The sequence below is a fragment of the Scomber japonicus genome, chromosome 6 (assembly GCF_027409825.1).
Source record: "Scomber japonicus isolate fScoJap1 chromosome 6, fScoJap1.pri, whole genome shotgun sequence".
In the NCBI taxonomy this organism is placed as follows: Eukaryota; Metazoa; Chordata; class Actinopteri; order Scombriformes; family Scombridae; genus Scomber; species Scomber japonicus.
Window position 1 is genome coordinate 12271408 of NC_070583.1, and position 119886 is coordinate 12391293.

The 119886-nt window shown below is 39.8% G+C and overlaps 4 protein-coding genes across 12 annotated transcripts; 2 read left to right on the forward strand and 2 right to left on the reverse strand.

Annotated features, from left to right (window-relative positions):
- Positions 1-1003: 1003 nt before the first annotated feature.
- On the reverse strand, positions 1004-13336 carry zbtb38 (zinc finger and BTB domain containing 38). 4 transcript variants are annotated; one of them, XM_053321391.1, is made up of 3 exons: positions 13184-13336; positions 12318-12596; positions 1004-5311 (listed from the first exon to the last, which is right to left on the reverse strand). In XM_053321391.1, exon 3 carries the CDS (start codon positions 5309-5311, stop codon positions 1661-1663), a length of 3651 nt encoding a protein of 1216 aa, XP_053177366.1. In that variant the 5' UTR covers positions 12318-12596; positions 13184-13336; the 3' UTR covers positions 1004-1660. The 4 variants fall into 4 exon arrangements, with proteins under 4 accessions (XP_053177366.1, XP_053177370.1, XP_053177367.1 ...); XM_053321395.1 differs by lacking the exon at positions 12318-12596; XM_053321392.1 differs by lacking the exon at positions 13184-13336 and having other exon boundaries at positions 12318-12643.
- Positions 13337-14014: 678 nt separating this feature from the next.
- fbxo36a (F-box protein 36a) lies at positions 14015-15661 on the reverse strand. Its single transcript, XM_053321397.1, has 4 exons — positions 15566-15661; positions 15095-15203; positions 14399-14571; positions 14015-14164 (listed from the first exon to the last, which is right to left on the reverse strand). The coding sequence occupies exons 1-4, from the start codon at positions 15659-15661 to the stop codon at positions 14015-14017; spliced, it is 528 nt and encodes a 175-aa protein (XP_053177372.1).
- Positions 15662-16145: 484 nt separating this feature from the next.
- On the forward strand, positions 16146-44722 carry trip12 (thyroid hormone receptor interactor 12). 6 transcript variants are annotated; one of them, XM_053321385.1, is made up of 41 exons: positions 16146-16237; positions 19311-19457; positions 19836-19961; positions 20182-20969; positions 23761-23866; positions 25541-25677; positions 25799-25978; positions 26061-26212; positions 26396-26431; positions 26529-26624; positions 26754-26846; positions 26947-27108; positions 28088-28156; positions 28291-28456; positions 29354-29471; positions 30250-30406; positions 30631-30784; positions 31228-31456; positions 31655-31773; positions 34151-34358; positions 34722-34822; positions 35320-35494; positions 35658-35799; positions 35955-36146; positions 36370-36521; positions 36630-36787; positions 37048-37121; positions 37251-37450; positions 37767-37894; positions 38230-38381; positions 38555-38697; positions 40079-40235; positions 40502-40600; positions 40843-40957; positions 41223-41377; positions 41759-41923; positions 42046-42210; positions 42319-42432; positions 42605-42699; positions 43002-43105; positions 43206-44722. In XM_053321385.1, the coding sequence occupies exons 2-41, from the start codon at positions 19360-19362 to the stop codon at positions 43400-43402; spliced, it is 6177 nt and encodes a 2058-aa protein (XP_053177360.1). In that variant the 5' UTR covers positions 16146-16237; positions 19311-19359; the 3' UTR covers positions 43403-44722. The 6 variants fall into 6 exon arrangements, with proteins under 6 accessions (XP_053177360.1, XP_053177363.1, XP_053177364.1 ...); XM_053321388.1 differs by having other exon boundaries at positions 30712-30784; XM_053321386.1 differs by having other exon boundaries at positions 16198-16258.
- A 2534-nt stretch (positions 44723-47256) lies between these two features.
- On the forward strand, positions 47257-115804 carry dner (delta/notch-like EGF repeat containing). Its single transcript, XM_053320146.1, has 13 exons — positions 47257-47544; positions 89584-89928; positions 90066-90163; positions 94752-94915; positions 99270-99418; positions 100331-100484; positions 101369-101482; positions 110055-110288; positions 113592-113714; positions 113884-113997; positions 114320-114451; positions 114564-114810; positions 115693-115804. Exons 1-13 carry the CDS (start codon positions 47257-47259, stop codon positions 115802-115804), a joined length of 2274 nt encoding a protein of 757 aa, XP_053176121.1.
- The last annotated feature ends 4082 nt before the right edge of the window (positions 115805-119886 follow it).

Sequence of the window (119886 nt, forward strand, 5' to 3'; positions counted from 1 at the left end):
ACACCTAGACACTGGACATCTAAATGTGTTTCTGCATTATTAATCAGACTTACCTTTAGACATGTGGCAGCAGAGATAGGGGCTTTCCAACTGTACGTCACACAGTTCTTTACTACTCTTAAACATTTGGTCACATTCAGGCTATTGCTGAATGGATTATTTAATATTTTATATCTTAATTTTTTAGGGCTTTATAAAATGGATTTTATTTTGAGACCCTTTATAAAATTAGACCAGGAATATATTTAGCATATGTTTTAAACAATAAAAGATATATAAAACTAACTGGTCATCATACTTTCAGTTACATTTGTGTCATATTTTGTGAAAGCACATTAGCATAGATAGCATGTGCCCTTTGGTATGTTGAAGTGATTGCATGCAAATACATGTTTGTTCCTCACTGTACTATTACAATATGAAGATTTTACTTCACACTTAGTGCAACTAATCTTTACCTCTATCAAACTGCAAATCCTCTCAATGCCATTAACTAGATTATAAAGTGTTGCAGCCACAGCTTTAATAGGTAGTCATCCCTTATTAAATGGCAGATATTTGAGATATGGGGAAAACGTTACCTCCAAGGTATAATCAGAGTGCTGAGATGTACCAAAACATATGATCCACCTGTTACATTGTGAACCTAGTCTAAGAAAGTAGAAAGGAAGTCAGGAACATCTGGAGATTGAGTCTTGAGGCCCAACTCTAGTTTCAGCTATGTGCAGGGAACCGAATGAATGAACTTCTCAGAAGGGCCGCTGGTCCCTGAAGGACCAGGAGGAGCAGATGACCACCATGTGGCTTTACATTTAGGAAATTGTGTGCTGTGGATTTCTTTGAACCAATATGAAAAAATCTTGCTATTAGCGACAGTATCAGAGTATCTGTGTTCTTGTATGACATATTGGTCAGTGGTCATGGATTGATACCACATCTTCAGCTTGACTAAAGGAAGACAAGATGTAACTGTTCAGAGTATCAACAATATTTATTTAAATAGTTTGACAGATTTTATACATATTAAACACACAAAAGTAGTAACTTGAATCTCAATGGTGCCATGTGGTAGAAATTAGAATTATAACAATGATGCTCAGAATTGTAATTGAATTATCAAATTATTTAACCAACAGATTAGCATAGTCTAACTATATAAAGTGCAACTCACCATGTCCAGTTAACTGAACGGAAGACTCAGAAATGTGACAGTTGCAGGACTCATTGTTCTCCACATACATACATTAAAAAGTGCCACCCCTGTTCCAAATTGCACATTGTTTTAAATTGTGAATTCATCGTACTCTGAAGTAACATTTATTTATTTTCTTGATGTTACAGCCATGTCACTGAGTCTGCCTTATATGCATAGACAATGGAAAAAGTACAGTCTGTGTCAGAAGGTCCTATATTATCCAAAAAATATCTTCTACAAAGGTGAAAAATCACTTAGTCTGTTGAGTTTAGGAGGGAAGGTATTACAGCTTACACTGACATTAGATCTGCATGTTCAGCATTTGTTGTCCTGTAAGAACATTATTGAACGCTGCCACAAAGAAAATATTACAACCCTTTCATTTACAAATCAAAGCAGTGGCTCAAAGCCAAGTTTGATTTACTTTCTCTTTTGCCTAAAGCTGGCTTCCGTCCTCAGAGGGCTTTAAAAGAACGGCTCTTCTTTGCACACCCATTTCTCTGGTTTGTGTATAGAAATGTGGGAACCTTTAGAGTCAGAGTCATTTCTCCCAGACAATTTACAGGACTTTTCATGATCATGGTGACTGTTTGTTCTTGGCCCCATCAAACTATCCTTGTTGCTGTCTTTGTCTCGGTCACAGGCCATTTTTTTTGAAGTGAGATGCACAGAATGCACTGCACTGATTCGTTTTCTGGCCATTTTGTGTTTCACCTTTGAGGGTGTCAGAGAGAACCGTGAGTAACTGCAGGGTGATAATGGACTTTTAATGTTGGAAAAGGACATGTCCTGGTATGGAGTCAAAGACATAAAGTCAGTTGATTCCTCAATTTTAGGCTTAATTTTATCGAAGGAAAAATGTCCTCCTTCCACCTTTTCACTTTTCATGTCAATTCTGTCTTGATTGTCAGTGTCCTCTGTTTTGATAGAGTCTTGTTTATCGTCTTCAGTCAGGTGTGCTGAGTATTTAGAACATGGTATGAAGTTGTCATAATTGTATCCCTCCTCCGTTGTCTCCTGGTGTTTTCTCTCATGGCTTCTCTTGGTGGCAAGGTAGAGAAAACGCTGAGGACAGAAAGAGCAGCGATACTTTTTCTCTTGGTTGGGGCTCCGTGGTGTGTTATCAAAGCAGGAGCCGTTCTCCATACAACTGTTGCAGATGTAATCGCTGCCAGCAGGTGCTTCACCCGGGGGACCTTGTTTACCACAAGTCCGGCAGAAACATGGGTGGGAACCAATAATGTGTGCTCTCAAACCAGTCTCTGTGATAAACGAGCTGTCACAGATGTCACAGTTGTAGGTGGCCCTCGGACTGCAGTTCCTGCTAACAATACGCTTCAGCTCTCCACTACCACTTGAGATGCTCTCTTCTGTCCGCCAGCTTTCCAGTTGGGCCTCACTGGCAGTAGCTCTATCTACAGATGTTTCAGAATAATGGTGATACAAAGCTTTTCTGTGCTTGAATCTCCGCTTCTTTGTCTTCTTTTTAGCTTTGTAAGAATAGTAGGGACGCCAGAGCTTATCAGCTGTGTCACAGTCGTTGGGATCATCATATGTCCTGGGAGCTGTGGCGGCAGTAACTTCTGGTCTGAGGCGAAGCCTGGGGCTCTCTGAGTTGTCCTGTATTGGAGAGTGTTGACTTTCTACTTCATTCAATTCTCTGATTCTCCTTTTCTTTCTTGGGAAGAGCTTGGATCCTTTGATTCTGCGGCGGATGATGGCTTCATTGCCTATTTTCACTGTTATCTGGCAGAGAGGCATTGTATCACCATCCGCTGAAGGACCAGGACATGCAGGTTTGGCAAAGTATGTCTCTGTCTTTGCCCCCACCTTTTTATCAAGTACTAGATTGTCAGTGCTTGACTGAAGTATCTCCTTTGTCATATCCTCAACTCTTTTTGCAGAAGCTGATAACTCACCTAGCTTTTTAACAGTGTTCAAAGAGTTTAAAAATGGTGCATTATGAGTGATGTGCTGTGAGTTAATCAGATCAAGAGGATCATCTTTCTGACCCTCTGCAGAAGACTCTGTGTCATGCTGCAGAGGGAGGCTGCAGGTGAAGTTTTCCGATTCATTGTTCAAACTTTGGTCAACATCTTGGTCATATGGTTTGTCAAAGCTGATGCGAGGCATGACGGGGGACACTGTTTTAGTTGTTGCCATGAATGTCAGAGGGAATGAAACAGCGTCAGAGTGGCTGATCATACCATTTTTTTCAAATGGAGGGATAAGAGAGTTGCTATCCAATGGAGCTTGATCGTCTCTTTCAGCAGCCTCTGAATACGTCTCGCTGTATGTCTTGTATTGCCTCTTTCTAAACTTCATAGGTAGGAGCCTGTAGAGTTTGATTGGGTAAACACTGGCTTTCAGCCCACCATTGGCAGATTTTTTCTTCACAGCTAGTGTGGGATCAATGCCATGAAAAGACTTCTGATGGTTCTTTAAGATATAGTATGTCATGAACGTTTCCAGGCAAAAAATGCACTGATAGCGGCGTTCACCCGTGTGCCAGAGTTCATGCTTGGTACGATACTCTGCCAAGGCAAACACTTTATTACAATAATGACAAGGATAGGCCCTCTGCCAGGAATGTACATTCTCATGCCTCTTCAGACTGGATAGGGTCACATACACTCGTTTACAGACACTGCAGTTGTATCTTTTCTGACTGCCACCTGACCTTATTGTCTTCTCATCCTGAGTAGGTTCTGATTGGTCCATTTGAAGAGGCTCTGGACTATAAGGGGCGGAGAGGTCAGCAGAGGGAAGCTGTGTCATGATGTTCTCCACATGTGGCATGTCAGCTGAATGGAGGTCCCCCTCTTTAGCCAATGTGTCACTGGTATCTAGTTTTGGTGGGCCTCTCGCAGGCTTGGGACAGATCTGCTCGTGGTTGCGCAGCCGTTTGAGGTGTATGAACTTTCTGTGACAAAACTTGCAAAACAAATGACTAACAAAACGCTTTTTATGCACCTCTGAGTGAATGGTGAGAAGAGCTTTATTTGTGAATATCTCTGGACAGTGCTCACATCCGTAGATTGAGATGCTATCTTCTGTGTGAGGAGAAAGCGTTGGTGGACCTAAGTCCATTTGGACATTGTCAGTGGCCACAGGAGGCACTGTGTCTGTACACTTGTCTGTTTCTGCCTCTGAAAAAAGTGGAGGTGGTGTCATGACTACAACAGGTGCTGTGGTAGCACTATCAGCTAATATGGGGGTGATAGTATTTGGTTTATCTGTATGTGGTTCAGCTGGTGCTGGAAGTATATTTCTACACAAAGTGCCTCTCAGCCTGTGACGCTTTTTGAGTGGACCGGCATTTCGGTACATGAGTTGCTTTGGCTGTGATATTGCTGGCTTGCAGACCTTTTTGTTGTCAAACTGATTGTTATCTTTTTCTTCAGTGGCTTGGCTTACTGCATATGAGTGCTCTGAGAGGGCATGGGTGGTCTCATTGTTCCCATTAAGGCAGGAGGTTGTAGGGCAGTTTGCTGGGAGCTGCCCCACATCTGGTGACTGCCTGCTATCATTGGTTTGAACCAGAGGGGTGAAAGGATTGTTCCCGGGACACACTTCATTGATGGAGAAGGCATTGGTGATGCGTGGCCCTCTGGCACTGTCTATCTCCTCCGCCCTAGGGGCTTCCTTTTTTGTTTTTGTAGGCACTGGGGCTGCGCTGGAGTCTGTGGAATTAACACATTCGGGTAGGTTTTGAGTTATGCCTGAGTCCATTCTCTCTTGTTCTGCAAGCTTCTCTAAGAAAGGAATACCAAATCTTTTTCCTGCTGCCACTAGGCCCTTTGTGTCCTTTGCAGCAGCTGTTGTCACCTTCGAGCAGTAGATGAAGTTAAGGATACTGGCGAACACCTCTGACTTCAGGTCCATTAGCTCCAGTACTTGGCTAGAGCTCCAAGTCTCAGGGGTCATCAGAGCACTTCTGAAGTACCCACTGCAGGCTGCCAGGATGTTCTTGTGGGCCCGAAACTTAACATCCTCCACCACAATGGTTACATCACAGAAAAGGCCTTGTGAGCGCTGCTCATTGAGCTTGCTTAACACGGTGTGAGGGTGAGAACTATCCATCAGGTTCTGAGTGCAGGGAGACACCACAGTCATCTAAGGGAAAAAATAGAATAATTTATTAGAGTTTTACAACAAATGAAAGCACTGTAATAGAAATCAAGAAGGTGTGTGCACTTTCTAGATTTGGAAATAATTTGGCTCTTCCAGTGTTTGAACACTAGATGGCAGTAATTTCCTGAGAGATGAGCTCCAGTGGCAACAGTCTGACCAACACTGCTGGTGACTCATGTAGACATGAGGTAGATTGGTAACAAAAAAAGTGATCATGATCTCTGTCATGTTTTATCAAATATTCTATAACGTTTAAACATGCAGTGTGTACATATTGAGTTTAAGTCAAAGAGTTTAAGAAAAATGTATTGAGGCTTGTGCCACTATCCTCTTTTTAAACAGTGATTTCAGTACATTCATTATTCTTGTTTCTTTCTGTACGTATTATAAATGTGAAGCAGCTGTGTCATCTAGTTTTCTAATGTAGAAGAGATGTTACATATCAGTGGGATATAAACAAAGACTGAATTATCTTAGACAGAACTCACTGATGAAATACTGTCATGAAAATACATTTCTACTGATATTTCAATAACAGTTGTTAATGTTAAGATGTGGGGCAAGGATTGCTTTGAAGAATGTGTTTAAATCCCAGCTGTGAGGAAATCAGTAGAAGTGAGAGCAGAGTGGAACTTAAAACAACTGTCAACATGCTGCAGTGGAGCTGCCTAGTGGCCAACAGGTAGCATTAGAAAACACCTGCCTCTCGGGAATATTTGAATAATACATTTACGTCAAACAGCCAGATTAAATACTTATCTATATATGATTTTCAACTAAATATTGTGCCACTGACCCACAATTGTACTGTTATGATGACAGTTATGATTAAAGAAAGTGTTAGATGGTAAGATGGTTTGGATGGTCTACGTAATATTTTCCTAAGTATTACACAGTTTATTTTCTTTGCAGATTAATTTTGCTCTTCGTATATACAATTTCAGCCTTGCACCTTGTAAATTGTGCCGTGACTTACATAGTCAATTTTTATTTTTCGTTGTTCCTACTGATAATTCAGTTTGGGTGGTAATTCATTCAGTGTGCCGCCACAGCTCTGCATGAGGACTGGTCGTACAGTTGTCGTGGTGACAGTCTTATTCTTGTCAAGGCCTGTGCTAATATGAAAATGATATGCAGACATTTATACACTGGTGAGTCATATCCTTGCTGCTTTAGTGGTCTCTGTTAGTCAGCAGTGGAATCATTCTGTCACTTGTCTTACATACTGTATTGTCAACTAACTACAGGAAATTAACATCTTAATTAACACCTCGTGAGAGGGGTGGCAGTGAGCAAGAAACAAGATGATATAATGTAGCACATATGCACAATAATCATGCTGTGAAAAGTATTTTAGTAGATGCTTTCGTCTATTCAAAGGAGCTGATTTGCTAATATTGTATTAAATCTTAAGGACAGACTTATTCCGGGTACTACTCATTGTTTGTCTAGGCAGATGTCTGACAGATTTCTGGTCAGACTATGATTAGTATACATTTTACATATTAATGAAGCAGCATTTATAGATGATGATGATAATTTTGACAGTAAACTAAAATGATCAGCAATCTGCAACTTTTAGAGCAAGTTACAGTTCATTCACTGTTGCTTTGGAAGAGCATGTATCACCCAGCATGGCGCTTGCACTGTGGCCTACTCATGTCAGAGTCTTCCGTACTGACCCACTTAGCACATCTCACATAGAAATTCTGACTGTACCTGCTAAAATACTCTCACTCCTCTTCAAATTGATGAATCATCATACCAGAATCAGCGTTATTTAAACATCCAACTGAAGCTTGCACAGACATTTCTGATTTACATTATCATTATTTTATCGTCTTCATTTACGGGTGTGGTGATAGTCATACTGTGACTGTGCAATGTAGCATGAGCGCACGATAACTGCTACTCTGGAGGCAACGTCTATATTTAGTGTCTCTCTGTTGTAATGTGTTCTTCATTTTGCATGCATACTTAGTTGAAAATAGGGTTTAGTCGCAACCCATCTGAGATTTAACCTGTGCAAATCATAGTGTGAAGTTGTATTGAAGTGCAATTTTATATCTAATTTTGTTTCGTGTTTTGCAAAAGTTTGTCCTGGATATCACATGGCCTACCATCTACAGCTTTGGTTAAAAAGTATTTTAAATGTAGTAAAAATACTGTGATGTATGTGTTTACTAAAATGAGGTTCAAGTCATTTCTTAGTTGTATTATTGAATTCGTTTTTTTCATTCATTTCCTATTTTGTGTTGTGTGCGACAAATGCAATATGGCCGCCGTTCTTTAAAGCCTCTCATATTGCTGAAAATGCAACCAGCCTCCTGCCTCCTTTCTCAGACGGGCCTCCGTTGTCATGGCAACATGCTATGGCGCAGCATTTATTGGGATTCAGCTGGATGGCAAGTGACTGTATAAGCTGTCCGGGTATTCAGTCCCCTCTCTCACACAAACATCCTGCCCTTTCTGAGAACCTGCAACACACAGAAGCTTACAGAGCAATCGAAGTTTACCGTTGTCTCCGCTTGTTTAAACTTTGTCTATTTGTATTGCTCTGTGTCTTTGTCTGCAGCTGAAATGCTACCCAAAGGACTTTCTCATCTGAGAAGCAAGTGACGTACCATAGCTTTTATACTAATTTCTGTTTCTGCTGTTTACAGAAACAATTTCATCTTGATATCTCACAATTATCTCACAATTTCTACCAACTGTTGTGGTTTATTGCCACCACATGCTGAGCGAAAATTTTGAATTTGTCATCAGTGCATTTGATTTTGCCACACCCAACCTAAGTTTACCTTGAAAGCACATGTGAAATCTTTTATGTCTCAACCTGTAAAATAAAATCCCCTCAAAGCAAACCACAAACCATGAAATGACAGTAAAGCATAGACAGTCTTGTCAAACAAAGAATGAAATGTCAAAGCAAAAGCCACTTCACGCACCTCTGCAAAGCGTACTTCCGCAAGAGAAAAAAAAAAACAGGTTGTAAATTGAGGGAAATCATGCAAAACATACCTTAGTAATTCAGAGAAAATGATGCGGACGAACAGGAAACAGTGTCATGCAGTATCCCTTTTCTACAACCCTCAATATATACTACTATACATGAAAAACAGTTTCGTGAGAGCAAGGCGAAAGTAGTTTTTTCTTCTGTGATGGTCGCTGAACAGTGGTGTTGTCAGAAGCAGAGCTTTTTCTGACGTCTTTCTTCCTCTCCCTCCCTCTCTGTGTGCAGATGACTCCAGCTCCAACGTCCTTCGCCTCTATCCATGCAGCCCAGGTCCTGGGCTAGATCTGCCCTGCCCTCCTCTGGCTGTCCCTCTTCTGTCCTGCTACAGCTATAAGAAGGACTCACGGTTTATACTGCATGTATATAGACTGGAGTGTGGGTCTGCCTTTGTGCTAGATGGGCAACTGAAGCGTTCGCTCTGGAGCCACTGAGCAGGAAACGGCAACTTTTATTAAGCATGGCAGAGGGCTGAAGGGAGAGCGGAGAGATGCTGGGTGCTACATCACGCACCAGCTCTGTGCTCCATGCAACAGCCAGAGAAAACGCTCAGCTGCATTGCTGGTAGCAGGAGTCCTCTGCTGTATTAAATCTCCCCAGAAACACACCAGTTAGATCCCGATGCATCTCGATGCTGACCAAAAAGAAAAACGTCTTTTGCGTGAAACAAAATGATCTCTCACAGAAACAAGATGCACCTTGAATGCATAACGTCACACCATCTGTTTCATGTGCACAGTCTCAGTCTGTGCAGCAATATATTACAACAAAGCCCTTTCGTCCGTGCTTACGCAGTCACTGTGGTTAGGTAATGCAGAACCCAAGAGATAGCACTGACTACTGTCGTGTATTACGGCAAAGGACAGACATTCATCAATGCTCTTTCTCACTATTGCAGTGAGTATGCAAACTGAATGCGAAGCTGAGGGAAAAAGCGAATCCTGCTATCAGCAGGGACTCTGGGTATACCTATATAGAGGCTGCTGATTGATGCAAGAGCAGCAGATGCGTCAGCACTGCAGACGAGGGGGAGGGGAGGAAGCTGAACCCGACATGGCACTCTGAGCCTCTCACTAGCCTCTGAGGACGGAAGCAGCTCTTTTATTTACACAACTGAGTGGAGGGTCATATGACTGTGTAGGTCTCCTCCACATGCTGGCTACGGCCCACTTTCAACTAGTTTCAAAGCCATTTCTTTTATATGCTGTTGACATCAAACGACAAAATTGCAAGTGCTGTATCATTAAGCATGCACTCACTCATCATGCGAAAGGAAGGAAATGTTCTATTTATTGGTGCTTTTGTCTCTTACACTTGATAATCACCCTGAATCAAAGCTGTTGTATCGTCCTGTTTCTGTGTTAGGTACAACATATTATTGTAGTTTTGTGAATACACAATTAAACAGAGGCTCAGTCTTCTATAACTTTCGGGCGCATTAGTCCGGAGAGCAGTCAGGGAGCTAAATCATTACTTTTTTCTGACCTTTTTTTGTCCATATAAATTACAAATGGTGCATATTCATGTTCTTAAGTGACTTTTATAGATATTGCTGCTGTGTAAATAACTGATAGGAACAAACTTATAAAAGTATAAGAGAACATTAAAAACTGAGATTTAGTTGTTGTCTAATGTCAGGCCCTGTATTAAAATAACTGTCAATCCATTTGGTAGTGGATCAGGTACCAGTCCTTTGTTGAAGGGTTTGGTGATGGTGCAACTTTTATGTTTACAGAAGGATGATGGATTAGGCCTTCAAGGCTTTTAAAAACTGGCAGCCAAAATTCCTCTCAGATATATAATATTAAGTCTTCCTCAGAGTCAGGGTAAACAAACAATAAAGTTAAGGTACCAACAGTTGCTCTATAACATTTTAGTACTTGCAATTTAATAAGGCACAATTTTGAGAAAATATATGAATTAGTGTTATAGGTGTATAGTTTTATTTTATTGACCTCCCATAGTGTTTCAGCCTTTTTTCACGTTTAATACATGTGAATGATGCATTGAAAGAACAGTAAAAGCATCCACTAGGTTCTGCAATTTGGAACAAGAAAATCATAACGTTCTACTACAGGAGTTGTAGTATTACATCAACAATGTATTAATAAATGCCAAGAAGATTACATCAAATACAGCTTATCCATTAGCCTCTTATAGAAAGGTATAATATCCTGTTTCAGGAATGGAAATAAGAAGACACAGTATTTAAATATGAGGAACAAAGACCACTTAAAAAGATTTTAAATCTGTGATTTCACAGCTGTTTTGCAGGAATATTCTTGGTTTGTATTTATTGGTTGCTGGGTGTGGATGTAATGGCACCATCTGCAGGATTTATCACGGTCGCTCCACCAAGAGCGACAAACACTCAACATTCAGCCTCTGCTATTATGTGTTTACATGAAATATCAACTGTAAAAACCAATTCAGAGATAACTTAAAGGCTAATAAAAGCTAAAGAGATGAGAGATGTACAAGCTCTTGTTTTTCTGAATGAAACTATTTTTACAAACCTGTCCACAGACAACAAGGATATCCTTTGATGTCCTCAGGATTTTGATAAGGCCTAAATAATCCTGCTGTAAAAAGGACTATGCATCTACATCCCTTCATATTTTATTTGTGACAAAATGTTAAGTGACATATAGATATCCATGTGTCAGAAGCTTCAATATCAATATCCACACACCACTGACACATGAGTGCCTGTTACATCATACAGGTTATTCTGGATCTTCTTACTTTTCAAGATATTTATTTTCCTCTTGGTATCGTTGCTCTGCCCATTCATAGCACCCACCTGTTGGTGTGTTTCGCCACTCAGTGGTGAAGAGGGGGCTGGTATCACATGAAAAAGTGAGTTCAGTGCATGCCTTCTATAACTGGAGCCAGAACAGCTAAATTTGGGGAACAAGGGGGGAGCCTGGCTGAAGTGCAGCAACTTCTGACCAGCTGACAGATTTACTGAAAATCCTGTAGTCAAAAATACTTCATGGAACTCCAGTTCTCATATTCACTGTAAATACACTCATTAGAAAAAGTGAAATAAACTTTAAGACCTCAACTTCTTTTGGAAAAAAAGTTATTGAAAGAGAGAAGTCATTATTTGGGATTTTCTTGCAGCCACCATTGAACTGCATTTTAAGTTTATAGTAACTATTTAAGCTATTTAAGAGCACTGCCTTTTTAAAGAAAAAATACATCTCAAGTCGTCCTCAGTAACTTCAGTGCCAATGACTTGAAGTGAATGCAGATTTTGACTGTGAGCAGATTGTTTCTTAGTGCTTTGTCATCCATCTCATAGTCTTATGAAGATGGATGGATGTAGGCTGAAATCCATCTGGTTAATCAATAAAATTATGCTTTTTAATCTTTTTTAAGTCCAAAATGTTATTAAACCCATTCTAACCATTGTGCCATGTTAACTGCCTAGGCTGCCATGAATCTTTTTCATAATTGGGCATACTTCTTATTTATAAGGGTATTTTAAAGGACTGGGAATTGATATTTTGGTTGATTCAATAATGGAGAAACAGTTTTGTTTAGAAAATTCACATTCTGAAATTATATGAAGCTAAATTGGTATCACAACTGCAAATAAAAGAAAAAATCATTGCTTGTACTTAAAGTTGATAATAGCCTGTATGACACTTTATACCATGGTGGATATCTCACTTTATTCAGTGGGTCTTATCAAGTATTATATAAACAGCACCTTGTCGCCTACATTTAGTACCACAGCTAGAATGAGTCCAAAACCACAGGACAAAGTATACAAGCCTCTGTGTCTCTGATACTCAGCTGCAGCCTGTAGGGACGCTGATCTGCAGGGAGGCAAATCAGCAGTACAAAGCTGAGTGCAGGCCTCATCCTCATTCTCAAAGCATTCACACTCTTAGCATACAAAGACACTCATCCCTAGTAACTCTTACGTTGCTGCCGCAACAAGCACTCACACTTTGAGTTGCCTACCAAAATGTGTCTGTGCGGATGGTCTTGCTGGGCCTGTCTCTGCCGCTGTGGAAGTCTCTCTGGTGTTTGTTTGGAGGAGGAAAGGAGAGTGACCAGCCGGCTCCCGTTCTCCCTTTGGTCTAGATCAGGCCTTTACCATCTTCCCTCGTCACAGTTGTCTGGTAGCTGTCTGTGGCCTATAGTTCTGGCAAAAGTTCCCTGTTCCTCTTATTGCTGTGTATAGTTGCCTTCTGCCACTGCTGCGTCACTCCCGCTGCATCACTGACCCACAAAGAGGAGCTGAGAAGGAGGGGTGGCGTGGTGAATGTGTGGAGGCAAGGGATAAGCAGAAAACAACCGGCACTGCTCTACACTGCTCCAACAAATAAATGGATGAGGCTTCCGCTCTGCCTCAGTTTGGGGCCTAGTTGCTGCTGTGGTATTCAGGAAGTGGGTCTGGGAGACAGATCCTTTATTGTTACGTAATGAATATTTTTCCTCCTCAACCAGACTCAGCTGAGAAGGCGGTATCCAATGTTCAGAGGCTAATAATAGGCAATAGTACGTACCAGTCAAGGCTGCATGCAGTCATGTCAGATCACTCAAACACCCAACTATCATATGCACAGAAGGATATGTAATATTAAGGGGAGCCTAATTGCTTGTGGAAAATGACCTGCATTTTAACATGTGCTGCAAAACAACATATTCTTCTTGTTGACACAAGACAATGTGCTTTATGTGTCTGTGTTGCCATTCTTTTTGCGACAGCAGCTATGAAAGAAGCAAGGACATTACTACAGCCATTTTTGTTTACATTTATTGCACCAAATGTTGTCTGTAATCCACTATGGTACCTTTTTAGAAACAGAAAGAACTGTGCATACCTTTGTCTTATGTTACTGTAGCTTGCTTGTACAGGTTTCAGATGAGGTAGAACCGGTGTGGCAGATGCCCTTACGGACGTATTTGTACAATCAAAATAATCCAAAATAAGTGTGTTGTAATCTTTAGGCCTGGGCATGGTAACCAGAATTACAGCACTTGTTTTGCACACGTTACCCAAGGGTTTATTTGCTTGATCCTCCTCCTCCCATCATCTGACTGAGTTTTCATTGCCATGTTGCTCCCTCTGCTGGCAGTAAAAATGAACAAAGCACAGACTGTACACAGTAAGCAGGCTGTCTGTGGGCAGAGACAGTGTTCAGTGCTGAGGGTCTACAGCAGAGGGCGCAACATCAGTTCACTGGCAAATGTAAACAGGAAGTACATGGTGAAATTGACCATTGACCTTCATATGATGTCAGCAGGACCACTGTTGCTGTGTTTAATTATTTTTTTGTCTTACTGATTAATGCTTAGAGAGTTTATCATTGAAGAAATGAAAATTAAATGTTGTATAATATGTTATGTTAATGGGACAGTGATGATACACTCTGTACACTCTTTGCGACATACGCTATTTAATGTGCAGGAAATGATTTCCATGTATTGAATGTTAGTGACACTGCATGTCAAAGTAATAGGAGAATACTGATGTGTTTTAAAGGACATTTGATATATTAACACTAAATTTGAAACTCAAACACTTTTGAAATTTTACATTACTGAAAATACTGGCTCTTTTTTCACAAAGGGCAAAATTAATGCTGACTCTCCACTGTGAACACATTTATATTTCAGTTGTATCAAAATAGTAATAAAACAGTTCAGTTGCTTCACTGTTGCTTCTTACTGCCACTGGTATGGAAGAAGGTAAAATAGGTCCTCCTCCAGCCCATGGCCTTGGCTATTCCCTCCATGTCACTGGTGAAGTCAGGACAGCGATACCTCACAATCTGCTCCCAAAACTTCTCAGAATTGCAGAGCTGGTACCGTCAGAGCACAGCACAACAAAACAAAACAAAATGGAGGTCTGGATATCAGTGTACAAATATATATGAACACAAACATACAGCACACATGCTGTAGACAGTGAAAAATAGAAACTAACACACCCTTGTTGCATCAACTGACTTTTAAGTAATATCTTACCTTAAACAAAAACAGCTTTACTGGATGTGCTAAGTTAATATAAACACCACTGCACTAGACTTTCTCACCTTTCTGAATCTATTTGAGGTCTGTGCCAGCTGTGGTATATCTTTCAGCTGCAGGTAGGACACAATTTTGAGTAATATGTCATCAGCTAAGCGCTCCAGGTAATCAAACTTTCCTTGACAAAGGTTTACTGTGTATTCGAGGATCCTCTGTCCAAAAACATAATCAACTTGTTCTGCAGATAAAAAGTGGGAAAGCACAGCCTAGTCATCAACTTCTTGAAAATCTGAATAAGCTTTTTCTGTCAAATGATAGATTTACATTAAAGCAAATAGACTAAACAGTACTACGCAACTTCTTGACTTAAGAGGAATGAGATGAATAAGATTTTCAGCATCATTAATATAATGTAAGGCTACTGGGCAGTAATTCGCTTTAGAGCCACAATCATTAATCGCTTAGACAACTGACAAAAATAATCAACCATTTTGTCATTTTTTAAAATCAAGAATGCCAAATATTTGCTGGTTTCAGCCTCTCATTTGTTGTTTTAATGCATGTCTTTGTCATACATGATAGTAAACTGATTCAGGGTTCAGGATTGCTGGATGAACAAAAAAGATGTATGAAGAAATCACCTTTGACTCAGGGACATTTTATAGACATGTTGATCAAATGAGAAAATAATCGTCAGATTAATCAAGACAATAATCAGTTGCAGCCTTAATTAGATTCATGTTATGGTGAAGAAACCTTACGCTGTAGCACTTTCTGATGTAGGAAATCTTGATGGGATGTTTTCAGCTCTTTGGGTGGAGCACCCCGGGATTCAAGTCGCAAAGAAATCTTCCATGATCGCCATATGACCTAAAGATAGCAAAAGATTAATTTATAGTATAGCAAATTACTGGTTAACTTAAAGGATTCACAGACACATAATGATTTAACACACTGCAACATTTATCTTACAAGTCATCTACTGTATTACTATATTATTTTAGCATACTGTTTACCTTTATATTATTCAGTTCAAATTGAAATGTAAGAAATGTATTGTATGGTTGGAAAATCTGAGCTCAAAGTGCCAAAAGTCAAAAGTAGCCAAAAAATTAAATGTCACTAATATTAGCTCACCAAGGTTGACTAACTTTGTAGTTGAAACAGTGGCTTTATCAACACTTAATATGCTTTCCCTGCTCTATAAACAGATAGCCTTACAATTACAATACCTCATTTTTGGTTATAACAAGTTGGAAAAAATCTTTTGGAGGAGGTGGACCCTGACGACTAGTTTCAAACAGTTGCCCTCCGACCAAGGACGCCATTTTTGGACGCAGAAATGTAACCATGACAACTGAAAAGCAACTGAAATAACAATATCTACTCAACGACACAGGAGACTGTGTTTTTTATTGATATTGTGGTATGTTACACTGGTGTGAAGTGATAAAAGGTAATGTAAATCAAATTAATGTATAGAGAACGGTTATATATGCATGTATTAAAGGGGGAGGGGGAGGGGGGTCACGACCCAGCGGACTGATACTTCATATTTGTGACAAGCTAGTGTTTCTTCAGTGTTGCGCTGATGTTTGTATACACGCAAATATATGTTAGTTCCATCTTTTTGGTCTAAAGACATTATCAGCTAGCTTATATATATGTTTACGGAGTAATATACCAAGTGCCCCTCGCAGTCACATCGTTTGTGTAAAAACAAGCAGATGCCGAAAGCTTAGCGATAAAATCAGAAGTAGCGTTAAGTAGTCCCTGAGCGGATGAATCAGGCGGATGTATATTGCAGTTGTAGGCCCCTCAGCTGATGTGAAAGTAGCAGGGTTAGAGAGAGAAAAGAGGAGCTGGTGCACTGTCTGTTACAACTACAACACTGGAACAAATAGGTAACAACATTATACCAAAAGGTACAATTTTTCAGTGACATCTCATCCAACAGTCTTTTGGACCATCGAGATGATTCAATATAGAATAACATTGGGGGAATTATGATTCAGTGTTGCGAAAATATCTCGATTCCCGTCTCTGCTTTCCTGTTTTTTTGTGTCTAAAAATGTATCAAGAGGCCATTTCTTTTTGCTAGCTAGCGTTAACGTGCTAGGTAGATGTTAGCTAGACAAAGTAGTCAATTTTAACACAATTTTTTACAAAATTGTGCCCTCCTTTAAAAAAACCACCGTATTTGTGTGTCGTAACGAAGCTGTTAGTTTGTCAAAGAAATCCCATTACCATCCTGTCGAGCTGGCAAAAGCGTAAGCTGGCGACAACAAGGCTCGCTAATATTAATTAGCTTGCATGCCAAGGTTAGCTGGTAACAGCTATATCGTTCTTGTTAGGTTTGACAACGCTCAGCTAACTTATGTGACTGCCCTGGAACACTTTATTCCGTGTTTGTAAGGTCAGTAATGTATTGTCAGCTGGACAGCCAGCTTTACGAATACAAGCCAGCATCAGCAGTTTGTCCAGCTAACAACCAGTTGTTTATTTTTTGTCAGCTTACTGTTTGCGAGTGAGCGGTCATAGAAGAAACCAATCGCTAAGCTAACATTAGCTGCTAATAATTAGCCTCGATACTTGTCATTATGGTTCGGATGCTAAACTTAAATACGACGCGTGGCTTTATTTTGGTTACATTTACCCTACTCTGAAAAGGAAGTGTGTGATATGTTGACACGTTGTTTGTTAATAGTCAACTTGTTTCTGCCTGGCTAACGTTAGCTTCAACGCTAACAAGCGCTGTTAGTGAGACAGGCATTGGCCTTATGTCAGTTTAGAAAACATCAAGTGATCCTCACTGCTAATGTTAGATGTCGTCTCAATATTCGCTTTGACAGTTGCTAAGACAGTGATCCAGGATCTACCTGGATGACCATCAACTTGATAGCTATGCATTTTTTTATTTAATCACCCCATCCAGCAGTATAGACGGTGCGCTAACTCGCTTGCGAGACATGTATATTTGTGTATGTGTTTTTTTTCTTCTTCTCTTTAAACTTGATCGTCAGCCATACACATACCAGTGTGTCACGGCAGGCTGAATACCAAGTTAGCTTCCGCTGGTTTTTATGGTAGCCTGCAAGCTATATTACATTAAACCGCTTTCGAAAAGACGGTTCAAGACGATGCTGCCATTTTCGATGGGAAGCTAATCTCAGGTGGACGTAATCGTTATCTTGACACTCAAGAGGCCCCGTTTCGGCAATTCACCGGAGATTTCGCCGTTTCATACCAGAAACAAGGTAGCTATTCGGAATAATCAGTGCGTTTCGTTACGGAGCTAACGCTAAAGGGTTCTCACACCGGTACGCCAACTACGCATTTGAATCTAACCACTGCTACGTTAGCCAGCGTAACTTTAACGAACGAGTCTCTGGTATGTGATTATAAGCCTTTTTGGGGTTTCGCCTCATAATATTCATAACGTATCGGTTACAAGGTTTACAAGAGTTTTTGTATAGGTACGGATGTGATTGAACCACTGTCAAAACGTATGGGACTAGCTAGGATATGAGTGGCTAAACATGCTAGTCGGTGGTGGTAGATAACTACGTCAGAAATATAGGCCTCTGTAAATCATGAGTATAAAAATTGGACCCAGACGTGTTTTTTTAAGTAGTGTGAGAGAAGCAACTGACGTGTTTTTCAAGCTGCCGATCATTTGATGTGCCTAACTAATCACAATATAGGCGAGTGAGGGGGACCAGTTGTCAGAATGGACGAATAAACAAAGACTAGGATGCACTGTCAGTGCAGGCCTAAAATGGCCCTGTGAGCTTGCCAAGTATGGCGTATTTATATGATCAATCATACCATGATTTAAACCTCTAGTAAATGGATTAATTTGATTATCTCTTTTCTAGATGACAAAATGTTTTTTTAAGTTGTGGTTTGAGACTCTTTGTGTATCGTTGATAAAATCATCATACAGTGTGTGTGTGTGTGTGTGTGTGTGTGTGTGTTCAAAACATCAGCTACTTATCACCTGCCCTGTTATCAGTGCCTTCATGCCATTGACCCGTGGGACTGTCATAATTAATACTACTTTAACATGTGAAAGACATTTTCTTTTGCATGCTGACTAAAATGATTACTCACACCATTATCAAGCTGTGCTGGTTTGATATCTATGGATCTTAAGGTCATTTTAAAGAAAACCAACTGCTTTGTAAATTCCCTTTTTGTATAGTTTGTTTCACTTGCAGTCTTCCTCTGAGTAGTTTTATTTTGATTGGTTGGTGACCCTATTAATGTTTACTCAAATGAATCTTGGATTGTTATTTTAATGTAATTTGATCTTCTAATGATGATTAATGTTGTTATTGGATGAATGAATGCCAGTTTGCCATTTATGGCAGAGAGTTAAAAGGAGAAGTACAAATATATATATGATATTTTTTTACAGTATATGTCAATCTGTACTAATGATACATGGTGACAGAATTGTTTTAAACTTTTTTATGCAGTGCTGTTTCTTCAAACCACAATGTTATCATTTCAGCCACTCATTAAGGGTTCATTTTTAAATGTAAGGTAGTGGAACCTACTGCAAGTGGTTCATATAAGTAAATACTCTGAATATAATGTATCTGTAATCCGGCACAGCTGTGTAGAACAGGAAATATTTTTTTATCATAAAATCTACTGTACATATTGTTTAGATTTTTAGTCACGTCTGTGTGTTGTGTACACACACACACACACACACACACACACACACACTAATCAAGTCTCAGACCACGGATTTGGTTTGATGTTTCTGGCCCTGCATGTATGGTATTTTTGGGTTTCAAATTGACAAGACAGTCATTTACTTCACTAGAGTGATGAGTTTGAGCCTAATTGTGCAAAATCTTCGTCAGCTGACACATGCAGCACCTACAGAGGATCAACTAACTTTAAATCAGCTCGCTGATTTTAGGAGAGTATTCTTCTAAGGTTTCTTCCTCTCTTTGATTGCAGTGAATGGTAGTGTCTAGAAAGGGTATGTCCCTTCAGGAGAGAGGTGCCAATGTCCAACCGGCCTAATTCCAATCCAGGGGGGTCACTGCGCCGTTCACAAAGGAACACTGCTGCGGCCCAGCCACAAGACCATACAGTCGCGGGAAGGTGAGTCTACCTGCACACTTTCTGTTCAGTTTTAGCTAAAATTTCAGTCTAGTGAATTAAGTAAGAGGCAGCAGTCACAATTTGTGGGAACATTTGTTGAGTTTTTTTTAAGGGAGCAACAAATGAATTTTATAAAATGAGTAGAGGGGTGTTTGTACTTTATTCATGGGTGGGTGTGGACTAGTGCTTTAATCATAGCCAAATGGTGATTAACTCAGTTTTAGCTGTTTTTCCATGCTACTGCAAAGGTGTTAATGATCACAGGATGTGCAGAGGAAGTAAGCCAAAAATGATTTGGGGATTGATTAAATCTTTCTTTTGTGGCTTAATCACAAAAAACCCACACTGTTACTTGCTCTTTAATTTCCAACCTTACAGGTTGCAGTCAGAGCAGGTAAAACATAAAGCAAATTCCCCACCTGAAAGTAGAAGACCTAATTCTAAGGCTTCCAAAGCCACACCCAGCTCAGCCACTGGCCAGTCCAGAGGGCACAGCTCAAGAAGGTACCCCTCCTCTGTATTTGGTACTTCATTGTGTGTGTGTGTGTGTGTGTGTGTGTAGTAGGGTTTGTACTTTATCCAATTACATCACACATATTGTACATCTTTGGATTTTGTTTTAAATCTGAGTGAGTACAATGAATGTGGCATTGTAGTTCATCACTTTTCACGGTTTGAGAAATTTTCTTAGATGGTGTTTGTTGTCTCTCTCACTCCCTGGCAGAAGCGGTCTTACTCTGTCCGTGGCTTCATTTGTGTTACAAGACGACCCAGAGGCTGCAGGGACATCCGAACAAGAGCGACCAGTCCACCAGTCAAAGAGCGAGGGCACCCGAGGGTTGAAAAGAAGTGAAGCTCCTGACCAAATTAGTACCCTTGGACCGACCCCTGCCAAGAAGCCCAAATCACTCCCACCACCCAGAGACAATACCTCGGAGACCAAGAAAGGCCCAGCTAAATCCAAAAAGAGATCACTTGCTTCAGAACCACCTGCATCGTCAGGTCGAGGCCAGAGCAAGAAGAACGGGGCCGCTGGGGCCTCACCAGTCCAGAAACGGAAGAAAGCGGACTCTCTCCCCGGTCTAAGTAGCACCGCTGGGTCCCTCCCCAATCGTACCGAGGGCAGAACTGCAAAACCCACCAAGCTGGCGTCTAAATCGGCCGCCTCAGCCAAAGCTGGGTGTAGCAACGTGACGGACTCCTCCTCTTCTGCCTCCACCTCTTCCTCCTCCTCAACCACAGGCACCAACAGCGCCACCACGCAGGGCGCCCGAGTCAAACAGGGAAAGGACCAGACCAAGGCACGTCGATCTCGCTCAGCCTCGAGCCCCTCCCCACGCCGTAGTACCCGTGACAAGGAGCAGGCCAAAAGCGCCAGCTCTTCAAAGTTTGAGTGGGCAGCACGCTTCAACCCCAAAGTCAACCTGCCAAAACCTAAACTGTCCCTGCCTGGATCCTCAAAAACTGAGACCTCCAAACCTGGGCCATCAGGATTACAAGCTAAACTAGCAAGTGAGTCAGTAGTTGTTTATGGGTCCTATCTGTTCATAGTGGAAACTCATTTTAATCCACTTCTGAGGTATTTATTCCACTGGATTTTGTTAAGACACCATTTCTGTACTCTTTAGTACTATTTCAGAAATATTTGTGTTTCCTGTTTGATTTCATATTCTGTATCTCACATTTAGTGATGAGAATGGTTTTCTTAAATGGGATAGTAACTGTATGAAAAGATTTAGGGGGTTAAACGGGGTTATGACAAACTTGTAAGGGGTCAGCACATAATTCTTGTGTGCTTGGATGGAGGTTAACACCTCTGGGATTAAATGTCACAGGACCTGTGATCCAAGCAGCGTCATAGCATCAGTTACAAAACCTCACTCTTCACCGCTGGTAGCAGATATATTTGGTATTTGGTGCTGCTCAGACTAGACACAAACACGGAGGTATATCGTACTGATTATTACTGGACTTAAGATCAAATTGATGGTACAAAGTTTGTTTACACAAATGGGGGGAAAAAAGGTCTTATGTAGGTCATATGTGTTAAATGATATAGACATGTATCTCAATACAGCTGACGACACACTGCATACAGTAAAGTGTGTGTTTGTGTCTGAACTGGTACATTTAGCTCGCATGTGTTGATTGTAGACTTCACTGAGTGGAGGAGCTGGCTCAGATTTCAGACTTAAGCACCAGTAGCCTGAAACTGGAGAACTCTTCAATGCATAAATACTGCTGGTTGCTCAATTGTCAGCGTGGAGCAGATGTATCATTTCACGTCTAAGAGTTAAACTAGTAAAGACTCATTATTAAAGTAGTCCTTGTGGAGGCATTTATGTGGTATTGGGACTTGTGAACACTTTAGTTATAATGACGGCAGTACTGTTTGTATCCTTATGTGTGGTCACGAGGAGGCATATTTCTCTCACAAAATGGACTCTGGTGTTTTGGGACTCTGCTAGTAGCTAGGTAGTCGAGTTTACATTGTGTTCAGTTTTTACTGACTGTGAATCATTGATGAAGTTGTGAGATATCATTTTAATAACTGCTCTTGTTTTGAAGGGTTAGGTTTGGTACCAGGCAGAGCCACTTAATACAGGCTTTGTGAGACTGATGTTAATATAAGTACTTTAAGTTTTTAAATAAGTGACAATACATTATATTATGCTTTTTAAAAAATATTAACACAAAATATTTTGATTACTATCTTTTAATTTTATAACCGACTTTTGCATTGAGCAGGAATTTTTATTGAGAGACTGAAAAATTACATTACATTCTTTGTTTCTCACCAAAAAAACGTGTGTGTATCGTTGAGGCCCAGCAACCATGTTGCAAAGACAATTTCTTTTATTTGGCATGGTGCATTGTTTACATTCATGTTTGCTAGCGTACAGTCGTCTTCTTCCTCGTCTTTGGTCAGTGCGTTGCTACATAGACTGGATTTGTTATCACCACCATCTGTTGATGAGCAGAGTTGGTGTAAGTCAGTGGCAGGAATTGGGTATTGCATCCTTGAGTGTGCGTGCCAAACAAAATGGGGGCATATCCATAAAAATACTCCTCCCCATAGTTCTTCTAGTTATCAAAAACTCCACCGAGTACCTTTTTTAAATGTTGTCACAGACACCAGGTGAAACATACAGAGATATTACAGTATACATTTGGTGTAAAAAGTTAACATGTTGAAGTGAGTAGTAGCTGTTCAGGTCAGTATGGGGTCAGGCTGTTCTGGGGAGGTGAAAGGATAGAAACCGAGGTGGGCTCTGTGCCATGGGCCCTTTGCCCAAATGGAGAGACCCCTCCTAAGTTGGCTCGGCTCGGTGGCCCACCAGCTGACCAGCGGTATGTTTGAGGACAGGGGAGGACTCAAAAGCGGCTCCTGTTTAGAGGGAAGAGCTGCATTTCACTCACAATTTGTTCACCTCTCAGCCTCTAATACCCTTTAACACACGTAGGTTGTGTCACTGGCAGCAGTAATGGTGAGTAACCATATACAGTTACATTGCATGTGTTAGTTTTTCTATGGGCTGTGCCATTTTGACCACTGTGAATAACGTCACAGCTGTTTAAACTGCTTTGTGATTGTATTGAACGGTTTTAGACAGTCAGAAGTGGATTTGTAGTTGTTGGGGAAACCTGGGCAGAGATTTCTGTGATAACTGTTTGACCTGATATAACTCAATAGTAAATGAGACACTGAGGCAATGTCAAATGAAGTACATAATGAACTTTTATTGTCTTTATGTCTTTAATTAATTTTGGTCTCAACTTTTAAAATGTTTTATTTTTGTACTAGTGAATTATGAGTCACGGATCTAGCATGAAGGTTGTCCTGTCATAGGGCCATGGTTGAGTTACTATTAATACCCATGTAGTCAGTGGTAGGGGACTCTAAACAGACAACACTAAAGCTACTTAGTTTCTGGACCTTTACTACATTGAAAGATAACCTGCTCATCATCAGTCTTGCTCTCACAGCTATTTTGACCAAGACTTGTCTAACACCTCTGAGCAGTAATTGTGATATGGATATTTACTTTTGTGCCTCCGCAGCAAAAGATACTTTGAAATATGCGTTTGCGTTCAGTAATTCAACCCAGCTGTTTTGTGAAACTTGTGACTTCCATGGATAATTATGGGACTAGATAAGTGTTTGTCATCATCTGGCCTGTAGATCAACACAAATGTCACAATCTATTCTATTAGTTTTATTGATCATATATTCAAGTAATTGTTACCGGCATTGGTTCTTTGTCCACAAGTCTTTATATCATGTCATTGTTTTTCTTCTAAGGTTTGAGAAAATCCACTAAGAAGCGCAGCGAGTCTCCTCCAGCAGAGCTCCCCAGCCATCGGCGGAGCACACGCCAGAAAAACACGGGCTCCTGTGCCAGCACCAGGTATAAATCACAGTGACTGTGTAATCTGTAGCATAAAGTGGAGAAATAGTAAAAAAATCGTACATGAAAAATTGGGAGTCTTAAGTTACATGATTTGGGCATGTCAGTGAGAGTAGATTAATCATTTCTATTTGATATCTCACCACACACTGGCAGCGTCTTGATGTGCTAACTCTCCAGAAAAGCAGCCATTTTATCACATTCACTTACCAGATCAGCAAATCCCTGCTGACACTCTCAGAACTGTCAATACTTACATCCCATTTATTTGACTAGTTAAACATGCTGGTGTTTCTGCTCTTAGGTTGGGATCTGGTGAAAGCATAACTCAAAAAAAGTCAATGCAAACCCACCAAAATTTTTGAAAAAAGAATATCATTTTATACCAAGAAAGTAAAGTGTTAATGCATGAAGTGCAATACGACAAGTACAGTTTAATGTAATCAAATACAATACCTGGCTTTAAATACTAAGTACCTTTTGATGAACGTAAAATAATTCATTTCTGTTGACACAGGTTTGTATTGTACAGGAGCTTATTTTTCATTTATTTATATTATGGGTAATGACGCAAACAATTAATTTGTATTTATATCAATATTATCAGTGAATGCTTTTAGTTATTCATATTATGGGATATATAATGGTACTAGAAGGAGGATCTAAGTCTAAGGCGGCTTCTTTATAATGTGGGATATGTTATACTGCTCATCCAAAAACCTCACCGGGCTGGTTAGTGGTGGTTACTGATCAGACACAAGCAATTTAAACCCAGCAGTCATCGCTGGAAGATAACTCATTTGAGGTTGACTGTTTCACTTGATGAAACCATTTCACAAAACTAGATTCTAGTTCTGCCTTCATACTCAAAAATCCTGTGAAGAACCTAAAATTTAATCAAAAATAGATACTCTGACCCTGTGTCTAGACAGAAAGCATAGCGTTAGCAGCATGTTTTAGAAGGTCAACAGCAAGTGTCTACACAGGAGGCGTTCAGGTACATGGTTAAGTGTAGGTCGTCCACATTTTGGAAGTGCTCAGAGCCCACAATGACTGTATCTAAGCATATAAAATGAAGGAAATGCTTCCACAGGCAGTTCAAAATCAGTTTGTCTCATCTGTCTAGAGAGATTTTGGGAGTAATACTCTGAAGGGATGTATTAAAGAAATGTTAAATAAATATTGAAATGTTATAAGAAATCAATGTTTTTTAATATTCATAATGTGTAAATTGCTATGGTAATGAAATAATGGGAAAATAATTGTTTAGGTTATTAAAAAATGAATCGTCAGATTAATCGAAAAAATAATTGCTAGATTAATCGTTAAAAAGATAATCGTTTTGCCCTGCCCTACTTTTTGGATTGAAAAGTATCCATCACAACAAGTAAAATACCAAATGATGATGTACAGGAACACTCACTCACACTAATGTTAAAAGTTGAAAGTTTTGAAACTGCCAAAATCAAAAGTGTTTAAAGCATCTGGTTACTGAACATGTTAAAATAGTATGAAGGACCTATGGGACCATAATCATTGATTTCCAGTATGTTTAAAAAATACCCTGGGGAATTGCTGCTGTGTATACTTTTGACTTAGAGTGGTTACACTGAATGCACTGAGCTTGTAATTATTCTGCTGTGGCTCACATTGTCTTCACTGCTATTGTTACAGTCGGCGGGGCTCAGGCCTGGGCAAGCGCGGGGCAGCCGACGCTCGCCGACAGGAGAAAATGGCCGACTCCGACAACAACCAGGATGGGGCCAACTCGTCAGCCGCTCGCACTGATGAGGCATCACAAGGGGCTTCAGGTACATAAATGACCTGTCTTTATTTTGGATGATGTTTTTTAGATGTTTGACTGGCTAAAACATTAGTGTCATATTTAACTTTCTTACGATTGTTTAACTTGTTGCTGTTGATTTTGTCCAGCTTCAAGCTCAGTTGCCGGAGCAGTAGGCATGACCACTTCTGGTGAGAGTGAGTCCGATGACTCTGAAATGGGAAGGCTTCAAGCTCTGTTGGAGGCCAGGGGTCTACCCCCACATCTTTTTGGGCCACTTGGGCCTCGCATGTCGCAGCTGTTTCACAGGACCATTGGCAGTGGAGCCAGTGAGTACAACCTTCTTACCCTTACATCTCTATATGTTGCCTTGTCAGCGCTAAATGTCAAAATTGTGCCCCCTCACCCCAGGCTCCAAGGCTCAGCAGTTACTGCAGGGCCTGCAGGCCACAGGTGATGAATCTCAGCAGCTCCAAGCTGCCATTGAGATGTGCCAGCTGCTGGTGATGGGCAATGAAGAAACACTTGGTGGATTCCCTGTCAAGAGTGTGGTGCCTGCTTTGGTGAGTGTTCTGTTTGAACATTAACCTCTCTGCTGCACAGACGTAATACAAGACTGTATTGAGTTATTTGAATATATGCCTCACATACACTTTAATGTGCTGGAGGAAAGAACATTCCACATTGCTTTGTTCAGTATGAAAATAACCACTGCTTTGATCTCATTTCTCCACTGTCTTTCACAGATTACACTGTTACAAATGGAGCATAACTTTGACATTGTGAGTATGATTTAATTTTATTGCCGTAAATGTGTTTTTTCTCTTTTACATCCATTGGTTTTTTTGTAATGCCATTGTATCGCTTTTGTCTACACAGATGAATCACGCCTCTCGTGCACTCACATATATGATGGAGGCACTCCCTCGATCCTCTGCTGTGGTGGTCGATGCTATTCCTGTCTTCCTGGAGAAGGTAAACCACTACTAACATTCCCATCTTGAACAGGCTGTCTAAAAGGGGCTTCTCTGTCCCTAGTTGCTTGTTAAGATTATTGGTGGCCTTTTGATATGCTAATACTCAGTGTTACCTTCTTGTCTGCAGCTTCAGGTGATCCAGTTTATTGACGTAGCAGAACAGGCCCTGACTGCTTTGGAGATGTTGTCAAGGCGACACAGCAAAGCCATTTTGCAGGCTGTAAGTGTAACACTTTCTCTTTTTGTTGTAACATTTTGAATCATCCTCTGTTTATTTATAACTATACACCACAATGATGTTATCATTTTGTCCCTCGCAGGGTGGACTTGCTGACTGCCTCCTCTACTTAGAGTTCTTTAGCATCAATGCTCAGAGGAATGCGTTGGCCATTGCAGCCAACTGCTGCCAGAGCATTACTCCAGATGAGTTCCACTTTGTTGCTGATTCTCTGCCACTGCTGACACAGAGACTCACACATCAGGTACTTGTTTCCCCATGTCAGATACGCTATGAAAAACAAAATACAACACCAACACAGCTGGATATTGGTAGTACTTGATGGTGCTCCCTCTTTATGCTGTTTTCAAAAAAATGTATATATAACACATGGGAACAAAAAGAGAAAAGTTCCTAAAATAAAGTCTCACGGTTTAGTTATTATTCATCAAATTATCAATAATGAGAAAGGCCTGTGTTGGGAAATAACATCTACATTAGTCATATTAGCCCAAATGCCCAGTGTTCATGTTAAAAGGACATGTTAATGCTGATTTCCATTTTTCTAATAACCAACATCTTAAATGGAGTGGTCAACTTTGGTGAGAATGACATGCCAGGCTTCTTATTAGTTAGAGCCAAGTGTTTGACACATTTGAAAAAAAACACTCAAACCATTGTTGATATTTAATGTTTTCTGATTGTATTCTAAAAATGATGCATGAATTGAAGCATGTTTTTGTCACAATGTGAGTCACAACACAATACAGATCTTCTCATTGATATGCCCTATTTTAGTGTCTGATAGACCTGACTATAAAATGAGTAGTAGTGTGTAATAAATGCTGCTTGATAACCAGGCAAATCACTTTAATCAGATTTACAACCTAATTTAGTTTTAAGAAATAATTAAAAACACTTGTGTTGTCTGACTATATATAAGTAATAATGGAACAATCTTTTTTGTAGTGTTTTGAAAAGGCTCTGTTTTCCCCCTCCACGCTTGAACACATTAGATGAAGGACCTAACTGAGAAACATGTTGTTGTTTTTCATTATCAGCATCAATATAAACAAACTGCTCTTTAGTTAGGTCTAATGGGATTGGTGGCGTTTGCTCTAAGTACCAAATTATCTTTTTTCAGCTTTTTCATACAGAAATAAATGCTCTTAAGTTTTTTTAAAAACATTTTAAAACTTGTTGAAAAGACTCCTAATAACTGTATTCATTTAACCCCCTTTCAGGATAAAAAGTCGGTTGAAAGCACTTGTCTCTGTTTCGCCAGACTGGTGGACAACTTTCAACATGAGGAGGTTGGTACCTTGCTTCTTTTTGTTTTGTGTTTTTTAGACTCAACTTCCTGTTTTCTGTTGTCTTTGTTTGGTATATTTGTAGTGTCTCCTCTGTTTGCCACGCAGCTAACACATGTCTGTGTTTAAATCAACAGAACCTGCTGCAGGAGGTTGCATCACGGGACCTGCTGACCAACATTCAGCAACTGCTGGTAGTTACGCCTCCTGTCCTCAGCTCGGGGATGTTCATCATGGTTGTGCGCATGTTTTCCCTTATGTGCTCCAACTGCCCCTGCTTGGCAGTCCAGCTTATGAAACAGAGTGAGTGACCCTTACACACACACACACACACACACACACACACACACTTGCCCCCTTTCTCATTCACAGGACAAAATGTCTGAGGGAAAATGTAAAGACCCACTATTATTTCACTTTTGTGTTCAGTTAACCCTTTCATGCATAGTGGTCACTGCAGTGGTCAGCTATTCAAAAGCTGTTTTCTTATGTATGAAAGGATTTTGATGACGTAGTTAGACTTCAGCCACCACAATGGACATTTGTGTGTCATCCCATACACTACCACTAAACCTGCAGTAATGTTTTTGGTTGTAGGATCAGTTGATTTATGTTATCATAATGTAATAGTACATCATTTGCTGAAAGAAAAAAATGAAGTTCAAATCTGTTTTTTCATGCCTAAAGAGAAATGAAAAAAATCAGGAGAAAAATCCTTACTGAGGTTATCATAATTCATGCATGAAAGGGTTAAAGACTAATGATAAGTTTAACACCTGTGGATTTGGATCATTGTCTTTTGAAAATATAACTTCTAAATATTAAGTTGTGTTCAAATAGCAGGTGAAGCCAATTATCCCCCCACTTTGTCAATTTGATTTTTTTTTATATTCTCTGTTTATTTGCCACAAACAGCCAACTGATGTAACAGTCCAAAGTTTAGCTTGTGAAATTAGCCTCAATCTTTTGCTCATCACAAGATTTTCACTTGTCACCTCAAATTGACAAATCTTTGCCTTAGTTTGTGCTAACTAGGCCATTTTTATCTTTTCACAAAAACTCACATTTGATTGCCTGCAAAAATATCTAGTATTTGCTTTGCATCCAGTCTGAGTGCACTTGTAGCAGTAGTGTTGGAATATAAAGTGTTGAAGATGCAGCTAACAGCAGAAATGTCTTGTGTCACATCTTGTTAAACAGACATAGCAGAAACTCTGCGTTTCCTCTTGTGCGGTGCATCAAATGGAAGCTGCCAGGAGCAGATCGAACTGGTACCCAGGAGCCCCCAGGAGCTCTATGAACTGACCTCCCTCATATGGTAACATCCATTTGCTCTCTCTTCAGTAATTCTCCCTCGATTCAGATATCCTATGATCATGCTGGGTGATATGGACAAAATTGTATGACTTTATTTACTGTGCTTGAAGTCATTTTGTCTCAAGCTTGTAAGAGAAGCCACTGTGCATATTTTATTGTTGCCTCTCCATCATATTCGGTCACTGGGTATTGTTGACAGACTTTTCTGCTAAATGTTCTCCTTGGAGCTACTTTCTCCTAATCAAATAACCCCAATCAAAACTGTTGACAGAAAACTGCCTGTTTTCCAATTGTCATTTTTCAGTGCTTTGAGCAACACAAATCTAATTATTCAGTTGTGTCTTATTTGTGTGGCGGCAGAAATGTCAAATAGCTATCTCAAAATGTCAGCAGATAAACCCACTACTATCTGCATGGCTGGCTAATATGCATAATATCTGACTTATGACTAAACGCCTGCAAGCATAATATTCTCTAAATCTCTTCTGATCCATGATTTACAAAAAGTAATCTATCATATACACAGATGTGGGTCTTGCCACAAGTGTTACACCTGCATCTTCCTAAAATTAAATTAGACAGTCTGTCATTTTCATATAGAGCTTGTGTTTTAGTTTTTTCTCAAATTTGAACGAACAAATATGTGTTACTTTTCTGTTGGAGCACAAAGTCATGTGACAGTGTTTCATGTCTGAAGCATTTACATAAACTTGTTGAGATAAAAATCAAACCCATATCACAGCTAAAATGAGAACCTGAAACCACTTTTGTTCTTGCAGTGAGCTGATGCCCTGCTTGCCTAGAGAGGGCATCTTCGCAGTGGATGTAATGCTGAAGAAGGGAAGCGCCCAGACAACAGAAGGAGCAATCTGGCAGTGGAGGGATGATCGGGGACTGTGGCATCCTTATAACCGCATTGACAGCCGCATCATTGAGGTATGAATGCATCATGTGTCACCCATGTATTATATTTTTAAAACAACCTCTAAATCTACAATGAAATCATTATTAATGGAGGGATAGACTCATTTTTGTGCCATTTGTTAAAATGTTGCATTAGATGACAGCAGTCAACCCATTTATGGTGTGTTAGCATTTGTTAATAAATGTACACACATATAATCCATATGGGTTACTGATTTTGGGTGTCTTGCAAACAGACGGCCCACCAGAATGGTGAAGACGAGATCAGCTTGTCAACTCTTGGCCGTGTGTATACGATTGACTTCAACTCTATGCAGCAGATCAATGAAGACACAGGAACAGCACGTGGGATCCAGAGGAAGCCTAATCCTCTCGCCAATCCTAACACAGGTAATACAGACATTTGTGTTGAGATGAGTATTTCTATTTTATCTTAATATAAATGAGCCAGAAACACTTGGTGGGTTGATCTATTTATCAAACATATAAAGGAATAATCCAAAAAAAGCCATCACACACTCACTGCCTGTTGGTGTTTTTAGCTTGCTGCTCTGTGGAGGATGGCAGCTATAATCAGCTTAGATTCACAAGTCATGATTTCAACACTGACCCAGTTTTGTGTCAAAAAACCTATAAAAGGGAATACTTAACTGTGTTGTTGTCATTTTTTAATTGGACAAATCTGCCATGCATGTGAACTGAGTGCACGTTTTGATACTTTGCCCGATTCTCACACACTTACATAAGCTTATACCAGCCTTTTTCTCCATTTTGTGATAGCTTCAATGTACAGTGTGATTCAGGAGAATAATACTGTTTGCTTCTATTTTCAGGGAGTCACCAAGAGGTGCGCCGCGAAGATGCACGAGCCCAGCTGATGAAGGAGGACCCTGAGCTGGCAAAGTGCTTTATCAAAACTCTGTTTGGGGTCTTGTATGAGGTGTACAGTTCATCTGCTGGCCCTGCTGTTAGACACAAGTGCCTTAGAGCCATCCTCAGGATCATCTACTTTGCTGATGCAGAGCTGCTGAAGGATGTGCTGAGGAACCATGCTGTGTCCAGGTAACACCATCACACAGACTGATGTCACGGGTGCTAGGGCAGGTTATCTTAAAAAATGGCTAAACGTGTAATATTTGAAAACACTTGGCATTTAATAATATAATCAAACACCAGACAATGACTGGCGACAAGCAACCATAGTGTACTCTGAGTTGATAGTAAACTGACTTGTATCTCTCTGTGTGTTCATTTCTACAGTCACATTGCCTCCATGCTATCCAGCCAGGACCTGAAGATTGTAGTGGGTTCTTTGCAGATGGCTGAGATCCTCATGCAGAAGCTACCTGATGTCTTCAGCGTGTATTTCAGAAGAGAAGGTAACGTGTGTTCAAAATTAAATTTAGTTTTCCACAGTACACATAATCATTAATTTCCTCCCCTTTTTAGATGGCTTACAAATCCATTAGGCCTGTGTTTTCTTACAGTCTGTAAATGGTTTTAATTTGGCTACAGTATGTTTGGCTGGTGGTATTCTTTTGTATTTCATATCCAGTGCTGTGTCCCTTTTTTAAGGAGACTCAGCATTTGACATACAAAGCCACAATCCTCAGCCAGGTCCAGTTGTCTCTTACCTAACCCACACATGAACACAAGAAAACAAGGTTACAGCATGATACCTTTCCAGAGTCGTAAAAGTCTGTGCACTGTTTTTCTGATCAGCCTTTAAATGCAATAACATGTTACTCCAACTGGACTTGTATTTCATCGTCTCACAATGTCTCACTTCAACCAACACGGCCACACCAGCCCCTTTGTATTGTTTTACACAGGGCTGTTTTCAGTCTGAATGCAGCTGAGGAGTTCCTGTATGTTACTGAACAACAATAAAACCTTGAAAAAACAAAAGCAGCAGTTTAACAAGAATAAGAACACAATATATACAGTTGTGTTCAAAATAATAGCAGCGTGTGTAAAAAAGTGTGAAAAGCTCAAAATTCTTATAATAGCATTTATTTCCATACATGCAAATGCATTGGGAACACTGCACATCCTATTTTAAATCAAAACATGAACAAAAAATTATCAGATATGTCATTACTGTACAGAAAGTGAAGAAAAAGGAAATGATATGCTATTCAAAATAATAGCAGTGTGGAGTTCAACCAGGAAGGTCATTCAGCTGTGAAAAAACAGGTGTCAAACAGGTGGCCCTTAAGGACAAAGGCAGCAAATGTTGTACATGCTGGTTCTAGCACATTTCTCTCTGACAATCAGAGTAAAATGGGTCAAACATTATTCAGAAGAACAGCGTGCTTTGATTAAAAAGTTGATTGGAGAGGGGAAAACATATAAAGAAGTGCAGAAAATGATAGGCTGCTTAGCTATAATGATCTCAAATGCTTTAAAAATGGCAAAGACTCAGCCAATGATCAGCTCCAGGGAGATCAAAGAAGGTCTAAAGTTACCTGTTAGTACTGTAACAATTAGAAGATGCCTGTGTGAAGCCATGCTTCCGGCAAGAAGCCCCCGCAAAGTCCCATTGTTGAAAAAACGACATGGGCTGAAGAGGTTACAATTTGCCAAAGAAAATATTGACTGGCTTAAAGAGAAATGGCACAACATTTTGTGGACTGATGAAAGCAAGATTGTTCTTTTTGGGTCCAGGGGCTGCAAACAGTTTGTCAGACGACCCCCAAACACTGAATTAAAGCCACAGTCCACTGTGAAGACAGTTAGTGGATGATGTTTCTCATACTATAGTGCCGGGCCTATTTATTGCATAACAGGCATCATGGATCAGTTTATATACTTCCTTACTTACTATATACTTGAAGAGGTCATGTTGCCTTATGCCAAAGAGGAAATGCCTTTGGAAATGACCCCAAACACACTAGAAAGCGAGCAGCATCTTTCTTCAAGACCAACAACATTAACGTTATGGAGTGGCCAGCACAATCCCCAGACCTTAATCCAATAGAAAACTTGTGGGGATGCATCAAAAATGCTGTTTCTGAGGCAAAACCAAGAAATGCAGAGGAATTGTGGAATGTAGTCTTGGGCTGGAATACCTGTTCACAGGTGCCAAAAGTTGGTCGACTCCATGCAACACAGATGTGAAGCAATTCTCAAAAACAGTGGTTATACAACTAAATATTAATTCAGTGATTCACAGGAAAACTAAATATTCAAGCATTTTTCGGTTTATACAGTAAATGTTTGAGTTTGTAAAGAAGAAATGCAGACACTGCTATTTTTTTGAACATCATATTATTTCCTTTTTCTTCACTTTCTGTAAGGGAATTACAAATTTGATCATATTTTGTTCATGTTTTGATTTGGAATAGGATGTGCAGTGTTCCCAATGCATTTTGCGGGTATGGAAATAAATGCTATTATAAGAATTTTGAGCTTTACTCACTTTTTTTTACACACAATGCTATTATTTTAAACACAACTGTACATACAATAGACACATATTGCTGTTCTCTTCACTCATGTTACTCAGAATAGGTGACCTTAAGTTTTGCTTTTCTAACACATGCGTAGTTGATGTACTTGCTGTCTGTGCAGTCCGCATGGGCACAAATTTTTGCCTGCACGCAATGTCTCTGACATTTACACACAGACCCTTGCAGCCACACGAACATGGAAATTATGAATTGGCCTCAACTGGACACAATTTGGTGTCTGTTTTGCTTTCTTAAGAAGTCTTCCAACACGTTCTAAAGTATCTTTTTCTCCTCTCTTCTCCAGGTGTAATGCACCAGGTTAAGAACCTGGCAGAGTCTGAGAGCTTTCTGGTCACCAGTCCCCCCAAGGCTTGCCCCAGTGGTACTGCCAGTCTGTGCACTACCACCATCAGCACTGCATCCACCACATCTGCTAATAATGCAACTCCTGACCTGGGCTCGCCCAGCTTCCAGCACAGCATGGATGACTCACTGGATCTCAGCCCTCAAGGGTGAGTATGTGGCCATGTGTGGCTTTGGTTTAGCTGTTATTGTAAGGCTTTTTGAAATAACTTGTAGCACAGGGCCCTGGATTCACTCACGCTGGAAACTAAACACATAAACACATATTGCACTCACGTCCTCCAACCTTAAAACAGTTGGAGCCAATTACCTCGCCTTACAGCAAGCTCTAGAAATTCTGTTGGAAACTATTCATGAAAAAATGTAAACATGCAAAAAACTGTTTACCTAAGAATTCACCGTTTTTGTTTGTTGATACATGTATCCTTTTTCAAAACCTCCACATTTAGCAGTCTCACATATTTTTGTACTTTATCCAAGATCATTTTATGAATACATTTCTCTCTCCTCAGGCGGTTAAGTGATGTCCTAAAGAGGAAACGGCTCCCAAAAAGAGGGCCAAGAAGGCCAAAATACTCTCCCCCAAGGGATGACGATAAAGTAGACAATCAGGGTAAGTTATATCTTTACCCTCGCTCTAAATGTGATGGTTGAAGGTCTCATCACCATCAGTCATGTGAATTAAAACATGAGGAAAAAACGGACTCTGTTTTGTCCAAAGAAAAATATTGCTGCCATCCAGATCGTCCAGTTTGTTCCTTACTTCACTAAATTACTCTTTAATGTTTTATATCATGTGCTACTGAGTGTAGATGCATAGAGTCAGCTAACACCTGCATCGATGCTAAGAAAGCCATCTGTAAAACGTTTTGCATGAAGAAAACGTATCAGAGCTTATCTAATAGATGCTTGTGTATATTTGCTGTGTTTAATGATCCATCATTTTCAAACAATATTGACAGCAGGTTCTGCTGCTGTTCAGGACTGGCAAGTTTGTTATCGATTCCTTAAAGCATATTTGAATGGTCATGAATAGAAATGTGTGCTCTTAGTTTTGTTGTTTATCTGCTTTATATTTCCTCACTAATTTATCTTATGGGTTCTCAACAGCTAAAAGCCCCACCAGTACTCAGTCACCCAAATCGTCCTTCTTGGCCAGTCTTAATCCCAAGACCTGGGGCAAGCTCGGTGCCCAGACTAACAATGCCAACTCAGAGCCCTCACGCACAGCGGGGGTGAGTGGCCTGGCAAGGGCACCTCCCAAGGACTCGATTTCAAATAACAGGTACGATGATGAGAGCAATTAACGCTAATATGTTGATATTTTTTTTGTAAATGTCTGACTTGTATTTGAAAGAGTTTGGAATGATCCAAATCACACATTTTTGTAGTTGAGCATTGAGACTTCTGTTTGCAGTCAGTGAAATACTTTTCTTTCCCTTTTGTAGAGATAAAATAAAGGCCTGGATCAAAGAACAGGCCAGTAAGTTTGTGGAGCGCTACTTCAACTCTGAAAATGTAGATGGCAGCAACCCTGCACTGAATGTACTCCAGAGACTTTGCACAGCCACCGAGCAGCTCAACCTGCAGGTAAATTTACACATTGTCAGTAAAGTTGAAATCGATCAAACTGGTAGCTTACAAACTTTATTATGTCCTTTTAATATAAGATAGATAATAACATTTACGAGACATTACGGACTAACAATGAGATGTTTTCTTTGTGTTATGTTCCTGTTTCTAAGGTGGATGGAGGTATGGAGTGCCTGGTGGAGATCTCCAGTATTGTATCGGAATCTGACGTTTCGTCTTTTGAGATCCAGCACAGTGGGCTGGTGAAGCAGCTCCTGGTCTACCTGACCTCAAATACTGACAGGGACTTGCTTAGCCGTGACATCCGGCTCAAGAGGTTCCTTCATGTCTTCGCTGGCTGTCCGGTGAGTAAAGACATATTAGTTGAAAGTGAAATGTGAAACTTGATGTCTGAAAATGACTTAAAATAACTAAAGGAGGTGCCGCATATAGACTATAAAGGGCTTTATAGTCTGTATGCGGTGGATGTTGTACATACACATTAAACATTTGGAGTCCTCCCTCATGTTTTCTGTTTGTCTTGTACTCTGTTAATTTTAACCTTCTCTTCTGCCATGTGGTTTGCAGGTTCCAGGAATGGAGCCTGTTGGTCGTCTGGACCCAACAGAGAACGGGCCTTACCTGGCCCTGGTGCACAAAATGAACAGCTGCCTGAGCCAAATGGAGCAGTTCCCTGTCAAAGTGCACGACTTCCCCAGCGGTAACGGCAATGGGAGCAGGTCAGTGGATTCACTGTTTATGTTTTGATAATAATAAATATATATATTTAACCTTTTAATACTGTTTGGAACATGTTTGCTGAAAACACAATGAATCTGTCTCTTCAGGGGCTCTCAAGCACTAAAGTTCTTCAACACACATCAACTGAAGTGTCAGCTGCAGAGACACCCAGATTGCACTAATGTTAAACAGTGGAAAGGCGGCCCTGTGAAGATTGACCCCCTTGCTCTGGTTCAAGCCATTGAGAGATACCTTGTTGTCAGAGGTTGGTATTGTTCAGTTATGTTTGGAGAGGCTGTAGACTACTATGTGTCTCCATGACTACAGCTGGAGCCATTAACAGCTCGTTAGAGTCTATAACATGGGTGAAAGGTCACTCTGATTGCATGTCAGCTTTCCCCCTGTAAACACTGCTAATTGGATTCTATTTAGTGTCCTGTTTTTTTGTAATCTGTTTTCATAATCAGTTCACAAATCACAATGTCTTCGCTGGTGGTTTGCTAACTTGAATGCTTGTCTGTACAGGGTACGGCCGAATCAGAGAAGAGGATGAAGACAGTGATGATGATGGGTCAGATGACGAAATAGACGAGTCATTGGTATGCGACGCTGTTCAAATACAGTTCATCATTAATCTGTACCCAAACACATCCATGTGGATATTTGTATTGGCTTTAATCTAACTAGACTGTTACTAATAAACCATTTGTAACTTATTGGTTACTCAGGCGGCCCAGTTCCTGAATTCTGGCAGTGTGCGTCACAGACTACAGTTCTACATCGGTGACCACTTGCTGCCATACAACATGACAGTATACCAGGCTGTGCGGCAGTACAGTCTTCAGGCAGAAGAAGAAAGAGAGTCCACAGACGACGAGGCAAACCCACTCGGGCGAGCTGGAATCTGGACCAAAACGCACACAATTTGGTAAGAAGGCATTTTCTTAAGCTATACTGGTTCATTATGGATACACAGGTTTTTCCCTTATGGAGGCTTCTTGTTTCTTAATATTCCTGATCTTTTTAGGGGGCATTCTCAAATTAAGTAAACGTTTCGCCTTTACTGTCACCTTTGAAACAATAGAGTAATGGTTTTATTCCTAAATATAGGAGTCCTTAAAGTCTTAACAGAAATGGATGAAAAATGTTTTCTTGTGTATTCATACTGGTTTCTAGCTGTGCAGATTTACGTATTTAAATGTGTGTATTTATTTATTTAAATGTCCCATTTTGTTTCCTGACAGGTATAAACCTGTGAGAGAGGATGAGGATGGCAGCAAAGATGCTGTGGGTGGAAAGAGGGGCAGAGCCCAGACGGCTCCCACCAAAACCTCACCTCGCAACGCCAAGAAGCAGGATGAGCTGTGGCATGGTGAGAATCTGTCATGATAATCTAAATATTATTGTTAAAAACTGACCAGTGCAGATTTAAACGTAGGTATATTAAGGCTTGTTATTTAACTGTTATATTTTGCTGTATGTAAGATTTCACATTGTCAGAGCTTGAGCTCATCAAGGTCATTTATACTGAGAGAATACCTGGGTTAGATGTTCGTAAAAGCAAGAAGTATTTATTTGAGTTGCCAGATACCAAGAAAATCATGTACTGTGCATCTGGTCAGTTTTTAAAACACACAGACTTCATTCAGACAGAAGAAAAGAAGTCTTTACAGTCAAACTTCATTTGTTGACTCCCATTACTTCCAGATGGTGTGTGTCCCAGCGTCATCAATCCCTTAGATACATACCTCAGTTCGGAGCCACCAGAGACCATAACCTTTGATGACCCCTCTTTAGAGGTCAACCTGCTGCTGAGGGTCCTGCACTCCATCAGTAGATACTGGTTCTACTTGTATGAAGTAAGATTTAGGAGCAGTTTTGTTCCTGCTTTATGTTGCCTTGTAATCTCACTTATAACATTGGTGACATCAGACACCTACGGTTTTAAAAAGTCAGCTTGTTTTGTGTTGAATTATGAATCATGAAATGAGTGAAATATATGAAGTAACATGTTTTGTTTTTCATTTTGCAGAATGCTGTGTGTAAGGAAATCATTGCTACCAGTGAGTTCATTAACAGTAAGCTGACAGCCAAAGCCAACCGTCAGCTACAAGACCCGCTGGTCATTATGACGGGGAACATCCCCACTTGGCTTATCGAGCTGGGAAAGACCTGGTAAATATTGTTTTTCATTTGACCAAAAGAAGGATTTAGTATCAGACCTGTCACCTGTAATCTTATTTTAGTGACAGCGTATTTTTTGTAAACATTTATGTATGTTCATCCGAAAGCTACAAAATGAACTGTGTGGTCCCTCAAGGTTCAACTTTAGGTCCTACTCTTTTTAATCTGTATACGCTACTACAGGGAAACATCCTGAGGAGGCACAGCATCAATTTCTACAGCTATCACACAACTTTACATCACTGTGTCTCCTGGAGACCCAGGGCCAATAGATGCACTTTTTAACTCTAGCTTAGATATTAAATTATGGATGGCTGAGAATTTTGTACAGTTCAACCAGGACAAATCAGTCATTGGTACTGAAGCCTAAGAGAGAGTTTTGAACCCCACATTAGAAATGTCACCAAAAATGCATTTTATCATTTAAATAACTTTGCCAGATGTTGACTTCTCCTCTCTCGAGCCATCACAGAGACACTAATGAACAATTTTATTACCTGCAGAATAGAATACTGTAATGCTCTGTTTTCTGGTCTCCAGGAAAATAATGTATCTCAGTTACACTTAATTCAGAACTGAGCTGCACGTGTGCTGATAAAGACCAGAAAGAGAGCACACATTACACAAAAAATCTCTGCTCTAGCTACCTGCTTCAGAATCGATTGTAAGATCGTTTTATTGGTTTATAAAGCTCATATATAAACCAATAGTCCTTCCTATTTATCAGATTTGCTTTTATCTTATGAACCCTCTAGAACCCTCAGGTCTTCTGGTAGTGACCTTTTTTAATTATTCCCAAATAATAAAATCCATGGAGAGGCATCTTTTTATTTCTGTGGTCCTCGTCTCTAGAACAGCCTTCCTGAAGACTTGAGGGCAGCAGAGTGTTGATATTTCTAAAAGACCTACCTTTTTTAAATTTGGCCGTCAATTGAATTTTTTATTATTTATGAATCCTTTTTTATCAAAGCCTTTTTATTTTCTATTTTAGCCTATTTTAGTACTTGGACTGTTCTGTTACTTGACTACTTTTACCTTTTTACTCCTAACATCTATTTTATTCTTTCTTTTTATATATTTTTTATATTTTAATTAATCTTTTATTAGTTTTTTATTATTTATATTTGCATTTTTATCCTACCTCTGGTGTTTCCTAATTGCAAATTCTTGAGGGTTGGCGTTTCCTGAGTTCCTATTTTTATTTATTTATTTCTGTCTGTTTGTTTGTTCTGACTATGTAAAGCACTTAGTGTTACATCACGATGTATGAAAAGTGCTATACAAATACAAGTCTGATTAATGAATGTACAGCTTCATAACAAAAATGTATGTGGTTCTCACAACACTCATCCTGTTCTTTCTGTCTCTGCAGCCCTTTCTTCTTCCCGTTCGACACCCGGCAGATGTTGTTCTACGTAACTGCCTTTGATCGCGACAGAGCCATGCAGCGCTTACTGGACACAAATCCTGAGATCAACCAGTCAGATTCTCAGGACAGCAGAGTCGCACCACGTCTGGACAGGAAAAAGGTGCAGTCTTCTGCCACGTAGTGTTAGACGTAACATTTAAAGGAATCCACCAGTTAGTGACTTTGTATCCTGTAACATGTTGATACGTTATCACTGTGGATGTCATCAGTCACACTTGGTAGTGGTTGGTTGTCTTTTTAGATATTTATTGAATTTTGTTTGTTCACCAGTTTTTTTTGTTTTAAATCAACGGTACCTGTACCACCGTTTCTCTACCTGATCTTTACTGTATTAAATTCCTCCCTCTCCTCATTTTTTTTTTTCAGAGGACGATAAACCGCGATGAGCTGCTAAAACAGGCAGAGTCTGTGATGCAGGACCTCGGCAGCTCCAGGGCAATGTTGGAGATTCAGTATGAAAATGAGGTAACTGCTCTTTTTTCTCAATTAAGCCAAGAGTTGCATTAAAAGGCTTTTCCTTCATGTTTATTCATCTTTAATGTGTTCTACACCCAGAAGTCTTTGCCATTTGCGAGAGAAAGTAATTGTATTGTCTCTGTCAGATGAAATTAGCAGAAGGATGAGGATGAGCAGTGCTGATATGATGATGTCTTCATTAGAGTCTGAACTATGGAGAACTAGAGTCTTAATGTTTGTTTTTCTTCCAGGTCGGCACAGGTCTCGGCCCCACTCTGGAGTTCTACGCTCTGGTGTCTCAGGAGCTCCAACGGGCTGATCTGGGCTTGTGGAGGGGCGAGGAGGTGACTCTGGCCAATCCTAAAGGTACCACTTCCTACTGTTTGACTGAAAAGCATGTAGTTTTGGATGTGACTGATTTTCACTTGTTTGATGTGAAACTTCAGTAACAAGGTCTGCTTTGTCTCACACTGATCACCTGTTAGTGAAGTTCAAATGAGTCTGTTGTTGACTCCAAATATGAGTGTATTGTATGTAAATATACATACTTGGTTATTTATATGGAAATGTGATGCTATATGTAGTAATTTCACTTGACTTATTGTAAGTGTACTTGTTTCTGCTTTAACAGGAAGCCAAGAGGGAACCAAGTACATGTTCAGCTCCAGAGGACTCTTTGCTGTTCCCTTCGGCAGGACAACCAAACCAGCACACATAGCCAAAATCAAAATGAAGTTCCGTTTCTTAGGAAAGCTAATGGCCAAAGCCATCATGGACTTCAGACTGGTGAGTTTTTCCTCACTTGGGTGTTAATCATTGACGTGCTTGTATTTTTAAGTCACCACAGCTTTTCTGCTCTTCTGACAGTGCTAAATGACCTGAGATTACCTGATTAGATAAAGATTATATATACATTACTCTTACATAGACATGCTGTAGTGAGACACTTCAGACATAATCAAGCACAATTGGTCCATTATTTGTTTAATCATAAATGAGATGCATTTTATATAGTTCACTACTTTTTCTTAAGACAATTGGCGTTGAGTTGACACCCAAAACATGTTACAGCATTTCAAACATTTGATTTTTAACTGAATTTGTGAATTAATTAAATTAATTAATTAATACTTATTTAATTATTTATTTAACTTCTTATTTTTCTAGCTGGACCTGCCTCTGGGGCTGCCATTTTACAAATGGATGCTACGACACGAGTTGTCCGTAAGCTCACATGACCTGGTGAACATTGACCCCAGTGTGGCCAAGTCCATCCAGCACTTGGAGGATATTATCCGCCAGAAGAAGAGACTGGAACAGGACCGATCACAGGTAGAGAGACAGAGCCTGCTCAGGTTACTCTGTATCAGTGACACAGAGCCCTGATGGATTTCTTTATGTCCAGTTAGAGCTCACTCGCTGTTAAGATTAAAACCAATCTGTTTGTGTTGTAGACCAGGGAGACCCTACAGCAGGCACTGGAGAGCCTGAACATGAACGGCTGCTCAGTGGAGGACCTGGGTTTGGACTTCACGCTCCCAGGCTTCCCCAACATTGAGCTGAAAAAGGGCGGAAAAGACGTCCCAGTCACAATCTACAACCTGGAGGAGTACCTCAGGGTATGTGAAACGCTTTTTCTTGCAATTTATACTTGATTCAATCTTACTGCTCTTTCTCTTGATGTAACCCTGTTATTTTTTGTCATTTTGTCTCCTCTCTCCCTGTAGTTGGTGGTGTATTGGACACTAAATGAAGGAGTGTCAAGACAGTTTGAGTCATTTAGGGAAGGCTTTGAGTCAGTGTTCCCCCTGCATCACCTGCAGTATTTCTATCCAGAGGAGGTAAGCAACTATTCCACTCAGTCAATGCAAATAAAAACACCTACAGTCAACTCCTAATTCAATAAATATTTCTCTACAACTACATTTATCCTCCTTACTGCATGTGTGTACATACAATGACCCAGCAGAAGTGTTATTAGAGTCATTAATTTCCTTTCCTCTCCGACTGCAGCTTGACCAGTTGCTGTGTGGCAGTAAATCAGAGACGTGGGACGTCAAGACACTGATGGAGTGCTGTCGACCAGATCACGGTTACACACATGACAGGTGAAACAACAGTCTCACAATACATCCACAAGTTTACATCATCAGTCATTACTGTGAGATTTAGTGTTTTGATATTGTATTATACAAACCAAATGAAATCATGTGACCTCTGAGGCAGATATATATCACACAGAAAATCTCCACACTTATGTCCATCACTAATAAGACTTTGTCCATCACAAGTATAGAAACAGTACGGGGTTCACCACCATCCATATCTGAAGGCTTATACCTGACTATTCTGAAGTTAAGGCACATGTTTAATGTGTATTTAATGTGTATTTGATGTGTTATTCCGACAGTCGTGCCGTGCGGTTCCTCTTTGAGGTGTTGAGCAGCTTCGATGCCGAGCAGCAGAGACTGTTTCTGCAGTTTGTCACAGGAAGCCCAAGACTGCCTGTCGGAGGTGAGTCCGAAATGATATACTGTTTTGAGCTTATTATTGTATATGATATGTAGGCGTGTATGTAGTGGACACTCACCCTGGTGCTGCTCTCATCTTTCAGGTTTCCGAAGTCTGAATCCCCCTCTGACGATTGTGAGGAAGACGTTTGAGTCGACAGAGAACCCAGACGACTTCCTCCCCTCAGTCATGACCTGCGTCAACTACCTGAAGCTGCCTGACTACTCCAGCATAGAGATCATGCGAGAGAAACTGTTGATTGCGGCTCGCGAGGGCCAGCAGTCTTTCCACCTTTCCTGATCTCTCCACATCTCACATTCAAATGCCTTCTACAGCGACTGATGAAATCATGACTTCCTTCTTAGTTTTTTTGTAATCACATACATTAAGGCTAATGTGTACAGCCTTCTTGTTAGAGAAAGCAGCTTGCAGAAAAATTAAGACTTTAAATATATATTTGCTGCCCCGGTCTCTCAAAAAAAAAAATATAAAAAAAAAAAAAGAATGGAAAGGTATTCCATGACTCAAAGAACTTAAAATATAAAAAAAGAGAGAGTAAAACTTATATCAGTAGTTGAGTAATGTTAAAAAAGATGAAAACATCTGGGTGACATTTTAAATTGCATTGCTATGTGATATTTAAAAAAGGGATGTCTCCTCTCCAGAGTGGTGGACAAACGTCACTGGGTGTGGGGGAGGACGGGGAGGGTGGGAAAGTGGGGAGGGGCGGGGGGAGGGGGGTCCATCGAGCAAGCTAGGTTTACTTTAGCTCCAAAGATCATTTGTACAGACAAATTTGCAGACTTTGCTCATTCTACACATTTGATAGAATAGCTCTTTGTTCTCATGTCTTCTCCCCTCAGTTCGTCTGTTCGCATTCTGTTCTGTATTATATTGGCCCCAGTTTGTGTGTTGCATTTTGGTTCGGCTTTCCCCCCCGTGTGTCTTTGCTTAAAGTTGTTGAAACGAGAGTTGCAGTTGGTTGAATGCGGGTAGTGATGAACGCATATTATCTCTTTTTTTCTCCCCCCTCTACCCAAGTTAAGTTTGTGTTCTGGCCTACTTACTATAGAGAGCTTCAGCTCAGTTGAAGAGTTGTAACCAATTTGTTGATCAGGTCAATTTGTTTTGCTCTTACGTTGATAAGAGTTAGTGTCTTTCTGTTGGGCCCTACCAGACGTGTAGGGTTATCTTGGTAGACCAAGCTCTGAGCAACCCTCAACACATAATGTAGCTGGGCACAAAATTTGGCTGGTCTCATTTTATCGTTTCATGGCCAGATAGCATTTCAAGTTCATTTATGGAATAAAGTTTATATGCAGTTTCACACCCTGTTTGAGGTGGGAATGTCTGCTTTACCTATTTTTTTTTAATTTTCTATATTGTCTTTATTTCTTGCTGTAGTTGATTATTATTATTATTATTATTATTATTATTTTCTTTGCACTGCTGGCTTGGAACAAACCGTGGTGTGCACCTGCAGTCTGTGGCCAGGGGAGGGCGCCACTGTATGCTCTCCTGGCCCAATCGTTCATGTGCTGGTTTCTAAGATCTGCAATAATTTACTGCATCAGGTTCATGTTTTTACCTGAACATAAATAAAGTAACTGTTTGACTCATTTTTGTTGGTGTTATTTATCCATCCCTCCGTCCCTCCATCCCTCCATTGCTCTTCCACGGTGAATCCTTGACACCATGTTGACTGTTTAGATACATGTGTTATCAGTGAAAGTGAATTTTTCAGGGCAAGTCTTGGCTCACACAGGTTTAGGGCAGTTGCCATGGAGGCAGAGGCGGGAGTAATTTCTTCAACTCACCTGGAATGTCTTTATCCCTTATCCTCTTAATCTTTACCCACCACTGGGAGCCCAAACTTTAAAATAAATGAATAAATAAAGAAGAGAACAATGGATTTAACATTTCACATTATTAATATTTAACATTAAAGTATGTGTCAGTGTTCATCAGTGATGAGAAAACTAATTGACCCTGAGCGATGAAATGTTAACTAAAAACCTCAGAGCCCCAGTGGCTTTTCTCTCACTCATAATGAGTCTATTCCTTTTCGCTGTAAACATCTGTTAGCAGACATTTCATCTGCTGTCATCTCTGTGGTCTAAAACTGCATGTTTCCCATCAGCTCAAGCAGCCACATGCTCTGTGGCACTTGATGTCCCAGTGCATGTGTTTGCTCTGGAGCAGTGTGAGGTGACAGATTTACTGCACCGCGGGAGGATTCATCATGGAATTTGGGGAAGATGAGGCCAGAGAGTGTAAAGGCTGGCGTCTCACTAACAGCAACAGAGTTTTATATCTATGATACCACCACCACCCCTTTTGAGTCATGTTGCTACATCATTAAAATACACTGAGGCTGTGAATCTAAGAGGATGGGGTCGAGGATGGCTAAAACTTCTGCTTCATATTGAACAGTGTTATATAATCTGTCAATAATTTCCAACAAGTCTATTTCATCCTTTTTTTCCTGGAGCTCTCAACTATATAACATGGCCTTCATCACCATGTGTTGACCTGTGAGCTCAGTAGCTGTTGTAATGGAATATATAACTAATGATTTAAAGCAGGTTTATTTTGTCTTTATGTTCATTAACCACATATCTTAATATTAAATGATGGTGTATGCCAACATTTCAGTGTTGCATTGACATGAAGTTGGGCTCTCGCTAAAGGCTGATTCACATAAGAATCGTCAAAACTGAAGCATCAAAAGCTGAGCATATTTTGTTAGATCCTCCCTGTGTTTTTAACATTGTCACACTATCATAAATTTATCAGCTCCAACTGAGATGACTCAGGAAATGTCACAAATTATTTTTTTCTGACTTGACAAAGCTCCTCCAGAAGCACAGAGAACATAATAGAGGAGATCAGAGCAATTGTAACATTTAGTGTTGATGTCATGACATGTTAGACTCACAATATTGATTGAAACACTAGAAGTCAAATGTTCTGGCCTGATGTGCAGGGCCATTTGTAACAACACATGTAATACCTTCACTGTAAAATGATGCTGACAAATCAGTTGAGTAGCCCTCAAACCACAGATCTCTAATTGGTTCATCAGTAAAACAGAAAATTCTGTGAGCAGCCACTGCAGGATTTCAACAAAGGAGCCTGGCATCAGATTAGGGACTTTGTGTTCTCAAAGGAAAAAAAAAAGAAAAAAGATGAGACTACAAAATGAGTAGTGTTGTAGTTATATGTCACTCTAAATGTTAAAAACAAAGGTCGCTCCTCTTTTACAGCTAACAGCCCAAAATACATCTGTTGTTCTTTGTGGGTTCATGTTCATAAATAATTCCTATTTTGGGATTTAGGAGACCTGACTCTGCTTATTTTGACTCAGATCACTCACAACCTTACTTGGATGATCTCTGACCTTTGTGACAGCACAACCCATATAAACTCTGCTTTTTGGAAGTGTTTAAAGAATAATTGTGTTCTAGCCTCTAAACCACCTTCAGCATCTGAGCCGACCTTGGCATGTCAGACTCTGACGGCGCGATGCTTATGGTGTCTGACTGCCTTATAGTAACATTGCCTGTTATCACTGGAAAGCAGCAAATCTTAAGGCAAAGCTGATATTCTCCAACACTAGCCCATCTCCTCCTCCTCCTGTCCTCCCCGACTACAGCCTCCTCTCTCTCTCCCTCCCTCCCTTCCTTGGAAGCCTAGCTCCAAGGAGAGGTTATGGATGATGAGATTCTAAATGAGGAGGGTGCAGAGCTCCTTCGTTAGTCTACACTATGTGTGTGTGTGTGTGTGAGAGCAGCCAGGAGAGGGAGTGTGTATGAAGGGGGTGGAGTGTGTGTGAATGTCGTCAGCTATCATCGTCACAGTGACAGCAGAGAGCCCTCCCTTTCTCTGTTCTCCTCCCACATCCCTGCCTTCTCTCCCTCAGCCTCCACAGCATCAGCCAGTTGCCTCTCAGTCATTCTGCCTGCGCACAGCTAAGGCTCAGCATCCTAACAGCCTGCCTCCTCCTCCTCCTCCTCCTCCTCCTCTCTCTTACCTCACACACGCACACACACTTCGATCACACACCTCTCAGTTGCTGCTGAGCACAGCCAGCACCACCAGCAGCTGTGTGAGCTCTGAAGATAGACAAAAAGGAAAGAAAAGAGTAAATCAGGATGAGTGTGTGCCGTGTCATACAAAGCTTTACATCCCCGGTGCCTCTCCTCCTCCTGCTCCTGAGCAACAGCATCGGGGCCGTCCCTTCCCCGTTCCAGCTGGCCCCGGACACCCCGGCTCCGGCTGAGCCCACCCCGACCCAGGCCACACCTCGTCCGGACCCCTGCGAAGGCCGACCCTGCCTCAACGGCGGGCTCTGCCTGGCCCTCCCCTCTGCTGGCAGGCCAGAGGACACCTGGGAGTACACCTGCACATGCAGCCAGGGCTTCACTGGACGCAACTGTGAGGTGAGAGTACTTTTTGTTTCACCCTCACCAACCTGTATGAACACTGGATCTATACTGGGCTGTGTGTGTGTGTGTGTGATTCCTCAGCTTGACAAGATTTCACTCAACACAGAAAGTAACAGTCAGCATGGAGTAGAGGGCTGAAAATTAGCTGAAGCTCAAAAACAAGTCTGTTTTTTATGTATATGTGGGCGCTTGTGTGTGTGTGTGTGTGTGTTAATTTTGTTCTTTGGCTTCATCAGACTGAAATGCGTCATGTAGAGAACATAGCCTTCTGTTATCTGAGTTTATCTGTTGATAAAGTAGAGAATAAAGATTTGTATTTGCTTTTACTTTTGATAGGGATCATGGGAAGCCTGGTGTCATTGGAATCCATTATCATTTCTAGTATGTAATGCTGCTTCACATCAACCTAGAACAATGTTTCTGCTCAAAGCACCCACCTTGGATGTATTGGACCGGCACTGAATGTGTGTGTGTGTGTGTGTGTGTGTGTGTGTGTGTGTGTGTGTGTGTGTGTGTGTGTGTGTGCGTGTGTGTGTGTGTGTGTGTGTGTGTGTGTGTGTGTGATGACGGTTCTCTGTGGTGTTAAGGGATGTGTTTTTTTAATGGGAGCATGTGCTGTCACTGAGAAAAGGAGGCGAGTGCTGCGTTGCTGTGGCAACAGAAGAGAAGAGTGTCAGTGCTGAGATGTGAGTGAAAACTGTCAGTGTGTGTGTGTGCGCGTGTGTGTCAGTGTAAGTTGCTTGGTATTGTGGTCCCTTCAAAAAAAAAAAAAAAAATGAGTTCATGTGTGCAAACTTGTATTGGATCCTGTAAGACTCCTGTAATGTATTTCTGGGCTGTGCATAAAAAGTCAAGGACGGGGGAATATATTAACATCTGGGATACTGACAATCAGGCCAAAGGACCTGCAGTCTCCACGCTGCATTTATTAACTAGAACATCTGGACAGTCATGAATAACATAAGTGTCCTGCTGAAGAATCCACAACGTCAGTGTCTCATATTGTCAAAGTTATTAATCCCCGTCTGGGTGGAGCGAGTGCATCAGCAGTACTACCTGTCTATGAATTTAAATGATAACATTATAAAAGTAGTACTTACCACTTACTAGTTTTTTTCTGAGCTTTCAGCTAAATCTCACTGCTTTCTTTACATCTAGATTTGGTTTACCAATAAAGCTTTTGGTTGATGAATTTTAAGATGTAGATGCAGCTGATTTCTCTCTTTACCATACTGAAATAAGGACAACGAGGGTCAAGTCTGATAGCGCTAATCCACACACACATTATTTTAAATGTCCCAGATGTTGACCTACGCTGTAAATACTCTCCCTTTTCCTTCCAACTGATTGCTTTTTAAGCTTTTTGATAGTCAGGGACACTGAAAGTCCTGAAGGAGCTCTTTTATTTTAATTTAGCAGTTTATTGATCTGTGTGTAAACCTGCCCTTCTTCCAGGCTGCATAAGAGTCGTTTGAGCTTATTATAAATGGACAGAGGCTGAGCCTCAGTAGCGTTAAGCTCAATAGGCAGCCAGGACTCTGAGTCATACTGGGGTGAAAGAGAGCATCCGCCAGCAGCGGAGAGGATAAATGAGTCTGCTGCAGCATCACGGAGAGAAGCAGCAAGGTGACTGGGTGAACTTTAGCAGAATCACCAACAGGTGGCAGCCATATCCCCCCTCCTCTTGTGTTCACACGTGCATATGAACGCAGTACATGCTTAGTTATTTGTGTGTGCATGTGAGTGTATCTGAGGGTGGAAGGTGCAAATAAGTGAGTCTGCTGCTAGTCTGCAGTCAGGGCTGAAACCGTTTATTGGAGCATTTAGCCAGGGACCTGAGCAGCGTCTCCTTGACTGTCCTGGTTTAGTCTCTCAGAATAGAAAGCAGCAGGGGAAGCTGCAGTTTGTTACCTCTGCAGCCTGCTTCACTGCGCTCTGCTCCTCACAAACCACAGAGGACAGTGTTGTCACACAGCCTGAGCTCTGGCTGGACAACACATGCACAGAGGGAAATTTTACAGTTATCTTTTTTATGCCAGGATGAGAGAGCCATCACTCCTCCAGCGTGTGAAATCCTGAAACAACAGCATCCACTCCAGCTTTATTCCTCTTTTGAGCCAGAGCTCAGGGCCGGCACGGGGCCTGAGCCGAGCAAGAGAGGAAATATTGATTTTTTTTGCCTCACTCCACTCTTTCTGGTTGTTTTTTTTCTCCATGGAAACTGGAGCAGCAGTCAATTGAGATTTGGTAAATGACCTGATTGGACGAGCACAGTCCTGGTTTGCATCCCCTGCCCTCAGCATGCATCACAACACAGATGGTCCAGTGAATGAGAAGGAGGAGAGATTAAAGAAAGTAGACAAGAGAGGACGAGAAAAGGATGTAAGGGAAGATAGGGGAGTAAAAAGTGCTCTGATCATTAATGGATGTCTTCTTAAAGAGAGTAAAGTCCTGGTTGTGGAGCTCAGTGAAGAAATGCTGTTCTGTCTCCATCATTGTTCTTTTATCTTGAATTCTGTGTCAGACATGAGGCGCTGCTTGTCATAATCATTCCTCATGTTCATACTGACCCTTAGAGGATCCTTTCTTAATGCAATTATAATGTAAATGATGGAGGACAAAATCCAAAGTCCTCCCTCTGTGCAAAAATGTATTTAAAGCTTTATCTGAATCTAATATGAAGCTTAAGTCTCCCAAATGAGTCAAATCAAGTAGATATCTTTCAACATTAGTCTTTTTAGTGCCTTTTTTTGTTACTATACTTCCACCACGGCACCACAGGGAAACATAAAGAGGGAATTTGATGCTAAAAAGACTGTACATGTGTCAGATATCCACTTGATATGACTAATTCAGACTGCTATAAGCTTCAGGTAAACCTTTCAATGCATTTTTGCACTGAATGATGATGTTTGGACACACTGTGGATTTCGGTACCATCACTTACATTAAAAGTGCATTTGAAGGGGATCTTTTAACAGTCTGTATGAACAGGAGGAATGATTACTCTTTCAATGTTCATATGGGCACCTGACTGTTGTTTTAAGACAGACTTGAACAATTGTGAACCTGTCCTTTAAAGCAAAAATCAAAGGGAATCTATAAAACTAAACATGATAATAGGATTAAAACTCAGTAATGCCTGTTGATTTCAGAGCATATTTCACAAGCTTGTTTTTTTTCTTCAAATAATCTAGTTTAATTGCTAATCCTGGGTGTGTTTTATACTGTTGGACTCAAAGCAGCCAAATGCAAACTGCAGCACAGGGCACCAAGGGAAAACCAACCCACTTGTTAAACTCACCAGTTTTTGATATCGGCGAGCACCCAGCACCTTTTCTGGGTCGCAGCCTGTAAGCTGTCCTGTTGGAATTCACTGCCGCTGGCCTTTCTATGAGTTATTAGCTCCTCAGCTTGTAGTTTATTCATTATTGAAAGTCCTGTTTTGTGCCCTGACGGATTTGGTAACTTGCTGTACAACACAACAGGGCTTTGACAGCGCAAAAAACAGCTATTCGTCATGAAACAAGTCTGGGGAGCTGTTGCTGGGTTACTCAGCCATTCTGCGATATGAAAGCAGTGGATCACGCCAGAATATGCAGACTTCGCCGAAATCTTTTATTCTGTTTTTATTTAAGAGGGGACATGGGACTGAAGGTGTTTCAAGAGGTGATATCTCTGAGGTGGAGCAGAAGTCATTTAGATAGTTCTGCCACATTAAAAGGAGCTCGTACGAAGCATGTCATGAGCTTTCTGATCCTTGTGATGAAGATTTTTAGCTCTCAGCTGAGAGATTTCACCTTCCCTTCTCTCATGACGCCTCCAGAGCTGCTTTCCCACTCACAAGTTTGACAAGTATCACTTTAAGTCTTCCTCATCAAGAGTCTTACTGAGATTTTTGCATTTTCCCCCTTTTCTACCCGAGACTAAGGCAAGAAAATCTGACTACCAGCACCTCTAAACCTTTCTAATTAGAACTTTATGTCTCATTTGTTTGTGTGCAGCTAAACTAACAGCCTGCTGGTTGTAGCTTCATGTTTACCATTCAAACAGTGCTGGTATTGAGCCTATCAACTAACTCTCAGCAAGAAAGCAAATAACAGTATTTCCTAAAATACCAGACCAGCCACCAAGCACAGACTGTATATAAGGATGGACGTAGTGAGGTGTGACATCACCTGTTGGTTTGCATTGATGCTGGTTTTGAAGAATTGCAGCTTATGGTCGGCATCTGGGACTATTAGGAGCCAGCATCTAGTAGCCGTTAGTGTCACTGCACTTTACTTCTGAATTGGCTTCAGCCTCAAGCTGTGACAGTTGCTGCTTGGTGCCACCATCTGCAGGATTATTGTTTACATGAAAAGACGGATGTTGACTCTGTACTCCCATTTCATTTCAAACAAGAAAAAACTATTAGTGGATGAAGAGATCTGTGTCTGTTGTGGTTTCACATGTTTTTTACAGACTAGGAGACATACCTTCACTTTAAAAATAGTACGGTATGTTGTTAAGATGCACCACTCCTGCTGTCTCAAGGGAAGCTGCACTTCAATCAAACACTTAATATGCAACGGAAACAAGTTAAATGATCTCAGATTTGGCTGATTTTTTTTCTTTTTCACAAGACTCAGCAACAGACTGAAGATGTTAATTAGATGTTAATTAGATGAGAATGCAGCGTGAAACTCGCTACATACACCCGACAGCCATTCACTTGCAATCCAGCCGGTTTAAAAAAGTGTCAAGCAGAAACTGATATTTGTTCGGTAATGACAGAAAATATATTTTCTTCTTTTCCTGTTAGGCTGGATGTGACAACCTTCCCACGCACAAGTTGACAGACTCAGTGAAAGCAAACAAAGCCAAGTCCTGAAGCTGTTTCATCGTTATTGCGAAAAAGGGAGAATTTGTGTGTGTGTGTGTGTGTGTGTGTGTGTGTGTGTGTGGTGGTCAGCTCTTGTCTCCCAGGGCCATTCACTCTGCTGCTACAGATACAGCCTGAGCTGCATCCAATTAAGCAGAGTTCAAAGCTCATCACCAGTCTTTGGTCTCTTTGATATCCCTGGCTTGTTAGTCAGAGGAGAGGTAGAAGCTATGAGGAATGTACTTATATGAAATATCTGTGTGTGTGTATATATATATAGAGAGATAGTCTGGCCCTCTTGTTATTGCTCTATTTGCTGAAGCACTTTGGTTGAACGCAGCTGTCACTTGTGTCGTTTGTTCAGACGATCATCCATATGGTCTGAGCTGGTGGTCCCCAAAAGCCAATATCAGCTCTTTCAGTTGCTAGGGGAAACTAGGGGTTTGCTCTTGGGGCTGCAGCCATGAATGTTTTCTCAAAAACCCTAAATTTATTTATTTTTTGGTTGAAGTCACTTTTTCTGAACAGACTTCAATCAGCTGCTGACTGAATCTAAGTGAGTTTATAATAATTGTGGTTAAGAGTAAAACTTCTGAAGACATTTCAGTTGAGGCAGTATTACTGAGTGAAATGTAATTGAGAAATGAACGTAATATTTTTTGTTTTCTTGTTCATTTAATGGTATAATTGTATTTATTTATTCATTATTTTAGGAAAATTGTTAATGGACTGGAATAAATCACTACTACTAATACTAATGTTTACAGTAGTTCTACAATACAGTAAAATTACCCCCTTACCACCATTGTAAGTAATGCTTCTGGTTGGCCAGATATCATCAATAACCGTCCTCTAATTTATTTAATTTCATTCTGTCATTGCACTGCTGGTATTTGGACACGAATACAGCAGAAAATCATTATGTGTTAGTGGGAACCAGCAGAAGTCTTTGATTATAAAATACACAAGTCATCTGATGTTTGTTGTAAATGTCAAAACCTCTGCAGGATTCCCATCATTCCTCTGAGAGATGACCAGTGCAAAGCCAGTTTTACAAGGATTATGTATGGTCTTCAAAAATGACTTATTCTCCAAAATCGTTTTTACAATCAATACAAAAGTAAAAAAATAACAAGAGTGAACTGAATGCAACACTATAGATGACATGAACCACATTGTGTCAAAATATCACACAAGTTATCTGATGACGACCATCCTCTGAAAGGATCTGTAATTACTTTTTCTCTTTTATTGTATTCTTACTCATTTTTAATGCCTCCTTTCATTGGTCTCATTCTTCTCTTTCTTAATATAAAGGAATTTCAGACATGTAGTGTGGATACTTTTGTATGAGTGAGGAGATGAAGGGAAGGATGTTCATTAAATTCAAAAGTGTTCATCTCCTCCAAAGCAAGAACGTGCTCAGCAAATTTCATAGAAAATGTGCCTTTTAGATTCTAAAAGATATCTTGTAAGCAAAACTGAGATTTTAGCCTGAGGGTGGCAGAAGAAAAAGCTCATGAAGTCTCAAAAGAAAAAAAGATGTCAAAACTTTTTACAAAAAAAAAAATCTTATTTTAAAGTGAATTGTTGTAGTTTTTTACCGTTGACATGTAAAATCGATGGTAAACTGTTGCACAACCGGCATCATTTGCAGATGAAAACATGGATTCTCAGGTAATCGATTACAGATGGTGTGATGAAAGCAAGCAATGTTACTTTGGTAACAGGCTGCTTATAACCAAGTCTATACCTCTGATATCGTGGCTACGCATCAGCAAAAAAAGAGATGGCTTTGAGCTATAATCACTGAGCTATCACTGCTATTCATGTTGAAGTCCTTAGATGTTACGATGCGGACCGTGCTGCCTTTGAACAGCAGGGCTTGTGGCCAATCACTTTGGTCATTTCCATATCACACATCACCTGGCCTTTTGATCTGTGGGAAGTGCGGGAGGAGGTGGCAGCATACATATGGATGATACAGGAGATGGTCTGTAGTGGACAGCACTAGTACTTAACGCTCTACATATTGATTTCTACAGGCAGTTAATGGTCATTTATTGGATTTATTTTCATTTGATTTATTGGAACAGGTTAGTGATCAAATGCATTTGCAATTTGGAATAAATGAATGAAAGACATTTTTATTATTGTGCCATGTAAACAACTGTATGTCCAGCCTGCATGGGCCATAAATTCAAATAAACCAGGACCAGAGTACAGTGTATACATGGTCAAACAGGGGGACGGAAGAAAGAAAGAAAGCATCTTTCACCATAAGATCTTCAGACCATCAAGTGCAGAACTTCTTTACTGACAGAAGCATACCAGAAACCATACCATACCTTCACCACTTTGGTCCAGACTCCAGACTAAAATATTTTAACAACTATTGGAGTGAATCTCAGTTCCCTTAATTATGTTTCTTTCACTTTCCTTGCGTCTTAGTTCCTCCTACTAAAGATTCATGGAGAGACACAAGGAATAGATCTAGGAGAGAGGAAATGAGGAAATGTCTTTAGAGAAGTGAGAGATGTGTTTCTTCATGTGAAGTGAAATCTGTTTTTGACGCTGTCATCTGTAGAAACTTTTGATGTAGTTGGTGTCTGCTGCACACATGTGCAATATCCTAATACTAATGAAGCTGCACAATTATCACTGCCAGAGCAGCAGTGAATAATATGAATAAAAACCTGCATTCTGTATTCATACTATGTCCTTCTCAGAGACACATGAATAGCTTCTACTGGCAGAATGCGTTTATATAATTTATTATCTGTCTCTATTTATTTATATTATAATTGTGGAGTCATTATTTATGATTAGGGTGTCTTTTAAACACTGGAAATGATTTATTATGCTAAATGTTTCAGTGAAAATGGAAATAGTTAACTCTTATCAAACCAGATGCTCAGGAATTTTCAGCCTCACATGTAATAAACAAAATGAAATATATATGTGCATAAATATGTGCTTAAAATGTGTTTCTTGCAGACAGGCAGACTCTCACTGGCCTTAATTGTATCCATAATAAAAGTTCATGGGGAAAATAACAGAAAATGGAAAGAAAACTCTTTATCAATATAATAAATTAAGATCAGACTGACAGTTATTTTTAACTCAATGGATGTCTTTCTGAAATAAAACTTTCTATAGTAGAGTAGTAGTAATGTATTTTTTCCAAAACCACAATTTAAGAAATATGGTAACATGAAAAAACAAGGACAGCTAAAGCTACTAACTGTGTCATTGCAGATTACAGGCTGCAGTGTGAAATCTCTGTAGATTTAAAGTAGCAGTTTTTCATCCTTGCATCTTTGTTGTTGATTTTTTTCCTTAAATACAATCAATCAATCGCTGCCATTGACCATTTTTCAAGCACTCCTGACTGCTCAGATATCTCCAGCCCATATTTCATTTTTTAATGCCACCACTCATCATGTACAGAGCTCTCATCTCTGTGTCATTGGTTCTTTTATTTTCCTCAAATCTGCCGGTGAAACTTTCCTCCTCTGTCCTGGATAGAAAAGAAGTCATTACATCTCTCCCTGTGGTTTAGTTTAGGTGTTTTTTATTGCTTTTTGTCTGCCCTCGTTGCTATTTATATCTTTAATGTAACAGTGAGTCGTGTCACCATTCACAGCATAACGTAAGAAAGGGCAGAGCAGCTCTTACTCAGCAGTAATTCACCTCTATAATAACCCTCTGCTCTGACACCATCATTACACTGTTGCTCCTAATGATTGGTCTTGGTGTTGTTGCAGTATGTGGCAGGAAGGAGGTGTGTGTGTTTACTAAATTTATTTTTTCACTTGCGTGTATGTGTACACACTGGCACTGTTATGTGTGTGTGTTCATATACTGCTGATACACAGATTCATGTCAGGGCGGCCTTTAGCATTTTCGATGCCCTTTGTGATATTCTGCTTTGGACCCCCTTCCCTTATTACCCTCCTCTGATGCCTAACATATCTCTGATTTGTTCTACAATCCTGAAAAACTACAACAAAATATTGCCACAAACAACTAATGCAATTAAAGATTGAATACACTCTTTTTCAACTTTCTATAGAAACTCTTTAGTTACTCAGCTCTATCAAACTTCAAAACATAACTTCAAAACATCCACATCCAAACTGAGAGCAACCAGCAGTCTACAGGGTGGAGGTATTTAATGACCATCAACAGCCATCTAAATGTTATATCCAGTGACTGCATGAAGTCTTGTCCTCTCATCTCTCAGTGAAGCTGCTATGCTCTCTTCCCGTATTCTCTAACTTTGAACTAAACCAGCTAATTCTGTCAATGCAGCTTTATCAGCAGGTAACTATAACAAGCCAGGTATGATGGTACAACCTGTAAATAGATAGCTTTGGAGTCACATTTCTCCTCTATTGGTGGCTGTAGTTGTAGTTTTAGATGGAGTAATGTGTGGTGTTTGTGACAACAGATTTTTCATAGATCCTGTTACTAAAGTTCTTAAAACTTTCGTTTCTAACAAAGTGATGGGACAATGTGGCATGTCTCCATTTCTTTTAAAGATGTTCCCTGAGGAACTTCAACCAGCCTGGCATAGACTCTTTTCAGCTTTCCATAAACACACAAAGTGCAAAAATATAATAATAAACATTATAATTCCCGTTTCCAAAAAGTCTGATATCTGACAGAACCCAACTTGGTGAAATGGGCAGATTCCATTTTCTCCTCGGGAAAATAATAATCACAGGTTAGTGGCTTTAACTCCCAATGTCATGAAATCCTTAGAAAGCCGACAGGTGAAATACACAGGGCAGTGTAGCCACCCCTAGATCAGAATTTGCTTACATAAAAAATTGCAGCACAAATGGTGCCGTTAATAATGCATCTTGTTTTGTAGCACTTAGAAAGTCCTGTTGGATAGACTTATTTTAATTGACTTTATCTCGCTTTTAACACTATTCGTTCACACATAATGCTTACAAACATAGTTCAGCCTTTCTGATTATATATTCTTCTTCTTCTATTTTTTTATTTTTATATTGGCCTTAACAAGTGAAAATCAATTTAATAGATTTTAACAAAAATAGTTACCTTTTTTCTAGGCTATAGTGTTTAATAAAGCAACATCACACTAGTTTACACAACTATTGTTAGGCTACTGAAGTAACATTACCTTAGAAAGTTACCCTAATAGTGTAACCTGAAATTGGTGCCTGCGCATGTGTGTGTATGTGTGTGTGTCCGCTCCCTCCAATGCACGCGCTTTGCACCTGTACCAGCCAGACAGGTGTGGGGACTTCGCTAAAGGAAAGAAGATATTCTCATTGAACATTAAGGTAAACTCCTTTTTATGTTTAACTTTCTCTTTGCCAAAGCTAATGTAACTTAGCTAGCTAGCACATAGCCACAAAGAAACTAATTTGGTAAACCTGCTCATGTCTGGTTATTGCCATGAGATGACCACAGCTAATGAGCTAACACTAGTTTTCTATAGTTAGCAATGAACAAGCTTGTGTTTGCCCTAGTGAATAATGCTAGTCACCAAGTTGAAAGTCATTAGAAAAGTAAATGATTATCCTCAGTAAGGTAGAATAATAGTAGTAATGCTAACTTAATATAAAAATGAAGTGTTTATTAATGTGTTAATTAGGGTTTAGCATAGCTTTTCTGCATTTTAAGAAAAGTCAATCATAATCTAGCATATCAGAGTTTGGTGAGACATTGAACAGTTCATTGATAAGTTAAATGAACTAAGAAGGTCCTAGTTACTGTCTGGTTGAAGTGCTCTCTGCAGCCAGTCTGCAAATATCTTCTGTGCAAGAATTTCCCTTAGAAATTTTAGATGTTTTTTTTCTTCATAACCCAAGTTACTTTGAAATAGGGCTGGGCAATATACCAATATTATACCGAAGTTGTCATATGAGTTTTATATTTTGGATATCTTAATACTGTGATATATCATGAGCATTGACATTGTGATATTTTATTTAGTCCATATTGCCCAGTCCTACTTGATGCAGGAACCTAAGTGAAAATTGATTCAATATTTACATTTGATAGCCTATATATTTGATCAGATATTTGAATGGATTAGGATTCAATCAGGTAAGGTCCTGAGTGCATCTGTTACTGCAGAAATGATTAGAAATGTTTTAGTTAGTTAAGTTTACACCTGTTTCTTGTGCATACAGGAAGGTTTAACCAGATGAAAGACCTGGTGGCAAGAACATTTTAATAGACAACTCCACAGCCTTGATTTTTGGGTTAAGTGTTGAATATAAATTAGTCTACTGTTTAATGAAATATCATAATAATTGTATGTGTCAGCATGAGTGTTGTGTGGAAGTCATTTAACATTTAAATACATTTAAAGCTAGAGATGGACAGCCATTGGAAGACCTTTATATTTTAGTATTACAATCTGAATGTTTGTACATAATGATGTTTTGTGCTGGATGTTGTGATACCATGCAGTGGAAATGTAAGTTCTGCATATTTTATTCTGCAAAGAGAAAACAACTTTTCAAGCATTATCGTCTATGTCCTGGCACACACTCCCACATTGTGCCTGTACCATGCCTCCATTCAGACTGGCTGTGCTCTTTGAAATCTTTTAATGCATTGAAAGTGTATTTATCTCAAAACTGCTCACAACTAAATATTGGTGAATCAAGTTGGCTGGCACAAACTCGCATATCTTACCAGTGCCACCTTTGTGACTTTGGTGAGCCATGCACAGAGGAAGATTATTTTTTTCCATTTGTATAAACATTTTAAGGCTAATCACAAAGTTCAACGTCCCTTCCAAGACTGCTCCTTTGATGCTAATGTCAACCCAACTTTTAACATGCATGAAAGTAAGGTACATCTGATGCATCACAGTGACCATTTCAGACAAACTAATGATGGAGATGAAAGCACAGAGGAGAGTGTTCCTGTTAAATGACAGCCCAGTGAGTGAAGATGAGGGAAATCATTTTAACAAAGAAGAAAACTTGGAACACAGTTTGGTCTCCTTTTCCTGTAAATATTGGGAAGTGCATGGATAGCTGAGGAGGAGGGAACTGACTCACTTTGAGCCTGCCGTCAGTGAGATAGTGGAGTCTCAGGTGTTGTTTTTCACCATCACATTTTACACTCAGATAAAAAAAAAAGATTTAATACAATCCAATATAATATCTGTGTGAACATTAATTCATTTCGAATGTTACAATGTAAAATTTTTATTGAACATATCAGAGGTTTTCACATATTTAAAAAAAATAATCCTGAAGCTTGTTGTACCAGACTCCTGGTATAGGACTCTGCCAGCCCCCCCCCCCCCCCCCATCCTTAGTACTGCTGTTCTCTTTTAGTCCTTTTTGGCCACTGTGTCCCTTAGATGTGCCTGGCACCTCATTTGCTGGGTGCCGATGCCTTCGGAAATTACCCTGTGATTGTGTGTGGTTGGGTTGTTGGCATAGAAACAGTCCATGTTGCGGTCATCATGGTCTCAGTGTTGGTTGCTTTTTTGTTCTGAAAAACACTGAAAAAATCGGAATGTAATGCAATGCAATGTAAAAACAAAACTTACTCCCCCTCTCTTGGGTAGTGGCCATGGGTGGCATTTGGTTGATAAGGTTGGTTTGGTTAAGCTCTGAGAGGAGTTTCAGGGACTGTTTCCACCTGGCCTCTATGGTCATCAAAGCCCTATCTCCTCGAGGCCTGGTGGATATGGCCATCCAGACAGGTCAGGGTGTAGGAACACCTAGTTACTGGGCAGAGAGGTTCTAATGTTGACTCTCCCTGCAGTCATGTTGTGGAGTATTTTACGCTCCTCGTCATATGACATGTATGCCCTTCAAGTGCTGGCTCAGAGCACTGCGCCTCTTCAAGACTCTGTCCTAAGGCACATTTGCCTCAGAGCTCCTGTCTCTCAACCATGCCGATCTATGGGAAATCTATTTATTTAGAGCTTCCTCCCCAATTTTTGTAATCCCAGAAAAGCCCCCAAAAGGAAGGAGTACCATGGTACCTATGTATGTGAATTTGATGGCAGGTATCTCTATAGTATTTTTAAGAGATCATTTGATAATAGTATACCAATACACTGCTTAGTAATGTGAAAGTCTTTTGAAGTCCACTGCTGCGTTTGCATTATAACTATGTGGTGCTTGACTATATGTCCACTCATTTCTCTCTGTTCCCTGCCAAATCTCCCCCCCCCTCCCTTCTCCCTGATTATAGCCTGTATCCTAATAAGCGGAACACTGAAACAAATATGAACATATTAAGGAGCGTTTGTAGCATACCTGTCAGTTAGGTTACAGTAAAAAAAACAAAAAACAGTAATAACACAAAAAAGAAAAGCACACTGTCATCAACACAAGTCTAGTGATGGAGCTCATATTATCTTTTATTTCTGTTGGGAAGCTGAATGTTTCTACTGAGTGAAGCAATAAAGAAAAAACGATTTCATGAACCACTTGGACTGTTCTTTTTGCGGCTTCATCTACTTGTTCTTTGCCTCCCTCTCCCCTTTCTCGGTTTGACCCACTGATGTGTGTGTGGGTGTGTCACCACCAGTTGGGGCGGTTGGGCAGATGAGTTGTGTTTATAATTATATTCTTTCTTTTTCGACATGTTTTGTGCCTCCTTAGACTTCTCCCTCTTGATTGCAGCCACTGGTGTTTGTTTTTGATTCCGACCATCGGTGGTGGTAGTTCAGCAGTGATTATATAATTAAAAGTTGGGGGCCTATTGTGCCTAAAAGTATGAAATTTCATGTACTGACAGTAGGTGACATGCTGATGATATAATCAGGAAGATGAATGGGACTCCACTGGTGTTTGTTTTTGATTCCGACCATCGGTGGTGGTAGTTCAGCAGTGATTATATAATTAAAAGTTGGGGGCCTATTGTGCCTAAAAGTATGAAATTTCATGTACTGACAGTAGGTGACATGCTGATGATATAATCAGGAAGATGAATGGGACTGGTATAATTCATAAATATCTTATAGATATATATATATATATATATATCTAGAGATATATAGAGATATATATCTCTATATCTTTATTTTTCCTCAGCTAAAATGTGGGCATAACAGCAGTAGCTGTCTTGGACATTATAATTATGTGGACTTGACTACATGTCCACCTTTTTCTTGCTCTTGCTCTCTCTCTGTGTACCAAATTTAAATGATAACTTTTTGAATTGAACTGAGGTTTGTAGTCTGAACCCTGATTATTGAAGTCTGATTATTTGTGAGCTAAGGGGAAGACCAGGAAAGCCAGATTATAAAGCTTCTGTGAGTTCTGGTGTCATGGAGCCAGCTTTGTGAGTGACTTGACCTTCTAAAATTGAGGGTCAATTTTGGGCCACTTCCTGTGGGTCCAGAGTGACAAAAATGGACGCACAGCATTGGCGAGATGCCAAGGTTGTAAGTTGCAGTGGTTGCAAGTCCATAACTGTATGGCTGAAAAGGCCTTGGAAAAACATTGGGCACTAGGCCCCCTTTGACTTCACATTGTGGCCTTTCGACCTTTCCTGACCTTTCTAACCTAAATGGTCCTAGTTCAGGAATGCAAAGGGCTATGGACAGGGGGCCGACAGTTCCCAAAAGCTCTTAAAGAGCTCGATCACATATGTCAGAATGGGATCCGAAGCTCATTGCTTTTTTTGTTTTGTCTGGTTAAAAGTGAGATAATTGATTTCTCAACTTTGTTTTGAGTAAACTAAACATTTACAGTGTATGCTTTAGATGTCTTTGCCTTAGACTGCAGTATTTTAAATAGAGAATATTATTTTGTATTTGAATAATATACAAAAATAATATAATTACTGAATTTCAAATTGTAATTACTTGCACTTCTTATTACTAATAAAAAAATAATCATATTACTGTGCACAGTACAAACTACTGCTTTACTGTCCAACACTGGCTACCATTTCCACAGTTTCTATGTTGATTTATAATAACATTGGTGGGAGGAATAACATCACGCACTGATAGATTAATGGGGAAAAAACTAAACTGAATGACACCCTGCTGAAACAAAAATAGATATATTAGACTAAATAATGAAGTACAATAAAGTGGTTGTTTAATCTAATTATCGACCACCCCCTCTGATTTCTAACCTTTTGTCCTCTGAAAAACCACAGAAGACAAAAAAAATGTGTTAATCAATGAATACATTTTTCTGAGTGCTTCAAACATTCTGACAAGGCTCCAATCTGAGCTATTATATCCACTCAAAGTGCCATGTCATTAAATTGTTTTCATGCCATTGAAGTGTGCGGGGAGCCAGTGGTACGTCTGGCAGCTCAGAGAAGTTTTATGTGCAGGCTCTGTGGGCTTTAAGCACAGAAAAACTTTTTTGGCTTATGCAACAGGTGAGCAACTTTCACTGAAAACCAATGAGTGACATTTTGGAACACAACATCAAGTTTTCTGGATCTCCCTCCTTAGACTTGAACCTGGATGTCTAATCAGAATAACACACAAACGAGTTATGAAAAATCACTGAGACAAGCTCTGAAATGCGCAGAGCATTTTAGTGTGCAGAGGAGGTACTGACAGCAGAGTTAGTGTGTGTATCATCCTCTGCTTTGTTGCCCTCGCTGTACCACAAGATATTAAGAAACAGATGCAGAACTGCCTCTCGCTGTCTCCCCCTCAGACACACACAAGTTAAGTTGATCTGACAATATGTTATTTAATGAAGCCAACTGGGAGACAAGCCAGCACTCTGTGGCATGTGTGTGTGTGTACTGGTGTGTGTCCTGAACATCTTCTCTTCGCTATAGACAATAAATGCCAGTTTAATCCCAAAAATCCCTTCAGGACCAGTAGAGTACCTCCGACAGAGAGAGGAGCGGGGCGCAGTCACCAGTCTCGCCGTCAGACACACAGATTAGCTCGTATTAACAGCTGGGACTGTCTGCGAGTTGATAGGAGAGACGCTGTGGAAAATTTGGCTGTCTGTTGGGGGATTGTGCTCCAAATTTATTCATCAGACAACCCATACAGACAGTACAATTTAAAGAAAGTTCACAGGAAAATGGGTTTTGTTAAAAGCAATAATGGGCGTAGTTGAAGGATGGAGTAACACGGAAGGCCTGAAAGACAAGTGAGAAAAAAAATATTAGGTGATCCATTTTCCAAGTCTGATTTAAAATGTCTCCTGTGTTTATGACTTAAGAACAGGATACAAAATAATAATATATTTTTTAAAATCTTTGTTGTGCCACAAGAGGCTGAAGTGCACCACTATGCCATATTCTAAACAGGACTAAAAGCATTCATGTTTTCTACCAGGTGAGTTTTCATTTCTCTATGCACTCTAAACACAAGGTACATTAATTGTGTGTTATGTAACACACTGTCATGTCTTTCTTTTGGCTAGAAATGTATTTTAATCTGTTCTAATCTGATGGTAGATATCAATAGGATAGCCATTCTGCTTCCTTGAAGAGACTACATAATCTGCTCAGGTTATTCATATTAGACCATCGTTCAGTTACCAGTCGTTGTAAATAATATCAGTAGTCCACAACTAAGTAACGAAAGTAGTTTGCTACAACTCAGTACATTTTAATGGTTTCAAAACATTCAACATCGACTGTGACAATTTATTGATCACTTGCTAGCATAGATTAGCCAATGTTAATCTCCCATAGCAACACTGGAGCAGTAAATAGACAACGTATTTGGGTGTATTTGTATCTTAATCTTCTCTAAAATCAGCTGAGTACATGGTAACCAGACATTGTGGCATAAACTACTGGGTGGTGCATGCATAAAAACATAATAACATATTTCTATCAAAGAAATGTCTTTGTAACAAAATTTAGATACTGATGATAGGGGTCATTAAATCTAAGGTTACTTTGTGGCAGGCATTACTGATACAGAACTGACGTCATTAAACAGACTTTGGTTTAATTATGTAATATCTTGTCTACAAGAGATAACATACAGTGAAATTATTCAGGTTGTGTAAACACCTGATTCTATTCTCCAAAAATATAGGTACACCTCTGGAAACCCTTCATGCCGTCATTTGATCAGGTTCAGGTACTTGGCCACCAGTGAACAGACTGTATTTTTTCTATAGATTTGATCAAGAGATATGATTCATTGAAATGAAATGACTCCACTGCAATCAGCAATAATCATATAGTAAATCAGGCAAACAAAGGGAATGATCTATGAAAAGTATAATTATGTGTCTCACTGCTTAAAGTGAGAAGCATAATTATAATGTATTAAGAGAGTGACTTAAAAATGGGTTGGCACATTGTACACATTTTGCATAAAAGTAATCATGAGGTAAGGCTGACAACACATTATCTTACTTCTGAGCACTTTCATCTCACAAAATCAAGTTTAGCTCACTGCTCCAACATGCTGGGATAGCTTGGATCATATTTTATAACACCTTACCTTCACAGCTGATCAGTCAGTCACACACTTAAATGGCCTCCTCCTTCACTGACACGTACACTTACACCTCTAGGATGGAAAAGTCAAATGTTGGACATCCATCTGGAATATTAAACCAACAAAAATGAGCTGACCAGGTTCATTGGTTGTCAAAGTGGGGTCTGGGGACCCCCAGAGGACCTTGAGGGGGGTTACAGGCTGTCCTCATAAAAATAGGGAATAGTGTAATAAAACATCCCAACGTTACAGTAAACTAATGTTAGCTATGCAGTTAGCTGTTTGTTAGTCATGAACAATATTTACCCCAATAGCTAATGGGCTAATATCGACATAGCTAACGTTAACAACAGATTAGCACAGATTAAATACATTTCTAGCCAAAAGAAAAACATGACAGTATTGTTACATAACTAGCTAACACACAATATATATACTCTGTGTTATAGTGCATGTAGAAATTGAAACTCACCCCGAAGAAATAATGAATACTTATTTAGTATATAGTCCTGTTAAGAATATGGGTAACGATGCACCTGTGGCTGAAATGATTATTACAACAACACACACTTAAAAAATTATCCTGACAACAAAAAATATTAAATAAAAAAATGTTTTCCCCTGTTCTTAAGACATAAACAAAGGAGAGAAAGCAATTTAGATCAGATTTAGAAAACGGATCACCTGATTCTTTTTTCTCTTCTCACTTGTCTCTCAGGGCAGCAACAAAAACACAAAATGTTCAAAAATAACAGAGTTATTACCATATTGGTATTTACTCATTACATTTAATGAGCCTGCACTACAGATTGTACTTTTACAATGAACAATGTACTCTAAGCTGCTTTGGAGATTTACATAATACATTTCACATAAATCCATGTCAATGTCTCCAAAGGTCCAATTAAAGTCTGTTGAAATGATGGTGACAACTGCAATACATCAAAGTTCTCTGTTGGGATTTTGTACTGACATTGAAGTGAACAAGGAACTGGTCTTTACACAGCATCTGTAGCATTATGTAACACGTTTTCTAATAATATAAATTATATGATCCCAACACTAAAACAGAAGGTTTCATGTTGTTAAAGGAGAAATTATTCTTTAAGGAATTATGTGAACCCTACTGGTCTTTCAGCTTTTGTATAAACAGGTGTTTATCACAGCAGTAAGTCTATATGATGGGATTTTAAACATTATATCTGCTGTTGGGTAACTGGTAAACAGTGATGTGTGTTAGATTTGAGTTACAGCCGCGGGGGAGAGCCGAGCTCTCTGCTGGAAGGAATTGATCCTGTCTGGAGCTTCAACTCCTGCTGATTCATCCACCTCCAGCAGCTCCACTCTGATCACATCAAACCCCATTGATCAGCAGTTGATCGCTGCTTGTCAGTGGGATTTTGACACATTTATGAGACTGCACTTCTTTGGCTTTTTAGTTTATGTTGACAACATTTCACAAAATTATATAAAGTTTTCTAAAGTCATTTGTATGTTACCTTTTGTGTGGTACATTCAATACCACTTTAGTGCTTTTGACAATATTGAACTCAAGTGAGAGGACTGAACAATCAACATATTGAACCAGTCTTAACCTACTTTCAACAACACTGAGTTTCTGTTGTACAGTAAAATAAGCAAATAAGGGTTTGGAGAGAGGAGGCAGGGATAAGGCTTTAATATTCACCAGATATCCAACAAGAGGAGCAAAAACGTTTCTCTACTATCTTTGTTATATGAATAGCCTATTACTATAAGACAAAACCACGCCTCCACTGCTTTCATCAAAAGAAAAGAATGGTTAAGGCGTACCACAAAACCACAACGTACCATGACTGGAATCTGGCTGAGGATGCTTGTTGCATGTCATACTCCCTCTCTCTCCCATCGTTTCCTGTCTTCCTCTATATGAACAAGTCTGCTATCAAAAAAAGGCAAAAATCACACAACACATCCGTGCTCTTTCCATGTCCTACTGATTGATTGGTAGTGTGGGAACATTATTGGCAGCTGGAAAGATTGCACACTACTTCAAATTTGTTATTTTAGTCATAAAATGTTAAGAGAACTGTAACACACATCTGGATCTACATTACAAAACATGTAGTGATAAAAAGTAATGAGAAAATAAAATGTTCTCACAGCCTCCGTCTGAAAATCCAGTTTTCCCTTCTGTGCCATTACACCCATATTATTGTCCAAAAACCATTAAAAATACACTTCTCCTCTGGGTGACATGTTCCTTTATGATCATGAACTCATGGACACTGGTGTGTTTTAATCTGCCACACAAAATAGTCCCCAACAAATTTGTAGTTTACTGCTGTTTGAGCAACGTTTGCTTAAATCATCACTGTTCAGATGTTTTAGGAAATCATTTCACTTTTAAAACAATTTAATTATATTTGTGACCTGTTCTTGAAAGATTTACATCTTAAGAAGAAAATATTGGGCTAATTGGGTTAGTTTTGTTGTTGTCCTGGGATTTGTTGAAAATGAACATTATTAACATTTATGTCTATGGTCTGCTTCAGTTCTGTTATAAAGTTAAACCGACACAACTGCATTCAAGGGAAAAAAATCCCCAGAATCAAACAATTTTGATTGTCAGTTGAGATCATGTTTCCTGTCATCCGTCTCTCTGCCTCCGTCGTCGTTGGAGCATGTTCTGTAGGCGGTGTTGTAAATCACAGTCAGATGCTCAAACAGGATGAAAAGCTGCATCTTCGCTGTTGCAGTTTCTAAAAAACAGGGACAAAGCCAGTGGGAGGACAGTGATGATACATGTCCAGTGTCATCTCCTACTATGAGGCCCAGTTTTCATTTTCATTCGCCCATTTCTCCGTGAGGGTCTCCATGGCGACAGAGCAATGTATTGACAAGCAGTGCCAAGAGATCAACAGGTGGAAAGTGTCACAAAATGTCAGCTGCTTTTTTTTTTTTTTTATTCAGAAAGGAAACGTAACAAATCATGTGGCCTACATTGGACAGACAGAGTGGTCGGCAGGAGGCATGACAGGTTTTCAAAATTGCTCCTTTGTACATTTTGTAAAAAAAAAAAAAAAAAAAAAGAAGGCTTATTCATGTTTACAATAGCCATCCTGCTGTCTCCTCACTTCCTGAGAGGCAAGTACAATGAATGGTGATGATGTACATCAGATTTTAGGTGACAATGGGAACAGGATGTTCCACATGCAGTGTGATTACTTCCCTGTGGCAGCTGGACTAGCTCTAGACTTATTTATAGCCCGGTGTGAAGCAGATTGGGATTTTAGTGATTCTAACATTTGCCTCATACCTATTTAAAACAATAAGATGTGACCTGGAAATCATCCACTCAGTATTTGAGAAGCCTTCAAGACTTCTCATGTCTTTGATTCAGCACCAGAAACTGTTCTGCTTTCAAGTCAGCTCCTGTTTAATCCAGTCAGCAGCAGGTATCACCATTTTTTTCATATGCTGGATATCTTGTTTTGAAAGGAACCTTCTGTGTATCTAGGTCAGAGCAAACAGCGAGCCCGCAGATCACCACACAGAAGAACATCCATCTCCACCAGCTGTGGCCTGAAAGAGAAACACACAATTAATGTTGCATTATGTTTTTTTACCCTGGTGAAACCATTTATTTTTGACTTTCTTTCCCCTCTCTCTGGATTCACAAACTATCTATATCTAAACCTGTTACACTAAATTTACCGTAACATATAATAACTAACAGTTGCGCTCTTCAGGAAGCAGTATCACAGTGGGGTAGTAACTTTTTATGCAGGAAGTAATGATGAAACAGCATGTCATACAGAGAGGCAGCTTAAAAGCCGGGAGGAGGGCGCCCATCCAAATCATTAAGTCTTCTGTGTCGCACAGCAGAGTCTGCATCTGATTTAATGCTTTGGAGAAGGCAGCAGTGAGAAAATACAGAAAAACAGCCGTCGGCCCTGTGGTGTTATTGCTTTAACTTCATTGTAACGTGACGTATTCGTGATATATGGTTCACATAAAGACATACACTCACCCAGTGTTGCACCATAACTGTCTGCGACTGTGATTTTGGATTTTCGGGCTGTCAGTAAGTTGGATCACTTTTATTTTAATGAAGATACACAATGCTCATTTTTCAAGATGAGGAAATACTGCTGGCGATCTATGTTTTTTTCCTCCTATCTTAATTCAAGAGTGTATTATATCAATTTGAGAGCATTATTTATTGATTTCACATTCAGATTTTGTAATATTGCCTCTCAAAATTTTGTCCTCGCACTCAAATAACCTCTGCTCGTGCTTACATTTGCTGTGCTTGTGCTTAAACTGCGTGCTCTGGGTTGCTTGTGTGCGCTCGTGAAACGGGTGCATACGGGTGGGTACTCTTTAACCAGGTTCATCCACTCCTGCCCTCTTGATGTTGGAGATAGGTTCATATTTGAACAGAACAACAAAACAAACCCTCCCTCCTTTGGTGCATGAATACACATTGCTGTAGTAACCATAGTAACAGCAGTTGCTGATCAAGATGGCAGAAACCGCGCACCTGCTGCCTGACGGTAAGTTATCTTCAGTAAGTGGAAACAATATTTATTGCTATGTAAATACAGGTAGCATGTGTAGTAGTAGTAGTACTGTTGTAAGTGTGGTAATAAGCCTGGCAGTATTTAGATAGTGGTTGAGGCCAAATGCTAATTAAAGCCAAAGTGAGAGCGGAGAAGTAGTTTATCTTATGAATCGTTAGCATTGTTGCTAATAAGTTCTGGAGGACAAATTATATAATATTATATAATATATTATAATATATTCTGCATCAGTGATACATGTAGATGCAGTTTATTGAGATTTCAAGAGTAATTAGGAAGAAAGCTTTATACCGTATCTTTACATTTTCTTACCATAGTTAAAGAAGAAACAACAGAACATAGATGGAACAAGTAACATCCAGGATGTGTTATGTAGAGGGATATAATCTGATGTATATCTCCTGTAACGTTAGTAAATAAAGTATTTTTTATGCCAGGTTTGCTAATAATTCCCCACATAAATGCCCCTACCCTGTGAAACAAGACCCAAATTACGTCAATATAACAGAATTAACTCTGGATTAAAACTGGCTCTATGTGTAATAGCAGCTATCTGGTCACAATATTTTTTTTCTTTTGACCACTAATGAAATGAAATGAAACAATTTTCCCATCTCAGGAGATAGTTCAGGTCCTGGCCCTTGAACAGTCTCATCAGCTGCAGTAGCACTGTCTGATGAGGGACTGAAGCAATGTCTACTGTCCCCATTACATGGAGACCCTACAGCCACACCCACCCTGTCCCCATCACCTGGAGCAGGAGCTGAGCAGGTCTAGAGAAGAATCTGAGTGGTGCTGAGCAGAGCAGGGTCCAGGTCTGAGGAGCAGGACTGCCAATACAGGATTAGAGGCTGGGAACTTTCTGGAGCTGACATCAGTTCTGTGTGAATACCCTTAAAAAGAATAAATACAGACCCACTTATGTCATCGTTTCTGGATAACTGAGATGACTGTGACATGATGCCTAAAGTCACATGTGTAATGTAAAACATACATATAAAGTTAGACTGTAACAATTGTGTGGAGCCATTTTTTGTTTTTGGTAAGACTCAAGCCAAATTTGACCTCTTCCTGTGTTTACCTGTATCAACAGAGGAATAGTATTTAGGTAACATTTCAAAAAACTGATTCACAAAATTGAAAAGAAGGAGGACCATGTGCACATTGGGTTTTTGTGGCTATAAAACACTTCGCGAACAGTGTAGATAAACTCTGTGATATATGTAAGCATTCAACTACACAGCAAATAAAGCAGCTAACATCAGTTAATGTTGTAGGTTAGCAAACTAAGAGCAGAGAAGCAACCCTGAGTGCTAGCAGCAATATATCTGAGGTTATCTGAGTGCGAGGACAGAGTTTTGAGAGACTATATTACAAAATCTGAATGTGAAATCAATAAATAATGCTCTCAAATTGATTTAATACTCTCTTGAATTAAAATAGGTACCCATAGGACTCTGACTAATGCACACACACACACACACACACACACAATCATGCACGGATGGTAAGTTGTGGTATACAGATCTTCTCTCCGTAGGCCTACTCTAATGTTAAACTTAAAGCTATCATTTCTCAACACAGACTTTATCGGTTACTTTTCCTCATGAGACAGTGTTGTATGACATAATTTACAGGATGTGATTATGTAAGATCCTGTTGTGGAAGTACTGAGTTTGGTGTTTTTGCTGCAGCGTTGCAAACAAGTGTGCGTAAACTAGGGTTAACCTTTTTGCCGTTACAGTCCTCAGCAGCCTGTGTTGGCTACTACATTGTAAACAAAGCTAGGTGACATTATCTCTACAGTGCTTTGCTGTTCGGTATTAACAGGAAATGAAAAAGTTGTATGTTTTACCAATGATTTATTACTTAATTTTTGTTTTCCCAGAGATCCTCCAGCTGTCTCTACTATCTGCAATTTCTTATAATTTGCAGCTGAGAACAGTGCCTCCATTTTCTATGTGCATTATATTAAGTAACTTTCTTTATATAGCACCTCTCAAGAGCATAGACTTCACCAAGTGCTTCACAGAAGAGATAAAGCAAAATCATTCATAAAAATAATAATAATAGAATAAATAGAACAAATACACAAAGGAAAGTCTCAACAAATGAGTCTTGAACTGCTTTTAAAGGTGTCTATACTGTAGATCTTAAATCCTATAGGAGAAAGATGCTAGGTTTAGGAGTCACAACCTCAAAAGACCAGTCTCCTTCAGTTTTAGTCACAATCAAAAAGCACATTTTTAGCATTATGAGTATCTTTAAAGATCCCCTCCAGACATGAATAGTCTGCTTTAAATCATTAATCATTTGTGTCTGATGATAATTTGTACACTGGAGGCTTCAAGTTTCCACATCACGCTTGTGTAAGCTGCGTACTGGACCAAGTTTGGCTTCCAGACTAGCTGTGATGTCACAAATCATGCACGTAGACACGTCCCTTAAAATCTGATTTACAATGAGCTCAGAGAAACTTTCCCTCAGCAGCTGAATGTGAAAACAGCCTTCTAATGTCAAACTCTGCACATATATCATTCTGCAAAGTGTAGTACAAACATGTGACTGAAGGGACAAGAAGAAAAACACATTTTTGAGTAGAGTGGGACTTCACTTGTCACTCTTCCAGTGTGACCACTCTACATACTCAGAACATGTTATGATTAGTATGTAGAAAACAATGAAGCCAGATTGTTGAATAAATGTGACATTTTCTTTTTAAACATTCCCATTCATTTTATTTAAATGCGCCATTTTACTGTTGCAAACTTGGTAATTTGAGGCTCCAGTTCTCAGATTCAGCCAGCTGCACATGAAAACAACTTTTCCCCATCACATGCCCATAACAAAATGTTTCCAAGGCTAGAGGCTTTTACATCACGGATCCAAACGGAAATATAATTTTACGAATCATTTTGCTCAGTCATATGTTTAAATGATGAACTATAGCTTATTTACTTTAAAAAGCAAGCAGACAGAGTAGCTGTCATGTTAAATTTGAAAAAGCTGGGTATAGGAGATGTAATACCAAACTAAAGACACTCTGTCTTTCTATCTGTCAGAGCATCTAGTGCAGGAGCAGCTTCTGATAGATTGAGAGAGAGCCTGAGAGCTCCTGATCCATTTTAGTCCCTGTCTGACAGACAACTGTGTCCCAGCCCTCGAGAAGAGACGCCCGACTCCCCTGCAGCCCTGGCTTGACTTGGAAAGGTATAAATAGAGCCTTGCAGCACCTCCTCTCTTAAATCATTCTCTACTCACTTAGTATTCTCCTTACTCCTCCCTTCCTCCTCCTCTTCCTCCTACTCTTGGTCTCATTTTGTTGCATCAGTCCCTCTATTGCTCTCTCTATTTGAGCATTTGGCAGAGTGAGAGGTAATTGTCTTTTGAGGGATGATGTCGGGCAATCATGGCAGGTTATTTAGTGTCATGTGTTTGATGACAGCACTGGAGAGTGAAGTATGTGTTCTCCTGCTGTGTGCTGGCTTGTGAGTGACACATCGTGTGCAAAAACCCCCCTAAGCTTTTCTAAAATATGAGGAACAAACAGCTTGATTTTAACATTTTTTATTTATTTATTTTGATGACAATTTCCATGAGCGCGGCGGGCAGTTTCACCTCATTAACATGTTCCTTCCACTGCTCCCCCATTTACATCTATTTATGCATCAAGGCGAGATTGAAATTTATCAGGGTGCTCAACCATGTTTGTGTAGGCTTCATGGGTCCAAATTGTGAAAGAGGAGTTGCTCTTTGAAGCCACTGGGCCAGGAAGTGATGGGGAAGTTTGCTAGAGAGAGGGAGGGATGACAGCAGCTTTGATGTGCAGAAATAGATAACATTAAAGTCTCGCTGACAAAAACACACTTTCTGGCCACAACACAAGCATCGTCCTGTGTTACTGGATGGTACAACAACTTGGATGAATATAAAGCAGATGGTTGCAGATTGAGGAGGAGAATGTAGGCTTAGTGTTTATTTCAGGATTATCTGTGTTTTCATACATTTTTGGGAGACACATTTTTTTAAGGAACAGTTCCCAGAGGGGTTTTTTTTAACAGATGATCATGAACATATTGGCATTTTATCAGTAGTAAGCATATTAAAGGGATAGTTATCCATGGTCAGTGTATTACCTGCAGTAGATTTGGGTCAGTACCCCCAAACTTTGGAGGTGCGACCAGGAGTACCGGCTCAGAAGCTAAGCAATGTACTGCTGTAGATGAAGCCAGCAGCAAAACATCTTTTAGCCACCTAACACAGATGCCCACCTGTCTACTGCAGGTAATACATTGACTATGGTTAACCACCTTCTATCCCTTTAAACTGGTTCACATGGTTCAGTCTGATAATGTGGACAGCAGCAACCTGAATATGAGGACATTTTAGTAGAAAATCGAGTCGCAGGAGGTAAATTCTTCCTCTAGCAGCAGTTAGTGTATTTTAAGTACCCTTGAGCAAGGCTGTGTATGTCAATGGGAAGCCCTGTGCTATAAGTGAATGAGAGTAATCCATCTTCTGCTGCACTCCTGCAGGCTTTGCTGTAATGTGTTTTTATGAGGCTGCATTGAGGAGATGCATTCAGCAGTTTGGATTGTTGGTCATATTAAATTTTGTACAAGTGGAGCATTTGTACTATCTTTGTATATCTGATAAATTGTTCTAAATTCATATGAAGCTGAATGATTAATACAAACAATGAGGCCACAATAATCAGTATTTTCATAATAACAATGGATGACACTTATATTGCAAGTCACAGCAAAGTCACTTGCTAACAAACTGCTGTATGCTACCTGACTAGCACGAGACAACATACAACATTAGCAACTAGCATAGTGAAGTGTTCAGCAACTAAACAGATTGGCAGATATTTTTCTCAGGAGTTGAAAGAGAACAAACCAGAGCCAAAAGGAGAGTGAATATTAAAGGACCTGCATTGATCATGTGGACAGAAACATACATCCAAATGAAAACTAATGTTGCACCACATCTGCTGAATGTGTAAATTAGCAACTGCTTGCTAACAGGTTAGACATAAAGCAGGTTTAAAGTTACATTCATTTATTTTTGGAAACTTTAGGGCAGTGGAACAAGCTGAAAGCAGCATATTGTCACTTTATGTTACGATGAACAACTTTTTTTACACATCCAGCTGACAGACAAAATTGTGGCTTCATCACTAACTTTCTATATATAACTCATTTGTGTGTGGTGTCAGTGAGATTAGCACCTCTTCTTGCATTAGCTGTGTGTGAGACGTGTCAATCACCTCACAGTTAGCAGAACTGACAGCTGACACTCTTCATTCCAGTTTACCTTCACACCCCAAAATGGCTCATAGCATAAAACGTGATCATATCCACATTTAAACACGTCTAAAGTTGTTGAGGACTGCAGCAGCCACTTGATGATGAGGAAAACACAGTGTTTATTTAAGCAGATCAATGTAGTGAAGTAATTGTATCGGCTGTTCATGGTGTTGAATGTGAAGTGCTGGATTTTCTCAGGAGCTGCTGCTGCTTCACCTGCTGGGAAACAGGGCAAAATACTCATTTCACTGGCTGAGCCCAAACTCTGCAAGAAGACATCTTGGCATGTGGTGCATGTGCATCATCACTTCTCTCTTTATTTTCTCTTTGTCATTTTATTCTTTGATTGTCAATGATTTAGAGACAGCATGAGCTCAGTGGTGTTTTTGTTACTGAGACAATACAGTGTGTGTTGACAAAATAACAGATTTTTTCTATTTCCATTCCCAATTTCCCAACGGGGATCATTAAAGTTCCAACTGATCTAATTTTTAAGACATTGCATGTAAAAGGCTCAATAGAAAAGTCTATTTCTGTTCTGTGCTCTTTTAGTAAAGCAGTTAAAGCTTCATTTATTTATTTATTAAGTATTGCAGTAGTTGAAGTAGGTGTAAAGTTTTTATCAGCCTCATTGTCACCTCAGCTCTTTTATCACTCATCAGCTGTCACTCTCTTATCAATGGATGATCTGCTTCATGTCTGCTGTTGTCTTTGCACCAAACAGGCGAAAGCCCTAGGACTGTTTTTGCACTGATGTGTGTCTTCAACTAAAGCTTGAGCCCTAAAATGTGTTGTTTGTTTGCCTGTTTCTGTTGAGTTTATGACAAGAACTTTAATGTATTTTAATGAGCTCGAGTCCCAAGACAACAACACAATTCAGTTTCACTCGTGGGCTTAAAAGATTAAAATGTTGTTTTGTTTTCATGATATGACGATGTCTGAGCTCGTCTTCTTTGTCCAATAATAATGTTTCAGGTTCAACAACTGTGACAAAAAGGCTTAGAGGACACAGCATGTCATAAAGTAACATGGAAGTGACAAAGGTGCAAGGAAAGAAATGTGCTTTTTTGTTATTTTCTAGTTTACCTACCATGAGTCGATCCGACCAAACATCTGCTCCTTCATTTAGGACCGTGATAGAAATGGGGAAAAAAGTCTCAGACTGAGCATCTAAAATGGTGTCTTTAAGCTTCGTCTGTGCTGACAGCAAAATGATGAGGCTGGATCATGAGGGGTTTTATGCTGGGTGGTTTTCTGACTGACGGGTGTAATAAATCATAACAACAATAAAGTCTGCCTGGAATACTGAAGGGATATTGCTTAAATGCTTAACCTCCAGCTCAAAATACTGCATTACCCTGTCTTTGGATATCACTGAGATGATACTGTTGACAGGATGGCAGGTGATTACCTTCTTATTTGAAAACGTTATAAAGAAAACTACTTTCTTTATCCACTTTTAATGTTCCTGGGTGCAGCCCCAAGCTTATCATGTTTGGCCAAAGGACATTCTTGACAGGTTTCCAGTGCGTATTGAACAGCATCATTAACTCCTACAGGATATTTAGAGGTTTCAGTTCGTTTGACGTGCCAATCTTTGGACTGTTTAAATCAAATAAAAACTACAACACACAGATTAAACTTCAGATTCTTCACTGAGCTGACGAGACCACCAAATAATCTGCACCATGCTATTACAAACAGCATCATCCACTGGCTTAACATGAGCTCATTAAAACAGTGTATACTCACATTGAGTGTTGTGAAATGATAGTAAATGCATTCCTCTACCATCAATTGCATTATAAACAGTATGTGAGCATGTGTCCCTGTGTCCATATTTATGCAACCACTCAAGACACTTGTTCATTATGTTAACATGAATTAATTATGGCCACTTCAGGAAAGAAAAATGTCAAAACATGCAGAAAAACACATAATTACCACTTTTGGCTGTTGGGTTGTGTGTCTGGTCACTGGTTTAGCTCAAGTTTGTTCTTCACCAGCTTCTGATAAACATCTCTGGATCTTCAAGTCACTAGACTTTCCTCACCAGTTTCTGAGAGGGTGTTTGCTCTTTTTAACACCAAATAGACCATATTGTAATGTTGTTTCCTTGTATTTCAGATTACCTCCCAAGTGTCAAATAAAGGTAGATTTTTTTTTACTTTTCCAAGTAAATCTCAGACGGCTATCCACCACACTGGCGCTTAAATGTCTGTACTAAAATAGTCATGTAATAAAATATCTCATATGGTGGCTCAGAGGGAATTACACATTATTCCCTACACAGTGTAGACACAAGTACCATATGTGTTTTTTTTATGGATGTCTAAACAGTGTCGTGAAACTATAAGAGCGCTCGAGTTGGTCTGACACTTTCTCTACACAGGAAGCAAAGCGTGAGCAGCACGTTGAGCAGAGCAGCAGCAGCGATTGCATCGTCTGTCTGTCTACACAGGAAAGGTTGAGATATACTGTTGAGCGTAGGTCACCTGCGTTTTGGCTGTGCTCAGAGCCCAATACATAAATACTGTAGTTATTCATGTAAAAGCTGTACATAACATTGGTCAATGACAGTTATTTTTTAATCTGCTCTACAACTCAACTTGATTTGATTAACCATTGACAGTATCATCCTACAAATATCTGGGTGTTCATCTCAACAACAGACTGGACTGGGCAGACACACTGATGCCACCTTCAGAAAGGGACAAAGTCGGCTACATCTCCTGAGAAGGCTAAAATCCTTCCCCACTTAATAAATGCTTTTCATGTACTAGTCTCCCTCGGACACAGCCAACAAATGTGGAAAATATACTGCAGTCCAATGCTTCCATTTTTTGTCTTAATAAATGCTCAGTAAATCCTTTTTTCTCTCAAATGAGTTTTTGTGCTTTGACTAATTACAAGGGATCTTAGCTCTATTTAACTCACTCATGGGTGGAGCATTCATTTGCATTAGAAGACATTGTGCTTCTTTCAAAAACTTTTAGGTGGCTCGAGGAGAAACATCCTCTGAGTTATGGTGAAAAGAGTCTTTGTAGTGCAAATACATTATAAACAATGAATTAACAAAATATGAATATATAAAGGGCAAAATGTACTTTATATTTCAATACCATCAATACATTTTTCCACCATGCAGTCTTAAGTAACTAAGCAAGGTTGCCATTTTTATGGGTTGAATTTAACCCCAGCCACCAGCCACATCCTAAAATATTCATGAAAGCTGTGACTCATGTCTTTCAATTTTATTTGGCACTTAGACAGTTACTCAGCTGTTTTTCCATGAGTCTATTGTACTGTAAGAAGGAGCAGAGATTAGACTTGCTGGCAAAAATGTTGATCCTCTTGTGAACCACCACTTTTCAGGATAGAAATGTTTGACACAGTCTTGCATCATGATGTGAGCACTTGAAACTCAGCTCATTCTTGTGACAAGCTTGTATTCACATCTCAGTATGAAGCATTTTAACAAGGAGTGGGAATCTTTGGAAAAATCTCACAATTCTTTGGTGTCCAGTTTGATTCAGATTTGGTTCTCGATTCAAAGTTTATTCTTGATTGAACGAATAGAAAAGGGGGCACAATTTTCAGTCTCTTGCTCCAGTTCACTGTGTGCCAAATAACTCTACTACGTATTACTAATTACTTATACTTGTTTTTTTACTGCATTAATGATGAATTAATGAACTCTTACAGTCTCCTGCCTGTATGAGTAGGAGGTGTACTGCGTGGCTGTGTTATTAAGTGAAGAGCAGCCTCTCTGCTGCACCATTATCTCCAGGGAAAGACATTGCCGTCCAACACACGGAGCAGCTGCAGGGTTGTTGAGGTTAGACTGAGCACAGAGTTATTTTCTTCACCTGTTGGTTTAAATTGTTTAATGCTACAGTGCGTGTTGCTCAGGTGGCCTCGCTTGTTACTGCTGTTTGCTGCTCCACTCTATCAATCAATCAATCTTTATTTGTATAGCGCCAAATCACAACAGAGTTATCTCAAGGCACTTAGAGCAGGATCTAAACCGAACTCTTCAGGTTTTAACTTTAAAGAGACCCAACATTCCCACATGAGCAACAGTGGCAAGAAAAAACTCCCTTTTAACAGGAAGGAACCTCAGAACCAGACTCAGAGTGGGAGAACATCTGCCTCGACCGATTGGGGTTGAGAGGAGAGAAAGGAAGGATAGAGGAGAGAAGCACAATGAAAATCAACAATGAAGCTAAAAGGTCCGGGACTGGAATATGTCATCTGGACGTCTACAGGCCCAGATTACCTGTGAGACCAGAAAGCACAGACAACTCCAGGGAAGAAGTTTAGGTTATTGAATGCATTAATAGAATGTTAATGGATATAGATGGATGGATAAAGAGAGAGCGAGAGGAGGAGAGAGGAGCTCAGTGCATCATCGGAGTCCCCCGCCAGTCTAAGCCTATAGCAGCACAAGCTAAGAGCTCTAGGAGCCCTAACTATAAGCTTTATCAAAAAGGAAAGTTTTAAGCCTACTCTTACTCTGCTCTACTAACATTAGTCTTTGAGTGATGGCGTAGAGAGTTTGCAGTATACTTGTCCTCGTCTCGCTAAGATAATTATTTAGTCATAAAATCAAAACATGCTTGCAACCGCTGCCTATTTTGAAGATGAACCACAAGGTAATTGTGGCGTGTGCACACTGCAGAACTCGCAGGCCTTGCAGTTGACATTTGTGTATTGATGCAGAATCATCCACGTTTGCATCGCAATGCATCTAATAAATAATTTTTCTCTCCACCCATAAATTTAACTCTCCAGTAAGTATGTAACCACGCTTCAGGAGTTCATTTTGCAGTTTGTCACATTTTGTCATATGGTCAGGGCTGTTAAGATCTACAGTTCTAGAATGGAGAAAATGTCTCTCTTTGACCAGTCGTTTTCATAAAGCTCAATCAGACTGTCTCTATCATTTCTTTCTAAATGCTCTTGTGTCTTCATTGTCTTCAATCTGGACCGCTTCTCTGCTGTGTCAATTCCTTACTCTTTGGTTTATTTATTTTTTCATGCCTCATTCGCTCCTCTTCCTCTGTCGACTCCAATTCCAGGGTCACTCCTCACATAAAACAGTGCTGCAACAACAAGATGAAATACACAATCCCTGCAGCTGTATGAAAGCTGACATTTCCACCGTAGTGCATTTTTAACCTGATTAATACAGTTAATTATGTACCAGCAGCAATTTTCATGCTTTTCTGAATGTATTTACTTCATTTCTAGATCTTTATGACTCTTCTTTATACAAACAGCTCACATCCCAGGGTTCAAACCTCAGGAGAGCAGATTGGAGAGAATACTGAGGGGGAAAATTACACCACTGAAGGATGATTTTCAAGTAGGCCTATTATTTTGTCACTATCATGAATTAAATATTTTGTTTTAGCTGGTGCTCATTATGCACTGAACATTCGAGATAAAAATTACTGCTGGCTATATGAAAGTTTAAATTAGTTCATCTAGCTAATTGCTGTGTGATTGATTGTATAATTACGGAGTGTTTGTTCCCTGGCTGTTATGGTTGTAGTTCTGCTAGTAATTCCCAAACCATGGTGATGTGGTGTTTCACAGCTGTCGATCTTTGGAGACTAATGGAGTTATATATATATATAAAAATAGATGTGAATGTGTGTGTGTGTGTGTGTGTGTGTGTGTATGTGTGTGTGTGTGTGTTGTAGGGTGCATGGCCTGTGTTGCAGGGTTGTGTCTCCAGCCTTTATATTTCCTGATATTTGTTCTGCTCCTGTGAGATTACGCAATGCAGAGAGATGCTCCAGTTTCTCTCTGTACCCTTGAATTCAGCAAACAGTGAATGCTCTACAAATATTCGCCTGTTCGCTCTAAAAAGAAAAAAAAAGATGGATCTAGATCAGATGCATCAATTTTTAACCACTCCCTCATTAGTAAAACATGAAAAATAAGACCCTTGTAGACACGTCACATGAAGTTTCTACTGATATTCGGGCTGCAGTGTGAGAGCTGCATATCATCATAACCTCAGATCCTGGTGCTGAAGTGATGTTTCACCTGTCTTTTGCCCACAGGTTTTCAGTTGAATTCTTACTATTTACCCTAATGAATAGCTTTTTTAAGGGAATAGGCTCCAGAATCATTCACAAAAATCCAACTGCCTGTCTCTGGCTAAATCTGAAGCTAACCTAAAGTGATTTGATAAACCTCTAGATGTTTTTAGCCTATGAAATATTTCTTCTTGATTCAGAAAAACAATCAGACACACATCAGGTGAAGCGTTCCAGTACTCGTATTTGGTATTGTGTAACATATTATACACTGTGCTCATTGCTCAGACAAACATGAAAAAGTAGAGTTTTGTATGAGCAAACACTTGTGGTTGAAACACAACACGGACTGCAACTCAAAGCAGTTAACCGCCATTTAATTTTATTAATATTTCCAAAAGCTCAAATATAGAAGTAAATAAAACATGCCTATATTTAACAACTGCAAAAATCAAAGCAAGTTGCCAACTATGCTTTTTCCTTTCTTGGTTACACTAATAATGAGGTAAACAGAATATTGAATAGTTACCAAGAAATGAGTAAGAAACAAATCTCACCAGATATTGTTCCTGAATAACTCAAAACAAAGAACATGACATTTATAATGATGAGAACAGACTGTGAAATGAAACGTTATTTAAAGATTACTTCATAGATATCTGTGAATCTACATTTAGACCATTTTCCTTTTCTGTTTCAAATGGGAATCAGTGATGATCTTCAGTGTGTTTCATCTGCATGTAAGGTCAAGTACAGAGAGCCAGTCTCATCACATCTCAGTCTCTTTACACAAAATTGTTCATGCTTTAAGAAATACTGTACTGTAATAATAAACACAAAACATGTCCTTATATCTGCTTATAACTGCATTATAGTGTTTACAGACTACTTATAAAGGATAAATAGGAGGACTTGAAGTAACCTTTTATCAAAATAGTATCTAGTATGCTTCCCTTTCACACTTTGGAGCCCACATCATAAGATAAGAATGATGCGGGTTCATCACTGTCAAGAGATCTGGTCCTGTCCTCATATAAAGTATGAATGTTAGGTTGGAGAAAGGCAACTTGCTGGCAGTGGATTATTTAGGGTTTATCATCTGTATCTGTTAAAAAGCAGTTAGACCAAATGGCCTGAGATGTTCTCAGTTTTGTCACTGGTGACGGTCAGATGAGTCTGAATCTACAGTTTAAATTCAACGTTACCTGCACTTCTCATTCTCATTCTAACAGCTCTGCTTTTCTTTGAACACCCTGTTCTAGGAAATAATCATAGCTGTGTCGAAAAATGCGTTCTAACTTCACCGTCAGACACTGCAGACGCTTTGTGACATCACTGCATCACAGTGACTGCAGTCGATACCAACATCCTTACCTCCCCTATAGCCGCTGGAGCAACTTTTATCAGACAAATGAGACAAATTAATCCTCTCTGAGATCCTGCAGAGATATTTTTCCTTATTTGTGTGCAAGTGTTGAGAGTGATTAAGCGAATGCTATCTGTATCTGTTCTCCCTCTGGGACGGGGATGGAGGTGGTGGTGATAGTAATGGTGAGGGTGTCAGAGAACATGAGGGGGGCAAAATGGTGATAAACAGGCCAGATGAGCAAGTAAGTGGATTATAAGATGTATCACATCTCTGCAGCATGATGGGACTCTTTGGGCAAATATTGAGACTGTGTGCAAGGAACAGGTGGGGGTGGGGGGCATGAAACACACACACACACACACACACACACACTCACACTGTCTATTTTGTACTGTGTGTTAATTGCTCTCACGTTACCTATCTACTGTAGCTATGGCAACACATCTTGGTCATTACAAAGGAGCCATAGAACAATTTCAGGCAACCTACTGAGTGACCATATCAGCTTTTCACACTCATCTTTTCATGTGATTGTGTTCTTTGTTGGTGTGTCTCTATGTGTTTGTCCATGTGTGTATGACTACATACTGTATACAATACATGTACAAATCATGCATACGTATTATATATTCTACATGCTGAAAAACATACTTTGCAGACAAACATTTTTTATGCTTGATCAAATTTAAACTATTATACACTTTTTATTATGTATATTTGCACCATGTTCATACTTAGCACAACTTGGTTAGCAAATCAATGATTCAAACAGTCTTTCCACAAGATCTGATAAGAAATAATAATAAGTAGAATCCACACCAGGGTTATTCTAGTTTTGAAAACGGAGCTGATTATATCTGCAATTAAGTTTAGTTTTAGATAGTTTTGCATTGATTATTGTCTTTTTTATTTTTATTTCAGTTTACTTTACCTTCGTGTCATCCTCCCGGGTCAAATTGACCCTGTCTGTTTTGACTGTTCATTCCTTCCTTTCATCTGTACTTCCTCCCTCCTTCTCTCTTTCTTTCTTTCCTTCCTCCATCCCCTTTTCTTCCTTCCTTCTGTCCTTCCTTCCTCCCTCCTTCCTTCTTTCCTTCCCTCTTTCTTTCCTCTCCCCTACCTTCCCCCTTCCTTCTTTCCTCTGTCCTTCTTTCCTTCCTTCCTCTTTTCCTTTCTCCCTCCCTCCGTCCTTTCCTTCTTTCTCTCCTTCCTTCCTTCCTTCCTTCCTTCCTCCCTTCCTTCCTTCCTTCCTTCCTTCCTTCTCTCATTTCCTTCCTTCCCTCTCTCCTTTCCTTCCACCCTCCTTTCCTCCCTCCCTCCCTTCCTTCCTTCCTTCCTTGACTCGAGGACAACAGGAGGGTTAATTATTTTTCCACTGCTGGTCTTTAGTTTTCGTTAACTATAACAACCCTGTTCCACACACTGAATACTGCAAACTCTCAAAACATTTCATGATGCATTGTTTTGACTTTCAGGGTTTTTTCTACACACTGTCCACCTTCTGTTCTTGATTTTCTTCCTTTGAGAGTCGGGCACTGATGCTGGGTGATGAGACCTGGCTCGCAGTCAACGTGTCTGTTCATCCCGAAGGTGTTGGATGAGGTGGAGGTCAGGGCTCTGTGAAGGCCAGTCAACATCTTCCACACAAAACCATTTCTTTATTCAGCTCACTCTGTGCATGGGGGCTTTATTATGATGGCACAGGAAAGGGTCTTCCTGTTGCCTCAGAGTTGAAGGACACTTACTTTTTAATGGAAACTTTATAAATTCATCCAAGTCCGAAACAATCTGTCGGATCAATGTGACATCATCACAAGAAGGAAGTAGAGGTGTCTTTGCAAACAAATTGTTCATAGCAGACTGAAGCCCTGATTTTTGACTTGCGGGGAGCATTTTTACATATGTTCACTTTCATTTTTGGACCTTGTTTAACACAGACATTCACCATTTTAACAGCATGAAAATAACAATCTCATTCACCAGTCACCACTGTGATCAAATAACTGACCACAGCTTTTGCACATAAAGCATTTCAGCCCCTTACTGAGTTGCTTCAGGCATTTCACAGTGGGAAAACCTCATAATTCTGGCTATTGATCTTTGTTAAGCTTTACTTGAGGGATTGCATACTGCTCAGTCATGGTCAGGCTAAAACAAGGCCATTTTTCTGAGTTCTTGAAAAGCTGGCAGCACATGTTTTCACCCAACAACAACAATGTGTACAGAAATGTGGAGGGTTTTTTCATAACATCAGAGGTAGAAGATAAATCATCATACTGCCGCCTTGTTTTTCCTCAGAGAACCACATTTTTCTAATAATGTTCACTTTTTATGATCACCACCCACTTACTTTGTAATATCAGACAGAGTTAAACCCTCTGCAGGCTGCAATACAACCCAACTACTGTATAACCCCCCTGGACAGAGCTGATATAAAACAGCTAGTGGGCAGTTTCATAATAAGAATTATTAATCCGCATAGAGAAATTCTCTTTTTACTCTCTCAGAGGTCAGAGGGCAGCTTCAGATCTTTTGCACTGGTTTGGATTCACTGTAATTACTTGCTCAAGGGCACTTCTGACAGTCTTTCAGTTGGATTTTTTTAAAGAGCTTGTTTCATTACTAACTTTGCAGCCAAACTGACTTTGATTCACTTTTTTGAACAATTTAGTACAAATAGTCATATTAAGAGATTTTAAAGATGATATTATTAAGCAGATATAAAATGTTAAATTATGGAGAATGGTTTACATGCCCTTAAGAGAGCAAGGAGCAGGAGATAAGCCCAATTTTTGAGCTGACCTTTTTTTTTTTTTTTTAAGTAATGTGTGAATGAATTTTCTTGTTTTTCTATTACTAAAGCTTCAGCTCACTGACATGACACGTCACATCTGTTAGGTACATCATCAGAGCATAAACCTTTCACTTCCTGTCAACGTGTCAGTGAAATCCTTCATGACAACTTGGCACCATCAACATCTTTGTTAATTGTCAGGCTGTCAGGCGTACAGGTAAACGTCCTGAAAATATACCGTTCAGTTTGTTTGGTTGATCTCAAGGTGCAAATTACACTGTAAGAATGTATAAGCCTGCTTTCTTACCAGGCTTAGTCAGCCATTTGTTTGCGTCTGACTTCTCTCACTTACATAACTGATGTGTTGTGATGAAGATGTAATATAGTGGTCACATGTTGTGTGTACACTGCTAAATTACATTATCCATTTGCCGGGGTTCATATTTAATTTACAACCTTCCAAATGAATAAGCCTACAGCTGGAGTTCTGCTGACTTTCCACATGCTGGCTTTCTTTTGTGTCTTTTTAGCTCTGCTCACCAGTGCAGTCTATTTAAAACATACTGTGCAGAAATGCATATGTATACGTTGATATGCATAAATGTGTCCCCATATGAGAATTGAAGAACATGTGTGTGTGTGTGTGAGAGAGAGAGAGATACAGCTGGAGGAACAGTCTCATCCCAGCTCCTCCACCAGGTTAAACTGATGACACCAATAGCTTCAGTAACGTTGCTGTTTCCCTCCATCCAGCTGTATTGATCCTCCTCCTCAGTGCGGCCATCTCAAATTAGCAAATAGATCACAGCACCTGGTGTAGCAATTAATTTAGCCTCAGAGAATCACTCTGTTCTCTTTGTTGTTCCATGTGGGGATATACTGTAGATAAAGAGACTAATATGGCTTATTATCAGCTGCTTAGAAGAAATTGATTCACATGCTTTGCAAGAGCCCAGGGCATATAAGCGTAATGAGCAAAATCATGCAGCCCAAAATAAATTAATAGTAATGATACCAAGAACCATAGCAAGTATCATATACACTGAATAGTAATACCACACAACAAGTTACAGATGAATGATGAACAAAATTTGTGAAATTACTAACATTGTTAATCTCATACCGACCAAAAACCGACCATTTTTACTAAATTGTCTGAATCTAATTCAACAGATAATTTAACCAGATGATTAATCAGTCAGCAGTGCAGAAGTTCAGTTTCAAGGGCTGCAACAAATTATTATTTACAATATCTTAACAATATATTCTTAGATTCATCATTTAGTCCAAGCAAAGCTTTTCAAAGTGAGCATCCTCGGGAAGCTCCAGACAGTTTCAGGGGAAGCTCAGAGGATCATATTAATCTACTTATTACATTAGTTATCAAAAGCAGATTGTGTAGAAAGCCTAAATGTGTATGATTTGGTTGGTTGGTTTTTCCACTTTCACAGATTCATAAACTAATAAATGTCTTTGGACAGTGAGTCTGAAGTATGTCAAACAGCAATATCAGACTATCTTGTTTCAATTGAGTGTCTGAGAAATCAAATAACATAATCATGATCCAGGAACTGATCGAAACTAAACAAGTAAACTAAAGGGGCGGATTAATCTACAGTGATTTAAAGCAGAGAAAAAGAGCAAATTCGCAAAATTCAGGTACAGGGCATTTTTGCTTGATATATTACTGAAATTATGATGAAATCTGATCAAATATAGGTTGTTTCTGTCAGTATCACCAGAATCATTAAAGGATCACAGTGTTGTTAATTCAGACAAATATCTGAAAAGCACAAGAAAATGATTTAATGATGTATGAAAGAAATTACATTACGTTTATATTGAGATAAATGTGACATGTTATTTTGAGACAGACTTTCGATTGTATCAGCAGCCTTTGTATTAGTCCAGATGTTCCTGCTTTATTAAAGTATCTGTGCAGCCTGGATGGAAGAGAAATCAGGAGTGACATATGAAAAAGGTCAAGAGCTGGACCCAAATGTTTCCTGTAACCCAAGCAAGCCGATGTTGCTGTCTGTAAAGGTTTAAGGTTAAAGTCAATGTTTGGGTGGAGATAAGAAAAAGAGACTGTGTGAGGACTGCAGAGTGGCCTGCTGGGACTGCTGTGCTTTGGACCAGAAAGAGAAAGTTTGATAGAGGCATTGCAAGTTAGAACCTAAGAGAGATTAGTACTAATGAGCTGTGACTCGGTTGTGGAGAGAGCGGACTGCTAATGGCGCTCTGTTATTCTGCTTCTCACTGTTTTCTCTCTCTCTCACACACACACACAAGCATACATATGTACATTCACATGCTCATATGCACATCCATATGCACCAAGGGATTAGGTCTGAGCATCATTAACATCCCTCTGTTCACCGTCGTTCCAGCATGGCTTTTTGTTTTTCTCCTGGTGTCATTAAAACCGTTATCTGAAAACATTTAAATCGGACAGCTGGAGCTGCAGATACCTGAGGCTGTTTTAGTGAATTTGCCAAAAAAAAGAAAAAAGAAAAAGAAGCAGCCGGATTATAGACATTCCTAAGCCTAAGAAGGCTCTGAAAGCCATGAAAAAGTACAAGGTGTCAAGCAGTAAGCTTTGTAAAGCATGGTTTTGTCCTCTTTCACCTTCAACATCCATACAGGAATGTTTTGCTCCAAATATGATCAATTATTGATGAGAGAAACCAGCATGAAGGAGACTGTCAGGGTGCATTTTTATCATTGCTGCATGATGGGGGAAACCTTGTTTTGAAATGAAATGCCAGTGTGTGTATATGAAAGTGAGGGGGGAATGGTAGGTGTTAGAAAGACTGAGGGCGGGCCTTAAGTTTGTTGTTGTCATGGTTTCCTTCCTGTCTGGTTAAAGTGTTACATACGATGAAGCCGGCTAATTTTATTTTCCCTAATGTGCATCCTTAAATGATAAACCACACACATCCACATATCTTCACATCATCCACCTCCAACCATCTATACCATCACCTGTACCATCTGCTGATGAAGAATTATACTTAAATGTTCACTAAGTCTAAGACTCTTAAATGGGAGTCTCGTGTCCATATTGCCACTTCAACCAGTGTAAAGTATAAAGTGCAGAAGAGCTGCTACAGAAGGGATGGAGAAATGTACCCCTGCAACCAGAGCCGCCCCTGACCAATCTGGTGATTTGGTGCCCTGGGCAAGATTTAAGCAATTCCATCACCAATGTTCATACAGTCACACAGAAACTGCATGTCTCAGATATTTTCTTTATTTCACAAAAACAAATAAAAGAAAGGCCACGAAATAATAACAGTATTAAAGAACCTGATGTTGCATCTCTGGGTTTGTTGGAGATGGAGGGGACATGAGTGCTTTTGATGCTGCATCGCTGGAGGGTGCTGAGGTGGAGAAGGTGTCTGCAGGTGGCCCAGGATTTGCAGGGATGGGACCATGGGGTGTTACATTATATTTATAAAGAAACTGCTGCTGGTGACACCCAGCCAATAATTGCACTTAAGCCTCATTATATCCTTTTAAATTCTACACACAATCAGCGAGAGTAGACTGGGGGCAATTGTAACATCTCAAATTGCACCAATCAGAGACAAGACAGAACCATGAAAGTCATTATGCAGATGGTCTGATGATCTCTCTCTGCCTGCCAAACACTAACTGGTGTCTCTAAATATATCTAAATGTTGATGAAGGGAGATCTATTTTATTTGGGAGTGTGTGTGTGTGTGTTTGCTGATTCTGTTGATCAGAAATTGTTTTTATATTTATATAATTATGATTAATTATACTGTTTTAGTTCAACTGGAATTAATTATTCAATGGATATTAAATGTTTTAACTGAATCTATATTCCTGTGAGTTTATTGTGGTCCTTGGTATTTACATGAATGTATTGTGTGTGTTATGTGTGTTGTGACTGTGCGTGGGGGCAGATGTAACATTGGCTTCTACTATTTCAATCAATATTGTGACTCTAACATTGCTTGTGAAAACATTTGATGATTAACAAGTAGAACACAGATACAAGTTACTTACATAAGAAACTGCATTCAAATGGTTCAAGAGGTTTTTGAGTCATGATATCAAACCAAAAAGTCTCCACTATACCTACCAAGCAAAATAGGGTCTATTTTATATAGGCTATACAATATAGTCCTGTTATTGTGGGATCATTTTTGTAATATTTTAAAAGTTTAATATTTTGATTTTTTTTACCCCCCTCATTTCGGGCACCCCTATGGATGGATGTACTATTCCCCTATACTGTTTATGCTACAGGGCGAGTCTGCCTGCAACACTTTATTATAAACACAGATTCACAGTGTAATAAAAGGAAAGAGCAAAGCGGAGGGTGTAAAAGAGGAAGCTGAGTCAGAGAGCAATAAAAGAAGGAGCTGAGAGTTTTGACTACTTAGAATATGCATTTACTTGTTCTTCAGTGTTTGAAGGACCACTCTGCGAGCCAGTATAAAATGAGGCTGAATTGATCAGATTGATACTTGGAGGAATGGAAAAAAAGTGACAAAAAAAGAAGTACCTGCTCAGACAGTTCAGACGACAGGAAGACAGTAGTGCAGACAGGGTGAAAAACACACTTAGATAATACTGTTTTTGCTCTGTCTCTCTCACTGACTCCCTGTTTATATTTATTTCCCCCCTTATTTCAGTTTTTCACAGACCCGTGTGCCAGCAGCCCCTGTCTCCATGGAAACTGCAGCCGGAGCAATGGTGGGGAGGAGGGGGAACCGGCTTACACCTGTGAGTGTAGTGAAGGCTACGAGGGGGAGAGGTGCGATCAAATCCTATTGGACCTGCCAGCTGCAGACTGGGACCCCGCCACCCCCTCCGCCCCTGAGCTGGCTACTCCCGTCGCCTCCACGACCGCAGCCGCCACTCAGCCACCACAGCCAACCACCATCCCCTCCACTACAACAACAGCACCTCCCACCCTGCAGCCATGGCAACCCAAACCTGGGCAGAGGCTGCTGGTGGTGCCATGGGAGGCAGACAGGGTGAGGCAAACTTCCACAATCTCGCACTGCTGCTACTGCTGACTTCATCTTAAGAATCTATGAACACAACTAAATTATATATATATATTATGTGTGTGTGTGTGTGTGTGTGTGTGTGTGTGTGTGTCCTCCTTCAGGTGACTGAGGGTCTGCACTGTGTGAGCAGTGAGCTGTGTGAGCTGACATCAGGAACTCTCACTCTGTCTCTGGAGGTGCCCGAGGAAACGGCTGTAAAGTAAGAGCACCATTAGAGTACCTTTAGATGACTGTTGTCTGTCTCCTTAAACTTTAAAGGAATACTCCATTAATTACAGCAACTGTAATCAGCCAAAAAAAATGGAAACACCTATGCAGGTGTGCAGGGCCCACAAAAGATATTCTTTAGAAAAGTAACACCAAGTGTTTTTGTTTGCATCCATGGGACCAGGTACACTCTGGGCCTGATTTACTAAGATCCCAAATAGTGGGTACTAAATTGCGTGCACAGTGCAATAGATTTGTTTGCGTGCATTTTGTGGGTGATCTACTAAGAATAACTGCGTAAATGATGGTGCAGACAGCAGTATTTAAATGAGGGTTTTGCGTGTCTGAATGGAGAGTTTGGATGAGCAGAAAGCCCACAAGCGCAAAATGAAATGTGATCAGGCTCTAGTGCAAGTATATTGAGTTATAAAAAAACAAATATTACCAGAAAAACTGACATATGGGAGATTATTTGTGACAAAGTCAATGCTGTTAGTAAAACCAAAAATATTCCACTCCAAAAATATTAACACAGGTAGAAAAAATCCATCCTGTGCGTATTCTGTCATTGTGTCTCCGTCTCTTCCTCTCTATACAGTAGCAGAAGTCATCTGTGCTCAGTGCGCAGCCGGTTAATACCTGCCCTTCAAAGGTATTATTTATAGACGCAGAAAAAATACCTTCAGGTTTGGTAAATCACAATGCGTGTGCTAAATAACATATTTGCATTTTCTCCTCCCTGTATTTTGCACACTGGGGTTGAAACGCCCCACATTGCATATTCACTAAGGCAAACATACTAAATGGACAGCATGTACTATCTTGCATAGTTCCAAGACACAAACCTCAGTGCGCTGCATTAGTAGATCAGCTTGCACATTTTTTGCTGGTGATGTCAAGTTTTTACACATGCGAACCTTTAGTAAATCAGGCCCTCTGACCCTAAATGTGTAATAGGGTTTACATTTTCAGCATGAAAAGCTCAGAGACACAGTGTTGAGTATACAGTATATATACAGCATACTTTAACTTTTTTTAGAATCTAGCCTAAAAACAACCTTAATTGATAAAATGTGCCCTCTTTTTCTTAGACACTAATCAACAAGAATAACAATTAAGAATGCTGTTTGCTTTATGCATAATTACCATAAAAAATATGTAGAAATGTTAAAATAGAAGCTGCTTTACTCAGCATTTTATCTGCATACTTGCCATGCAGCAACTTTTGTAATTGTTAGCAACATTTCACAGAGTTTGGATAGGGTCTTACCACTCAAATCTCCTCATGACCTGACCTGTGGCTCCTGAAATACTGTGTTACACCAGTCCAGGTGCTTTCCATCTTTTCAGAACATATTTAATAAGTATATAAATATATAATAACAGTATTACAATAGTTCTGTGAAGAAGGTCAATGAATTATGCAGATGCTACGGTCAAGGTGAATACTGGTCATCCTTCATGTTGCCCCTCATTATAGATGGCAGGCACGACTCAGGGCCATGTTGACGATTGAAGACTGGGAGCTGGGAGCTGCGAGCTGCGAGTTAATCAACTGCTGCTGCTTTGTTTTCATACTGTATAATTACACACGACACCTGAACACAGACCCAGCTGCAGGCGGTGAAGGACACTTTACATACAAACACACACGCACCACTTGGAAATGAAGCACTGATCCAAAAGTGACATCGATTTAGAGATGCTGATAATAATGTAATAAAGCTCTTGAATTGCAAAGAGGTTGCAGAGAGTGAGTGAGAGAGTGGTTGTCATACCTCATACCATGCTGTGTGTTTGCAAAAGAATTACAGATAGACTATAATGTTATGTCGTAATAGTAACAACACTGATGCAGAGTATTACTCCTGAGTATCTCTTGTCTTAATAACTTAATTGATTTTAAATTCATTTAGTAATAACAACCTTTCACTGAGCCCCACCCCTACTTTGTATATGCCTGTGGAGCGTTCAGTCCTCACATGGCCTGTTTGCAGTTTAGAAAAATAATGGTGACAGATATATCACTCAGACTTGTTAGTTCATTTTGAAACAAAGGGTCCTTAGTTTTAGTCACAGGTAAACTAAAGCAAGCTTCTCATTTCTAGCTATAAACTAGCTATATCTAATGTTATAGTTAGCAAGTGAATTAAGTTCAAAGTGTTTCTTAATCTGCAGAAAACATAGCTATAAAATATAGGGCATCATTTATAACTATCCCAAATCTCAAATGACACATTTCAGCTCGAAAGGCAGCTCCTCAGTAATATCAGCTCTTCATGTTCCCCAGGCTGAGCCCAGACACCCTGCAATGGAAAACTAGTTTCAGCTGTGAGTAGCCTGTCCACAATTGTATTATTTCAGTCACTGCTCACAGCTTCACCTTCAGACTTATACGGCTTCCTTTTTTCAGTGAGATTTTGGGACAACCATCACGTCAGTCCACCTGTGATGCTCCAACTTGCCCTGACTCATGAATATGACCCAAAATATGTTCCATTTATATACTCAACTATGCTCTGTCTATTTTCTTCTGATGGCATTTTATCTCTGCCAAAAGTGGGTCGCATATTTTTTGTAACATGGGAATGATTATTTCAAATGTGGGTGTGAGGTTAGAAGGATACTTAGAAACATTTTACTGGTGGGAGGCTTCAGTCGTGGTTGACAGATTTCACTATGTTGCTATTTCTATTTTTCACAAGGACTCGTAGTGTGATGATCCAGCTTGGCTCGGCTCTGGGCTGGCAGCTGTTGGAGCTCAGTGTCTCTGGCAGGAAACACGCCATGAGTTGAGCTACTCAGATGTTTACTGATGCCGTTATGAGCCTCCTCAATGTCCTCCTATGGGCAGCCTCAACCACAACAGGCCTGCAGTTAAATAATCGATCCTCTTGGTTCATGTTGTCCATGGTTTTACTGGAAGCCAGAGGTGAAGTAAACCAAAATACCATTTGCATTGTCAGAAATGTTGACTCTAGATAAATGATTTGTCCCTTTTGATGGTTGTTACCAGGCATTTATTCTGAACATGTTGATGTTATTAGATTCAGCCTTATCAAAGTTTCCTTGGTAATAGGTATGGTTTCCTTGTGTGTGTCCAGTATTAGTTATATTAGAGGTACACTACTGTGCAAAAGTTTTAGGCACTTTAGAGTTTTGATTCTTATCCATAATGCAAAACCATCAGAGAGGTGTCTGATCGGCCCAGCATGATAATGACCCCAAACATACAGCCAGTCAGAAAGAACCATCTTCACTGACAAGAAAAACAAAGAGTCCTTCAACAAATGGTTTGGTCCCCACAGAGTCCTGATCTGAACACCATGGAGTTAGTCTGGGATCACATGAAAAGACAGAAGCAGCTGAGATGCTGAAATCCACAGAGGAACTGTGGAAAGTTCTCCAAGATGCAAAAACATTGAAAACCTGTGTGCAGGTGTAAGTGTGCTCACACCAGATATTGATTTGATTTGGATGTCTTCTGTTTAATAGATGGATAAAAGACATATTTTTTGAAATGATCTCTTTTCTTTTGGAAGGAACTTTACTTTTCAGTGCCTAAAAATGACTGTTTTATTGTTGATGTACTGTTTATATCAAGTATTTACCACCATAAATTTAACATCCCTTTGATAACATGAGGATTAGAACTGGAAGAAAGATCATGCAGTGTCCAAACTTCAAGGGTTCATCCTCTGGAGAGTATAAATGTCATTAAATGCTGATTCTGTGTGTCTGGTCACTTCCTCATGGCAGGATGTATGTCTCTCCAGAATCTGTTCATGTCTGCATGAAACCTTCCAACAGCAATACAAAATGAAAATAATTTGATTGTAAAAAGTACAATTTAACCGATATCATACCTTAAGGTGTGGTACTGAAGTGACCACACACTCTTCTCTTCTCATTTGGTCCGCCCTGGTCTTTCTCTCTTTTGTACAAACTGTCTGAGGTCATGATGAATTATAGCACCTGACCACACTGACTGTATTTCACAATTATGTTCATGGGGGTCACAGTGTCTCCACAGGAAACATCACAATTTCCACTGAGTCAGATCACTGGCAGCTATTACTCACTGGACCTTGCCATGATGCCAGGGTGGGGTAACAAACAGGAAGATTGTCCTCCGGTCATCAGTCCTGGGTTCAAACATGGGGCAAAGTGTCCTGACTGTCAGCATCTCTACTGCTGTGCTGCTGATGAGCACCTTGTGTGGCAGAGTGTAAAGCCATGTCTTATTAAATGAGGATTAGCAGAAGTTGGGATTCATACAGAGTATTAATTCATTTATCTTCTCTTGCAAGTCGATTTTGTTGACGTTTTAATGCTGTTTAAGATGTCTGACAAGATGAATCAAGTACTCACTGGGAGTAGAAAATAATACCCACAGAACAATATACAATATGTGGATTGTGTTCCTATTTTGTGGATCAAAAAGTATTTCTTGGTATCATCTGGTGAAATCCATTATGTGTAGAGCTTTATCTACTGAATGAGTCCACAGGAATCAGATTTCCCTTCACCACCTCTTCTTGTAGCCCGCCGCTCATGACTTGTGTCTCTCCTTCAACCAGGGTGGTGGTAAATGCCAGTGGAGCCCCAGTGCTGTGGCGTGTGAATGAGGAGGGCTTCCTCCGTTCTTCCATTTTGAATGGCACAACAGTGTGGTTCCTGCAGGCCCTTGATGGACTGGTGGTGCCAGACCACTTGCTGCCCCTGGGACAGAACTATTTCCTCAGTAAGTCATCTCAGATCTTAATAAAATATATGAAACACTATCAAAGAACTGTTTTCATATCACCTCTGTTTTATCATATAGTCAAAAAATGGGTGACATAAAATAAATCTTGTTAGCTAAAGCTCAAATATACACTCATACAGTGGATCTGTCAATTACAGCTTTGCTCTTGCTGCTATAGAAGGAAACCCATGCTGTGGCGACGCTAACAAAAAGTAAAATGACAAAAACTAACTGAAATAACTGAACTGATATATTTGCTTTTAACTTTTACCTTGTTTTGGACACAAAAATGATTTCATGAAAATAAACTTGATCTCAATGTCACTACCAAACCACCCTATTAGCATATGTTAGCACGCTAATATGTTTTTGTAGCTAGCTTTTGGAACTTAATGTAACAACTTAAATGCTAAAAAACTGTGTAGATTATTTAAAATGTGATTCAAATAATAAAAATTGATGTCACAGACCACCACAACCGACATAATGACGACTTGACATGTAAAATGATAAATATTCACCTGAGTGCACAAAAAAACACAGATGAATTATTTGTCATATGAAGTGTGTTGTAATCAATCCGTTCCTCTCTTTATCAAAATAAGTTACAGTTTAGGGGGAAATGCTTCATTTTAATTATACTATGATTATCTCTATTTTTTATCATTTAATTTAGATTTAGTTCCACCTCTCATGGTTCAACTACGGAGAAGCTAAAACATTTTTGAAATACCTCCAAAGAGCTCATTTACAAGCGAGCCAAAAACATTTGAAGATTAATGAATATGAATAAATTGTATTTACAGTGTTTATTCCTGACATGTCATTGGTGAAAAATGCATAATATTTGCATATAGAGTCAGAATATCATATTTGCATATTGAAAGAAAAAACAATAGATATTTATGCTGATATTCCATCTGTACTTTACTACCGCACACACACACAACGTGGATTTTATGAAAGAGTATTCACTCGGTTGTGCCAAAATTGTGGTGTGAGCTACAGCTGGTCCTGGAGGGGGACAACTCTTTGACTGAAGGACTGGCTGACCTCTGTGTATGCTCGACATGCCTGATGCTGTTTCACTGCTGACCTTGACATGTCTTGATGCTGCCTGTCTGCATACCTGACATGTCTGCTAACTCTGTGGCAGCACAGCCTGAGAAAGAGAGAGAGAGAGAGAGAGAGAGAGAGAGAGAGAGAGAGAGAGAGAGAGAGAGAGGTGGGGTGGGGTGGAGTAGGGGTGACATTGGGGAGGTAAATCAGAGGGGAGGAAGGATAATGGAGGGTGGGAGAGAGTCAGATAAGGAGTGAAAGAGACGGGGAAAGAAGGCAGGGCAAGACAGAAAGGGATTAGAGAAAAAGACAGAGGGACAGAGGATACAGAAGGGGGTTAGAGTGAAGGTCAAATTGCTAAAGATGAAGACGCACTGTGGTTTTGTGCAGCAGTCAGGCTAGATACTAAATGAATAATGTTCACACTAACTGACTCATATTTTTACACGTTAATTCAAGTGTGTTTCATGTAGGCCTGAAGGTGTGTGACCTTGCGCAGGCACTTGCGTGTTGAGAAACCCTGTGTAGCATCAGTAAGGAGGGAGGAGCAGTGACATTGCATTTCTTTCTTTTGCACGTACGTCATCGTGTCTGATTGTTTCATGCTTTCACGATGGAGCATTTGAAGGAACGGTGACTGTGCAGGTCTGGCGTACGATGTGATTGGGTTGACAATCATTCGGTCATTTGGATGCCTCCAATTGGCTGAGGGGCTTACATTGTCTGCACCTCATCATCAGTGTGCTCGCAGCTCATTGGCTAGCATCAGACTCTAAAAAATGGCTCTTAATATTCACTATGAGGCTATTTTTATCCAAGTGCCTGTGTGGCTGTCAGCTTTGATTGAGGATAATAAGAAATGTTCTGAACTTAGAGAGAGACAAGACGGAGGGGAACACAGGCTATTTAGGTCATGACGAGGAGCTGCCTGCATCAGTTCTTCTCTTAAATGTTTTAGCCACAAGGGAGTTTATTGCTGTGTGTAGTTAAAGGGGTTATAAAATGATATATTTTTTGGATAATTTGAACTATTCTCTGAGGTCTCCAAATAGGGTATGTAACTTTGGTTGGGATGAAAAATGCCCAGGGGCCTTTCTATACACCTTAATGCAACCCCATGAAAATGCCCTGTGATCAAACCACTGCTGCTGCCCCGCCCACCCCACTGTTGCCATGGTTATGGGGAAAGGTCATAACCCCCCACTCCCTCCTCCACTCCCCAACCCGCTCAATATCCGACATGGCTGCCAACAGAAACACAGAGGTTTGATCCAGAACCTGACCCTGAACCAGGAGGAGAGGAGTTCACATGTTGGGAATACAGCGGCGCGTTTTTTGAATGGTGAGTCAGCTTTTTTTACACTGTAGCTAAGGTGCTAACATGTAGCTAGGTAGCTAATGCTAACGTTAATCAACTTCAGTAACTATCTACTGACATACAGTTAAACACTGTGTCACACGTTGTAATTGATAACAGATGGTTTGACCGATGCAGACAGTTTATTATTTTGTTTTTGCAATATTATGAACAGAGATGCTTATTAATAACAGCATTATTTATATGGCGTTACCCTTCTTTTTATATTATTCAACATAAATATGTTTAGCAACATGTTTTTCAAGTGAGTATCACTATCCTCTGTTAAGTTTTCAGAGTGTCCATGCAGTGTTTTGTAAACTACATCTTGCTCCATGTCCACATGTGCATCCTGTTTGAACTCACTGTATGTAGACCATCCTGTTTACAAAGCTGACTCGTGGGTCTTTACAGTTGAGGGGATTAGAGCAGTGTGTTTTTATGATCATATTTGCAATCTGGATGATCAGAGCTAATGCTATTGAGTCAAATATGTAAGACTTTATGCAATCTTGCTTTACATTGCTTCAGTGGGTATGAACAATGCCCATTAATGGCATAATACACCAGAAAATATAGTTGAACCATGCCCCAAATTCATAATTGTTTTTGAATATATAGGCAAGTTTTCATCAGCCGATACTGAGCGTATTAAACATGAATTCACTAGAAACATTTTAGATACCATAAAGCTTTTATTGTCATCAGTCATGCAGTTGTACTATACAGTGTTGTACTGATAATAACATGTCGTACATCAATCGTCAATAACAAAACAAGGTAGAAAAATAACTGAAGGATTCACATTTAGTTAGATAGTTTAAATAAATAAGAAGACACATCACAGATAAATGTTTACGTTAACCTGTTGACTAAATACATTTTTCAATTTTGATGTCTATTGAACCGAGGACACAGCTGGCGATGTCTTCCTTCTTCTCTGGCCGCTCACACTGTGCAGACAGGTCCAGTGGGATGGGATCTTCAAAACGGCCTCCATGTATGGTGATGGATCCACAAAGACTTTCTCCATGCTGAGGTTCATCCAGTCATCCTCATACCCTGAGCAATATGTGACATACACAAAGACTTGTTTTCATTTTTACGTTGTATGTCACAAAACAGTAACACTGTCACTCAACAGATTTTATTATAACGGCACATTACACTTTATTGAACTTATATTTTATCTCAGGTATATAAATGTATTTCTAGCTTGTTTATTGTGTGTTGAAAGTGTTATGAAACAGAATAGCAACAGTTTATACTACATGTACATTGTAAGTTTTTGGGTGAAAAATAAAGGAATGTGATACTTAAAGAATGACGACTTGGTCTTTTACTGGTTTGGCTCTGCATCATCTCTTCCTGCCTCTGCACTTTGAAGAGAGGGTCTCCAGCAGATGTGGTGGCTTGTGTTAAGTCAGCATTTTAATTGTAATGTAGAGCAGCCAGGTAGAGACCTGTACAGTAAAGATAAAATCAAACATGTAAGTAACTGTGTAAACTGTACAGATGTTCATAATGAGTGAAGGATTACATTGTAGAAAGCTCCACTGATGAAGTCTGGTGGTGGGGACTGATTCCCAAACTAGTAATGACAGTATTTGTATCCTAACCTGCTGTTAGCGTTAGCCAGTGCTAAATGGCAAAGGAAACGCATAGAACTTTATTTTAAAATACTTACATCTCCCTTTCTGCAGGTTTGTCACAGACAGCTGGCATTGATCCCTCTGTCAGGAAACTGTTGGTAGCCAGTCTTGGGGTGTACTGACCCAGACTGGTGAAGCAGTCCGACAGGTTCAGGTTTTTACCAAACTAGCTGGGACGTTGCTGTCAAAAATAAACACAGTCCAGTCAGCTCTTCTGTCCTCTGCTGCATTATTAAAAATGCTATATGAATTGTCCATAATAACCTCAACTCTTCTGTGGTAGGTGTGTTGCGTGTGGGCGCCCCTACAGTCCCTGAGGTCACACTGCGTCTCAACCTGACAGTCAAGGCCAGCAGCTGTGTGGAGCCCGGCAGCAGCTTCAGTGACCCTCAGTGCTCCGGCAAAGGCAAATGTATAACACAGCCCTCTGAGGTAAGAAATCCACGATATGAGACACTCAAAACTCAAGATGTTTCTTTTATATCAAGATGACATTTCAGCCTTATTAGAAGCTGAGCTGAAAGGCGAAGGAGTAAAATGCTACAGTATCAGTTTATACTAGAATAAGACAATTCAGAAAGCTAACAGCTCTCAGAAATGTGGAGAATCACCCAGATATCTGTATAGATCAATGTTATTCAGTCAGGTGTGTTACTAGTGTATTAGTATTGGTTTAAATAAGTTTGAATAACTATATCTTTCACTCGACAACCTTATATTGCTGTAACATTCTCACTGGAGCTGCATCATTGCACACAGTGGTGTAAACGCCCTTTAATAATAAGTGGAAACATGTCTCTATGAGCTTCACTTAGCAGAGAACAGAGCAGAGCAGAAAACAACACAACAAAAGCTACGATCGAACAAAATTACACATCACAATGCCCCAAATTACAGCAGTGCTACATGATCAAATAAGCCTCATTTTAATGCTTGTCATCTGCTGCTGATTGTCAAAAATTCAAAATTCATTTGGATCAGCTTGTTTCTAATTTAGCACTTGAAGAGACAGATGACACTGCAGAGAAAGTCCAAGGAACCACTTGAGACCCATTGTTCCCCTTTGTATCCACACTTTGAACTTGCAGTGGGTGAGCGGGTAAAGAGAGGAGTGTTGTAAACCTTTTCATGTTTTTCTGTCTTTTCCCAGTTCCTCATTATCATTCCCGTCACTATATCAGAAAATCACTCTGTGTAACTGCTGCTTCGGTTACTGAATAATTTTACAATCTCATTATTTCTGTTTCACAAGTTTTTCTTCCTGTGATATTTACTTCCCAATGTTTCACCTTTCAGGTTCATTGATTTTAAAAATGACGTGTGTGTATGTTTTTGTTTTTGTAGAGCACTTTCTTTTGCGAGTGCGAGGATGGCTACACAGGAATCTTTTGTGAGGAATTTGACGCCTGCCACCACCGACCTTGTCGCAACAATGGCACCTGCACTGATGTGAGACAGGGGGGTGAAGGACGCAATTTCACATGCACCTGCCCACCAGGTATGTTCATGTAGGCTCATGTGTGCACTGTACCTTTTTTCATGCTCTCTCAAGCTCTCTCTGTGTGTGTTGATTTCAGGGCTGTGCACATTTATGTAAGACTTCATGGAGACACACTGGAGAGTCACTGACTGTTTGTCCTAGAGCTCTGCAAATGTAAAGACAAAGACCCCCTTGATAAAATCACAAAAGAGTGTGTTGAACCTTTGATCTTGTCAGTTTTATTTGGGGACAGGGACTTGAAGTGAGGGCCTCTGTTATGAAGGTAAATGCCAGAGGTGACCACTGGTTGCACATCACTTCTCATTAGGGAATTGTGCTAACAAGACCTGCGTAAGTAGCTAATGAGAAAAACGACAATAGACAGCAATGTCAAATATAACTTAACTTGGTGGCTGAAATGTGCATTTTACAGACAATACTTAATTATTTACATGCTGCAAATCTGCATTTCTGTATTTCTTTATTAGTGTCACAATAAGCCACTGTGGTTGCTGCATGTGGTTATAAGTATAATTAAGTATAATTGTAACATTGACAGTTGACAACCAATTACATGCAACAATAAGCCATAGTTTTTTTTTCATAACTAACATAATCAATCAAATATGTTAAATGCAAAATAACACAAAATGTTTTATATCTTTAGATGCTACCTTGTGTTAGTAATGGTGCTTAGTTTTACAGCTCTATAATTACTATTCTCTATTGTTGGATTTGTTCTGGGTTGCAACAATACACTGAAATACATAAATACTGCATGGACATTATCTCTAGACTATTAAATCAGGGGCCTGTGCTGCAGCTGAGTTTTTCACTATTTTAGTTTGACTGAATGTAATCAATGTAAGAAATCAAGTTGCTTTATTGTCTGTGTTTCTCAGGTTATGAAGGGGAACGCTGCCAGTTGCTTGTTGACCACTGCCTGTCTGAGCCCTGCAAGAATGGAGCTACCTGCTTCAGCAGCCTGGCCGGGCCGAGGTGCTACTGTCCCGAAGGTAAGAAGCCAGTCACTGCACACTGGAACTAATCTGAATGCATGTTGGTGTGTGTTTGCTCAAAGTGTGTCAGAAGGAATGAGTGCCAAAAATACATGGCTTGTATGTGTTTAATATAGAACAGTGTGCGCAGTATTTCAGGCATTTGTTTTGAAACACAAAGTCAATTTTTATTCAACAGATACACACACCTGGGTTGCATTTGCACGTCTGCCAAAAAAAAAACTTCAACAGCTCATGAAATTTGTGTCTTTGTGAAAAAAGAAAAAAGATTACTGTGCTATAGTAAGGGTGTTTTCATCTGTCTGATTCCAGTTAATATGCACTGTCTGCTGCGTGTTTAACAGTATCTGTGCCACTGAGTTGCTTAATTTAAACCGTCCTCCTCTATTCTAATTAGTCTTCATAGCCTCAGCGACCTGCATCAGCCTCTCTGGGGTAATCTGTGACTGCGAAATCTCTGCTGATCTTGTTGAGCAATTCTCAACAAGAGCATGCTCGTTTGCCATTAATGTACACCGTGTATCAACAGTAGGGTGAACAGAGTGTGTATGAGCACACAGATACATGCACACACCAACAAAATACAAAGAAAACATTAGGTAACAATAGACCTCTCTACATAAAGAAACAGCAGATGGATGTAAAACCTGGCAGGAGGGCTGTGCTATTGTTCCAGGTGCAACTCCCAGTAGTCAGTCAGTCTGGATATGGAAGAGGCCTTGCTCACACCACAACACCTGACTGTATTGTTAATCTGCTACTTCTAAAAAAACAAGGTTTGCACAGACGAGAGGAATTTATAATCCACTGCTTATATTCACAGAAACAGTGGTAAGGGTGACTGTGAGAACTGTGGCAGCACCTCTTAATTAGTGTGAAGGAGATATTGTCTAAGGAGCGCTTTTTAAATTTTCATGAGCTTATTAGTTAGTTCTGTGTCTAACAGAAGTTCGACTTTTGGACAAATTACCTCTCGCTTTGTTTATCTAGTAGCTGCAGGGTAAATCAATATGTAACACCCCATCAATTTTTCTGTTTAATGAATAACTAATCAGTTTATTAAGAAGTGACTATTAGAACATTTAAAAACATGTCATACTTTGCAATAAGACAACCAGTAGTACTACATGCTATTAAGCTATTCAACATACCACCGATAAACATTCATATCGGTTATGGTTCATGAAAACAAAGAACCACATAAAAAAAAGCAACTTTAATTGTTATTGTCAGTTGATTAAATAAGTGTAGACAGTATTATAATTCCATATTGCAGCAGCTGCTGTGGTTAGTTTGAATTCATTTTCTTGTTAGGAATAAAAATAATTAGCATGAGCCAGGATATCTGTAGTAACTGGTCAGCAACAAGAAGAGCTCCACTCATTTGTCACAAACTGTCTCAGAGTCAGTGTCAAAAAAGTGAATCACACAGGAATAAACTTTCTAAAATGACATTTATTGTCAGTTTAAGTTAAAATAACTAAATAATGTCAGCTGTAGTGTTTGGACTCAAAACCCTAACCCACATAGCTGGTGCAGACCACGGAGGAAGAGAAGAGAAAGAGGTCGAAGAGGAAGCCACTTAAATAGGCTAAAACTACTGGCGTGTACTGTAGGTAGTTTCCTAATGTCCTCTCCAGCTCTGCCTATTGGTTCCTGAGCCAGGAAGCAAAACCAATCATACAAGCAGAAGGCAATGTGATAGACGGACGTCACAATATATACAGACCTGCCAACCCTGGAAGAATTTTGTGAGTACCACTTTGGTGACCTACTTGCGTCAGATGTGAATCACTGCTGTTCGCACAGTGAATAATTGTACATAATTACATATATTACATGTTGTGTACTTAATTTAGACTACACAGTGCCAACACGCACGCACACACACACACACACACACACACACACACACACACACACACACACTCCCTTCAGTTCTCTGCTTCAGTATCTCGTGGTGACATTTACTTTCTTCCTCTCCTCACTTCAAAGTGTCCTCAGTGAGAAGCTGGCCTGGTTGTGTACATGTGACCAGAGGCGATGGGTAATGTAGGTTAGAGAAGGCTAAGACATTCCTAAATTTACTGCTGGCTAATGTGCAGCCTGCACGGCATTCTGGTAAAGTTAGAGTAATGTAAAGGCATGGGTCAGCAGTTTGGCAGTTGAAAAGACAGCAATGCGCTATGTAGCCCTGAAGTTAGTGACAACCTGTTAGCTAACATTAGGGCTATTGAATCATAAGCACTCGTGATTAGAACGCCTGTTTTGTCTGTCAAATGTATATCAAACCTGTGAGTGCTGCAGTTCATTTCATTCAGAAAATTTAGGGCATTACAGTCAATGTAGTTTTACAAGTAAGTTGGCATACAGGCTTTACTGATTTGGGAGGCTTCCTGCAGCAACTTCTAGGTGCACACAGTGTGCCATGACTGACATTTTTTCTAATTATTGGTAGAGAGCTTATTGGTAGGAGAACAAATGATCATGACAGCTTAACATCTCGATTGTTTTGGCTCTGTGTATATAAATTGGCTTTTACGTCTCTCTCTCTGTTAGTACAGAGACATACACTACCAGTCAAAAGTTTGGACACACTTTCTCATTGATGTGAATGGGAAAGTGTGTCCAAACTTTTCACTAGTACTATACAATAATTCTGCTCACACAGTCACCTTATGGGGACTCACCTCCCATTTAGCAGAGAGGCCAGTTAACCATTGAACATTTTGGTTAAGATTTGTGTTTTGGTTAAAAGACAGACATTATGGGATTGACATTATTTTATTTTCTGCTCTAAAATGAACTTAATTGAAATGAAAAAACAAACTTACCATAAAAGATTAAGATAAGCATTTATTTGAGTGCTTGTAAAGCTTATAGTTTGGATAATTCTTCAGGGAATAAATATGTGTGTTAGGGAAAGAAACCCAGAGATGTAGCAAGATGTGTATCCTCACTGATACTGATGAATATATCAGAGGAGGATGTTTTAGATGTCTCTTTGGATACACAACCTCTGGGGAGAGCGGGTACTTTTCATGCAGAATTATGTTTTTAACTTGTACACTATGATAGAAATGCTTCCTCTCGTAACAAACAAGGGTTTCATTAACCCCCCCAAGTCTTTGCTGTGTAAAACTTTCAGCATGTACAACAGGGAGCAATAACAAGAGGAGGAGAAGAAGAAAAGAGAATTGATAATACATAAGAAATGAGACCTGGTGTTCTTCTGCCTGCATCCATTTCTCTCAGGACTGAGTTTGTGTCTCTGTGTTGGAGCAGAAGTGACAAGTTCTTTTCTACCTTTTTTTTTCTTTGGGGAGGGAACATAATAAAAATGCAATACAGTAAGTGATGATTGGGACTTCATTTATACAATAGTGTCCTCTGTAGGCAAATTAATTAAAACGAACTCAAACAGCCAAATGAGCATACACAGAGGACAGATAAGCATTTCTGCTTGTTACTTAGTGCTTAACCAGTATTCGCCTAACACCCACATACATCATTTCCAATCTTTTCCTACATAGTTCCCTCACAGGTAATAAATGAAATGATGGATGGTATGACAACTATAGCAGCTGTCTCCAGGGATTTATCAATTCTGCGATCACCTGGCCAACTTTGAGAACAAAAGCTGCATTTTTATTTGCTTCATTTCAAAGCAGTGGTATTCAAATAGATTCACACTGCAGAGAGGGAGGTGATGCTTTTATTCTTGTTTGTTTCACTCTCAGCAGCATATGTAGAAAACTGACAGATTTTCAGATAGACTTGGGCTGGTGAGATATAGACTTGAATTTAGCAGTTCATTCATACTAACATCAATTTAGCCTGTGAGGTTAACATCCTACCAAAAAATAATTTAAAGGTGACATATCATGCACATTTCCAGATCTATATTTATATTCTGGGGCTCTACTGGAATACCTTTGCATGATTTACAGTCAGAAATCTCTTTATTTATCTTATACTGGCTCTTTCTACAGCCCCTCAGTTCAGCGTCTGTCTGAAACAAGCCGTTTTAGCTCCTGTCTCTTTATGGTCCCCCTCCAGATGAGTCCACTCTTCTCTGATTGGTTGGCTTCTGGAAACTGTGTCTTGGCATGCCACACTGTAGTTGGATTTCACCTCTTTTTCTTGGGTCTTTTCTCCAAATAGACACATGCCAGTGTTTCCCACACATAGACTAATTCGTGGCGGTGCGCCACAGATTCAACACCGGCCGCCACATATTGCGTTTCGTTATTAATTTTTTTTTTAACGCTAATTAAAAAATACGCATCGTATTCGTTAAGCTGCATTTCCTTTTTCCTTTCTCTGCTCTCCCTGCGTCTCTCTGTCACTCACGCGTCTCTCTCACATAGCTCACACACACAGCCCCTCCCCTCCGTGCACACCGCGTGTGTCTCCATCAGCGAGATCACCCCCCCCCCCCCCCCCCGTCGGCCGGTTTACCGAAACCGACCGACCAACCAACCCCCCCCCCCGTCGGTCGCCGGACTACCACCACACATTGCCTTCAGATCTGTGGGAAACACTGCATGCGTATATGTTTGAACCCAAATCTGATCTGAAATATGTGGAAAAACCAGTGGAACAAACTTAGCAATGAAGGCTATGGAACGGACGTCCATTTGTAGACATGCGCAATCTGATGTCATCACAAGAAGGAAGTAGAAGTAACTAGGGATGTCTGATAATATCGGCCCTCCGATATTCGTGGCCAATATTTACTTAAAAATGTAATTTCAGGAACTATTGGAATCAGGTTTTTATAACCGATGTTTGTTCTGTAGGCTTCAGCATTTCCGAGCCTGCATGAACGCAGCATGGGACGTTTACCAGCGCGTTTGATGACATATAACAACAACACGCTAGACTCGTGAGTCGCTAACCAAGCCTAACCATTGCTAACCATGGCTAAAAAGTTCATAGCGTCCACCGCCATGTACACAAACACACAAACCAGACACGAGGTTTACGTCCTTGTTGTAATTTTCTCATGTTTTCGGCGAGTCGCCTCTGTGACGTCACCGTCAGAGTCCAGTGGGTCCTATCTGGGTCCTACTTTGCTTTGAGCCCGGTTTCTACTGCAGGAGAGAGACACAACAGCTGAAAGGACCAAGTGAGAGGACGTTCCTGTAAAGGTCCCGCCTCTAGAAACGGGGCTTATGTCTGTGGTTTGGAGCTATTTCCAAGTGTGTCCTATGGATAGTAAATTTGCAATTTGCAATGACTGCAAACAGCATAATAAATATGGCAGTGCCATATTGGCACTTTTCCCCATAACTTAAGTTGAAGTTGTTCTCTTATTTTGCACAGACAGTGTTTACATGTGGAAAGCCATGTTGCATTTATGTATGCATCCAGTGGGGCATCACACTAAAATTAGGCATAAAGTATTAATTCCACAATATTAGATATGTTATGTTGTTACCTAACAGTTTTGGTGTAAAAAGCCTGCATATATTGGTATCAGGTGATATCGGTATTGGAAATTTAGAGTTGGACAATATCGGAATATTGGCAGAAAAGTCAATATCGAGCATCCCTACAAGTAACATTTCCAATGAAGAATTCAGAGCAGCCTGAAGCCCTGGCTTTTGACTTTCAGGGAGCATTTTTACATTCGTTCACCTCAGGTTTTGGAACGTTGACCGTGTTCAACATTGGCATCCAACATCCCTTTAATGTGAACCGATAAAAATTACGGTACCAATTTACTGTATTCAAGCCATGGACAGGAGAGGTGTGATGATTTGATCATCTTCAACACAAATAACCAAAAGTTGATTATAATCCAGGGCTATCTTGATCTGGATATTAATTACATAAAAGAGAATAAATACATAATAGCTTTCATCGATTGTACTAATGGTAAATTATTGTGTACCATTTAAAGTACTTCACATGATAGATTTCTGATTTATTTCGATCTGAAATCTGTGCATGTTTACAGGGTTGATTTACCATAACAGAACATTTAAAGCATACAAACATTATCTCCAGTACAACCAGCTGTACAATACAAAGTACTGTATTTATGGAGGTCGCCACTCTGACTCATGTCTAGTGTTCACTCTCACACAGTTCAAGATAGAGTGATAACTTCAAACCTGTATAAATACCATTAATAATATGAATTTTATGGATGTGCTCAAGTAAATTTTGCTCTCTGACTCTTCAACAGAGACTCACATTAACTTCCTTTCACTTATTTTCCCCTCTCTGTATCTATCTCACACACACTGACAGGAGAGAAAGTGTGACTGTCAGTACCGTGACTGCCTCCAGTCAGAACTAGCAGGGTGGGGGAGTGAGCGGGCCAGCTAAATTTAAACTGTGAACTCCTTTTAGTGTTGGCAGGTTCGAATGCCAGCAGCAGGACTGAACAGACTCCTCTATGTCAGCCATGTCTTAATGTGTGCATTTTTAGTGAGACAGATAAATAAACAAAAAAATGAGAAAGGCAGAATGGGAAATTGAACTCAAGATGTGGAGATGTGTAAGAATAAAACTAAGTTCTCACACACAGCAGAAGCTAAACAGCAGGAGATTAAACCATGACAGAACAAATAAAATTAAAAAATTAAATTTATGCAAGAGCTTGTGTAAGTGTGTGTGTGGGCTAGCATCTGTGTATTTCCAAGCCTGGAGAATAAGAATAAGGGAGAAAAAAAGGCAAAAATGGAGCAGATAAGAGGGAGGCGGAGGAGCAAAAATGCGAAAGGATGAAGCAGAACGAGGCAGTGGACAGAAAGAGAGAAAGAGAGCGTTGGGTGAACATTTTGCCTGACTGCTGCAGATTACTCCTATCTCTCTGCTGCTGAATGATAAATGTCCTCCTCACACAAGTGAAATAAAGTCTTGCAGATCAATGGATGCTTTGGAGAGACCTCTTCATTAGCTCAATGGAGTGTGCAGTCAGTGCAGGGATTTACTATGGTGTTACTGTAAATCAGAAGACCTACACACACACACACACACACACACACGCACACACTACAATATATGTGCATGTACACACTGAACACAGCAGTCTTCCTCCTCTGGCAGTTCTCATGGGAGGTGAAGACAGAGGAGGAGAAGGGGTGAAGAGGAGCAGGAGGAAGTTATTTTTAGAGGAGGATTGGGGAAAGAAGCGGAGGCTCACAAGCTAATGAGAAGAGGTGGAGGAGAAACAGTAGATTCAATGCACAACGAGACACCCACAAAAGAAAAATGGAGTGTGTGAGGAGGCAGAAAAGAGACACACATGAACAGATAAACAGACTTTATTAGAAAGAATAACAGCGATACACACAAGCACAAGCCTTCACTTGGTTTCTCTTTCTATCTAACAACGAGGAGGAAGGGCTAACAGAGAGAACATTAACATTTCTTTAGGTGGTAATTTTGGGTGTTAGATGATGACGGTATATAGTCTACTATTTTTTAATCGTTAGTGTGACTCTTCCAACAACTGCTGCTACAAAACTTTTCAGTGACAAGGCTTGAAAGAATTGTTTGACTCACAGGAAGGTTTGCAGTTATTGAAGTATAATGAAAGGGTCTATCATTCAGATGTCTGTGTGTTTGTTTGTTTGTTTGTTAGTGGAGCTACAGCCAGGAGGCAATTAGCTTAGCTTAGCATCAAGACTGGAAGCAGGAAGAAAGAGTTAGCCAGACATCATCCACCAATATCATGTTATCTTGTGTTTTAATGGGGAGTTAGGTGCCATATTGCTTGTCAACCAGAAGTGGTGAACTGACAGCAAAATTGGTGTTCCTCAAAAAATATTTACAGATGTTCCTCCTAAAACCACAGATATTGTCATTTTTATTGTTCTTTTGTTAATAAAAGGTGAAATATATGGAGTTTATTTTGTGAGTTTTAAAGGTGTTGGGAGATGTATTTTAAAACTTTTCAGGAAATTCAGGCTAGCTGGAATTCAGTGTTAATCACTAAGCTAATCTTAGCAACATGCTAAACATTACAGACATGATGTCATCTATGTGTTGGCAGGAATGCGAAACAGTGCACATACAGTGCCTTAAAGACGTTACAAATTGTATCTTGATTTGTTGTTAAATGTTTATAATATGTTAAAATGAAAGACAAAACTTACCACATATTGATATGTAGAGGTCTCTAAACCCATGAACAATTTTGAAGTTGAAAAAGTATATTTGCATTAAGAGGTAATTTCAGTGGGCAGACGTGTAAGCTCTGTCTCTTTCCTAATATCCATTTAGGAAAGAGCCTGCTCTTGGATATCACATCTTGCACTGCACCACCTGATTTGCATTACATCCCCACCCCAAAACTTGAGGAAAAGTTCCCCTGACTTGTGTCTGACAGAACTGGCACAACAACTAGTAGAAGATAAGAATACTTAACAAAATGAGAAATTTACAATATCTTAAAATGTCTGTCTAGTACTAGGCACACATGGTCTCGTAGTTATTGATTTATAGATCAGAAGACTGGTTGAAGCCATATGACATTTTCATAATTTCCTGTCTCTTCCTCTCACTCTCCTCCCACCTCTCACCCACCTCCTTTCTCTAATACCTCTTGCAGGATTCCAGGGTGCTACATGTGAGCAGAAGGTGGATCCGTGTGCCTCCAGCCCCTGTCACAATAACGGGACGTGCTACGCACAGGGTCCCGGCCCCCTGGGTTTTGGCTGTAGCTGCACCGCAGGCTTCACCGGCCCTACATGTGCCCAGCTGGTGGACTTCTGTGCCCTGAATCCCTGCGCCCATGGGGTGTGCCGCAGCGTGGGCAACAGCTACAGGTGTCTGTGTGTCCCAGGTGAGCTGCACTGTCAGACATCTCAGTGACTGACACTTTTCGTAAAAGGTCTGGTTGCCCGCTAACATCACAGCTCACCTCAATGTTTATTGAACATTAGCTAAGTAATAAAAAGAGAATTTGTTAAATAATCTTGCTAATTGAATTCTGTGTCACAGTGCAGGCCTGTGCCCACTAGAGAGTAATGACCACAGGTGCACACATGCCAGATGTTGGTTTGGAGGTTTGACACTTTGGGTGAGTTGTTAGTGCCGTCATCTGTGGTCTGGGATACCAGGGTTGAAGACACTATGAATCATCAGAAATTAACTACAATTTTTTTTTTCAAAAATACAGCTTGTGTGTTTGTGCTGCAGGCACATTTTCTTCCTCTTCCTTCCATTTTTCTCTTTGTCCCTTATCTCTACTCTAAATCTGGTGTTATCACATAAAGGTTTGCGATAAGTAAAAGGACAGTGACTTGCAGTACTGGCTCAGACTCAGTACTCAGAGTAGCAGTAAATATGATGAGCTGTTTTTAAACGGGGTGATCGTGACACTAATGCTGAGGCTTCAGTGATGAGATCAATTGACTGGAATGATGACTTATCATTACCCATTGTCTTGCAATTATCTTGCCGGGATGGTGAGACAGATGACTTTCCCAGTGGCCCATAAACATAACTTGACACTGCTCCTTCTGCTCTCTGTTTATGCCATCTGTCAGTCAACTTTACAGTATGAGCTGATCATCATCTTGATCTTTTATTTCATGTTGTCATTGATCTTCTTGTAACAGGAGCCTCTACAGCTGCTTCTTACTATAACAATATGGATTTAACCACAGAGATATTAAAAAAATTAAATCAATTCTAAATATGTTTGGAGGTCTTGTAAATGTATTTGCATAAAGATGTGCTATCTATGCAGGATACATGAATTGCTATGCAGCTTTACTTTCAATTGTGGATTTAGCTTTTGAAAGATGTCTTTAACGTGTATTACTATTCACATATTTTTTCATGTTCATCTGGAGGTTTGAATGATTCTCAGTTTTCTTGTCATGTGCTTTTCTTTCATTTCATTTTTTTCCCTTCTTCATTCTTGTCCTTTTTGTCCTTGCTTGTCTTTATCTTCCTGCTGTTTACCTCACCTCATTTCTCTGTCAACCTTTGTTGTCTGGTTGCCATGGTGAAACAGTTACCTTGCGTGTGTGTGGCTCCGATCTATTGTCTGTGACTGTGACTATGATGGTTGAGCAGATGCTACCATCCAATAAAATCTCTCAGCTCAGACAGCCCTGTCTAATGGGATTGGTGAAACTGGTAATTCATAATTAGCATCACAGACATTACAGCGAACACACACGTGCATACCACAAATACACACACTCACACACACACACACACACACACACACACCAACACACACAATGTTTTGGACCAAATTTGACCTTTCACCACCTCATCAAAACACCAGCTGGTGTCTGAGGTACGAGGATGTGTGTGTCTGCTGTGTATGAAAGTTGTTGTGTGTTCACAGGAATACAGTAGCTTGTGTGCTTGTCAGTCTGCGGTATAAGTGTGTGGATGTGTGTAGGGGTTGTGTAAATGCCTGCTGGCTGTCTGAAAGAAGGCTGCTGGGGAGCTGATATGTAGAAGGAGCCGTCCTCCAGCTTCTTGTAATCCAGCTCACATGAGAGGCTGCCAGCCCACCAGCCAGCCCACAGAAAGCAGACAGAGTCTTGGAAAAGCAATTGACATTTCACTGGCATTTCACAGAGATGACCCTTGAGGCTCTAACTAGGCTCCTCATTAATTCCCCCTCTTTCCTTCCCCAAACACACATTAGCTGTGGCCCAGTCAGGGTTTCGTTAAAACTTTGTAAGCACTGGGACCCAATTGAGAAATTTAGTCAAAGCGGCAGCAGAGCTAATGAACATAGATTGTACACACTAGTCATGTGGGGACTCAAGAGACTCTGGTCCTTTGCTTCCTCGGTTGTAGGTGGTGGAATATTTCTAAGAAGTAGCGATTCACATGAGAGTGTCTCACAGGACCACACAATACTGCTATTTGTCACCCTCATTACTGCTGATTTAAATACACAGTGGGACCAAATTGTGATCATATTAATACACATCCAGAGAAATTCACTTCTAGTCTTTACCTTTGTGTCTGTCCCACACCCTATGGTGAAGAAACAGACACATTAGCCATATAGTCTTTTACATACTGTACTATAGATTACATTTTGCATTTGTGTGACAGCTGTTGAACAAACACAGGAGAGGGACCTGATCGTGTTTTCAGATGTTTCAGTCTCATTCTGCCTTAGCCCACAGCTGCCATCCTATGGAAATACAGTGCACTGCATGTCATTTGACCTGATGCCCAATGACATTGATGGCAAAATACTGGGCTTATAATAGATTCAACATTATTGGACAATTTCATATTTAATTGATATATCTATAATTTAGTGCTGTTGCAATTGTTTCAAAGCAGTGATGGCTTCAAAGATGTGAAGTTGTCTTCTGGGTCTGAAATTTCAACAATTCTGGATCACAACACAAAAGAGTTGGACCTCTATGGTGCAGTTGCAATAACAGTGAATGAGGAAAGCACTTAACACAACACACTGCTCATTAGTGCCCTACAGACAAATGTTATAGTTGCACTGGGATGTTCCCTGGTGTGAATTGTGAAAACAACACTGATTAGACAAGTCTGTAATTTGCGTTAAGCTCTGAGAGCTTTATGAGTGACCAGCCACAATGTTTGGAGGAGAATTATAAATCAGGTGGTGGCTGAAGTGCTTATACAAGGAACTCCTCTTCACCAAGCTTAGAAAATACTGCTGCTGCAGTAGTAATACTGCTTGCCACTAGTATGTTACATCCATATATATGCAAACTTTCCTCCTGTTTCTCACACAAACATATGCAGAACAAGTTTTGAATATTTTGTGAGCAAATGGTGTCAACACACCAAATCACAACCAAGATGTAAATTTGAGAATTGTGAATCAGTGTGCATGAAAATAATGATAATGCTACACTGACTCACACAGAATTAGGGTTAAGGTTGACTTGTATGTAAATGTATGTAATACCAACTGAGCTTAACTATAAAGTGTTTATAGCTTTATCCTCCAACGGTAACAATGACTAACTGCTGATCACAACTACAAAGCATCCATTTCAAAACCTTTTCCTAGATAAATGAAGGTATAAAACAAACTTTGAGTATGTATCAAAGAACTTTAAAAAAAATATGATTCTAACATTTATATATACTGTGTGTATTTGTGTGTCCCATTAAGGCTACCATGGCTTGTACTGTGAGGAGGAGTACAATGAATGCCTGTCTGCACCCTGCCAGAACTACGCCACCTGTAGGGATCTCATCAATGCCTATGAGTGTGTCTGCACACCACAGTTTGAAGGTAGGCATGTTTATTTTTAGATGTGGGCACATATATCTCTGAATAAACTTTCCTTTCCTCATAGACTGTCTGCATGTTATGATTTCACAGGACAAAATGTGCAACAAGACATGTTAACACAAAGTGTATTTGTGTGTGTGTGTGTGTGTTTGTGTGTGTGTGTGTGCAGGCAGACACTGTGAAATTTACAAGGACCCATGTCTGAAGATGCGCTGCCAAAATGGAGGCCGCTGTGAGAGTGCAGGACTCAATGTTTCCTGTGCCTGCTCCCCTGGATACCTGGGTGAGCACTCAAGCCACCATTGAGTGCCATTTTCATGGCTGGTGACAAACCTGAACACAAAGGACCAACAACTGCATTAAGCATTAGGTTTTCCACTAAGATACAAAGAATAAGATCAGAATTACCCTTCCCATGAGTAGTCTATTGTGATAATATTCATGACACAGGATAGTTCTGCATTTTGATTTTTTTAAACCCTGAATTATCCCTTGGTTTTGGAAACCACTGCGTCAGGAGTCACAATACAGCAACTGTATATACTTGCTGCTTTTGGCTTTGTTGTTCTAATTGTTATTGAACACAACCTTACCTGTCCACTCAGGGGAGAAGTGTGAGGTCGACATTAACGAGTGCGAGAGCAACCCCTGTCATCATGGAGGCACCTGCATTGACCAATCAAATGGCTTCATCTGTCATTGTCCACCCGGGTGGGTGGGGCCCAGCTGTGAGATCCGTAAGTCAATCTGTCAGAAAACGTCTGCTGAGCTATTAATCTCAAATCAGACAGAAAGGAAAGTTGTATGCCTGTGTAAATATGTGTGTGTGTGTGTGTGTGTGTGTGTCAGACCTGCAGTGGAAGCCAGCACACTCTGAGGACACTCTCACCAATATGCCCCGTCACTCCCTTTATATCATCATTGGAGCACTGTGTGTGGCCTTCGTGCTCATGCTCATCATCCTCATCGTGGGCATCTGTCGCATCAGCCGCATCGAGTACCAGGGCTCATCACGCCATGCCTACCAGGAGTTCTACAATTGCCGCAGCATTGACAGCGAGTTCAGCAATGCCATCGCCTCCATCCGCCATGCCAGGTCAGATTTTCAACCAACTGTGTTGATTAACAACAATATGTAGTACAGGAAAGAGTTGTAAATTACTGATAGTATTCTTTACCACTAAACACTGAACAGAGTAATGTATGCAGTTGTGTGCTGATGTTTTTTGGTGTATTTAATGAGGTGACTTAATGTTTCCTCTACATTCATCTGCCATTTTTTAAAGGGGGACTTTATCAATTTTACAATGGTCTGTTTAGTTGTCATGGAGGGAACAGGAACAGATCGCCCTTTAAAAAAAAGTATTGTGCCTCTCGAGGAGCTTTGTCTTAAAAAAAACAATGAGGCTGTCATAGTGATGTCATCAGGGTTATCACTGGTTGGGGTTGGTCAGACTTGGAAACAGAAAGCCTGTGTAATAAACCGGGCAGTTTTAAAAGAGGTGAGGTCTACCAGAAATATGCTATTAATTGCATTGTGGAATGTGTAGGATCCAGTTTTATCTGTCCCTTTTGATTCCTCTGACTTTATAAATGCTCAGTACTTGCTGCCAACACTTTGGTTCAGAGATTTGGGTGTGTTATGGTGGTAGCAGCTAATATAGCCTTGAGCTGCTAGGCACATAATCACATATAGCCTTGAGCTGATAGAGGAGCGGGCTACACTTCTTTTTAGTGCTGCAACTCCAGATTTTCTCCATTTTCAAACTTGTAGTCCTCCCCTCCCAACTGACATTGCATTTCCATTTTAATCACTGGAGTACCCCTATAATATAAAGTTAAAAGTTCTCAGTTTTCAGCTCTTGAATTTAGTTCATATCACTTCTAACTCTGTGCAAACAATGGATAAGCTGTTTTGCAAAACTGTATCTGATGATGCAATATTGATGCACACTTGATGTTTATGTTTCCCCATTAGATTTGGCAAGAAGTCCAGGCCTGCCATGTACGATGCTACTCCCATCGCCTATGAAGACTACAGTCCTGATGACAAGCCTTTGGTTACCCTCATCAAAACAAAGGATTTGTAAAACACAACCATCCCAGCACATCACAAGCTGTACACATATAACTGCACATGTACACATGTGCATACACACACACACACACATGTCAGATCATGGTCACTTTTGGGGACATCACATAGATTTACATTAATTTCCTGAAGACTTAGCCAAACTGTAACCATAACCACTACTTGCCTAACACTAACCCTTACTCTCACCTTAACATAACCCTAACCTTAACCACTGACCCACATATCAGCTTGTTACAAATTGGGGACAAGGCTTAATTAACTGGTCTTTAGTCTGAAATTTCTCCCTGAAAGTAGCCTATGACAGACCACACACACACACACACACATACACATATTATACAGAAAGTCAGTATAAATCTTGAAGTATTTCTTAAGAAAAAAACAAACAAACAGCAAAACAAAATTGAATGTAAAATGGAGAAAAATGAAACATAGTTGTAGTTTGAAAAGAACAAATCTGGAATTTGATACATCTATTTTCCTGTCAAAGTCCATGATAAGGCTTTATTGTAGCATAAGAGCATACTTTGCATTACTTAATTGATGGTGGGCAACACTACCAGAAACCTCTGCTGTACAATAGAGTGATGACTTTAGTCTGCACCAGACTGTCTGTCTGCAGGTGGGGCCTGCAACCCAGGAGCCCAGTTTCTAAATGTAAACTCAGCAGACAGTGCTGACAGTCCTTGCAGGTGTTGTAGAAATAGGTGCACTCCTCACAGTGCATACACTGTATCTTTTTCTATATTTAAAAAAAATCTGCAGTAGGTTGCCTTACTTCGTGCATGGTTAGATTTAATGTTCTCTCTGCATCACTTTGAAATCCTTTGTACTTGGTTGATGGTTGTTATTTTTTCATTGCAGTTGTATTTCTCTCTGTTTGACTGTGCCAAATATTTCTTTGGGTAATTTGTGGTTGGTAGATCTAATACACACATGTATAAAAATACTACTCACACGGGAGCTGAGGGAGACTTTTTTCTTTTAAAAATACATATCGTCCTGTTCTTTACATGCAAGTTTCTCAATGGTGTATGAATAGTAAAGAAAGTGGGTTTGCTGGAGTACTGTGACCCTACCATCCTATTCTATGTATTTCAGTGATATTTAGGATAATAGGTAGGTATATTTCTCAATACACAGAAACATAGTTGGTTTTACTCAGTGTACCTGTTTATGCCAGTGTACAAATTCACCTCTAGTATTGACAGTGTTGAATAATTTCTCTGCTGGAATGGCCTCGAGACTGAGGGTGGAAGAGAAAGAAGAGTAGATCAAGAGGGAGAGGGGGAATAAAGAAAAAAGTTGATGATATTGATTGCTCCAGCATATATGTGCTTCTGTGTCCTGCCAATGGAAAACTCTCTGTCTGTGCAGCTGTGTTGTTCCTCTTAAGGTCAAGCAATGTTTTACCAATAGGCTCAAGTTTGTTTTCTCTCGTTTTAAACACAGCAACCACATGCTTACCTATTATCTATGTTGAATGATGTAAACAATAAAGATTCTAGTGAACATAATCACTGGGTGTCCTGAGTGAATTCTGGCTCATAAACTAAACTTATGTGGGTTTTGTTTTTTATTGCCGACAGAAAGAGGTGGTGACTGATTTTTGTAAATGATGCTAAAAGTATGTGTAATTATGTGTGATATATTTTTTTTCCAATCATTGCCAGTGCCTTACTCAGATCCAACATACTATCTAACACTCTTTCTGTTTTTATTCTGATTTTCAATATGGCAAAACATACTGTTATTCTTTGCATGATATTTAGGGATAGTTTTCCTTGTTAAATGGAACATATGTTTTTTTTCTTGTATTCTGTTATTTTTGTATAGTTATGATGTCAGACATCTGTGAAACATGGTCAGAAAGTCCTAAAATTTGAGGGGAATGTATATAAAACGCTCCCTGCAAGTCAAAAGCCAGGCTTCGAGCTGCTCTAAATGCTGAGCCAACGTCGCCTTGTTGTGTATTACCATAAAGGGCCATCCCTTCAGTGGCCTTCGTTGCTTTATTTGCTTTTTCCACTAACATATTTTGGATCAGATTCTGGCTCCAACATGTAAGGACGTATTTGAGAAGATTGCATTTCAATTAAAGAACAACAACAACAACAAAAAAGTGAAATCCCGCTAATATGGTTTGTTTAATGTTTTTTTTGATGTGACCACTGGTGCTGGTGAAAGTCTGCCATGATGCAGCTTGGAGAGGGACCCTAAAGAGATAGGAGTTAAAATGGCCTGTTGCACACATGCTGATCTGAAGGGCTGCATAAAGGGCCAGGTTAAGATAAATGTCGATTATTTAAAACTGATATTCCAGTACAACCCCAGACTGAAAATATAGACTACAAAATGTGCATTATATGTCCTCTTAAAATACTTTTTTTAGTACCAACACCAAAATGAAAATTTTTGGGTTTTGTTTTGATTTAAATCTAAATAAATGATTGAAGATTTAGATGTGACCAGACATTCGCTGCCAGTTATGGGTACTTCACTGTTTTCAATTATCTGTCTTGCATGCACATTTCAGTCTATAACAATAATTGAGTGGTACTGTTGATTGCTGACACAGTAGCATGCTGCAATATATATATATATATATATATATATATATATATATTTCTTTTTTTTTTTGAAAAACAAACAACAAAAAACACATTCTTTACAGCATCTGTTTTCCAGCAATATCCCAAGGTCAAACCCACCAGACTGAGCCGTCAGTCGTGGGAACGGCCTTTTATGGAGTGTTGATGATGTGAGCACCCTCAGTGACCTCAGGCTTTGTCCAGATGTTCTCCATGTAAACATCTCTAAATACAAACCAGGACTGTGGAGTCACGTCGCTCAACACACCTACATGCATTATGTGTGTACACAAACATGCAGACATTGCAGGAGCACCAGATGGTATTGATGGCTCTCACTTTTACTTATGGTCAGAGTTAGAGGCCGTGTGCTTGACCTTTTCCCCCTTTATGTCCTAGATAGTCAGGACACGAGTCCCACTACACGTTGTCTATTGCAGAGATTCTAGATCTCTTTTAAGGCCTACATGAGATTCTGTCACTGGGCTCGAAGCAGCTGTGTGCTTTCATTATAAGGCTGGATCACTTTTTTAGAAAAAAAACACAATTATTACTCAATAGTGTGTACTATACTATTTCTTTTGTTAGCAGTAATTAAATGAATGTATTCAGAATTTTCCACATAATAATGGATAGCACTCTAGTGAATTTCCAGACCTCACTGTTAGAATAACAAGGTCATACCAAACCAATCTCAGATCAAAACAGTCAGGCGGATTGAATGCTTTTGTTACAACTTGTTTGTGTGAAGCTTAAGAAGATCAAAATGTGTGGGCATGACTGCGGCCTAGACGTTGTCCTTAGCTGCCCTTGCAAACGTTGCTAAGCATGACAATGGAAGATTTAAACTAACCACGTCTTCATTGCCAGTCACCACTGAAATAATGCCATGCCATTTATGTCAGATTTTTATATGATCATTACCACTTTACCAGCATTCCTGCACTAGCTGGCTAGTCTGGTCTGGGTGACTAATCATCTGTCCTTGAAGTCTTCTTTATTGTGGTGCTTAACATCATTATGAGTGCCTTTTGGTGTTCAGCAGAAAAACTAATTCATTGTTCGTGTTGATTTTACAAGAAATTAATCTGAAAATTGGGTGCTTTCTGTTCAAATTTGTCATTAAGAGACTTGGCTCCTCACTGAGCCACACAGACAGAGTTGTGATGTTACTAGATAAGGCAGTCCTTATCTTACACAGACAAATATGTCATCGTGGACACTCATACAATGGACATACACCAGCTCTTCAGTTTTATTACAGATAATGTGCTTTATTTTAGCAGTTAATGTCTTTGGCCATCTGATGATCCAGTATTTGCTTTGCTCTTAGTTTTGGTCTGGTCTCCACATTTTCATGGGAGAAATTTGGCTCCTCAGCTGTTTAAATGTTTCAATATTTTCACCAGCTAATTGGTGATCTGTCTGTCTAGGGTTCAGTGCTAGATAGCATGCAGTGGGTTATGAAATTATTGGAAACATC

Bases quoted from the DNA above. Each gene is read 5' to 3' on its own strand.
- zbtb38 (XM_053321395.1), bottom strand. From the start codon at position 5,311: ATGACTGTGGTGTCTCCCTGCACTCAGAACCTGATGGATAGTTCTCAC.
- fbxo36a (XM_053321397.1), bottom strand. From the start codon at position 15,661: ATGGCGTCCTTGGTCGGAGGGCAACTGTTTGAAACTAGTCGTCAGGGT. The intron at 15,204-15,565 runs GTATTGTAATTG...TGCTATCTTTAG, and splicing joins TTGTTATAACCAAAAATGAG to GTCATATGGCGATCATGGAA. The intron at 14,572-15,094 runs GTAAGGTTTCTT...TTTTATCTGCAG, and splicing joins ACATCAGAAAGTGCTACAGC to AACAAGTTGATTATGTTTTT.
- trip12 (XM_053321385.1), top strand. From the start codon at position 19,360: ATGTCCAACCGGCCTAATTCCAATCCAGGGGGGTCACTGCGCCGTTCA. The intron at 26,625-26,753 runs GTAAACCACTAC...TCTTGTCTGCAG, and splicing joins TTCCTGTCTTCCTGGAGAAG to CTTCAGGTGATCCAGTTTAT. The intron at 40,958-41,222 runs GTACCACTTCCT...CTGCTTTAACAG, and splicing joins GACTCTGGCCAATCCTAAAG to GAAGCCAAGAGGGAACCAAG.
- dner (XM_053320146.1), top strand. From the start codon at position 47,257: ATGAGTGTGTGCCGTGTCATACAAAGCTTTACATCCCCGGTGCCTCTC. The intron at 113,998-114,319 runs GTGAGCACTCAA...CTGTCCACTCAG, and splicing joins CTGCTCCCCTGGATACCTGG to GGGAGAAGTGTGAGGTCGAC. The intron at 114,811-115,692 runs GTCAGATTTTCA...TTTCCCCATTAG, and splicing joins GCCTCCATCCGCCATGCCAG to ATTTGGCAAGAAGTCCAGGC.